We start from the raw sequence: 144,179 nt of genomic DNA on the forward strand, positions 1-144,179 counted from the left end.
TCTTAAGGTTACTGAAAACTGTGAAGGCGTCCAACAGTGTTCTATAGCTTTCGTTCCTTCTCACTAATTCGGCGTACAAGTTGTCAAGTACTGGGAGAAATGTTTCAACTCTAAATTTTTCCCTTCAAGTCAGAGTCCGCTTCTTCGCCATCATAAAGTTTGCGTTTCCGTGAACTTTTGTAGGTAAATTCATAGTCTACGTCAGTCACAATCTCCATGGATTTATTTTCAAAATAGTCGAACATGCCACGAATACATGAAGAAAATCCTACTAATGATTCAAATAATTCATGCACTATTTTAGTATCAATATTTACACTTTGAAATTCCAGTTTTACATAATTAAATCTCTGGAGTATGTCCTTCCAAACTGTCATAATGAATACTGTTTCTTGTCTGATCAGTTGATACAACAAAGCTGAAGACTCATTTTGCACAAGCGGTTTTTCAAACATATTATTGGCAATATGTGTGAGGTCATTGATAACGGCCTTCGAGTTTTCATATAGACTTACACACGCTTCTTCTCTTGCTGACCAATATGTTTTGATAAACTTTTTACCGTTTTGCTTCCTGGTTTCATGAAAGAAAGAAGTTTATCCCAGCGTTGTGTAGAAGCAGAGAAAAAATTATAAAGGTTTTGCATTACACTGAAAAATGAACATGCTTCCCGAGAACAGCTTGCAGCACTAGTGCCGACTAAATTCAAAGAATGTGCTGCACAAGGATTTTGTTCTTTAATGCATGCCTGCAAACCAGTGTAGGTTCCTGACATATTGCTTGTGTTGTCATATGACTGGCTTCTACAGTCAGTAATATCAATGGAATTTGTAGACAGGACTTTTGGTACGCCCTCAGCTAAGTTTTCGGACTTGTGTCCAGGGTTTAATAAAAACACAAGGAAACTTTCGACAGGTTCACCATTCTCGTTCAAATATCTTAATATGAAAGATATTTGACCAAAATGTGCAATGTCCGCAGTAGAATCTACTATTAATGAGAAATATTTGGCCTGTTTTATTTCGCTTATGATTATTCTTTTTATTCGAGCAGAAAGAAGCTCTATTATTTATCACAGATTGCTGAAGAAAGATAACTTGTATGTCCCTACCCTGGATTTCCATATCGTTCAATGTGCTCTGCGAGAAAAGTATCAAACTCGGCTATAAGTTCAAGAGACATCATAAACTGACCATTACGTAACGAATGGAATCTTTCAACGTGTTCACGACTGGTTAGCTTCTTCACTATTGCAAACACCCTTTTCAACACACAGTGCCAGCACATTTTTTCTGTCTCAACATATGATTTGAAATAGTTATCTATTGTTCCAAGTGACTTTTTTCTTGTTAAGAGGGATAACTCAGAATTTTTGTGTTCGAGTGAATTCTCATGATAAGATAAAATATTAGAAATATTTTTCCAATCTGCAATACCATTAGTGGCAATCGCAGCCTTACCTCCGAACAATTTACATGGTGCACAAAAAACGGCAACGGTGCTATGGGAGTATATTAGAAAATCAAGCAAAGTTGACTCACTATTTAAAAGTTTACGGTAAAATACATTTTTGTTCAAATATCTGGTTTTATTGATCTTCTAGTATTAGAAAAATCATCGTTACAATTTTGATTAATGTCACGTTGTAAGGGAATGTCGACTGTTGATTCATTAACACACCATTCAGCAGGATCATCACTAACGAGGTTATTTCTTTTTCTAACGTCTGACTCGACGCTTAGTTTTTCGTGAAACTAGAAATCAGCAACGAATTTCTTTTCTTCATTTTTAACTTTTGTTTCGTATGTGTTTACTTCCGTTATATCCGCCTGCTTAGGTGGGTGGTAATGTGCTTGCCTCACATGCAAGTGGGCCCGGGTTCGATTCCCGGCCGGATTGGAGATTTTCTCCGCTCGTGGATTGGGTGTTGTGTTGTCCTCATCATCATTTCATCCTCGTCACCGGTACATAGGTCACCCAATGTGGCGTCGACTGAAATAAGACTTGCACTTGGCGGCCGAACTTCCCCGAATGGGGCCTCCCGCCCAACTTAGACATACGCTCATTTCATTTTTTTTTTTTTTTTGTTTCTTTTACAACAGCTGCAGTGCCAGAAATATCATCCATACTACTTAAAATCTGAGTTGAACCAGCAACATTTACTGCGAAAAATTTATGTACTCCGCCAAGCGTTTTTAGAACATTGGCTTCTCGTTCTCGCCTTTCCTTCGATAATTTCCGAAATGCCGCCCCACTTAATTTAGCACATTTGTTTTTGTCACTGTCATTCACGTTAAGGCACTTACCAAACTGTCAACCAACAGTCAAAACAAAAGAAAAAAATTGGAAAAGGAAAGAAAGAAAGACTATACCTAGTTACAGTCATACTATGCCTCACATGAGCACAAAGCTTTTTACTTTAAACACGGCACACGAGTACAAAGATTTTTCCTTTAAACACGGAGCGATGAACTGAACAACTCGGATTGTTTCACGTAACTGTGCTATGAAAAAATAGTTCAAATGGCTCTGAGCTCTATGGGACTTAACATCTGAGGTCATCAGTCCCCTAGAACTTAGAACTACCTAAATCTATCTAATCTAAGGACATCACACACATCCATGCCCGAGGCAGCATTCGAACCTGCGACCGGACTGAAGCGCCTAGAACCGCCCGGCCACAGCTACGAAAGAACGACAATGCAGAATAATTTAATTTCATTGTCGGTTGTTTCTCTGTTGTCAGTGAACAGTAAGGCTCACCTGCTGGCTGGAATTCGTCTCGTAAGGAAAACGGGACAGTCCCTTTTTTAGCTTCTGTTTCCCGCGTCGCCGGAATTTTACCTGGGATGGATATATTTTCTGAATATTCTTGACACTGTCTTTCTAATTTACAAAACAAATAATTTTTGCAGTTTCTTGGCATGAGGTGTGCTGGATCGACTCTTTCCCACTTATTCTTATAACATTTTAGCAGTTTCTAGGCGCAGAAAAGATAGACTACAAAGTTTAAGTAGTCTTGTTGGCAGTTGATTTGATGTGTTGTTATTTGTGTGAACAATGTTGTTATGTCTACACACAGAGGCACCTTTCGTTCCAACATAAAAATAACCTTTCCGCGAAGAAAGAAAAGCTTAGTTACGAAGTTTAATATAAAATCTGCAGTGCCACGTACTAATCGACTACACAGAGTGAGAACTTTGATATCGTGCAAGGTGTAGCACAATAAATGAGACAAACGAAATTTGGTTTCTTCTTCTTTTTTCAGCAAAAAAAGTTACAAAGTAAATAAGTAAATAAAATTATTAAACTATTGTGAAGTGTATTTCACACATTATTAGACAATCTGCTTACATTCTTTTTGTTTAAACAAGTTTTTAAAAATGTAAGACATTCCCGGTATCAACATGTATTGCTAAAAGAGTGTCATTAAATCAAAGCTCAGATATTGAAGACCACAGAGCTTTCACATTAATTACGGTAATGGAGGGCTGACTTGATACTTCCCTGTAATTTTTACAAGAAATTTAAGTAGAGTTGGGTAACACTGTAACACATGTTATAGTATTTAAGAAACTGCTGATTAGTTTCTCACAGCTTTTCAAGGGTCCCGGTATTTTCACGGAGAAAATATGGTAGGGTTACGTAGAAGCCGACAACATTCTCGGAATAATAACGTTTCAAACATTGTATTATAGATTGCGGTCTTGACTGCTTACTTCAAAATATTTTGAACAATCATGAACATGATACCAGACAGAAACCCAAGTTAAATTTCCATTCAGGCACCAAGTAAACTATGTATATTTCCAAGCTTTTATTGTCGTATTGTTCTTAATGCTTATGTAAACTAGCAACTTTGTTAACAATATTAAAAATTTTGTCGTTTGTAAGCGCAGTTATTTTAAAACGTAAAGGGTAAAGAAGAGAAAATCTCCACCGGCTGAGTGGCCGAGCGGTTCTAGGCGCTACAGTCTGGAACCGCGAGACCACTACGGTCGCAGGTTCGAATCCTGCCTCGGGCATGGATGTGTGTGATGTCTTTAGGTTAGTTAGGTTTAAGTAGTTCTAGGGGACTGATGACGTCAGAAGTTAATCCCATAGTGCTCAGAGCCATTTGAACCATTTTGCAGCCCCCCTTAAGGTGCCGCCCCTAGGCCCGTGCCTAGTGGGCATACATGTAAACCTGCCACTGATCTGAATGACAGCTCTCTGTTTGGAAGGCATTTACGTTACAGACGCCATTTTGTAGAGTACCTGTTGCGCTGCCACCTCTCCAAAATTCATGAAACTGTTTGAAGCGACAATATTGCACCTTGTCCCACAATAAATTGCCCATTATTCCAACCGAAATTGGCCGAGAGAAAAAGGCTTGCATTATTTATTGAATGTTCTTTGTATGATCTGTGTTTATGTATTTCAGAAAAATAAAATAAGGAAGTCTACTGGGGATGCCACAACTGAGGTGAAACATGTGTGTCTAATGAAGCATAACAGTAACAAGCAGATCCGTACTTAATACATTGTTATTTCATGCAAGCACGTGAATGAGCTCAGAATTCCTATTTGGTACCTCAGTTGACTGTAGATGTACTAGACTTATGACGTTCTAAAGTGCGCGTCATTTACGACGGCGGCCGAGTTTAGGTTCGTTCTGTGCATCCGACGTCACAAAACACAGTCAGCCAATGAACAGAGAACGACGTTGCCAGAGCTCGACTACAGTGCAGAGCACGGACGAGTGTCTTCAGTTTTCGAAACGTTCAGTCATAAATAGAGTAATTGAACAAAAGCAATGTCTTGACAGCAGACTTTCTATAAAAGAAAGTTTGGAAAATACCAATTGCTTCATATTCTATTAATTAATTAAACCAAACAAGCAATAAACCTCCTAATTCAGGCGATAGCAAGGAAATTCATTCTCACTAATCGCTTTTTCGCAATAAAGAACAGCGGTAATTATTTATTTCCTATTGCACTCGCACGAAACGTGAGTAATTCATAGTCATACCAACAGTGTTTGTCGGTATTTTGCGTGACTGTTTAAACTCCTCCAGGAACCCAATTAAATGGTGAGCTGCGGTAGCGTAATGGTCAAGGTGGTTGGGTGCTAAGCAGGTTTTGAGTTTAAACCTTGCTCGATGCTTAATATTTTCTTTATTTAAAAACAATATCGAAGTGTCTTACGTCATGAATTTTATTCGTTTGAATGTAATTTTTTTGAAATTTCTAGTGGCAACTAAAATCGGCCATACGGAAAGTATACGCTGTGGACTTTTACCTCTGCAAACTCTTCAAAATTTCATGCAATGGTTTACTACATTTAATGCTGCACAATAACTGCGTTGAACATCGAAACAAAATTAAGTCATTTATGGGGGGAAGGTATCAGTCAAGAAGACGTGTAAAAATCAAATTTTTGGACCAAGTAGTTTTTGTAAAATCGAATGATAAGTGTGTCAAAGCAGTCGGAACACCATGTGTCTGCACAGGCGAGCAGTGCAGTGATGACAAAATCGCGCACAGCGCGGAATGCGGGGAGCACGTCTCTGTAGCAGCGAAAGGGTTAACGCGGCCTTGGTGGCTTTACTTCATAAACTGCGCGCTCCCCCCTAAACGTAAGTTTGCGAACTATACTATACTATGGCGCTGCTTCTCTTGCCGCGTGCAACTGGCAACGCAGCAATCTCCCACGTCTGGGCGGGCATACACGAGCCGCCAAGATAAATGAATTGAACTTAATAGTCTCTGTTCACTCTGATGAGGCATGAAACCATTACAAGTTAATGAAACATATTCAAAGAATGGCACCACGAAAGGTTAGTCTTGCTTGACTAATGAGAGAAATGCTGAAAAACCTGAATTGGTCGACGCTTTAAAACAGACGAACATTATCCGACAAAAGCCTACTTACAAAGTTTCGAGGACCGGTATAGAGAGAATACAAAATCATTCTTCGATCTCCTACTTGCATGTAGCTCCGATATGGACTAATTACTGCACACAGAGAGACATTTTAGAAGTGGTTCCACCCGTGCTATTACGCGGTTGGAACGGGTGCAAAGCATAATGCGTAGCACAATTCTAAATACCCTCCGCTTTGCACTTCACAGTATTTTGCAGAATATGTATGGTGACACAGACATGTGTTGTCAGTTTAGTGACTGCGCTATCAGTAGTTGTAAGAAGATAATAAGGAGCACCTTTTCAAAACGCATTATGTCCACTGGTCGACAAAATTGAATTTGATATGGAATCCGGTATTTTATTACCCGCTCTACACACTCCTGCAATCAGATTGTGTCCAAACGCATTTTAACACCTTCAAAAAGAGCACTTGAAAGAAGCAGCATTTTGTCCTCTAGTATGATTGAGTCAAACTGCATTAATTCCAACAGTTGCCACTATTTTATTTTATTAAGCTATGTTGGCTCCAATGTAAGGCTGGCGGGCTAAAGCGAAAGGCTTTAACTGGCCAACAATGAACAGTTAATAATCGTTTTCAGCATTACAGCCAGTGTTGCCAATTTAGCGACTTTGTCGCTAGAAATGGCGACTTTTGCCTTCGTCCTAGCGACAAAAGAAAACTTTTTAGCGACAAAAATTATTTAGCGACTAATCTGGCGACTTTTGGAGTACTGACGACTTTTGAAGCACAAATCAAAACTGTTTTGGGCCAGTATTTTCATTAACAAAACTAAGATTTTAACGATAGAATGGGTACTACACTGACTTTGTTCTAGATTTACTAAGTTAAATTAAGTTCTTAGCAGATCATGTAGCACTGTTCAGCATTTAGTAAACCTGAATGTGGGAATTGCCTACAGAGTAAGAAAACCTTGACTATAGAACAATTCATTATTCATTACCCACTAGCCTGTTATCGTCGATAGCGTATCGATCTATAATTCTTCAACTTTTGAACTCCCTTTATTTTTCGAATTGACAAAAAACATACGTAATATTGAGTACAATAAAATACATTTCTGTCCAGCAACCTCTAATTTTTCGAAATGTTAACTCGCAGTCAAATTATTACCACATGCACAGTGGTAACGCAAGAATAATATTACGTTTTAAACAATGAACAATAGGACTGATATCGAGTTACTGAGTGAGAACATTGTTTCTTGACCTCTAGTTCGCCTGAGTTTTAATGTATTTTCAGTGATTATAAATTGCTGAAACTTATGTTGTGGTGGCTTACATAATGGATTTACCGCAGAAGAAGAAGTAGTACGCTCAAAAGTATCGGGATGCGTGGGAAGCAGAACCTGAATTCAATGGATGGCTGAAACCAGTCGTTGGAGACTTATCCAAGGCAAGATGTCAAGTATGTGCAACAGAGTTTTACGCTAAATTGTGTGACATTAGAAAGCATTCGAAAACTATTAAGCATAAACAAAAAATTGATTTAAAAAGTAACACAAACCACCTTACCTGTGAAAATTATTCCGAAAACTACAGTTAGAATAGCAAGCAGAGCGGAAGGCGCCCTTTCTTTATTTATTGTTGAAAATTGTTCTACTTTAGCTGTAGATCATTTAGGAATACTGTGCAAGAAGGTGTTTTCCGGTGATGAGGGCGCTATAAACATGCAATTACATCGTACAAAGTGCACTAACAGTATAACTTAAGTTTTGGCTCCATTGAAGATATTGGTAACCAAAACTACAGTGTACTAATAGGTGAATCCACAGATGTATCAATATCTAAAATTCTAGGTATCGTTATACGGTACTATAGTGTAAACAACCAAACCATTAGATCAGCATTTCTCAAACTCGCTGTAGTAGAAACTGCAGATGCAAGAAATCTGGTTGCTGTTCTTGTGAATTCTTTGAAAGATCACAAACTTTCAATCGCTAATATGATAGGAATTGGCACAGATAATGCTTCTGCAATGGTTGGAATAAACAATGGGCTTTTCGAACAACTCAAGAGAGAATATGGTTTGAAGCATTTGGTATTGATCCGTTGCATTTGTCACTCTTCAGCTTGCAGTTTCGAACGCCTCAGTGAATACCATACCTAGAAACATAGTTTCTTGTACGGGAAACCTACAATTGGTTCTCCATTTCACCCAAAAGACAAGAGGAATATAAAAAGGTTTATGAGACAATAAATTGTGGAAAACAGTCACTAAAAATTTTGAAGGTCTGCGCAACATGTTGGTTTTCAATTGAACCAGCAATACCAAGAATTCTGGAGCAGTGGGAAGAACTAAAGCTACATTTATCACTTGCCATGGTTCAAGACAATTGTTACACTGCGGATCTTTTGTACAAGATGTATTGTGACGACTCAAATCATCTTTACATGATTTACCTTAAACATGCTTTAAAAGACGCACAAATAGCGTAAAAGAAATTCAACAAAGACTGCCAAGTAACGTTACGATCCTGGAAAAAATGTCAATGCTGAATGTTGAAGAAACACTAAAAGTGAATAAAAATAATGCTGTAGCGGATGAAGCCAAAGAATTGGGTTTTAGTGGCGATTTCGTAGACGGTAAGCTGCAAGAATGGCATAATATCAGCTTCATTAGGTGGAATAACACTACTAACACTGTTCGATTTTGGAGTGAGGTTTCGCAATATAAAAATGCCGCAGGGGAGAATCCTTTTTCTTTGATTTCACAGCTAGCAATGACTGTTCTATGCCTACCGCATTCAAATGCAGAAGTGGAAAGAGTATTCAGTTCTATGAACATTATAAAAACTAAACATAACAGATTATCGTTAAAGACAATTAATGCTTTGATCATATTGAGAGACCAGCTGAAGAAACAAAATAAAGATTGTGCATCGTCTGACATACCGTCAGACGTATTGGAGCTTATTGGAACGAACAAAAGTTATTCTTTTGCGACAAAACCAGTCGAACTGCAACATCATCTTTTGATCGACGTTCAACCCTCTACATGAACTACAGTTCTGTCAGAGCATGAAACGGAAGAATCATTCGAGCTTCTGAGTGACGACGATGAATAGCACACATACCGGTATGTATATATTTTGTAACCTAATTTGAGTTCTTGCTTTCTTTTGTTACAAATATAGTTGTATATTTCTAGTATATTTGACTAATGTTATTGAAACAACAATTTAGGTGTTGCGTCAATTATGATAACATGTTTAATTAAACGTTAGCGTATTTTGCATGTATTTTGTTTCAAGAAATGCGTCATTTAATTAAGACAATATAGCAGTTACGTATGAGAATTTTTATTAATATTTTATTACACCCCCCCCCCCCCTCCCCTCGCCCCCACTGGCTTATTGCACCATTCACAGCACGAAATTTTCAGCACACCCCTAGTAAAACCAGTTTTAGCGACTTTCTAGCGACTTTTGATATTGAATCTAGCGACATGGGTTTTTTAGAGTTGGCAACACTGATTACAGCACTGTTGTATATAAATGTTTATCATTCTGTCTGTAGACTTATAGAAGTCAGAGGTAAAAACGTTGTTGTGCTGAGAAGGAGAGTATTATAGCAAGTGTATGTGTGACTGTTTAAGAGGAAATGAATCGCGGAACGAGAAAGCGAATGAAGAGCAAATCAAAAACGGAATTAGAGTATGAAAACAGGCAAGAATAAAGAGTAATAAAATTATTTTTATTTGAAAGCTATACAAATTAATCTATTTGTACTTACCTGCATGATTATTTCTCTTGTAACCTTTCCTCTTAGATATTGGGATAAGGATCCTCATCTCATGAGCTTCGAATCTCCTTGCCAGGATAAAGTAGGACGCTTTTGCTGTTATTCGATTCCGGTTAACAGTCTACACTAAACTAAAAGGGTAGAGTTTGCTAAACCAGACAAAAAGGAACAAGTAAGCGCAGAAGAGTACGGAATGATCCGAAAAATAAACCAACTTCTCTAATAGTGCAGTATCATGTAAGTAAATAATCGTCAAATTTATGATTTATTTACTCTGATAAAATGTGTTACAGGAATAATATTGTAATTGCTACCTTTAATTCTTTTCAGGTTTATTCAAAAGGTGGTAGGCTTCCTGTATGTGCTGCTTTCTTCAGGAAGCTTTTCGGCATTGGTCAAAGAAGAGTGCATACCATCGCCAATGGCCTTAAAACAAGTGAAGGAGTGCTTTACAAGAGAGGAGGAGACCATAAGGCAGGAAAGTATAGTGCAAAAAGGAAAAAGGTAACTGAATTTATTTCATATCTACAAGCAAGGGAGAGTCACTACTCCAGAAATAAGAGCCAGCACCTTTACCTGCCATATGACCTGAGTATAAACAAACTTTTCCTCATGTATAACTATTCAGTCATATCTGATCTGAAAGTGAAGAAAACATTTTATACGAAAATACTTGATATAAAATTTAATCTAGGTTTTGGAACTCCAGAAAGTGATACCTGTACCTTCTGCCATAGAATGTATCACCAAATGAAAACTGCTACAGCCATCAACACAAACAATAAGCTAATGATTGAACTTGGGTCATATAAATTAAGAGCTAGAGCTTTTCATAAATTAATGAAGCAAACGTGTGACTGTAGCTTGACATTTGCCTTTGATTTACAACAGGTACAACCTCTCCCAAAACTATCTCTTGGCGAGGCATACTATTCAAGACATCACTATACTTCTTTTGTGTAACAAATGTGGCAGATACAGAAACTACATTTACGTTTGGAATGAAATGCAGGCAGGTAGATGGCCACAAGAAAATTCCTCAGCCATCACCGATTTCTTAAAGAAATTTACCATTGACACTCCTGTCACATTTCTCAACTGTTCGCGGATGGATGCACTGGCCAAAACAAAAATCAACACGTTATACATGCAATTGCTTTCGGGTTATTCAAAGAATCCCCAATGCATGTGACTGATGTGCTTCTCTGCTTTCCAGTTCGAGGACATTACGTTTTAACTCCTGACAGAGTATTTGGACGAGTAGAAAACAAACTTCGTAAAATTTCAGAAACATTGAATCCAAACACGTCCGATAATGTTCATGCAGAAGTGGGCGAAACAAGAATTTTAGGGAAAGACTGGGAAGTATTTGATTTCAAGGAACTAAGTATGATTTTTAGGCTAGTAGATGGCATCAGTGATCCATTTGAAGAAATAAATGATAGATGAAAGGGTGACTGATCGCTTCCCGCGCCCGGGTTCCCGAATTCGATTCCCAGCGGGATTTTCTCTGCCTCGTGATGACTGGGTGTTGTGTGATGTCCTTAGGTTAGTTAGGTTTAAGTAGTTCTAAGTTGTAGGGGACTGATGACCATAGATGTTAAGTCCCATAGTGCTCAGAGCCATTTGAACCTTCAAAGCGCTTTTTGCCATTAGGTAAACGTGGATACAGCTTGGTCAAAGTATCAAATATCTCCAAAGTGGATGGCTGTTAATCTGGGTGAAAAATTTAAGTATTTCATTTTCTCTCCAGTTGTCTCTATATCTAAGGCTTAGTAGTTTTTCCACATCGCCATTCCTTTCTTGTTTCAATCTCATCAGTGATGATTGATGATGTGGAAAAACTACTAAGCCTTAGGTATGGAAACAACTGGTGTTAAAATGTTTTACTGAATGCTAAAAAATGTATTTTCAAACAATAAAAAGTATTTTTACCAATTCTGTGTCACTGAAAACTAATCAAAACGCATTATGTCCAAAATAGCTTACATCAAAAGTCAGATTGTCCAACAGAACCCAACAAAACGCATTCTGTCCGTCACTAATGTGCTCATAGCTTGAAAGTATAAAAAGCAATTTCCTTGTATTAAACACATTTTGATCAACAGACCTACCTGAGTAGGTGGTGTAAAATTCGTGAAAATTAATCGAACATTTTTTTCAGTATACTTTTTTCGCTTCTCTTGAAAAATTTACTTTTTGGGACACAATGCGTTTTGAAAAGTAGCTCCTCATATATTGTAACGATCTAGACGTAGAAAAAATAAGCAAGGAAGTGTCGTAATGGTGCAGTCTCCTCGATTTTATGTCTGGCGTTCGTAGGACATGAAAAAGAGAGCGCGTGGTTGGAGAGAATCGATGCCGCAGGAGCGCAGAGACGCTAGGGCCATCTAGTAGCCGACGTTAATAGCAAAGTCGACAACAGCGCGACTTGTGGACCTGGATGAAACTACTGCCTCTTACGATTTGCTCGACCGCTTGGCATTAAGAAAAGAACATCTGCCAAAAACCGTCACAGAAAAACGATTAAATGAATTCTGGCAGACGGAGCGGTTTGTGATTTTGGTTCTAGTATTGCTATAAAATTTAATGAATAAGTAGTCAATGCATTTACACGATCGCTCTAGACTGTATTGGCGCGGGCAGAACGAATCTATTGTGCGACCCTACAACTACAGCGAACAGTTTTCAGCAGTAAGTGCAGCGCAAAAGGTGTGCGAAAGAGTCCCTTATTTTCAAGCAACCTGGTCAGAAGCAGCCAGTCAGCATGTAGTGCCACTGCCGAGTCTGTCCGGGAATCACCCAGCTGCCTCTCGGCCGCTTAGCCGCACGCGGCGGTATGTGGCGCAGAACCGACCGGGGAAACCCCGTTGCTGCCCCTAGAACCTTCTGCAGTCTCCCAGCTGCAGAGGGAGTCCCTGCTCTCTGTAGTAAAGCCTACGAGGTCTTATAACGGGCTGCAGGGACAGCACTGGCACACTTTGAGTCGATCGGTTGGATGCTGCGCGTAGGTGGAGGTAACTACTACTTTTCTCTTGTAGATAGCACACTGGGTTCTGTCCTCATTGTATATACGGTGAGTAAATCGTCCTTGGTCTTAAATGTCACAACCGTTAGAATTAATTTCGCTGGCGATCCGAAAACGCTTCGTTTCTCTGCCTATTGAGGAGGAACTGTTCTTTATTGAGTTTTCCTCGCGTGGTTACCGTTTAATTCACAGTGTGTTTTCTAAATTCAGTTTTCGTCTTCGCTGTCTATTTTCCAGCAGCATTTGTTATCCGTTTTACAGCTGTTGAACATATTTAGATATTGTCTTATCGTGTATATTTTGCAGATACATATTCTCTGTACCGTTTCTATCATTTCTGTAGTGACTTTTCTTTCTTTTTTTGCTTTTCTTGAATTATCTCTAATCTGTAATACTGTGTTATGCACAAAGTAACCAAACGTGTAAATTTTTACCTGACTTGTTTTTACGTTTTTGTAATGTTAGTTTTTTGTTTCAGCTGTTTAAGGACTATGTACCATTTATAATTTTTTTCATTTTCTTTTCCTTTCAAATTCTTTTGACATTTAACTGTGTCATTTTCTTCTTCTCTCTCCATACAGTTCGTTACTGCCCTCTTGCAGCTTTTGTTCAAAAACACTTCTGTTCTCAATGCATTGCGTTTAGAAAGTTCTTTCTGTTTTTTCTTTTTTATTCTTACATATTTAGAAGCGTTTATCTTCCATTTCTTTGATACAGTTTGTTGGTTGTTCCTTTTTCCAGAGATACTTAAAGATGTAGTTTACTAGCCTGCCATCACCTACTCTGTTTATTCGATAAGCAATGTGCACTTTATTGTTCTTGTAACACTTTTAGTATTCCAGAATGTTTCACATTTGTTTCGAAATTCACGTACATGCTTTCGTATTTATTATTGAACCCAAAGCTTTCCTTATATGTTATTGATAGATATATGAATAGTTCTCAAGGTTTTTTTTTTTTTTTTTTTTTTTTTTTTTTTTTTTTTTTTAGCATGACTTCCTTGTTTCTTTTGAATGTGAATAATTAAGGAGTTTTGCTAATTAGAACTGATGTGCTAGCTGTAACTGGCTTCTTTCTGTAGACATTTGGTAAGCAGATTTCTCGTATATTGCTCTTCCTGCAGCTAACTATTCCTAAGGAAACTTTCGCTTCTCTACACCGTAAATTTCTTTGTACTTATTAGGTGTGACTTTCAGAGTATGATTTTAACTATCAATCTTTTTTATTCATCTCTTAAACTATAGCACTATACAATTTCTTCATTATTTGGTATCTTTATTTTGTAATTGGTTTCATTTGAAACTTGGCGTATTTATTTTATTATTTTTTTTTTCTTGTGCGAGAGTGTGTTATGGAAAAAGATGTTCTTCTCGTTGCATTATATTAATTTGTGACCTCTGTGGTTAGTTAGAACCGAACGTTTCGCACCAGAGGACTGTCCCCCAGTGTTGGCCTACTTTTTCAATTAAATGCCCCTTTATTATCTGTGAATCCTATTGTCTATTATTTAACAATATTCGCGGGTCTTTGTAGACATCTTCTGCCAAGTAATGGGAACAACCGAATGAAAGCGCTCGATTGAGTCTGTTAATGGGAAACGAACGACTCTTTCGTTCTTTTAGTTTTTCGTAGCAGTTGTAGTATTCAGTTGTTTTTTTTCCGTCGGTTGTAGTTTTACGTATCTGTTGGATTATTTTCATGCATTGACTCACTTTTTCGACTGCAACCATCCTGTGGCAGTGACCGAATGAAAATAGTTGTGACATTCTGTTGTAGTTTTGCACACTAAGTGAGTTATTCACTCCGTCTTTTCAAGTGAAACCAGTGTGTAGTTTTGTTCTGTCTGTTAAACGACGTATTCATTCGTTCTTTGAGCTGTAACCATTTCTTAGTGGAGGTTGATTCTTTCAAAGAAAAAGACAGCAACCAGAGCGCCATAACCGATTTCGAACCCACAAGTTCATCTTTAAACGGTTGTTCACAAGGTGCACATATGTGTGAAGCTTACATAACTTTTTGCTCTTTATAACCCCTTGTAGTGAACGATTCTTGGGATGGTTGTGCCCTACAGTATAAAATCGATATTAGAAAAGACCTATTTAAACTTAATTATCCTTCATAATGATCGAACACAATGCAAACAAATATTTTAGGCTGAGTAGTATTAGTATTTACGTTGACAATCCCCCATAATTTTGTTCGAATCTTGCTGGTTTGCGCGGGATTTTAGAGGATAGTACCAGTACTACTCAACTGGAGGACAGGAGAAGTGCCGCAACCCAATTACCCTGAAAGGAAGAGGAGTTAAAATAAGCGAGCACGTGTCTCGGTTTATCTGAAGATACTCGACCGTTTCTTAGAAAACGACGTGGAAAGTTCCCACGTAGTTTAGATTTCTCCGCAGAGTCTCTGAGGGGAAATGGTGTCGCGGTCTGTCAATTTTGCGCCTCGTTTCGAACCCCGAATATTGTTTTTACTTACTTTATCTTATTTTTTCATTTATCTTGCCATATCCATAGAAGGTTACTATGTGATTGTTCCTTATCAAGTTAGGGGCACAAGGGAATTATATTATTAGTAAAATTACAACTGGGTTTCACAATAGGTATTGTAGCTTTATTATGTAAGGTATGAGTGTAAGGTATTTTCGGGGTTACACTGTTTTTAAATTCTTATTATTTCATTCTTATAGCGATTATTATACACTAAAGCACCAAAGAACTGGTATAGGCATGCGTATTGAAATACAGAAGTATGTGAACAGACAGAATAAGGCGCTGCTGTCGGAAACGCTCATATGAGGCAAAAGGTGTGTACCGCAGTTGTTAGGTCGGTTACTGCCTTCGATCATAAATATAATAGACTGGCCCTGACGTCATTGTCGTGGCTCCAACATCTCTGGGCTAAAGTCACGTGAATGTTGGCAAAACATGGTTGTTTCGTGTTGCACTTATGGCTGTACTCAGCGTTTTGTCGGGGAAAATGGCATTACAGTTCACGTGTGTTTCTATGATAGTGCAGATGCGTTTATTGAAATCTGCTGAAGTGACTTTTATATGTTTTTTACTCTTGAAATAGAGTATCACGTAAATTAAAGTGTTGAAAGCGATGCCTGTAAAGTCAGACTCATATTACATTTTGGAACGTATCTGTGATAATTCGCTTACCGAAGTAACTGTTTCTCGTTCCTACTCATAGGTTCCCTAAGGATGAAAACCGAAGGCAGCTTTGGATACAGGCCCAGAAACAGAAAAACTTTAAGCTATCTGCACATACGCGCCTTTTTGTATATACAAGTGAGATTATAATAAGGTAAGAGCACCTATAGTCGACACACGAAGAGAATTTTTTTCTACCTTCTAATACTATTAAATAAATGTAGGCTCCAAAATGATTTTCTGAAACTTCAGAGTCTCACGTTTAATCTAAAATATCATTTTTTTAAAAACTGATAGTTTAAACTTTTGTAAAAATAGTAGGAACTGAACCTTTGAAGCGCACCTAAAATTGATACTCTAAAATGGACCTGCTCCTAATGTCGACAATTTTGGCACCTACAGTTGGCATAATTCCCATATCCCATTTTCTTTTATAAGTGACTAGAGCTCAAAACGCGGCGAATCTAATATTTAAAGTTGTGACTCGAGCCCACTCTTAGTGTTTGAAAGAATTTTAACGACATTTTACTGTAATTGATAGTTTATAGTAATTTCGTCCCGCTGCCCACCAGAGGGGCGTTCGATGTATTTGCTAGATTTTATAAATGGTACTGTGAACAAATCCAGGTCAAATGTAGTTCTGACATAATTTTTCGCAAATAAAAATGCAATTTTTGTTGGAAGCGTTTGGCAGTCAATTGAGAAATGTGGGGAAAATACGATACAAACATAGGATGGCAGACCGCTGATTTGAAATCCCGCCACGTTCTGCCAACAGTCACGTGGTTTATGTTCGAGCCACACCAGCCCTATAGCTTTTGCACAGCAAGGCCAGTCTACTAGTATCCATGGTCGAAGGTTACTAGTGCTACAATGGCATGTTATCAACATTTATGTAAGTTTGAACGTGGTGTTATAGTCGGCGCACGAGTGATGGGACCCAGCATCTCCGAGGTAGCTATAAAGAGGGAACTTTCACGTACGACCTTTTCATGTTTGTACCGTGAATATCAGGAATCCAGTAAAACATCAAATCGCTGCGGCCGGAAAAAGATCCTTCAGGAACGGCACCAACGTGCAGAGAATCGTTCAACGTGGTAAAAGTGAAACTCTTCCATAAATTGCTGCAGATTTCAGTGCTGGGCCATCAACAAGTTTCAGTGTGCTAACCGTTCAACGAAACATCATCGATATAGGCTTTCGGAGCCGAAGGCCCACAGATGTACCCCTGATGACCGCACGACGTAACGCTTTACGCCTCGCATGGGCCCGTCAATATCGACATTGGACTGGAAACATGGCGGATGAGTCTCGTTTCAAACTGTATCGAGTGGGTGTATGTGTTCGGGTATGGAGACAACTTCATGAATCCGCGGACCCTACATGTCAGCAGGGGACTGTTAAAAGTTGATGGTCTGAGGCGTCTTGTCACGGTTCGCGCGGCTCCCCCCATCGGAGGTTCGAGTCCTCCCTCAGACATGGGTGTTTGTGTTGACCTTAGCGTAAGTTAGTTCAAGTTAGATTAAGTCGGGTGTAAGTTTAGGGACCGATGACCTCAGCAGTTTGGTCCCATAAGATCTTACCACAAATTTCAGACTGGTGGAGGCTATGTAATGGTACAGTTGGCGTCAAATGGGACTCTAATAGGTGACACGTATGTAAGCATCCTGTCTAATCATCTATATCCATTAATGCCCATTGTGCATTCCGGCGAACGTGGGTAATTCCAGCAGGACAATGCGACAACCCACACGTCCATAATTGCTGCAGAGTGGCCCCAGGAACACTCTCCTGAGTTTAACCACTTCCGCTGTCCACCAAACTCCCCAGACATGAACATTGTTGCGCATATCAGGGATGCCTTGCAACGTGCTGTTCAGAAGAGATCTTCACTCTCTTGTACTCGTATTCACAGTGTCAATTCTCTCCAGCACTACTTCAGATATTAGTCGAGCTCATGCAGGCACTCCTGCGTGCTTGCGGGTGTCCTACACGATTTTAGGTAGGTGTACTAGTTTCTTTGGCTCTTCAGTGTATTAATTCTTACTTTTGATTCTTACATTTATTCTACAGGAAAATTTGTGGCATTCCCTTCGATGTTCCCGATCATAGAAACATTCGAAATTTAGAAAGTCCGAACACTACGAGAAGACAGATTTCCCACAGTGACATTTCTTCGTGTGACTATCATTCGGGAAAGAAACGTCGCGAACACTGCAGAAGATTTCACGCTTTGGCTTTTATTTCGCGCCAAACCACTTGTAGCGGTGTGGAAATAAGCATTATGCATATTTATTCATTCACGTACTGAATAGATTAATTCTTATTTTCACCGTCTAAATCTGACTATTCCATTGCCGTGAATTAAGTTGTTCTAGGTGCAGCTAACATGTAAGTAATTAAGATGATGTATCGATGAGGATACAAAATTGAGCATGCAAGTTCCCCTTCCATAGGGATACAAGTATTACATTCTTAGACCTCAGTAAGGCTTTCGACACTATTTCCCATGAGATCTTATTTTCTAAGTTAAAACTATACGGAATAAAGGGCTCACAGTTATCGCTAATAGAATCGTACCCTGATAACAGACAGCAAATGGTCATAATTGAGAACCAACTATCAGACATACTCAAAATTGAAACCGGAATTATTCAAGGATTAGTAATTGGCCCATTTCTCTTTCTAGTGTATATCAATGACCTCCCACATAACTTGCCAGACAAATCAATTCTATATGCTGACGACATCACCTTAATAACATCAGATGGAAATCTGGAAACTTTACAGGACAAAAATACAGACATGGTAGAAAACTCCACCACATGGTTGCAAAGAGATAAATTGGTCTTAAAGGGCAATAAAACACAGACAATATATTTTCATTTGAGTAAGTTAAAACCAGAAGGGACGGTAAACACATCTGTCAAACTGATAGGAATTTATTTAGACCCGAATTTGAACTGGGGCGAACATACGCAACAACTATGCAAGTAATTTTTTTATTGCGCAAACTTAGGACTTGTGTCAGTAAGAGCCAAATGCTAGAGGCATACTATACCTTTTTCCACTCGTACCTGGTCTATGGCATAATACTTCGGGGGAACTCTTCAGGGGCTCAGGAAGTTTTTAAGTGGCAGAAGAGGGCAGTTAGGGGTATAAAGGGCTTACCCGACAATGAATCGTGCAGACCAGTATTCAGGGAGCTGAAAATAATGACTCTCTCTGCAATTTTCATATACCGCTGTCTGATAGACATCAAAGAAAACCAGAGCAACTTCAAAGAAAGGGGGGAGGTACATTCACCCAATACAAGAAATAAACATTACATTGACACGCCCCAGGTAAGGATAAAGAAAACCCAAAACTGCCATACTACATGGGGATTAAGCTATTCAACAAACTGCCTACAACACTGAGGGAAATGCCAGTACAGCAACGAGGGAAGAAACTAAAAAAATTGGCTGATTATGAATACAACCCACAATATTCTGGAATTCGAAGAAAACTTGAGACGCCTCCAGAATGAATGATGATTATAGCATGTAGTGAAAATATAGGCGGTATCATATTCTGTGACAAATTTGATCCAAGGAGATGTATAACTGTAAATACTTTTCTGTATATTTTTTAAAAACTAATTGGTAGCTCTAAAAAAAAAATACTATGTATGTATTGTATTGTGTTTTGGTACCTTTCCTTGTATTTTTTGACGCTGTCTATTACAACACCAAGTTGTTTAACGACAACGACAATAAAATTTTATTTTATTTGAAAAAACTGACTGGCTGGCGTCTTGCGCATGCGTGCCGCGCGCTCCACGCGATTCTCCTGCTGCGGCCAGGAAAGCAGCTGTTGCGAGGAGGTGGCATGCATGCAGCGTGTTACTGCAGACCGCGGGCACCAAAGTTGCGCCAGCGGTGGGGTTACCTCCTCGCGACGACTGTATTCCTGGCGGCAACAGGGGGCTGACTGCAGTGGCGCCAACTCCGGCACGGAAAAAGGCTGAGTGACCGTGAAAACAAAAAAAACATTCACATAACTGATGTAACCGTAGAAGACTGACAAGGAGAGATTCACAGCGGTGAGATCGACTTTTTGAAATCATCCGAATTATACGGTGATGTAGGTTTAACGTCCCAGGTTTCAAACTTTCATTTGCGAGTAATTGAAGAAAAAATTAGCGTACTATGCGATTGCAGTCTTTCTCGGCGTATGCCACTGATGAATTCTTCTCGGGTTATCAGCCGAGTGATGGCGTCGTCTTTGCCAGAAGATCATAGGTACGAAACTCATTGAAACGTTGCGACAAGACGACGCCACCACTCGGCAGATAACCCGAGAAGAATTCAGCAATTAACGTAATGCTCTTAAGTTTTAGAAAAGGGATATTAACACAGATTGTTTAAAGTACAGGCTTGACATGCAAAAAGGTTGTGGACTGGTGTTTTCAAATCTATCATTTTTAAATTTTTTGGAAATGACTGTGATCATTATTTTTATTCGATTAAACGGGTTTAATGTAATTTTTTTAATTCTAATGCTGTGTCACATCATTTTATCACCGTATTAATTTTTACAATTGCTCTCATTTGTCTTCCTAGACTACTTCCACTTGGGATTTCTGTACATGTCAGTTTAATTACTTTTTTATTTATCTGTCATAATACTTAAACATTTTCAACTTCCGATATATCTCTTTAAAAAAAGACGATTAAACTATTTATATCAACCGTGCATATGTATCAAAAATGAATTTTTCGTTGCAATGTTCTTTTTTTGGGATGGCTAATGTCAAAAAAATATTAAAAACATTACTTCAAATTCCGCTATGCACTAAGTAACACAGATGATGATTGAAACGAAAGAAAGAAGTATAAATAAAACGAAATTCAAGGAACACGAGGAACAGAGATACTGAATGGAATAACATGGGCAAAAATATAAGATGATAAAACGGAAGAAATTAAATCGAAGTTAATACATAAAATAATTAAATGAGAGAAATTTAAAAAGGTTGATTAAAATGACGTGACAAAGCATCACAAATTTTAAAAAATATGTTTAATCGAATAAAAATAATGATCAGTCATTTCGATGAAGATTTAAAAATAAAAATTCTCAGAACACCAGAGAAGAAGACTTGGAGCCACTCATGAACGTGAGACCATAAATGTTACCGCTGTACGAATAGCCTCTGCAAGAGCCCGTTTTTAAAGCTGGAGAGGATAAAAATTCAGAACAACCTTTTTTTTTTTTCCAAATGAGGGCCCTTGAGGGCGAATGGCCGCAGTGTGTGAAACTTGGGACCTTAACCTACATAAAGGTATAGATGATTTCAAGAAGTCGATTGTACCACTGAGGACCTCTCTTTGTGAGAGAGAAAAACGTTCACATAACTGACGTAACTGTAAGAGACTTGTCTCGGCTGACTGTCTCACATTAATTGAAAGCACTCAAACCGGAAGATCGAGTGACACACGGACATGGCCAGAGTGATAGTTTCGATTGGCGGATAAGCTGGCATAAAGAAATCTTTTAGAGACAGTATTACATTCCAAACTGCCTTTTTATTGATCGGTTTCGACAGGTAAGGCTGTCATCTTGAGATCTTCCAAATTTTTTCTGGTTGTACATAATGATCCATTGTGCATTCATTATTCATGCCATGTTAACATTGTAGTAGAGAGTACATTTCATATACCACAGATTTCTCAAAAATGTGCAATATAATCCCCATTAAAATGTTAATAGGGCGTGAGTAATGAATGCACTATAGAGCATGATGTACAATCAAAAATGTTTCTGAAGATCCGAAGATAACCGTCGTACCTGTCGAATCCGGTCAATAAAATGAAGCCGATCTGGCTATAAAAGATTTCTTTGAAGTACATACAGATTATTCTTCTCATGATGAGAAACTTTAAATTGGCTGTCGTAACTGGGGCCCAGATTTTAATGATATGGTACTGGGAAGAGTTTACTGTGCATATAAAGTCATACCTGTATTTATACCTTTTTTAGTAGTAGGACTAGTGGTGTAAAATGCTTGGGCATTTACAGGTTGGGCCAAATGCCCAGAATAAATTCATGGGCAACTACCCAAAATTCATGAACACCTGGGCATTTATGCATTTTAAAAATTAATTGATAAGCGGCACTTATAAAACAATTTATAGGGGATATTTTGTATTTGGAAGGATGTTTTGCAACACTTCTTCTGTAATGGTTGGGTAACTGAGTTGAGAAAACTACTTGAGCGTTAGGGGGTGTGATATATATAACCTATTAATAATGCATGTGTTGTTGAGTGCAATGTGAAAGTGGAGTTTTACTTTATTTCATTTTGGTTACATTGCAAGGACATGCGAAGGCACAGATCGTTATTAGATTTTAGTGACACAAAAATGTAGCGTGGGATCCTGTATAATTGTTGAAGTTACTTAGACGAATCCGTGCTCAAAAACAGTTCATCATTATAGGTTATATACACACAAAAAAAGTATTCCACCATTTTCAATACGAAGGACCTACGTGTGATTTAATTTCGTATGAGTGCAGGACAAATTTGTGTCCTATTGCACGTAACATAAATCTTCTGAATAAATCGTTTGGCACTTTGGAAATAAGTTTCCTATAGATCATAAATGAAAGAAAATGTTGCCGATCTCCAGCGTCGTCTGTGGAAAGACCAGAATTATAATTACGATAATTTGAAATTGCCCCTTAATTGCGGGCAATTGTCGCTGTCCAGCGATATTCAGCTTGCTGCCGGCGCGGCGTCTGAAATTCTTTTAAAAACTATGCAAACAGGGTACAATAATAATGTTACAGATGATAGTTTTTTTTATAATCGCATTATTCCTTGACTTTCAATAGAGTTTCTTTTACATATGACAAATATAATTGCTTAATATCGTGGAAAAAATATTTATTAATTTATAGTTCTCATAATCTGGGCCATGGGACGTCATAAGGCCCCCTGGAATGCCATGTTCACATGTGCTAATGTCCGGGCATGGCATTCTACATTACGTTACATGAAGTATTTTCACTTAAGTTTTCACCTCGCATCACAATATTTAACATTATTTGTCATAGATTTCTCTGATTGTCTGATACTTCGAGTTCACATCAATACACTTTACATAATTGAACAAGGTTACAAACTTTCAGCATTATTGGTACATATATTTTTAAACAATATATTTTATTTTAGCAAGGATATAGTCTTTTATGAACTGAAGTTGCGTACATTTCCTTTTAGTCGCTCTCCATTCGGACGAGGGCCCTAAGGGAAACCGCAGAAAACCTAGGCGGAGCAAAACAGGCTATCCTTCATCATCTATCTGTTAGTAACGTTTCGAATATTATAAGGTGTGCATTCTTGATTTGCAAAGTTTGCATTTTTATCGATCAGATACATAGTTTTACAGTTGTATGACGATGCCGTTGGTCGATGGTGTGTCGCCAGTTGGAAGGCGTGGTCGTCGGCCATCGAATGTTGGTGGGACGTTGCAGACCCCCTCCCCCCCCCCCCCCCCCCCCGCGTTGACATTTAACCACGCTACCGTCCGCCAAGGCTGCATCGGCGTCGCCTCCTACATTGTCGTCTCCCAAAATGGCTCGTAACGCAAAGGAGTGACCATGAAACAAATTCGATTACGCGGTATTATTTAACACACAGATGGGAATTCACTATGGGCAAAAAATACACAGATTATTAGTCACTGATATTGTATAGTTTATTACAATTCCAGTAATCACATAGTCCTGCGAACATGGTTGCTTTTTTCCATTTTTATGGTATTGTTAATGTTTCGCGCTATATGTTGTTGTTGTTGTTGTTGTTGTTGTGGTCTTCAGCCCTGAGACTGGTTTGATGCAACTCTCCATGCTACTCTATCCTGTGCAAGCTTCTTCATCTCCCAGTGCCTACTGCAGCCTACATCCTTCTGAATCTGTTTAGTGTATTCATCTCTTGGTCTCCCTCTACGATTTTTACCCTCCGCACTGCCCTCCAATACTAATTTGGTGATTCCTCGATGTCTCAGAACATGGCCTACCAACCGATCCCTTCTTCTAGTCACGTTGTCCACAAGCTCCTCTTCTCCCCAATTCTATTCAATACCTCCTCATTAGTTATGTGATCTACCCATATAATATTCAGCATTCTTCTGTAGCACCACATTCCGAAAGCTTCTATTCTCTTCTTGTCTAAACTATTTATCGTCCACGTTTCACTTCCATACATGGCTACACTCCATACAAATACTTTCAAAAACGACTTCCTGACATTTGAATCTATATTCGCTGTTAACAAATTTTTCTTATTCAGAAATGCTTTCCTTGCCATTGCCAATCTACATTTTATGTTCTCTCTACTTGGACCATCATCAGTTATTTTGCTCCCCAAATAGCAAAACTCCTTTACTAGTTTAAGTGTCTCATTTCCTAATTTAATTCCCTCAGCATCACCCGACTTAATGCGACTACATTCCATTATCCTCGTTTTGCTTTTGTTGATGTTCATCTTATATTCTCCTTTCAAGACACTGTCCATTCCGCGTTCAACTGCTCTTCCAAATCCTTTGCTGTCTCTGACAGAATTACAATGTCATCGGCGAACCTCAAAGTTTTTATTTCTTCTCCATGGATTTTAATACCTACTCCGAACTTTTCTTTTGTTCCCTTTACTGGTTGCTCAATATACAGATTGAATAACATCGGGGATGGGCTACAACCCTGTCTCACTCCCTTCCTAACCACTGCTTCCCTTTCATACCCCTCGGCTCTTATAACTGCCATCTGGTTTGTGTACAAATTGTAAATAGCCTTTCACTCCCTGTATTTTACCCTGCCACCTCAGAATGTGAAAGAGAGTAATCCAGTCAACATTGTCAAAAGATTTCTCTAAGTCTACAAATGCTAGAAATGTAGGTTTGCCTTTCCTTAATCTTTCTTCTAAGATAAGTCGTAGGTTCAGTATTGCCTCACGTCTTCCAACATTTCTACGGAATCCAAACTGGTCTTCCCCGAGGTCGGCTTCTATCAGTTTTTCTATTCGTCTGTAAAGAATTAAAGTTACTATTTTGCACCTGTGACTTATTAAACTGATAGTTCGGTAATTTTCACGTCTGTCAACACCTGCTTTCTTTGGGACTGGAATTATTATATTCTTCTTGAAGTCTGGGGGTATTTCGCCAGTCTCATACATCTTGCTCACCTGATGGTAGAGTTTTGTCAGGACCTGCTCTCCCAAGGCTGTCAGTAGTCCTAATGGAATGTTGTCTACTCCGGGGGCTTCGACTCAGGTCTTTCAGTGCTCTGTCAAACTCTTCACGCAGTATCATATCTCCCATTTCATCTTCATCTTCATCTACTTCCTCTTCCATTTCCATAATATTGTCCTCAAGTACATTGCCCTTCTATAGACCCTCTATATACTCCTTCCACCTTTCTGGTTTCCCTTCTTTGCTCAGAACTGGGTTTCCATCAAAGCTCTTGATACCCATGAAAGTGGTTCTCCTTTCTCCAAAGGTCTCTTTAATTTTCCTGTAGGCAGTATCTATCTTACCCCTAGTGAGATAAGCCTCTACATCCTTACATTTGTCCTCTAGCCATCCCTGCTTAGCCATTTTGCACTTCCTGTCGATCTCATTTTTGAGACGTTTGTATTCCTTTTTGTCTGCTTCATTTGCAACATTTTTATATTTTCTCCTTTCATCAATTAAATTCAATATTTCTTCTGTCACCCAAGGATTTCTATTAGCCCTCATCTTTTTACCTACTTGATCCTCTGCTGCCTTCACTACTTCATCCCTCAAAGCTACCCATTCTTCTTCTACTGTATTTCTTTCCCCCATTCTTGTCAACTGTTCCCTTATGTTCTCCCTGAAACTCTGTACAACCTCTGGTTTTGTCAGTTTATCCATATCCCATCTCGTTAAATTCCCACCTTTTTGCAGTTTCTTCAGTTTTAATCCACAGTTCATAACCAATAGATTGTGGTCAGAGTCCGCATCTGCCCCTGGAAATGTCTTACAATTTAAAACCTGGTTCCTAAATCTCTGTCTTACCATTATATAATCTATCTGATACCTTTTAGTATCTCCAGGGTTCTTTCATGTATACAACCTTCTTTCATGATTCTTGAACCAAGTGTTAGCTATGATTAAGTTATGTATGCTCTGCGCAAAATTCTACCAGGCGGCTTCCTCTTTCATTTCTTAGCCCCAATCCATATTCACCTACTATGTTTCCTTCTCTTCCTTTTCCTACTGTCGAATTCCAGTCAGCCATAACTATTAAGTCCCAAAGTCGCCATACGCTCTACACTTCACCGTATCTTAGATGCATGACTATTCACTGTTTATAACCTGATCTACGAGGTGCATTCAAGTTCTAAGGCCTCCGGTTTTTTTTTTCTAATTAAGTACTCACCCGAAATCGATGAAACTGGCGTTACTTCTCGACGTAATCGCCCTGCAGACGTACACGTTTTTCACAATGCTGACGCCATGATTCCATGGCAGCGGCGAAGGCTTCTTTAGGAGTCTGTTTTGACCACCGGAAAATCGCTGAGGCAATAGCAGTAAGGCTGGTGAATGTGCGGCCACGGAGAGTGTTTTTCATTGTTGGAAAAAGTCAAAAGTCACTAGGAGCCAGGTCAGGTGAGTAGGGAGCATGAGTAATCACTTCAAAGTTGTTATCACAAAGAAACTGTTGCGTAACGTTAGCTCGATGTGCGGGTGCGTTGTCTTGGCGAAACAGCACATGCGCAGCCCTTCCCGGACGTTTTTGTTGCAGTGCAGGAAGGAATTTGTTCTTCAAAACATTTTCCTAGGATGCACCTGTTACCGTAGTGCCCTTTGGAACGCAATGGGTAAGGATTATGCCCTCGCTGTCCCAGAACATGGACACCATCATTTTTTCAGCACTGGCAGTTACCCGAAATTTTTTTGGTGATGGTGAATCTGTGTGCTGCCATTGAGCTGACTGGCGCTTTGTTTCTGGTTTGAAAAATGGCATCCTCGTCTCATACATTGTCACAACCAACGAAAAGAAAGTCCCATTCATGCTTGGCAACATGCCACACGGGCAGGCATGTGGTCGTCCGTCAGCATTCGTGGCACCCACCTGGATGACACTTTTCGCATTTTCAGGTCATCATGCAGGATTGTGTGCACAGAACCCACAGAAATGTCAAATCTGGAGGTGATCTGTTCAACAGTCATTCGGCGATCCCCCAAAACAATTCTCTCCACTTTCTCGATCATGTCGTCAGACCGGCTTGTGCGAGCCCGAGGTTGTTTCGGTTTGTTGTCACACGATGTTCTGCCTTCATTAAACTGTCGCACCCATGAACGCACTTTCGACACATCCATAACTCCATCACCACATGTCTCCTTCAACTGTCGATGAATTTCAATTGGTTTCACACCACACAAATTCAGAAAACGAATGATTGCACGCTGTTCAAGTAAGGAAAATGTCGCCATTTTAAGTATTTAAAACAGTTCTCATTCTCGCCGCTGGCGGTAAAATTCCATCTGCTGTACTGTGCTGCCATCTCTGGGACGTATTGACAATGAACGTGGCCTCGTTTTAAAACTATGCGCATGTTTCTATCTCTTTCCAGTCCGGAGAAAAAAAATCGGAGGCCTTAGAACTTGAATGCACCTCGTAAAAACAACACTCGCGAGCGCGGCACGTCACTCGCTGACCAAGTGTCCGCTTCGCGTTGGAATGTTGATTGTTGTCGCGCGTGAGACGCTGTCTATTCCAAATACATCGTTCGCACAGTTAACAGGAGATGAAATAAACAGTTTTTCCATACTCGTCGCATTGTGTGCACGTAACATCTGTTCATTAAGGACGTACGCTCAAAATGGTTCAAATGGCTCTAAGCACTACGTGACTTAACATCTGAGGTCATCAGTCCCGTAGACTTAGAACTACTTAAATCTAACTAACCTAAGGGCATCACACACATCCATGCCCGAGGCAGGATTCGAACCTGCGACCGTAGCAGCAGCGCGGTTCTGGGCTGAAGCGCCTAGAAAAGCTCGGTCACAGCGGCCGGCCAAGGACGTCCGCCTTAAGTCTGTACAAAGTACGGCGATCGCCCACTAACACTTTCTCATACTACAGATTGCGAATTACAGACATCCATATAGTTCAAGTCACGATTTTTATTGTCTCCGTGACTACACATATTTTCTACACAGAGCAAGTTAATCACAGGTTCTGTCACATTATCTGTCATCTTTTAGAGGCAAGTGTTACAATTTGTGAATTACACAATTCGTTGCTTACGTTCCTGCGTACCATGCCACGTTTCTCTGACCAATAGATCATCAGGACCTGTACTCAGACTCTGGCCTGCCTTTACAATAATAATGGCTTTACCATATCACACTCAACAAATAGCCTATATTTTTATATTTTCTCAGGACTGCTGTTCATGTTCCTGGGTTACACGCTGTCTAATACGCATTTCTCAAGCCGCATCTAAGTTTAGCCATGGATCCAAAAATCTAACAAAGTCATGCGATAAAATGGGATGACATATCCCTGCTCGATTAATTCTAAAATTATTTTATCGAAATCTGCTTTGCTGATGACCCATGGAGTTCCCCTTGGGTTTTTTCATGCTCATCTTTCTTTTTACTCTAGTAGTTAAAATATTACCAAATAAATGAGTATTATATATTTAATAAAATTAAATTTACATCTCTACTAAATCTTTCACAAGCTGAACCTTCCAATGAAATAACATCCTAACTTAACATTACAGTATGGAATTAAGTAAAATGTTCGCATTAAAAATAGAGATCAATATTCACTATTTAACTTCAATTTCACGAACTTGTGTTCCTTCGTTACACTGTTCAGTAACCAATGTCTTTCCTATGCATCTCTGAAAAGCAAGTAATATTGTTCTTTTGTTAAGTACACTCACATGGATGACACTTTCTGTGTCCTAAATACAGAAAAATATACCATGGAAAACACTTCTATACTATTATGTACATGAAAAATAAATCAAAAACTGAAAGAAAATCTAATATCTACAATGTCATTATGAATCATTTTATATACTGTTTGTCTTTATAAGCCGGCCGGAGTGGCCGTGCGGTTCTAGGCGCTACAGTCTGGAACCAAGCGACCGGAACGGTCGCAGGTTCGAATCCTGCCTCGGGCATGGATGTGTGTGCTATCCTTAGGTTAGGTAGTTAGGTTTAATTAGTTCTAAGTTCTAGGCGACTGACGACCTCAGAAGTTAAGTCGCCTAGTGCTCAGAGCCATTTGAACCATTCTGTCTTTGTAAGGGTATAATCCTATCTAGTCTCCGTCTATGTTAGACAAGAGAAAGCTACAATTATGAGGTATGTCAATGATCTTGTATTGCCCAATGTATAACATCTGGCGTCTCTTGTTGGTCTTTTTCAATAGTGATGACTTAGGCCGATTTCTCACTGAAACCAAGTCTCCAGTTTTATATTGCGCTATCTTTTTTATATTTTGGTCATATTTTTTCTTTCTTCCTTCTGCACATTTTTGTAAAGTTGTTTGCCACCTCGGCAATTATTACCTCCCGAAGCTCAGATGCCCTTTGCAACCTGGGTAAAGGATTTAGCGAGTCATTCTTTTCTATTTTATCAAACGTTATTTCATTTGGTGTACGATCAGTAGCCGAATGTGGCAGGTTATTATGAATATTTTTCTTCCTTTGAGCACGGTACAGAATATGTGGCGTGACAGAAGATTCCAGGGGCAAACCCTCTATGTTGTATTCGTAACCCTTTATTACACCAGGTGTCTCCGAGAAAACATTTAAATGATTTGATATCAAACGAGTAAGCTCATATTGCTGGCTCCTGTTCAGATAATCCGCCGGCTTTGTGGCCGAGCGGTTCTCGGCGCCGCAATCCGGAACCGCGCTGCTGCTACGGTCGCAGGTTCGAATCCTGCCTCGGGCATGGCTGTGTGTGATGTCGTTAGGTTGGTTAGGTTTAAGTAGTTCTAAGTTCTATGGGACTGATGACCTCAGATGTTAAGTCCCATAGCGCTCAGAGCCATTTGAACCATGAGATAATCCGATTCCGTAATCTTGTTGTTAACCGTTTCCTGTATTTCCGTAGTGTTCTCTATTCCCTTTTCAGGATAATAGTATTCCTTCCCTTTCATCTACATCTGCATCTACATACATACTCCGCGATCCACCATACGGTGCGTGGCGGAGGGTACCTCGTACCACAACTAACATCTTCTCTCCCTGTTCCACTCCCAAATAGAACGATGGAAAAATGACTGCCTATATGCCTCTGTACGAGCCCTAATCTCTCTTATCTTATCTTTGTGGTCTTTTCGCGAAATGTAATTGTGTAAATTGCAGTCAGCCTCAAATGCTGGTTCTCTAAATTTCCTCAGTAGCGATTCACGAAAAGAACGCCTCCTTTCCTCTAGAGACTCCCACCCAAATTCCTGAAGCATTTCCGTAACACTTGCGCGATGATCAAACCTACCAGTAACAAATCTAGCAGCTCGCCTCTGAATTGTTTCTATGTCCTCCCTCAATCCGACCTGATAGGGATCCCAAACGCTCAAGCCGTACTCAAGAATAGGTCGTACTAGTGTTTTATAAGCAGTCTTCTTTACAGATGAACCACATCTTCCCAAAATTCTACCAATGAACCGAAGACGACTATCCGCCTTCCCCACAACTGCCATTACATGCTTGTCCCATTTCATATCGCTCTGCAATGTTACGCCCAAATATTTAATCGACGTGACTGTGTCAAGCGCTACATTGCTAATGGAGTATTCAAACATTACAGGATTCTTTTTCCTATCCATCTGCGTTAATTTACATTTATCTATATTTAGAGTTAGCTGCCATTCTTTACACCAATCACAAATCCTGTCCAAGTTGCCTTGTATCCTCCTACAGTCACTCAACGACGACACCTTCCCGTACACCACAGCATCATCAGCAAATAGCCGCACATTGCTATCCACCCTATCCAAAAGATCATGTATGTAGATAGAAAACAACAGCGGACCTACCACACTTCCCTGGGGCACTCCAGATGACACCCTCACCTCCGATGAACACTCACCATCGAGGACAACGTAGTGGGTTCTGTTACTTAAGAAGTCTTCGAGCCACTCACATACTTGGGAACCAATCCCATATGCTCGTACCTTAGTTAGGAGTCTGCAGTTGGGCATCGAGTCAAATGCTTTCCGGAATTCAAGGAATATGGCATCCGTCTGATACCCTTCATCCATGGTTCGCAAGATATCATGTGAAAAAAGGGCGAGTTGCGTTTCGCAGGAGCGATGCTTTCTAAAGCCGTGCTGATGCATGGACAGCAACTTCTCTGTCTCAAGGAAATTCATTATATTCGAACTGAGAATATGTTCGAGAATCCTGCAACAAACCGATGTTAAGGATATTGGTCTGTAATTTTGAGGATCCGTCCTTCTACCCTTCTTATATACAGGCGTCACCTGGGATTTTTTCCAGTCGCTCTGGACTTTACGTTGGGGAAGAGATTCGCGATAAATGCAAGCTAAGTAAGGAGCCAGTGCAGTAGAGTACTCTCTGAAAAACCGAATTGGTATCCCATCAGGACCTGGCGATTTATTTATTTTCAACCCACTCAGGTGCTTCACAACCCCAGGGACTAGTTAACTTGTAAAATCTTTAATCCGCGGCATTTGTTTTGAATACTCTGGCAATATTTGCCATGTACGTCTTTCGTTCTGACCATATCCAGTACAATTCCCCTTCCACCTTACATTAAACTATTTTCCCCAGTGGAAAGGTCAATATTCGCCTTCTTGCAGCTTAGGAAATCACAACCCAGGATACAAGCTACTGATAAATCTTTTATTACTAGGAAAGTGCATTTGATCGCATCGCCCCTAAATTTCAGGTCAACCTGTACCTGGAATTTAACTGTTTATGCCTGTGCCCCAATAGCTCCAGATACCAGACAGTTCTGTACTGGATAAGTCGGTATTTTATTTGTCATACATAATGCCTTATACAGTTCCAAACTCAGAACACTACTAGTCGCCCCAGTATCAATGCACGCGTCGACTGTAATATCTTCTATCAGCGTTTTCATCACAGCCTCCATTTCTTCTAGATTGCTGCTTTTGCACTTACTAGGTTCGTTTAATAATTCATCCTGCATTGCGATATCATCATTATATCGCAGCAGGTCAACGGTTTCTCGAGTCTGCTTTGGTATGCCCCCACTTCGCCCGCCGACCAACAATAGGGAGCTTATTGCGATCGGAACCAGTTTGTTGTCCGGGAGGGGCCTGGACGTTTGTCGTCTGACACCTCCACTATGCTAACACTGGATTGCTGTGCTGGCCAATGTTGCTGATTTACGTTTCTTCCGCGATTTTCATTTCTTAATTCACTGTTCGGTCCCGGTGGTGGACCTGTGTTTTGATTCCACTTGTAATGGTACTTGAATTATGTAACCATTACGGCACCTTACCTCAACCTCTCGATACCAGCAATATTCTACTGTGTTTCTGTAAAGTAGTTAACATATTTCTGGGACAACATTCAGATTTGATTTCATTAATGTAGAGGTACTCTGATACGTCGATATGTTTATATTGCAATGATATTATTCTGATGTGAATTCTTTCTTTTGTCACTATGATCTTTGACGTACTTGTAACTCTGAATTTTGGGCGCGTAAGCGGTTATTAGAGTCAAGTCTTGGTCGTCATGTTGAAAAGACGCAAATTGTAGTCAGTTCATAAAATGTGAACTTCAGCAGTGAGGAAGATATTTTCAAGTATGTTTTATATTTTGAAGTAATGTTTTGTGAGTTACGTGATATTGCAACAAAAGTTATAAAAAAGAAGTGTAACTTAAATGCGGAGTGCTGATTACTATTTTACATCACCATTGTCCTAACTTGCAAAAGTTTAATCTTCCAGAATGGTTTGTGAAGCGCATCTATAAAACTTTTGAATATCGCAGAATAACACCTAGGCCTCTTTGCATCCAAGCTTGGAATCACCACCACGTAGATTTTCGACGATTGAGCCATGAGTTCACAAAGAGACCAGTATGGGAAACACGAAAAGATGAGTGCCTAGTTTATGCATTATTTCATGAAATGACTTTTATTACCTGTGCTCTAATGACACCTGCCACATAATATAACGTTGTTGTTGCCCGAAAATGCAATATTTAGCAGCGTGAGCAACACTACAATCATAATTAATTTTGGACCTTTGTTGTGGTAGGGTTGTTAGACACTGTGGCGAGAAATTACTCTGCCATTGGTTTCGGTTCTTGCTGTTGCTTTGGTATCTGGTGTTGGGTCTGTCATGCCACTTGTTTCTATTCGGTTGCAGATAACCATCGCCTTTCGCTTGCCTTCCATTACGGGCTGGTTGACCACAAATTTTACTATTGTTATTATTGTGGCCTTGTTTGTTATTTCTATAGCCATTTTTTTCTGAGGAGAAGACGTATGATTTGTATCACTTTTTTCTGCCTTCGTCTCCTCTAATACCAAATCAATCTTGTCAAATACTGATCGGTATTTGTGCAAATCCTCCTCGTCAACATTAATTAACTTACCTTTGATATGTCAGGGCAGCTGCATCTTTAGCAGCCGGATCACATCTTTACTAGGCATTGGCTCATCCCAGTACCTGGTCTTACTAATGTATTTCTCAAAATATTTCCTTAGACTACTGTGTCTGCGATTATGTATTTCTAAACAATAGACTTCATTTCTTAATCTCTCCTGAATACTCGTTGACCAATGCTAGCCTAAGAAAGCCTTTTGAGATTGCTCAGTATTGTGATACCTATCCATTGCCTCATTTGCCCTAAGTCCAGCATCTCCCTGTGTATGAGATATAATAAACTGAACTGTTTGCTTTCCTGTCCACATACTGGGCAAGATATTCCTAAAACATTTAATGAGAATGACTGGGTGAACCGATTTCTTTTCGTTATTAAAAATTCGGAATTGCCCATGTTTAAGTAGGCTTTCCTCTGTGTTGTGTACATAGTTCCGCGTAGTCAGCGCGTACCCAACTTTCCCACTAGAGCGCGCCCTGCTAAGCACAACAGCGCAGGCACAGCGCTTGTCCGTCTCCACACTACGAGATGGCGCTGTCTTAGAGACAGACCAATTTCTGCTTCCGCCGATCCGCATATTAATATGTAACGCAGCCAATGACATTGCTACTAACGTAGAACCTTTTCTCCTCGCGGATCACACTCGCGCAGTGATACCTGAACGCACAAGGTATTATAACAAGTGTACAGACCTCCGATTAATCAGTCTGCATTAGTCTGTAGTCAAGTTTCAGTCTGCGCCTAATAAGATTATCATATTCCTGTACATAGCCATGAAGAGAAATGTATAGACACTTTGTCAAGTATCAGAGATATGTGAGAATAAGATTAACGTACCAATACCAAAGGAACTTCATATTGTCAATTGTAAATAGCATCCAGAACTGAGTTAAGTAATGTTTATGCTGGTTATTATTTTAATAAATGTGTGTGAAAATTAATCAAGTTCTGTTTAAAGTTGGTCGCTGTCAATCTGCTACTCTAAGCGTGCAAGTGGCATTTCTATCGGCTGACCTAACGGCAGAAGATAAACACTCCATGATAAGACCACGAGACATATTGCTGACACTCGCCTACTTCTGATGGCGCGTGTACCGAAGGTCTTACAATACGCACACCACACTCTGCTATGAGATTCGGTGCCTGTATCGCCACCCCCGGAATGCTAGGTAGCATTGTCGGTACACAATTAGGATTGTGGCTGTTCCGGCCACTATCGTGTGATTGACCATCATTAGTAACCATACTCGGTGCGTTACGATACACTTTACGAGTAAGCGTGATACTTTCTCTAATGTTTTGACAGACGAGCGCCTCGCGCTCTAAGTTGGAAATACGCTCCGTCACTTCGCGCTGTCAGTGTGGCACCTCTGCGCGTAACTTATTGCCCAGCTGTGCGACTTCTGTTTTCAGCGTTTCCGTTACTCGATTGTTAGCAAGGTCAACGCCCCCAGCCACAATCTGTATCGTATTGTTTACTTTTTCGTCTACCTATTGTAAAAATAAGGAGGGTAGTAGTCAGCAACACGCTCCCCTCCTTGGTTCGTGTACTTGGGGGAGGGGGGGGGGGGGGTGGGGGCTAGTAAAAAAAGCATGCTTCTCTCTTCCTTTCGTTCTTAGTAATAAAGGCAATGAATATAGGTAGGTTTAAGTGGAAACATTGGTTAAAACAAAAGTGTACGATTGTGGTATCACATGAAAAACAGAGGAGCTGCCAGCACCGGCCATGGGAGGCCCTAAAAATCTGAGAACGGCTTTAATACAAGCCGAAACCGATCATAATAAACAAATGTTATTGCAATCTTGGCTGGTTTTAACCAGAGTAGGTATAACACCAGACCGCTGCGTACCAGCGGACAAAGTTGTCTAAATTTATGATTAAGTGTGAACATTTACTAACTTTTAACATTGGGAGTATTGTCCCGGCCCTTATTTTAACTGGTAAATTATAGATTTTTAGGAGTAAAAATTTCAAAAACTACTTCTTTATAAATTGATAAATTTTGGGCATTTAAAACTGCTTTGGAGAAAGTCCCAGGCAAATGCCGATTTATAAATGTCCGGGGCATTTATCCAGCCACGTCAGTAAATAGGACACATTTCGGCCAACTTTTGAAATGACAGCCGGCCGGAGTAGCCGTGCGGTTCTAGGCGCTACAGTCTGGAACCGCGAGACCGCTACGGTCGCAGGTTCGAATCCTGCCTCGGGCATGAATGTGTGTGATGTCCTTAGGTTAGTTAGGTTTAAGTAGTTCTAAGTTCTAGGGGACTGATGATCTCAGAAGTTGAGTCCCATAGTGCTGAGACCCATTTGAACCATTTGAAATGACAGGTCATAATTCAGCCAACTTCTGCCAGACGTACTGACGGCAAAAACAGAGTTACACCAAGAAGGAAGTTTACGACGCAAACGACAGTTGGTGAGAGTGTTTCTACACCTGAAAGATAAAATAAATGTTGTGTGACTAGGCCCTCCCGTCTGGTAGACCGTTCGCCGGGTGCAAGTCTTTCGATTTGACGCCACTTCGGCGACTTGTGCGTCGATGGGGATGACATGATGATGATGATGATTATGACAACACAACACCCAGTCCATGCCGTGAATCGAACCCGGGCCCTTAGGATTGACATTCCGTAGCGCTGACCACTTTTTCTTTTTTTAAATCTCATTTTGTTCGCTTTTGTTCGTGGCATCTGCTCGGGGCGGACGTCGTAAGACATCCGTTTAAGTTCGTTATTGATCGATTAGCTCAGTTTTTTTTTATTACAGAGGTCTGCAAACCCTCTGACCGAACACGCTGAGCTACCGTGCCGGCGTCCACTTAGCTAGGGGGCCGGACCATCTGAAAGATGATATCTCTTCAAATTCCTCGCCAGTCGTACAGTCGTATAAGAGTGGAGCTAGTAGCGTGACTGTGAGGAGGCAAATCAGGTTTGCTTGAAATACGCGCTGTAACGGTCGTGAGCCGTAGTTACTTTTGAGACTGGACGTGATAAGGATTGGAAAAGGGCACAGGTCATCCCCGTTTTCAAGAAGGGACGTCGAACAGATGTGCAGAGCTATAGACCTATATCTCTAACGTCGATTAGTTGTATAATTTTCGAACACGTATTATGTTCGAGTATAATGACTTTTCTGAAGACTAGAGATGTACTCTGTAGGAATGAGCATGGGTTTCGAAAAAGACGATCGTATGAAACCCAGATCGCGCTATTCGTCCACAAGACTCAGAGGGCCATAGACACGGGTTCCCAGGTAGATGCCGTGTTTCTTGACTTCCGCAAGGCGTTCGATACAGTTCCCCACAGTCGTTTAAAGAACAAAGTAGGAGCATATGGACTATCAGACCAATTGTGTGATTGGATTGAAGAGTTCCTAGATAACAGAACGCAGCATGTCATTCTCAATGGAGAGAAGTCTTCCGAAGTAAGAGTGATTTCAGGTGTGCCACAGGGGAGTGTCGTAGGATCGTTGCTATTCACAATATACATAAATGACCTTGTGGATGACATCGGAATTTCACTGAGGCTTTTTGCGGATGATGCTGTGGTATATCGAGAGGTTGTAACAATGGAAAATTGTACTGAAATGCAGGAGGATCTGCAGCGAATTGACGCATGGTGGAGGGAATGACAATTGAATCTCAATTTAGACAAGTGTAATGTGCTGCGAATACACAGAAAGAAATTCCTTTATCATTTAGCTACAATACAGCAGGTCAGCAATTGGAAGCAGTTAATTCCATAAATTATCTGAGACTATGCATTAGGAGTGATTTAAAATGGAATCATCATATAAAGTTGATCGTCGGTAAAGCAGATTCCAGACTCAGATTCACTGGAAGAATCCTAAGGAAATGCAATACGAAAACAAAGGAAGTAGGTTACAGTACGCTTGTTCGCCCACTGCTTGAATACTGCTCAGCAGTGTGGGATCCATACCAGATAGGGTTGATAGAAGAGATACAGAAGATCCAACGGAGAGCAGCGCGCTCCGGTACATGATCATTTAGTAATCGCAAAAGTGTTAAGGAGATGATAGATAAACTCCAGTGGAAGACTCTGCAGGAGAGTCGCTCAGTAGCTCGGTACGGGCTTTTGTTGAAGTTTCGTGAACATACTTTCACCGAGGAGTCAACCAGTATATTGCTCCCTCCTACGTATATCTCGCGAAGAGGCCATGAGGAAAAAATCGGAGAGATTAGAGCCCACACAGAGGCATACCGACACTTCTTCTTTCCACGAACCATACGAGACTGGAATAGAAGGGAGAACCGATAGAGGTACACAAGGTACCCTCCGCCACACATCGTGAGGTGGCTTGCGGAGTATGGATATAGATGTAGATGAGTTGATGTTAGTCAGTACGGTATGCCTTTAAGCGACAATAACGCCCTTATCAACACCTCACTGAATTTAAACGAAATCTATAATAGGGCTACGAGAAGCCGGGTGTGCCCTCTGTGATACTGCAGAAAGATTTAGCAGTAAAGCTGTACAGAACTGCTGGCAGCGGTGGTTAAGAGAATGTACGGTCGCAAGAAGACCGGACTACGGCGGCCACGTGTCACTACTGACACGAAAGCATATTCAGCATGTGGCTCTGGCTTCTGCAGCAGCAATTTGAGCAGCAGGTGGCTCCACAGTGACACAACGAACTGTTACAAATCTATTGCTCCAAAGACAGCAGCGAGCCAGACGCAAGGTAATGTGCATTCCACTGACCCCAAAGTACCACCATTTGCGACTTCAGTTATGTCAAGCTAAAGCTCATTGGAGAGCCGGGGGGAGTTCTGTTGTGTTTTCTGATGACAACTGGTTATGCCTCAGATCCAGTGACACCCGTATTTTGGTTAGAAGGAGGGCTATTCAAAATGATTCAAATGGCTCTGAGCACTATGCGACTTAACGTCTGAGGTCATCAGTCCCTTAGAACTACTTAAACCTAACTAACCTAAGGACATCACACACATCTATGCCCGAGCCAGGATTCGAACCTGCGACCGTAGCAGCAGCGCGGTTCGGGACTGAAGCGCCTAGAACCGCTCGGCCACAGTGGCCGGCGGAGGGCTGTTGAGGACATGCAACCAACCTACACTACTGGCCATTAAAATTGCTACACCAAGAAGAAATGCATATGATAAACGGGGATTCATTGGACAAAAATATTATACTAGAACTGACGTGTGATTACATTTTCACGCAATTTGGGTGCATAGATCCTGAGAAATCAGTACCCAGAACAACCACCTCTGGCTGTAATAACGGCCTTGTTACGCCTGAGCATTGAGCGAAAGAGAGCTTGGATGGCGTGTACAGGTACAGTTGCCCACGCATCTTCAACATGACACCACAGTTCATCAAGAGTAGTGAGTGGTGTATTGTGACGAGCCAGTTGCTCGGCCAACATTGACCAGACGTTTTCAATTGGTGAGAGATCTGGAGAATGTGCTGGCCAGGGCAGTAGTCGAACATTTTCCGTATCCAGAAAGGCCCGTACAGGACCTGCAACATGCGGTCGTGCATTATCCTGCTGAAATGTAGGGCTTTTCAGGGATCGAATGAAGGGTAGAGCCACGGATTGTAACACACCTGAAATGCCCACTGTTCGAAGTGCCGTCAATGCGAACAAGAGGTGGCCGAGACGTGTAACCAATGGCACCCCATACCGTCACGCCGGGTGATACGTCAGTATGGCGATGACGAATACACGCTTCCAATGTACGTTCACCGCGATGACGCCAAACACGGATGCGACCATCATGATGCTGTAAACAGAACCGGGATTCATCCGAGAAAATGACGTTTTGCCATTCGTGCATCCAGGTTCGTCGTTGAGTACACCATCGCAGGCACTCCTGTCTGTGATGCAGCGTCAAGGGTAACCGCAGCCATGGTCTCCGAGCTGATAGTCCATGCTGCTGCTAACGTCGTCGAACTGTTCGTGCAGATGGTTGTTGTCCAGCAAACGTCCCCATCCGTTGACTCAGGGATCGAGACGTGGCTGCACGATCCGTTACAGCCATTCGGATAAGATGCCTGACATCTCGACTGCTAGTTATTCGAGGCCGTTGGGATCCAGCACGGCGTTCCGTATTACCCTCCTGAACCCACCGATTCCATATTCTGCTAACAGTCATTGGATCTCGACCATCGCAAGAGCAATGTCGCGATACGATAAATCGCAATCGCGATAGGCTACAATCCGACCTTTATCAAAGTTCGGAAACGTGATGGTACGCATTTCTTCTCCTTACACGAGGCATCGCAACAACGTTTCACCAGGCAACGCCGGTCAACTGCTGCTTGTGTATGAGAAATCGGTTGGAAACTTTCCTCATGTCAGCACGTTGTAGGTGTCCCCACCGCCGCCAGCCTTGTGTGAATGCTCTGAAAAGCTAGTCACTTGCTTATCACAGAATCTTCTTCCTGTCGGTTAAATTTCGCGTCTGTAGCACGTCATCTTCGTCGTGTAGCAATTTTAGTGGCCAGTAGTGTACCTGCGTGCTAGACATGCTTGACCTCCACCTGGAGCCATCGTCTGGGTAGCGACGTCAGCACGTATACCTGTACTATGGTTGTCGGTGTTGCTTTGCTGTCGATTCTGATAAGAACAACCCTGTCACTGAACTGTTCACAGTAACACACTCTCTGCCCTACGTTCCTATTCATAATGAATCCTACTCCCGTTATACTATTTTTCTGCTGCTGTTGATAATACCCTATGCTCATCTTACCAGAAATCCTAGGCTTTTGTCCATTTTACTTCGCTGACCTCTACTATACCTGGACAGAGCCTTTGCTGGATGTAGTGCTGCATCTCACTCTAGTACCATGGAAGTTATTTCCTGCTGTCGTGACAGATGTCCCATCATCCTGTCCCTTCTTCTTGTCAGTGTCTTCAATACATTCCTCTACTCACCGATCCTGCGGAGAACCTCCTCATTCTTTACCTTATCACTCCACGTAATTTTCAATATTTTTCTGTAAAGTGAAATCTCCAACTCTTCGATTCTCTTCTCTTCCAGTTTCCCCACAGTCCATGTTTCACTACCATACAATGCTGTGCTCCAAACGTACATTCTCAGTAATTTCTACCTGAAACTAAGGCCTATGTTTGATTCTAGTAGACTTCTCTTGCCCAGGAATGCCCCCTTTTCCAGTGCTAGTCTGCTTTAAATGCCATCCTTGCTCCATCAATTGTGGCCTATTTTGCTTCTCAGACAGCAGAATTCCTTGCCTCCACCTACTTTGTGATCCCTAATTCTGACGTCAAGTTTCTCGCTGTTCTCATTTCTCCTGCTTGTTATTACTTCTGTCTTTCTTCGATTTGTTGTTGTTGTTGTGGTCTTCAGTCGTGAGACTGGTTTGATGCAGCTCTCTATGCTACCCTATCCTGTGCAAGTTTCTTCATCTCCCAGTACCTACTGCAACCTACATCCTTCTGAATCTGCTTAGTGTATTCATCTCTTGATCGCCTTCTACGATTTTTACCCTCCACGCTGCTCTCCAATACTAAATTTGTGATCCTTCGATGCCTCAGAACATGTCCTACCAACCGGTCCCTTCTTCTCGTCAACTTGTGCCACAAACGTCTCTTCTCCCCAATTCTATTCAATACCTCCTCATGTGATCTACCCATCTAATCTTCAGCATTCTTCTGTAGCAGCACATTTCGAAAGCTTCTATTTTCTTTCTGTCCAAACTATTTATCGTCCATGTTTCACTTCCATACATGGCTACACTCCATACAAATACTTTCAGAAACGACTTCCTGACACTTAAATCTATACTCGATGTTAACAAATTTCTCTTCTTCAGCAACGCTTTCCTTGCCATTGCCAGTCTACATTTTATATCCTCTTTTCTTCGACCATCATCAGTTATTTTGCTCCCCAAATAGCAAAATTCATTTACTACTTTAAGTGTCTCATTTTCTAATCTAATTCCCTCAGCATCACCCGATTTAATTCGACTACATTCCATTATCCACGTTTTGCTTTTGTTGATGTTCATCTTATATCCTCCTTTCAAGACACTGTCCATTCCGTTCAACTGCTCTTCCAAGTCCTTTGCTGTCTCTGACAGAATTACAATGTCATCGGCGAACCTTAAAGTTTTTATTTCTTCTCCATGGATTTTAATACCTACTCCGAATTTTTCTTTTGTTTCCTTTACTGCTTGCTCCATATACAGATTGAATAACATCGGGGTAGGCTACAACCCTGTCTCACTCCCTTCCCAACCATTGCTTCCGTTTCATGCCCCTCGACTCTTATAACTGCCATCTGGTTTGTGTACAAATTGTAAATAGCCTTTCGCTCCCTGTATTTTACCCCTGCCACCATTAGAATTTGAAACAGAATATTTCAGTCAACACTGTCAAAAGCAGAAAGTCTACAAGTCTACGTAGGTTTGCCATTCCTTAATCTTTCTTCTAAGATAAGTCATAAGGTTAGTGTTGCCTCACGCGTTCCAATATTTCTACGGAATCCAAACTGATCTTCCCCGAGGTTGGCTTCTACCAGTTTTTCCATTCGTCTGTAAAGAATTCGTGTTAGTATTTACTCTTAATTAATATTCTGTACTCATGCATTCCATTCAACAGACCCTCTAACTTTTCTTCACTTTCACTGAGGATAGCAATGCCATCAGCGAATCTCATCATTGATATGCTTTCACCTTGAAATTTAATCCCACTCTGGAACCTTCCTTTTATTTCTGTCATTGCTTCTTCGATGTATATATTGAAAAGTAGGGGAAAAAGACTGCGTCCCTCTCTTACACATTTTTCAATCTCAGCACTTTGTTCTTGGTCTCACATTCTTATCGTTCACGCTTGCTTCTTGTACATATTACGTATAACCCATCGTTTCCTATAGATTTTCCCTATTTTCTCAGAATTTGTAACATTTTGCACCATTTTATATTGTCGATTGCTTACTCCAGATCAGCAAATCCTATGAGCGTGTCTTTATTTTTCTTCAGTCTTGATTCGATTATCAATCCCAAAGTAGGAATTGCCTCTCTGGTGCCTTTAATTATCCTAAAGCCGATCTGATCGTCATCTAACTGCTCCTCAGTTTTGTTTTCCATTCTTCTGTATGTTATTCTTATCTGCAACTTTGATACATGCCGGCCGATGTGGCCAAGCGGTTCTGGGCGCCTTAGTCCAGAACCGCGCTGCTGCTACAGTCGCTGGTTCGAATCCTGCTTCGGGCATGGATGTGTGTGATGCCCTTAGGTTAGGCCGGTATGACACTATCAAATTTCTTTGTCAAAGATTTGATCAAAAATGTGATCAAATATTCCGTCAAATATATTTGACAAAGGTCTTTGACGCAGCGCTAGAAGGGGTATTACACTGTCATCATATTTTTCGTCAAAGTTCAAGATGGCTGACAACAACAACTTGTTGTTAACCGCAGCAGTTGCATGTACCACAACTGCACTGTGTTCTCATGCGGAAGAGAAGCGGGGGAAGAAAAGGAAACACACCTGGGTGAATCCGTGGGTTTTACGACGGCACGATAAAAGCATTCAACAAAACTTGTTACGTGAGCTTATAGTGGATGACGTCAAGTCGTACATCAATTACTTAAGAATGGATGAACATACATTTCTGTATGTGCTCAATGAAGTGTATCCTCATACCACAAAGCACAATATTCACTTAAGAACTGCTATATCTGCAGAAGACAGGATCACTGTAACACTGATTCCTTGCTACAGGAGAGGGTTAGGTTAGGTTAGGTCTCCAATCTTCATTATTTTTGTATTCAGCGTGCCTCACGTTGTAAAGCGCCTCATCAGCTTAATACATCTCTATTAATTTTGTAGTTGTCGGCACACACCAATTGTATTTACCAGCAATGTTTATAAAAACACTACAGACGACAGAATGCAGCGATGCTAGCGCTCCATGTGGTAACATGTCACATTGCAGTGAACAGAAGACAAGCGACTTCTTTGATCAAATCTACAGCGAGGCCCTCGATTTGATCAAATATTGGACGACATTTGACAAAGTTCCTTATTACATCATCAAATATCTTTGACAAAGATATTGGACAAAAGTATTTGACAAAGAAATTTGATAGTGTAATATGGGCCTTAGGTTTAAGTAGTTCTAAGTCTAGGGAACTGATGACCTCCGATGGTAAGTCCCATAGTGCTTAGAGCCATTTGAACCATTTGATACATGAGCTATTAAGCTGATTGTCCATTAATCCAGGCACTTGTCTGCTCTTGAAATCTAATTGATGTAGCCATCACTGCCAAATGTAGATGTTGGCGTGTGGTGGAGGGATGTTGGATGTGGATGGAAACCGTCAGGATGCGCCATATTAAAACTCGACCACGATCTTCAAGTATTATATTAATCCCAGCTAAAGTGCCACATTCCCCTCCTGTCTGCGTCACGGGTCCCACGATGCTGAGAACGCCACTTTACTGTCTGCAAAACAGCTTGGCGCATAAGGGCAACATTCTGCGGTGTGCCAGACATGTACAGCCGCAGTGTTTTGACGACGTCAGGACGTGCCGGCAGCTGACTCAGCGGCCTTCGCCTGTGGATGCCTGCAGCATGTGTTGGGAGCCAACCAGACTGCCCGTGGTGGCGAGCCATTGAGTGGCCCACCGCTGGCTGGCTACAGACCCTGCGCTGGCCTCTCAGAGGGTCGACCAGTGACCTGCCGTAGACTGCAACGCTGGTGCCGCATCTGGTACTGCATGTAGCCAGTGGTGTATCATGCCCCACTGTCCAGGAGAGCTGCCACACTTGAATCCCCGCGTTAGAAAAGCGGCATCGATTTATACACGGCTGTGTACCTCTGTTTTGCTTATGTACTGCTCCGAGTCACATACTCATAACCCCTAGGTTGCACCAGTGGGGCCCTTCTGTCTAACTCATGCATGCACACCACTGCGTCTACTCTTTTCGTCGCTTTGATGGCCCTTTGGCCTCGATTCTACTTCGCAACCTCTGGTCAACATAACTTACTGTCAACAGGCCCACGTCTGGCTGTAACTTGTGCACTCAGAAATATTGCACCGAATCTAACTTTCCTATCTTAAACGGTGGTGCCACTGCATTATTCCCTCATTGAAACCAGGCCCCCAGGTCGACCCCTAGTTACTCTTAAACTTGTTTGGGTTGGCATGTACTTATGGCATATTTACTACTACTGTTAGTAAACTTAGATGTGGTCTTGTTCCATGACATGAGATAAAATTTAAAAATTCCACTTAATGCTCGATCAACCCCTTACCTACCTGTCTTATGCACTCGGTATTCAATCAGCTGGGATTATACTACCAGCGGTTCCCTATTATGCTCTATAATACCGTCCACAAGCTGCTGAAGTTGGCTCTGGGCCTGATCAGAATGAAAACAAAACACAACAAAGTGAAGGCTGTGATGGCACTTGGCACAGAGGTGCTCAAAACAATCTTTACTTGTTGCCTTTCCCTATACTGAGCGACATGCTGCACAAGCTGCTCAGCTGATATGCACCTTCTTGCTCTGAAATGAACTGGTTTTATGGATCTCAACAGTCCTGACTCCAGAGTTTGATTTAACAAGGTCAGATTCTGCCTTGGCAGAAACTCTCAAGTTGCTTCTGGCCAGTGCAGTTGTGGCTGTGTAACATTCAAGTGCGTGAGCCCTGAAATTGATGCTAGCAGATGGAAGGTTGGTCCTATCCTGTTACACGCAGTTCCAGTGATTAAAATTGCGCTTCCCTCTAGCTCTGTACATTTCTCTTCTGCAAATATTCCCTGCTCAAAACAACATGCTACTGTCATCAAGTTTTCGTAGGTGGAGAAGATGCAATGCATCCCGACTCGTTGCAAGCTCAATTTTGGCTCCACCATGTCCCTTGGACAGTCCATTTCTTTCCTCCTCGCCAACAATAACTGCACCGTGCATGTGTTGCGATTGGTGCTTATCACCCTGGCTGAACATACCGTTACCTTCCCTCTATGACAGCTCTGTAATTCCTTCCTTGACATCTTGGTGTACCAGCTGTTAACTGCAGAGATCAGCAATACCTCCTCAGTTTTTTACTTCTACCAACTTGATCAACGCTCCCCTTTTCAGTGACCTGAGGACAGTGATCACCATAACCCTTCCTCCCACTTCAAAAAGACTGCTGTCCCAGCAGGCTCACAATACTCGAAAACACGTACAACATATGAAAATACAATGGCTAATTAATCTACGCAAACCCAATGATACATAACAAGAAAACAAAAGCTACAAATACTCTACTACTTTCTGGATCGCAAAGCATACGGTACATCATGCTGTACTCTATCTATCTGGTTTTCCCCGTGCTTCACACCTCTCTCCACTCTCTTTTTTCGTCTGCCGTTCCTGTGACATGCCCAGAATCACATCCGGACAACCTTTAAATGGCCGCAACTGCCCAATGTGTACTATCGTTGTTCTAGTTGGCAGCTGAAGCTTAAAATTAACGGGGAATGTGGTTTCAACTACTTGGTATGGTCCTTGATACCTCGTGACGAACTTCTTCATTTTCCCTTTTGGCATATGAGGCTGGATAGCATTACTCATTGCCCTACTCTGTACTGCGGTAAACTTCCGTTCCGCTTCACTGCGTCTTCCTGCCTTTCCAAAGCCTTCACATTCGCCTTTTGTACCCGTTTTCAAACATCCCGAATTGTCCTTGCAAACTGACGTACAGATTCACCGGTCCTTCCTTTCTGTAGCTTCAATAAATCAAACGGTGACGCCATTTTTCGCCTGTACACTACTTCAAACGGAGACAAACCGGTATTGGTAAGGATTTTTGCGTTGTATGCAAATGCAATATGCATCAAATACTCGTCCCAATGACAGTGATGAGAATCCACAAAAAACTCGGCATCTTCCAGATTGTTCTGTGTACCCATTCTGTCCTCCCATTCGCCTGTGGATGCCACACACTCGTCCTCAACTTCTTTACGTTCAACAATTTATACAGTTCCTTCATTAAACCTGACATGAAGTTGGTTCCTTGGTCAGTAATTATTGTCTCTGGTACACCAAACTTCAAAATCCAGTTGTTTATTAACTCTTGTGTGACCATTGTTGCCTGTTGATTTGGCATAGCCACCATCTCCACATACCTCGAAAAATGGTCTATTATTGTCAGAACGAATCTGTTCACCGATGATGTTCAGCTGAAAAGTCCTAAGACATCAATTCCCAACATAGAAAATGGACAAATCGCTTCCGGCAATCGTTTCAGCTGAATCCGTTTCCGACTCAAATCTACTCTCTGCACATATGGTATACAATTCTTGACATACTGATCCACATCTACTTTCCTGCCCCACTACCAATACCTCTCCGCCACTCTCCTATTCGTCGCTCTAGTCCCACCATGACCAGGTAACACGTGATCATGTGCTTCTTTTAAAACCTCATCTCTCAGCTTCGCTGGCACTACTACCTTTGGCGCTAACTTCTTTTCCCTGAACAGAAGACCTATGTACATATTAAATTGCGTCTAATCGTGGTCCACGGCCTGTAATTTTTGCCATACTGCTAGGTCATAACCTATGATGTTTCTATTCAGTGCATCCACATTACCGTGCTTCTTCACAGGCTTGTGCACCACCTCATAGTCGAATTTACTAATCCTCACAGCCCACCTAGCGAGTCTAGTGGACGGATCCTTCAACACCAACAACCACTTCAACGCAGCATGATCTGTCACTACCCGAAATCTTCTCCCATATAAATAACATTTAAAATATGTGATTCCATAGATTGTGCTAAGCATCTCCCTCTCTGTTGTTGAGTAATTCCTCTTTTCTGCATTCAACTGCCTAGACGCATAGGCTATAGGATGTTCTTTCCCATCAATTTCCTGACTAAGAACACACCCTAATGCTTGATTCGATACGTCGCATGCTAGAATAAATTCCTTTTCAGTATCTGGAAACACAAGAACCGGAGTTAACACTTCTTTCAGTTTGTCAAACGCTTTCAGACACTCTTCTGTCCACGCAGATTTCACACCCTTCCGTAACAATCGCATCAATGCCTGTGCTAAATCTGCAAAACCCTTCACAAACTTTCGAAAGAAATTGCAAATTCCGATGAATGATTCCACTTTCTTAACTATTTTCGGCTCCCAAAAATCCCTTACAGCCGGTACCAACCTCCGATCTGTTCACAACTCCGTCTTTACTGATGATATGACCTAAATATTTCACTTCTTCCTATGCAAAATGACACTTCTCCAGGCTCAACGTCAAACGAGCTGCTCTTAATCTCATAAAGACCTCCCTTAACCGCTGTCTGTGTTCTCTCCATACTACTTGAAAACACTAAAATGTCATCCAAATAGACAAGACACTACAGTGGTTTCAAACCCCTCAACACACTGTTAGCAACCTCTGAAATGTTGCTGGAGCGTTTTTCAAACTTAATGGCATTCTGATGTACTGATAATGGCCTCCAGGAGTAGAGAAAGCAGTTTTTGGACGATCCTCTTTAGCCACCTCTAACTGAAGATAACCACTCGTCAAATCCATCATAGAAAAGTACTGGCACTGTCCTAAGTGATGCAAAGTCTCTGATATGTTTGGAATTGGGTATGCAGCCATTACTGTCTTATTATTGAGGTATCGGTAGTCACAACAGAACCTATATTTCTTAGTTCCCATCCATAGATTTTTTAGGCACAACAACAATGCCCGCTCCCCAGAAACTATTACTATGCTCTATAATACCGACCGCAAGCTGCTGATCAATGAAATCCTCCACAAACAGCTGTAAATACCTCGGTATTCTGTATGGTTTACAGTAAACAGGTGCTTCGTTCCCTGTTGGTATCCTATGTTGAACTAATGGAGTTGCTGGAAACGGCCCTCGCTGAAAAAACTAATCCTTAAATTCCCACAACAATTCTTCCATATGCTCTTTTTCTCCTCCTTTCAAATGCTTAATTTTGTTATGCAATGCAGTTCTATCGGCAGTTGATCGCTACGCCTACCTCTCGAACACCAGTCTTTGTTATCTGGTACATCCAAATTCACTACTGAAACTCCTTTTCCCAAACTCGCGTCTACAGCGCTAAATTATCCACATTCACCGGGACTACTCGCCCATCGCTTCCCTCTTGTACTCGTACAATACAACGTTTCACAAAACAACCTAATCGATCCAAAACTTCATTATCCTCCAATCGATCAATAACACATGTCATATCCACAGGTAGACTTGACTCTACACTTACCCAAAGCGACTTCCCGGTGCCACCAGACACACACTCATGTGAATTAAGCCTTAATGCTAATTTATGAAGCTCATTTGGTTTGTTCATTACGTTGAACGCTCCTCGCAACAGCTCTGCATCGACAACAGTTTCCCCTAGAAGAAATAACATTCCACCAAGTTCCATACTTCGTTGTCCAAGATCAATTTTGGCATGATGTTGATGCAAGAAATCTACTCATCGTAGCCCTCGCTTACCCATGGTAGTACCTCCATGCATACATCAAATCGGACTTTCCCTATGCGGTAGAACCGGCACTGGCCCCAAAGGTGTGACCTCCTTATTCTCCACTCCACACAACCTATAATGTGGTGGGTAACTTCCATTGTCCCATTACACTCTTCGTAGCCACTGACACTAACGTTTTATACCTACTGTAAACACTGTTTGTCTATCACGTACCCCCATTGCCTACTGAATGGCCGGAAACAAATCTTTCGGAGTCCCTTCAAGCGCTTTCCTCGCTGTATGCGCCGGTAACCCCCTCGAAAATATATCGAGTGCCCTTTGCTCGGCCTCTTGCAATAGAACACCATTTACTTCATCGCTCTGACCCAACTCGTAAGTATACTCGTTAATTTCTCTTATTCTCTCCGCAAATTTCTGTACCATCTCTCCCTGTCTCTTCGTCATTGTACTCAACCTCTCCCTAAAGTAGCGAGCGCTATTCTGTCTCTGTAAAAGCGCCTCCTTCAACTGCTTAAACTGTTCTGCCTTCCTTAAGGCCTGAGAACACCTTACAAATGTCTTCGCTTCACTTGTTAATCTAATCTGGCCTACAAGTAAAAGTTGTTCATCAGACCAACCATTCATCACAGCTGAAGTTTCCAAGTCCTCCACAAACGAACACGCATCCTCAGATGCCTTGCCAGAAAATGGAATAATCAAACTCGTGGCAGCTGGATCAATCTGCTGCTGCAGCACCCTAGGCAAAAGGGACTGATCCGATGCAGTTTCCTGCTCACTCCTAGATGTTAATTCACTTCTCAACTGCGTATTGTCCGCTGTTAATTGTGCTGCCTTTTCCAACAAAACCCGTACCGCTTCTGGCTCCAACACACCTTGCATCCTTGACTCTGCCATTGTGTTGCTTTCGTTCCCAGTTAGTCCCATTTCAGCTTACAAAATCCCACAGAAACAAAACATTTAACTACAAAAATAAACTGACTTCCTGCAGGTCAGTATCTCATCTTACATTTTAGGAGGAGATAAATAAAACATCATACTCAACCCAATACAATAGTAATTAAATGCCATGAAAGAAAAAATCTTACTGCCCCAAACACACTAACACTTACTCCGACAACGCAAAGAAAGAAAACGTCCAACACTCAAAAAGAAAAATTGGTCAGCACTCACCACATTTTGTAATGCAGGCGGTGGGACAGACGACACCAACTATTCTGACACCAAATGTAGCCATCACTGCCAAATATAGATGTTGGCGTTCGGTGGAGGAGTGTTCGACATGGATGGAAACTGTCAGGATGCGCTGTATTAAAACTTGGCTGTGATCTTCAGGTATTTTATTATTCCCAGTGCAGCATTCCCACCTGTCTGCTTCAAAGGGTCCCGCGATGCTGAGGACGCCACTTCGCTGTCTGCAAAACAGCTTGGTGCGGAAGGGCTACCTCAGTGACCAGTGCAACATTCTGCAGTGTGCCGGCCGTGTACAGCCGCAGTGTTTTGACGACATCAGGATGTGCTGGCAGCTGATTCAGCAGCCTTCGCCTCGTGATGCCTCTGGCATGTGTTGGGAGCCAACCAGATTGCCTGCAGTAGCGAGCCATTGAGTGGCCTGCCACTGGCTGATAGAGACCCTGTGTTGGCCTCAGAGGGTCGAACCAGTGACCTGACGTAGACTGCAACGCTGGCGCCCCATCCCCCATCTGCTGCTATGTGTAACCAGTGGTGTAACATGCCCCACCATCCAAGAGAGCTGCCACACACTTGAATCCCCTCGTTAGAAAACTGGCATCTATTTATATCCGGCTGTGTGCCACTGTTTTGGTAATGTGCCGCTCCGAGTCATGTACTCATAACACCTAGGTTGCACCAGTGGGCCCCTTCTGCCTGCAACTCGCGCCATGCTAACTGCTGTGTTTACTCTTCTCAGCGATTTGATAGCTGTGTGGCCTCCATTCTACTTCGCACCCGCTGGTCAGCGTAACTTACTGTCAAAAGGGCCGCACCTGGGTGTAACTTGTGCTCTCAGAAATATTGCACTGAATCTAACTCCTATCTTAAATGATGGTGCCGCCACATTGATAATCAAAGTGCAATCTACTCGCCTATTTGATAAGAACTTCAGACACTTCAACGACACTGCATAAATAGTCACACTAAATGAGTAGATTCTTCATTCCATGCGGTTCTTCCTCACTTTGACTGTGGACAGCGGTGTCATCCTAGAATCTTATCACTGATATCCTTTCACCCTGAAAATTAATGTCAATATTTTAAAGCTTTTTTTCACTTTATGATTTCATTCTCTGTTGATCCATTGTGGACATGGGATAGCAGCTGTTCAAGTATTTAACAATGAAATTCGCCAACAGCTGTGGAATTGAGGTGTTATTTTATTTTATTTTTACTACCAGTTTCGGCATTCCATTATGCGATCTTCAGGCACACGCATAATAATACACTTATTGTGTATCTCAAGGAGTACTACACAGTAAGCTTCACAGAAAGTGACTCATAATAATAAAAGCACTTAAAACTACAAAATGAAACTAGCAGCGTTAAGACAAATTTCTGTGTACACCCAGCACAACAGAATAAAATAATTGTTTATAGATTTTTTTAGCTCGTATACTGAAATTAAGGATGGTGAAGTTTTTATTGGTTCCTTATAGTGTGATTTAGCATTATCTATTTGTCAGCATATCATTTTTTAGCCAGTTACATTTTTAGGCCCAAACTTAAACAGGCCCCTGCTCGCTTCTTAATGGCATTTCGTGAGTGGGATTTGGCAGCGTTCTCCTTGACTTCTCCATACAGCTTGTAGGGAATACTACGATGTTCTTATCAGACATGCATGTTTGGTGTTTATGGAGTTCTGACTGGTATCGGCCTGACATTAATTATAAGTTTTCAGTTTATGGGCTACTAATGTGGGAGATAAGCGGATGAGACTCTAGGCGTGTTTAAACTTGTACCAACATTTTCTTTCATCATCTTGGGCTTCTCCATTTAAACTTGTACCAACACATTCTTTCATCATCTTGGGCTTCTCTGCTAATTGCTAGGTTTTGAATAGTGCTGTTCACTCCATGATTATAATTCCAGTTAAAAAATTGTTTTTCGTGCATAATCATTCCCCCCCCCCCCAATTTGGTATGCAGTATGTTACTTAATTAGTGGGATTAATCATAAGTGTTTTGCTCTTTATTCTGATTGTAATGGTGTGGGGCATGTGCAGTTGAAGTGATATGGGACCCATGATGCGTCTAGATACGACTCTGACAGGTGACACATATGTAAGCATCCTGTCTGATGACCTGCTGCATTCTGGCGGACTTGCCCAATTCCAGCAGGACAATACGACACCCTATGCATCCAGAAATCTACATAGGGGAAAAATTTTTGACCGGTTCCCTTCAAATTTTTGCACAATAGTAAACTTTTCGATATATATATATATATATATATATATATATATATATATATATATATATATATGTGTGTGTGTGTGTGTGTGTGTGTGTGTGTGTGTGTGTGTATAGTGATACATTGTTAATGTACAGGATCGTTGTTTTTATGGCTTATCGGCTTATAATAGGAATACCACTACAGGACCTGAACTTACAGAAAAAAATAAACAGTCAGAGAGGGGGAAGAGGAAACAGACATTTAAGTGGGACCAAGTGGACGTAGACAGCAGAAAGGAGGATATGGACACAAAGTGGAGGAGGCAGGAAGCGCAGGAAGAGATGGAGAGAGAAGACAGGAGAAGATGGACAGACAGAGGGGGGAGGGGGTGATGGACAGACAGAGGAGAAGGCGGATGGACAGAGAGGGGAAGAAGAGATGGGCAGAGACAGGGGGAGAGGAATGAGTTAAGGATGTATAACCAATTCCTATAAATGTTAGAAAAATGTGCTTTTTCTTTACTTTCTTTTCCAGTTAACCAGACTGAGGAACAGTAATGCATGACTGAGAACAGCTACTTTTATGTGAAAAAAATCGTGCCAAAAAGGACATGATTTTGATGGATGTTTGATATTCCTTGAAAGAGGACATTTTCGTGGCATGTGAGTTCTAACTCTTTTCTCGTTTCCAGAGGGACTTGGTCTGGCCCGGGTTGTGCCTATAAGCTAAACAGCCGATAGTAAAAGGGTGTCTTGTCAGTTGGCGTCTGTTCTGACTGAGGGAGTTCGCTCTCAGCTCTACGCACTGCGGCAGTAACCAGCCCAGGGTCAGACCTTCTCTGAAGAGAAGCACCCTTCAACTGGCCAGCAGTGACAACCATCGAACAGTGCCAACAAGGACCCACGAACAGGCAGCGCTGGAACATCTGCAAGGTGAGTGTGAGCGAAGGGTTACACTGGCTAGATGTTCTCTCTGTCAGTCCCGTTAGATCCATGGTAAACTTACGAAAGAAGATCAGTCACCCCCTCAAAACAGCACAGTGGTCGCCGTGGAGCACTACAGTGTTGTTGAACTGAACCAGATGGTCATGTGACTGTCTGGTGCTGATGTAAGTCGTAACACAAAAATGGTATGTAAGTAGCAGTCAGATTTATGGAATCCATGCAGGAAGACAGGACGACATGGAAGTGCAACAGAAAACCAGAGAGGATCTCTTGTATTTGGGCATGCTCATGGTCATACTACGTGGTGTATCAGTGTGGCCTGTCCAACATGTCTACATGGAATGGTTCCACTAGCAGCTATGTAACACTGTGTGATAAAAGTCGCCGTAAAAACATCCAAAATGACAGAGACCAAATGTAAGTACCACACCCTGTCAATGTCAGTCGGTTTTAAGCACACTGGACAAATTCACTGACAGAGAAAAAATTGCAGCACTACGAAGGAGTTGCGCGATGTAAACCGAATGTTGTAGATGTCTTTGTACATCTGAAATATAACGTCTGTTCAAATTTCGCGGCAGTCGCATGATAGTGGCGCTAGTAGCGCTGCTATGAGGATGAAAGTCAAGTATACGTTAATTACGCGCTATAACGGTCTTGACAGTCCAAGACCCAGGCGATAATTGTAGGCAAAACCACCCCTTCCTTCCGTCTCTTCGACTTCTGTATCACCATTTATGGCCGTCGTATCACCTTCACTCCCACCCTCAAGTATCTTGGCGTCACCCTTGACCGTCGCCTCTCCTGGACCCCCTATCTACGGACTATCCAAGCCAAGGCACGCTTCCAACTCCGTCTCCTCCTTTCTGGCTGCACATGGGGTCTGGATCCCTCCACCATCCTCTACACCAATAAATTCCTAATCCGCCTTATCCTCTGCTACGCTCATTCTGCCTGGATCTCCACCCCTCCTATCTTTTACAAATACCTTCAAATCCTAGAATGCCATGCACTCCGCCTCGCCTATCGCATCCGCCTCCCATCCCCCAGGCGGATCCTATATGACCTCATCCCATTCCCACACCCCCTCCTTTTCCTCGAACGGATACGGATCCTTTACACCTCCCAAAACTTGATCCCCCTCACCCACTTGTCTCTCCCATCCCCGTCCACTGCTGCGCCTACATTCCCACATCCCACCTGCTCTCCATCTCTCCACCCTCCATATCCTCGCCCAAGGTGGCTTCCACCAACTCCCCCTCCCTGATGATGCCCTCATCCCCTCCATCTCCCCCCCCCCTACCAACTTTGATCCTCCTCTACCGCACCCTGTCCTTTTTCCCATGGGCACCCTCTCTCCCTCCTCCCTTCCTCCCTCCCTCCCTCCCTCATCCTTCTAGGCTTCCCCTACCTCCCTACCTTCTTTCCTCCATCTCCTCTGCCACTGGCATCTAAACCCTCCCCTCTCCCTCCTCCTCCTCCTCCTCCCCTCGCCCCCCCCCCCCCGTTTTCCCCTTTTGGCAGGTTGGCTCAAATGGCTCTGAGCACTATGGGACTTAACATCTATGGTCATCAGTCCCCTAGAACTTAGAACTACTTAAACCTAACTAACCTAAGGACATCACACAACACCCAGCCATCACGAGGCAGAGAAAATCCCTGACCCCGCCGGGAATCGAACCCGGGAATGCGGGCGTGGGAAGCGAGAACGCTAACGCACGACCACGAGATGCGTTTTGGCAGGTCCCCAGACTCGTACACGTCAAGTGAACATTCGTGCGCCGGAGATCGTTGCCAGTGTTTCTGTGTGCCATCGTGTTAGTGATTCAGTCTTTCGTCATTTTTGATCCTTCGTTCACGTGTGCCGTATCTGTCGTCTCTGTTAGTACCCGAGTGTAGAACGTTTTTCTTTGGACGCTGCACTTGTGAACGACTTCATGTATTTTTAAATTGTCTATCCACCGTTTTGTTTCGTTTTTCGATGTCTCCACTTGTAATAAATGTATTATCTGTGGCCGAAGAGGGGCGTAATATTGCCGCTGCCGGCCTATTTTTGTATAAGGTGTCAAAATAACAATAAAGGAAAAAAACGTCTTGACCGTTAGTCACCTTCGATACGGTGAATTGATGTTAGGAACGCCTTTAGGCAACAAAGACACCATTGTTAACAGTTCACTGGGAGTGAACGAGGTCGTGTAATGGCCTACAGGAAGTTGGATGTTCCTTCTTCTATCCCGCAGAAAGATTTGGCAGGAATGAAGCCAATGTACATCATTGCTAGAATCGGTGCTCACGAGAATGTACATGCAGAAGAACACTGGGCCATCGACGGCCACATGGCACTACCAAGAGGGTTGACCATCGTGTTCGGCGTATGGTTCTGGCGCTTCGTACTGCATGTGCAGCGATTCGAGCAGTAGTGACACAAAGGACTCTCATAAATCGGTTCCTTCAAGGACAACGTGCAGACCATTGACCCCAAACCCAGTCATTTTATAACCGCTCTTTTAATTAAGAACAATATTATCAGGCTTATTGTCATACAGGAGAGAGATGATCTATAACATCAGAAATAATTAATAGCACTGAAAAAGCTTTAATTAAAATTATCGAAGTATAATTTCCCATCAGAATAACGCCCGCAGGAAAGTAGCGCGTCAGGGAAATCAAGGAGGGTTTAATGCGACTAATTTTTTTCCCAAATTCTACTGTATAAACCATGCGTGGGTATTGTTAGTTCAGTTGTCTTGTTATCTGCGCTCTGAATAAGTCTACGTAGCTGCGGCTTGCGATATAGCGGGCATTTTCGTTTGTTATCGTACGGAAGGGATCACGGCAATTTTGTTAAACTGCAAGAAAATTGACTATAGTTAATTTTTATGCGACACACTTTTGCCATAAGGCCACGAACTAAGAATATCTGAGGAATTGTGTGGGTGAGAAAAAGGAGCACTCGGTATTAAATTCTGTTACATTCTGAATAACTGATAATAGGATCTGGGGACTATAAAGGGACTTAAATTGAATACAATAACGGAACAGGACACTTATCTTTGTGAAAGTAAACGCGTATGAAGTTTGAGTGACTGTATCGCCATATAGTAACGGACCATAGCCCTTGCTATAATATCTTTGAGTGACGAATTATAAAAATCACGCACATTTTAGTTGCCGTAATTGCCGAGAGTAATTGTAGGACCAACCCTCCTTTTGCCTCTATGCTAAACGCAATCATTCATGATCATTTAATTATTATTGAGTGTTGTTAATAAAAATGTAAAGTTATTTCCATAATTACGCGTGTATTAGTAAATAAGAACTAACATCCAAAAACGTTATTAACTATCTCGTCGTCGGTAATGGAGCAACAAATGAAGGGTGATCGACTGAGCAAAAAGTTTACATTAATTATTAGAATGAAAACCCGAAATTTAGTCGCCGTTACAATGAAGATGTTTGTGGCTGCCGCACCTAAAATATACAGGGTGAAAAGTATTTAAACCGACAAACTCTGGGAGGTTGTAGGCGACATCAAAATAAATATTTTTCCCTCATATCATTTTTTCCTATGAGGAGTATTTAAACCGTTAGAGGAAGATTTCTCTGGCAGCAAATTAATTAAACCAACAAAAACTTTTCCATTTTTTTATGACCAAGAGGCAACACATTAACACAACCCAATTTGAATTGCAGCAGATTTTCAAAAATGCCTCCATTGACACGTAAACAAAGGTTACACCGTCGGATCATGTTCTGTCTGACACGGGCAAAACCCTCAGGAGTATCCTGAATTGATCCTGCTGCTGCTATTATCCGGGCAACTAGATCCTCTTCTGATTCAACAGGAGTTGCCTAAACAAAGTTACGCATCTCTCCCCACACGAAAAAGTCTCGCGAGGGGACATACGTGGCGATCGAGCAGGCCATGGTACAGGACCACCTCTGCCAATCCACGTTTCTGGGAAACGTCGGTCCAGGAATCGACGCACACGACTACTGAAATGTACCGGCGCCCCGTCATGTTGGAACCACATGCGTTGTCTTGTAGGGAGCTTGATGTCTTCCAGCAATTCTGGCAATGCTCTGGAGAGAAAATTGTAATAGTGCCTGCTGCCATTTAATGGCCTAGGCAGCAGAAACGGCTCAATTAAACAGTCCCCAACAACACCGACCCACACATTAACGAAGAACCGCACTTGATGAGCGCTAGTAACTGTGGCATGTGGGTTATCCTCACTCCAAACATGCGAATTGTGCATGTTGAAGACTCCATCACGCCCGAACGTTGCTTCATCGGTAAACAACACAGAGGCTGGAAATGTAGGATGCATTTCACACTGTTCCAGATACCACTGGGGGGGGGGGGGGGGGGGGGGGAGGAGGGGGGGATAATCAACTGGTTCCAGGTTGTGGACACGCTGTAAGTGAAATGGCCGTAACAATTTCTCTCGAAGGACTGTTCTTACATTCGTCTGATTCGTCCCCATGTTACGTGCAATTGCACGAGTGCTGACTGAAGGATCCCGCTCCACATGCTGCAAGACAGCTTCCTCAAATTGCAGCGTTCTTACCGTGCGACGGCGTCCCTGTCCAGGTAATCTGCTAAATGACACAGTCTCACGCAGACGTTGGTACACAGTTGCAAAGGTCGTATGATAACGGATACGGCGATTAGGATATTGTTGTTGATAAACCCGCTGTGCAGCTCGTCCGTTGTGGTGCGCTACGTAGTACGCACCAACCATATCAGTGTACTCACTCCAGGTGTATCGCTCCATTAGTAAACAGAGACAATGCACTACTACAATGTGGACAGCAGTTGCCTACAACTGAAGAGTGTAATACGCCCTCTAGCAACTGAAGATCGCAATATGGCCTCTAACAATTGAAGAGCGTAATACGGCCTCCACCGGTGTAGATAATGCTCATAGGAAAAAATGACATTAGGGAAAAATATTTGTTTTGATGCCCCCTACAACCTCCCAGAGTTTGTCGGTTTAAATACTTTTCACCCTGTAGATATAACAAACAGTCTGGCATCTACAGTAGGTAACCACATCAATAACTTATGTCAGAGAAGTCGATGAGAGCAGATCGACGGAGGGTGGCTACAATTTACGACTTCCAGTGGTGTTAAAGATGAGCTCATTGGAGAGCAGGGTGGATTGTGCTTTATGACGAAAGCTGGTTGTGCCTCAGTGCCAGTGATGGCTGTATGTTGGCTAGAAGAACGCCAGGTGGGGGCTTGCTGCCAGCCTACCTGCGTGCTGGACACACTGGACCTACACCTGGAGTTATGGTCTGGGGTGCGATTTCGTATAACAGCAGGAGCACACTATCCAACGCACCATGACTGCAAATTTGTACGTCAATCCAGTCGTTCGAGTTACTGTGCTGCCATTTATGAACACCACTCCAGGGGATGATTTCCAACACAATAAAGCTTGCCCACTTACTGCTCTTGTAATCCAACACGCTCTACAGAGCGTCGACATGTTGCCTTGGCCTGCTAGATCACCAGATCTGTCTCCAATCGAGCGTATATGGCGTAAGTAGGCTGCTTAGGTTTTCATGTTGATAACGTCAAGTGGTGCTCTGTATGAAAATCGCTGACTGCGCTGTGTGCAGTCGGTGCCTGGTTGGACTCTTTGTTGGAATTTCGCTATTGTAGTGTTGGGCAGTTTGATGTCAACAGCGCGTATCATTGGGCAATTGGAATTGAGCCACCAGCAGTGGTGGATGTGGGGAGAGAGATGGCGGAGTTTTGAGCGGACGATGTGGACGTGTGTCCGTCAGAAAAAGGAAATTTGTTTAATTGGATGTCACAAAATTATATATATATATATATATATATATATATATATATATATATATATATATATATATATATATATATATACTGGGTGATCAGTCAGTATAAATTTGAAAGCTGAATAAATCACAGAATAATGTAGATAAAGAGGTACAAATTGACACACATGCTTGGAATGACATGGGGTTTTATTAGAACTAAAAAAATACAAAAGTTCAGCAAATGTCCGACAGATGGCGCTTCATCTGATCAGAATAGCAATAATTAGCATAACAAAGTAAGACAAAGCAAATATGATGATTTTTACAGGAAATGGTCAATATATCCACCATCTTTCTACATCAATAGCTGTAGTCGAGGAATAATGTTGTGAACAGCACTGTAAAGCATGGCCAAACTTATGGTGAGGCATTGGCGTCAGATGTTGTCTTTCAGCATCCCTAGAGATGTCGGTCGATCACGATACACTTGCGACTTCAGGTAACGCCAAAGCCAATAATCGAACAGACTGAGCTCTGGGGACCTGGGAGGCCAAGCATGACGAAAGTGGCGGCTGAGCACACGATCATCACCAAACGACGCGCAAAGAGATCTTTCACGCGTCTAACAATATGGGGTGGAGCCCCATCCTGCATGAACATCGTACGTCCCAGCAGGCGTTTATCAGTCAGGCTGGGGATGATGCGATTCTGTAACATATCGGCGTACCTCTCACCCGTCACGGTAACAGTTACAAAACCAGAATCACGCATTTCCTCGAAGAAAAAAGGCCCGATAACTGTAGATGTGGTAAATCCAACCCATACTGTGACTTTCTCGTCGTGCAATGGAGTTTTCACGACAGTGCTAGGATTTTCGGTAGCCCAAATTCTGCAGTTGTGGGCGATGAAAGACCCTCGGAACGTGAAATGAGCTTCGTGGGTCCACAGCACGTTACTCAACCAAACGTCATCTTCCACCATCTTTTGAAACGCCCACACCACAAATGCCCTCCGCTTCACTAAATCACCAGGTAACAGTTCATGATGCCGATGGATTTTGTACGGATGGCATCGGAGGGTACGCCTCAGGGCCAGCCAAATAGTAGTGTATGGAAATGGAAATGAGCGTTTGGCGTCAGTGGCCGGGAGGCCCCTCGCGGGGCAGGTCCGGCCGCCATATCGCAGGTCTTATTACATTCGGCGCCACATTGGGCGACCTGCACGCCGGATGGGGATGAAATGATGATGAACACAACACAACACCCAGTCCCTGAGCGGAGAAAATCTCCGACCCAGCCGGGAATCGAACCCGGGCCCAGAGGACGGCAATCCGTCACGCTGACCACTCAGCTACTGGGGCGGACGTAGTGTATGGAATGCCGGTGGGACGTGCGACTGCACGAGCGCTGACTTCCCCGTGCATAGACTAACCCGCTGCAGTCTCCATTTCTTCCTGAACTGCCTCAGCAGCATTACGCCTTGCGCTCGGTCGGCCAGTACGGGGTCTATCGTCTAAACAACCCGTGGCTTCGAACTTCGAAATCATTCTCGCCACAGCTGCATTTGTCAACGGACCTTTACCCGTTCGAATCCCCTTCCTATGGTGATAGTATCGTAACGCTGAACTCGCACATTCCCCATTCTGATAATACAGCTTCACTAAAAGCGCCTTTTCAGGTAACGTTTTTCTGTTCAGCGCCATCTGTCGGACATTTTGTGAACTTTGTGTGTGTTTTTTTAAATTTTTTTTAAATATATAAAACCCCATGTCATTCCAAGCATGTGTATCAATTTTAACCTCTCTATCCACATTATTGCGTGGTTTATTAAGTTTTCAGATTTATACTGACTTTTTGATCATCCAGTATATTATGAGTTTTGAACACTATTAAGGTAAATACATTGTTTGTTCTCTATCAAAATCTTTCATTTGCTAACTATGCCTATCAGTTGTTAGTGCCTTTAGTAGTTAGAATCTTTTATTTAGCTGGCATTATTGGCGCTCGCTGTATTGCAGTAGTTGGAGTGACGAAGATTTTTGTGAGGTAAGTGATTCATGAAAAGTATAGGTTATTGTTAGTCATTGCCATTCTTTTGTTGAGATTATTGAAAGTCAGATTGCGTTGCACTAAAAATATTGTGTGTCAGTTTAGTGATGATCAGAACAAGTAAAGAGGGAAATCTCTGAGTACGTTCAGTTTTGCTCAGCTGTTTGAAAATCAAAAAATTGTAAGAGGTTTCCAGCACTGTCATTTTTAATTTTTTCTAAGGGGACGTTTCAATGGGACATCATCGGACAACAACCGCACAACCGCAGCTTCGTCCACAAACACCATCAAGTACCTCTGTGTTGACAGACCAACTGCAACAGTCATGGAACTCCACCCCAAAATCTGACATCCGGCACCTATGGAACACAAAGCGTGCCCTTTTGCATTCAACATTCTGACAGTTACATCAGATATTAATGTATCAGCATTTCACACCCACTCACATTAGACTGTGACCTTGCAGTGTTACCTAGACACATACAGGGTGTTACAAAAAGGTACGGCCAAACTTTCAGGCAACATTCCTCACACACAAAGAAAGAAAAGATGTTATGTGGACATGTGTCCGGAACGCCTAATTTCCATGTTAGAGCTCATTTTAGTTTCGTCAGTATGTACTGTACTTCGATTCACCGCCAGTTGGCCCAATTGAAGGAAGGTAATGTTGACTTCGGTGCTTGTGTTGACATGCGACTCATTGCTCTCCAGTACTAGCATCAAGCACATCAGTACGTAGCATCAACAGGTTAGTGTTCATCACGAACGTCGTTTTGCAGTCAGTGCAATGTTTACAAATGCTGAGCTGGCAGATGCCCATTTGATTTATGGATTAGCACGGGGCAATAACCGTGGCGCGGTACGTTTGTATCGAGACATATTTCCAGAACGAAGGTGTCCCGACAGGAAGACTTTCGAAGCAATTGATCGGCGTGTTAGGGAGCACGGAACATTCCAGCCTATGACTCGCGACTGGGGAAGTCCTAGAACGACGAGGACACCTGCAATGGACGAGGCAATTCTTCGTGCAGTTGACGATAACCCTAATGTCAGCGTCAGAGAAGTTGCTGCTGTACAAGGTAACGTTGACCACGTCACTGTATGGAGAGTGCTACGGGGGAAACAGTTGTTTCCGTACCATGTACAGCGTGTGCAGGCACTATCAGCAGCTGATTGGCCTCCACGGGTACACTTCTGCGAATGGTTCATCCAACAATGTGTCAATCCTCATTTCAGTTCAAATGTTCTCTTTACGGATGAGGCTTGATTGCAACGTGATCAAATTATAAATTTTCACAATCGACATGTGTGGGCTGACGAGAATCCGCACGCAATTGTGCAATCACGTCATCAACACAGATTTTCTGTGAACGTTTGGGCAGGCATTGTTGGTGATGTCTTGATTGGGCCCCATGTTCCTCCACCTACGCTCAATGGAGCACGTTATCATGATTTCATAGGGGATACTCTACCTGTGCTGCTAGAACATGTGCCTTTACAAGTACGACACAACATGTGGTTCATGCACGATGGAGCTCCTGCACATTTCAGTCGAAGTGTTCGTACACTTCTCAACAACAGATTCGGTGACCGATGGATTGGTAGAGGCGGACCAATTCCATGGCCTCCACGCTCTCCTGACCTCAACCCTCTTGACTTTCATTTATGAGTGCATTTGAAAGCTCTTGTCTACGCAACCCCGGTGCCAAATGTAGAGACTCTTCGTGCTCGTATTGTGGACAGCTGTGATACAATACGCCATTCTCCAGGGCTGCATCAGCGCATCAGGGATTCCATGCGACGGAGGGTGGACGCATGTATCCTCGCTAACGGAGGACATTTTGGGCGTTTCCTGTAAGAAAGTGTTTGAAGTCACGGTGGTACGTTCTGTTGCTGTGTGTTTCCATTCCATGATTAATGTGATTTGAAGAGAAGTAATAAAATGAGCTCTAACATGGAAAGTAAGCGTTTCCGGACACATGTCCACATAACATACACTCTTGGAAATTGAAATAAGAACACCGTGAATTCATTGTCCCAGGAAGGGGAACTTTATTGACACATTCCTGGGGTCAGATACATCACATGATCACACTGACAGAACCACAGGCACATAGACACAGGCAACAGAGCATGCACAATGTCGGCACTAGTACAGTGTATATCCACCTTTCGCAGCAATGCAGGCTGCTATTCTCCCATGGAGACGATCGTAGAGATGCTGGATGTAGTCCTGTGGAACGGCTTGCCATGCCATTTCCACCTGGCGCCTCAGTTGGACCAGCGTTCGTGCTGGACGTGCAGACCGCGTGAGACGACGCTTCATCCAGTCCCAAACATGCTCAATGGAGGACAGATCCGGAGATCTTGCTGGCCAGGGTAGTTGACTTACACCTTCTAGAGCACGTTGGGTGGCACGGGATACATGCGGACGTGCATTGTCCTGTTGGAACAGCAAGTTCCCTTGCCGGTCTAGGAATGGTAGAATGATGGGTTCGATGACGGTTTGGATGTACCGTGCACTATTCAGTGTCCCCTCGACGATCACCAGTGGTGTACGGCCAGTGTAGGAGATCGCTCCCCACACCATGATGCCGGGTGTTGGCCCTGTGTGCCTCGGTCGTATGCAGTCCTGATTGTGGCGCTCACCTGCACGGCGCCAAACACGCATAAGACCATCATTGGCACCAAGGCAGAAGCGACTCTCATCGCTGAAGACGACACATCTCCATTCGTCCCTCCATTCACGCCTGTCGCGACACCACTGGAGGCGGGCTGCACGATGTTGGGGCGTGAGCGGAAGACGGCCTAACGGTGTGCGGGACCGTAGCCCAGCTTCATGGAGACGGTTGCGAATGGTCCTCGCCGATATCCCAGGAGCAGCAGTGTCCCTAATTTGCTGGGAAGTGGCGGTGCGGTCCCCTACGGCACTGCGTAGGATCCTACGGTCTTGGCGTGCATCCGTGCGTCGCTGCGGTCCGGTCCCAGGTTGACGGGCACGTGCACCTTCCGCCGACCACTGGCGACAACATCGATGTACTGTGGAGACCTCACGCCCCACGTGTTGAGGAATTCGGCGGTACGTCCACCCGGCCTCCCGGATGCCCACTATACGCCCTCGCTCAAAGTCCGTCAACTGCACATACGGTTCACGTCCACGCTGTCGCGGCATGCTACCAGTGTTAAAGACTGCGATGGAGCTCCGTATACCACGGCAAACTGGCTGACACTGACGGCGGCGGTGCACAAATGCTGCGCAGATAGCGCCATTCGACGGCCAACACCGCGGTTCCTGGTGTGTCCGCTGTGCCGTGCGTGTGATCATTGCTTGTACAGCCCTCTCGCAGTGTCCGGAGCAAGTATGGTGGGTCTGACACACCGGTGTCAATGTGTTCTTTTTTCCATTTCCAGGAGTGTATTTCAGGAGTGTCAAACAATGTTAAGCGACTCATTCATGATCTCATGGAGCTACCAAACAGTGGAAATATTGTTTGCTAAATTGCAACCAGTGATACAGATGATTCGTAACATTTTGTATGGGATTACAGTTGGGTAGTTTAGTGGGTTATTCGAGGTGATATGGGAAGCCTGAGGTCAAAGGTGCAGGCCTGTGAACAGGACTGTTGTCGCCTTGAAAAACGAGTGTCCGCAGCATACCACTCGTGAAGATGTAGAAGAAAGGGCAACACTTGGCCACCGATATCGCAGAAATAAAAATTCTGGTTCATGTTCATGGTACTATGAATGAGTCGGTCCAACCCATGATATAAAGAACAACCTCAAAATATCAGAGAATCACTTCCGGCCTTGAACTACACCTTCCATGTGTGAGGCTCGAGCTCCTCACTGGGATGTCGCTGAATTTGATGCATCGCACCATTTGGAAAGAGGCGAAATCGCGACTAGCTGGACCACCCTGCGTGCCTCCTCTTCTGTGATGGAGATGTGTAGCTTTATGTATACAGTGGCCTTTAGTGAGGTCACTGTCATCAGTTTTCTGCTACATCTGCAGTCTCATGCGTCTTCACTTCATGCTAATCATTGCTTCCTTCTTAATGCTGGTTGGTGTATGATGTGTAATCAAAAAGTAACGGGAAATTTTGCTTTTCTTTATTATCAACTTTGTCCTATTCAAAGTTGTTGTTCTTGTGGTCTTCAGTCCTGAGACTGGTTTGATGCAGCTCTCCATGCTACTCTATCCTGTGCAAGCTTCTTCATCTCCCAGTACCTACTGCAGCCTACATCCTTCTGAACCTGCTTAGTGTATTCATCTCTTGGTCTCCCTCTACGATTTTTACCCTTCAATCTGCCCTCCAATAGTAAATTGCTGATCCCTTGATGTCTCAGAACATGTCCTACCAACCGATCCCTTCTTCTAGTCAAGTTGTGCAACAAGCTCCTCTTCTGCCCGATTCTATTCAATACCTCCTCATTAGTTACGTGATCTACCCATCTAATCTTCAGCATTCTTCTGTAGTACCACATTTAGAAAGCTTCTGTTCTCTTCTTGTCTAAACTATTTATCGTCCACGTTTCACTTCCATACATGGCTACACTCCATACAAATACTTTCAGAAACGACTTCCTGACATTTAAGTCTATACTCGATGTTAACAAATTTTTCTTCTTCAGAAACGCTTTCCTTGCCATTGCCAGTCTACATTTTATATCCTCTCTACTTCGATCATCATCAGTCATTTTGCTCCCCAAATAGCAAAACTCCTTTACTACTTTAAGCGTCTCATTTCCTAATCTAATTCCCTCAGCATCACTCGACTTAATTCGACTACATTCCATTATCCTCTCTTTGCTTCTGTTGATATTCATCTTATACCCTCCTTTCAAGACAGTGTCCATTCCGTTCAGCTGCTCTTCCAATTCCTTTGCTGTCTCTGACAGAATTACAATGTCATCGGCGAACCTCCATGGATTTTAATACCTACTCCGAACTTTTCTGTTGTTTCCTTCACTGCATGCTCAATATACAGATTGAATAACATCTGGATAGGCTACAACCCTGTCTCACTCCCTTCCCAACCGCTGCTTCTCTTTCATGTCCCTCGACTCTTATAACTGCCATCTGGTTTCTGTACAAATTGTAAATAGCGTTTCGCTCCCTGTATTTAACCCCTGCAACCTTCAAAATTTGAAAGAGAATATTCCAATCAACATTGTCAAAAGCTTTCTCTAAGTCTACAATTGCTAGAAACGTAGGTTTGCTTTTCATTAATCTAGCTTCTAAGATAAGTCGTAGGGTCAGTATTGCCTCACGTGTTCCAATATTTCTACGGAATCCAAACTGATCTTCCCCGAGGTCGGCTTCTATCAGTTTTTCCATTCGTCTGTAAAGAATTGGGGTTAGTATTTTGCAGCTGTGACTTATTAAACTGATAGTTCGGTAATTTTGACATCTCTCAACACCTGCTTTCTTTGGGATTGGAATTATTAAATTCTTCTTGAAGTCTGGGGGTATTTCGCCTGTCTCATACATCTTGCTCATCAGATCGTAGAGTTTTGTCAGGACTGGCTCTCCCAAGGCTGTCAGTAGTTCTAATGGAATGTTGTCTACTCCAGGGGCCTTGTTACGACTCAGGTCTTTCAGTGCTCTGTCAGACTCTTCATGCAATATCATATCTCCTATTTCATCTTCATCTACATCCTCTTCCATTTACATAATATTGTCCTCAAGAACGTCGCCCCTGTATAGACCCCCTATATACTCCTTCCACCTTTCTGCTCTCCCTTCTTTGATTAGAACTGGGTTTGCATCTGAGCTCTTGATATTCACGCAAGTGGTTCTCCTTTCTCCAAAGGTCTCTTTAATTTTCCTGTAGGCAGTATCTATCTTACCCCTCATGAGGTAAGCCTCTACATCCTTACATTTGTCCTCTAGCCATCCCTGCTTAGCCATTTTGCACTTCCTGTCGATATCATTTTTGAGACGTTTATATTCCTTTTTGCCTGATTCATTTACTGCATTTTTATATTTTCTCCTTTCATCAATTAAATTCAATATTTCTTCTGTTACCCAAGGATTTCTACTAGCCCTCGTCTTTTTACCTACTTGATCCTCTGCTGCCTTCACTATTTCATCCCTCAGAGCTACCCATTCTTCTTCTACTGTATTTCTTTCCCCCATTCCTGTCAATTGTTCCCTTATGCTCTCCCTGAAACTCTGTACAACCTCTGGTTCTTTCAGTTTATCCAGGTCCCATCTCCTTAAATTCCCACCTTTTTGCAGTTTCTTCAGTTTTAATCTACAGGTCATAACCAATAGATTGTGGTCAGAGTCCACATCTGCCCCTGGAAATGTCTTACAATTTAAAACCTGGTTCCTAAATCTCTGTCTTACCATTATATAATCTGATACCTTTTAGTATCTCCAGGGTTCTTCCATGTATACAACCTTCTTTCATGATTATTGAACCAAGTGTTAGCTATGATAAAGCTATGCTCTGCACAAGGTTCTACCAGGCGGCTTCCTCTTTTATATTCACCTACTATGTTTCCTTCTCTCCCTTTTCCTACTCTCGAATTCCAGTCACCCATGACTATTAAATTTTCGTCTTCCTTCACTATCTGAATAATTTCTTTTATTTCCTCATACATTTCTTCAATTTCTTCGTCATCTGCAGAGCTAGTTGGCATATAAACTTGTACTATTGTAGTAGGCGTGGGCTTCGTGTCTATCTTGGCCACAATAATGCGTTCACTATGCTGTTTGTAGTAGCTTACCCGCACTCCTATTTTCCTATTCATTATTAAACATACTCCTGCATTGCCCCTGTTTGATTTTGTATTTATAACCCTGTGTTCACCTGACCAAAAATCTTGTTCCTCCTGCCTCCGAACTTCACTCCTTCCCACTATATCTAACTTTAACCTATCCATTTCCCTTTTTAAATTTTCTAACCTACGTGCCCGATTAAGGGATCTGACATTCCCCGCTCCGATCCGTAGAACGCCAGTATTCTTTCTCCTGATAACGACGTCCTCTTGAGTAGTCCCTGCCCGGATATCCGAATGGGGGACTATTTTACCTCCGGATTATTTTAGTCATACAGTAAAGCTGCATGCCCTCGGGAAAAATTACGGCTGTAGTTTCTCCTTGCTTTCAGCTGTTCACAGTACCAAAACAGCAAGGCCATATTGGTTAGTGTTACAAGGCCAGATCAGTCAATCATCCAGACTGTTGCCCCTGCCACTGCTGAAAAGGCTGCTGCCCCTCTTCAGGAACCACGCGTTTGTCTGGCCTCTAAACAGATAGTGTCGGAAGTTCCATGCGGCTTTTCGCGGATGATGCTGTAGTATACAGAGAAGTTGCTGCATTAGAAAATTGTAGCGAAATGCAGGAAGATCTGCAGCGGATAGGCACTTGGTGCAGGGAGTATCAACTGACCCTTAACATAGACAAATGTAATGTATTGCGAATACATAGAAAGAAGGATGCTTTATTGTATGATTATATGATAGCGGAACAAACACTGGTAGCAGTTACTTCTGTAAAATATCTGGGAGTATGCGTGCGGAACAATTTGAAGTGGAATGATCATATAAAATTAATTGTTGGTAAGGCGGGTACCAGGTTGAGATTCATTGGGAGAGTGCTTAGAAAATGTAGCCCATCAACAAAGGAGGTGGCTTACAAAACACTCGTTCGACCTATACTTGAGTATTGCTCATCATTGTGGGATCCGTACCATATCGGTTTGACGGAGGAGATAGAGAAGATCCAAAGAAGAGCGGCGCGTTTCGTCACAGAGTTATTTGGTAACCGTGATAGCGTTACGGAGATGTTCAATAAACTCAAGTGGCAGAGTCTGCAAGAGAGGCGCTCTGCATCGCGGTGTAGCTTGCTCGCCAGGTTTCGAGAGGGTGCGTTTCTGGATGAGGTATCGAATAAATTGCTTCCCCCTACTTATACCTCCCGAGGAGATCACGAATGTAAAATTAGAGAGATTAGAGCGCGCACGGAGGCTTTCAGACAGTCGTTCCTCCCGCGAACCATAAGCGACTGGAACAGGAAAGGGAGGTAATGACAGTGGCACATAAAGTGCCCTCCGCCACACAGCGTTGGGTGGCTTGCGGAGTATAAATGTAGATGTAGATACCCCTCCGTTGTGGTTGCACCTACGGTACGGCTATCTGTATCGTTGAGGCATGCAAGCCTCCCCACCAATGGCATGGTCCATGGTTCAATGGGGGCTCTTCAAAGTAATTCCCATGAAACACACTAATGAGCCTAAACATTACGACCACCGCCCACCGTGAGGTTCAATGCTTCCTGGTGATGTTGCGGGCATGTGACGCAATAAGGAAAGAAAGCAATCAGAAGAGAAACGAGTGGGCAGTCATAACAGCGAAGAGCGAAGATACGGGCCGCGAGTGAGGAAATCTACTGGTATAAGTGGTTTTGACGAACAGCTCATTGTTATGGCGTTGCGGCTGGAAACGAAAAACTGGTGGTCGCCTGTTGGCGTACTGCTGTCGTGAGTGGTTGAAGGATGTTGAAGTAAGGAGGAGGTCGTATGGTATTGGACGATCACGTCTCATCACAAAACGTGGATGTTAGAGGATCACTCACTGTGCAATCCAAGATAGACAGCGATCTGTGGCAGGTCTGACGACAGCGAACAATGCTGGTGCAGGCAGCCGTGTTTCAGAGCAGGCTGTTGAGAGGTCACTGTTGAACAAGGAGCTCCTCATCACACAACCCTTGCGTGTTGCTGTTCTAACTCAACGACATCGCCAATTATGATTGCAGTGGACACAACATCACTGTTTCCTCCAAGGATCAATAGAGACACGTCGTATGTCGAATAAATCGCATGTTGGGTCCTTCCTCCAGGGCAACAGCTGCACGAAACATGTGTACAGCTCCGTAGATGCAGACCGGTAAAGACACAGTTATGCTATGGGACACATTGAATTGGGTTCCATGGGATCTGTGGTGGTGATCGAAGGCATCGTGACTGCAGTGAACTACATAAACATTTTTGCAGACCAGGTGCATCGCTTCATCCTTGGAGTCTCGACCTATGGCGATGAAGGATAATTACCCCTATTGAAAGGTCAGAATTGCGCTACAGTGGTTTGAGGGTCATTACAGTGAATGGCATCGATGTCTTGGTCATCAGACGTGCCTGATCTGTACCTGTTGGAACACATATTGGGCACCAACTGTTTGCCTTTAAACCACCATCCGGTGCATAGACATCTGATATAATAGTGGAATACTGTCAAGGGCTTGTAGAACCATGTCAATACTATAGTGCGTTTTAAAAGTGGAAGAACATGCTATTAAATGGATGGTCGTAATGTTTTGGCTCATCTGTGTGTAATCGACTTGTGCTAGCGCTTTTTACAATCTTGGAAGCACTTCTGGAACACACTTTTCGTTGTGGTCTTCAGTTCCTCCAGCGGTTCTGTTTTTATCTCTTCATTGGTGTCAAAAAGACGTCCATTCGCGGTTCTGTGTGTGTGTGTGTGTGTGTGTGTGTTGGGGCTTATGGGCGCTCAACATCGAGGTCATCAGCGCCATGACACACATTAAAAGGAACGAATGTGGACAGACCTAAGAAAACTAAAGCACACACTCAAAGAAAGCAGGAAAAGAGGGAAAATGCTACATAAGAAAGTAAAACCTAAGGAAAGGGGAAACATAGCAACAAGAATGTCACAGGAAATTGTGATTGGCTGGCCACTTACATAAAATATGGGCGAGCTTGTAACACAGTGAGCAAATTAAAATCCTGTCCCTAAAATCTTTGTAAAAACATTTGACATGGCACAGAACTTTACAACTTTAGCCACATTAGTCCGAGTGTTGCCTAAAAGAGATGGCAGGTCCGCTGGCAAGTCAGCCGCAGCCCGCTGGTCAGAAAATAAAACGCAATCCTATAAAACGTGGCGCACAGTGATTCTCTTCAGCCTAGGGAATGGAAAGATGTCGCAAGGAGTCATGTATGGCGAATACGTTGCCCGAGGCTACATACCGGTTTTGTTTTTTGCCAAAAAATCACGAAAAAGTGTTGAGGTATGAGCCGGAGCATTATTGTGTTTCAGTTTTGTCATAATTATGGTCATTTTCTTTGGGCTGCTTCATGCAAACGGCTCATAACTTCCAGGCGATATTCCTTATTGACAATACAATCCTAAGGGAGGAAGGCATGATAAAGTATCCCATTGCGATCAAAAAAAGGAACGCATGATAAAGTATCCCATTGCGATCAAAGAAAACAGTGAGAACAGTCTCCACGTGTGATCGAACTGGTAGAATTTTTTGCGGTCTTGTTCTTTCAGGTAGTTTCCACTGGGACACTGGGCTTTGGTTTCAACGCCATACCCAGATACCCATCAGTCGTCACCTGTTATAACTTTCTCTACAAGTTCTGGATCGTTGTCGACTTCATTCGGCAATTCCTGGGCAATGTCTACACTACATCGTTTTTGGCCGAAATTCGAAAATTTCGGAACAAACGTTGCTGCTATACGTTTCATGCCTAAAACATCCAAAAATATTGTTGGTATGAGCCAAAGGATGTGCCCACATGATCATAAACCTCTCCGATGGTGATATGGCAATTTTCCAGAACAATTTTCTTTACTTCTTCGACATTGTCGTCAGTAACTGATGTGCTAGGGCATTCAGTGTGGTCGTCGTCTTCAGCGTCCTCTAGACCTTCTTTGAAACGTTCATACCACCCGTAAACTCTTTGGCTTAATCATAGCGGATTCGCCAAAAGTCACAGTGAACATTTCGAATGAGGGGCTGTACTTTACTCCGCTTTTAAAGCAAAATTTAATGCAAATTCTCCGATCCAACTTTTCTGATAGTAAAAATTCGCCGAGCACTCGAAAATGCATATAAACTTTTCGACCTTCAGCAAATATTCAAAACACCTAAAAAAGCACATATAAATCAGGAGCATATGTACCAACAAGATAAATAGGAATTTGAAAGTCGGATGTATACAGCCCGTGAAATTAAAAATTCTCGTTACTTTTTGATCACACGACGTATGCGTGCCATCCGCTGCATCATCCATACTCTGAAATCTCTTCCTCCCTCGCCACCTCTTTCCTTCCACACATCCTTCAAAGCTGTTTTTATAACACCCTCTTTTATTCTTAATATATGTCCAATACAGATTCGTTTCCTTCTTTTCAACTGCATCCAGTAAGTCTCTAGGTATACCGTCTTTGATTAGTAATAAAAACGTCCTGGGTTCGAAACCAGCCACAGCTTAAATTTTGGTTAATAATCAGTATTGGTGGCTGAAACTTCTTGCATAATAAGTCACCCTCATTCTGCCAACGGCCTTGTTAAGATTCAGGGCACTCTCTTGTCCTTGCGGTGGAAAAATTCCCTTAAAAAGTAAAGAATCACTAATGATCAACGGCATGAGTATGCAGAAGGCAATGGAAACCATTACATTAATAACACATAAAATGTAACCACGGGACATGTGGCCTGTAATTGAAAAAGTGTCATGATGATCGCAAAGGCTTCTGATTTCCGAGAGGGGATTGCCAAAGGGGAGGTGACCATAAGAAAAAACTTGAATAACCAACGAAAGGATAACGTTCTACGAGTAGGGGCGTGGAATGTCAGCAGCTTGAACGTGGTAGGGAAGCTAGAAAATCTGAAAAGGGACATGCAAAGGTTCAGTTTAAATATAGTATGGGCAGCGTAGTGAAATGAAAAAGAGACGAGGATTTCTGTTCATATGAGTATAGGGTAATATCAACAGTAGCACAAAATGGTATAACGGGAGTAGGAGAACGAATAGTTTAGGTATACATGCCGACGTCGCAAGCTGAAGATGAAGAGATAGAAAAAGTAGGATATTGAAGGGATAATACAGTACGCAAAAAAAAATACAAGTGGCCCATCGGGACCATCCGACCGTCGTTTCATCCTCAGCTGAGGATGTGGGCAGGAGGGACGTGTGGTCAGCACAACACTCTCCCTGTCGTTATGATGGTTTTCTTTGACCGGAGCCGCTACTTTTCGGTCGAGTAGCTCCTCAATCGGCATCACAAGGCTGAGTGCATCCTGCAAAATGGCAACAGCGCATGGTGGCCGAGATGGTCACTCATCCAAGGGCCATGCACGCCCGACAGCTCTTAACTTCGGTGATCTGATGGGAACCGGTGTATTCACTGTGACAAAGCCGCTGCCCAAGACAGACCATAAAGGCACGTGCAAATCTAATCGCTATTGGGGACTGGATCCAGCTGTTGAGGAAGAAGTAGAAGAAGTCAGGAGAATTTTGGTTTGGGACAAGGAAAGAGAGAGGAGAAAGACTAATTGAGTTCTCTATTAAATTTCAGCGAATACTCTGTTCAAGAATTACAAGAGGAGGAGATATATCTGGAAAAGGTCACGTGATAGGGGAAGGTCCCAGTTAGATTACATCATGGTCAGACAGTTTCCAAAATCGAATAATGGATTGTAAGGCTTACCCAGGAGCTGACATAGACTCAGATCATAATTTAGGAATAGCTCAATATGCACTATAGTTGGAATGGACATCTCTAAAAAGGGCAATCACAGAAGTTGGAAAGAAAAACGTAGGTACAAAGAAGGTAACTGCGAAGAAACCAGGGGTAACAGAAGAAATGCTTCAGTTAACAGATGAAATAAGGAAGCACAAAAACGTTCAGAGAAGTTCAGGAATGCAGAAATACCAGTCACTGAGGAATAAAATAAACAGGATGTGCAGGGAAGCTAAACTGGCTGCATGAAAACTGTGAAGAAATCGGAAAGAAATGATTGTCGGAAGCACTGACACCATACAGGAAAGTCAAAACAACGTTCGCTGAAATTAAAGGCAAGGGTGGTAAAAAAATGGAAATGTCGTGTGGCTAGGGTCTCCAGTCAGGTAGACCTGCAGTCTGGTGCAGTTCTTTTGGTTTGAAGCCTCTTCGGCGACTTGCGTGTAGATGGGGATGAGATGATGATGATAAGAGACATCACCCAGTCTGTGAGTGGAGAAAATCTCCAAGCTAGCTGGGAATCGAACCCGGGCCCCTTGACATAACAGTCCGTCGAGCAGACCACTCAGCTATCGAGGTGGACCAGGGCAGTAAAATTAAGAAGGCAACGGGAATACCACTGTTAAATGCAGACAGGAGAGTGGATATGTGGAATGAGTAAAAGGAAGACCTCTATGAGTAGGTCGATATGTCTGGAGTGATCGAAGAACGAACAGGAGCCGTTTTAGAAGAGATAGGGGCTCGAGTATTAGGATCAGAATTTAAGAGAGCTTTGGAGTACTTAAGATCAAATAAGGCAGAAGGGATAGATAACATTCTATCAGAATTACTGAAATTATTGCTAGATGTGGCAACAAAACAGTTAGTCACGTTGGTGTGTAGAATGTATGGAGTCTGGCGACATATCATCTGACTTCCGGAAAAATATCAATTCCGAAGACTTTTTAAGAGCTGAATAATGCGAGAGTTATCGCACAATCAGCTTAATCGCTCATTCATTCAAGTTACTGACAAGAATAATATACAGATGAATGGAAAAGAAAATCGAGTATGTGTGATTTGACGATTACTTTGGCTTCAAGAAAGGTAAAGGCATCAGACAGGCGCTTCTGACATTGCTGTAGACAATGGAAGCAAGACTAAAGAAAAATCAAGACACGTTCATAGGATTTGTCGACCTGGAAAAAGCGTTCGACAGTGTAAAATGGTGCAAGATGTTCGAAATTCCGAGAAAAATAGAGGTAAATTATAGACGAAAGTAATGAGAAGTAGCAGAAATGAGAATAGCGAGAAACTTAACCTCAGGATTGATGGTTATGAAGTTGATTAAGTTAAGGAATTCTGGAACCTAGGCAACAAAATGACCAATGACGGACGGAGAAATGAGGATATCAAAATTAGAAAGTACACTCCTGGCCAAGAGAAGTCTACTAGTATCAAACTTAGGCCTTAATTAGACGGATAAATTTCTGAGTTTGTACTTTTGGAGCACAGCATTGTACGTTAGTGAAACATGGGCTGTGGAAAGAGCGGAGCAGAAGAGAATCGAAGCATTTAAGATGTGGCAGTAAAGACGAATGTTGAAAATGAGATGGACTGTTACGTAAGGAGTGAGGAGGTTCTGAACAGAATAGGAGAGGAATGGAATATGTGGAAACCACTGACTAGGGGAAGGGACAGGATGATAGGACATCTGTTAAAACGTCACGGAATGATTTCTGAGGTACTAGAGGGAGCTGTAGAGGTCGGAAACTATAGACGGAGATTGGAATATATCCAGTAAATAATTGAGGTTGAAAGTGCTTCTGTAAGAGGTTGCCACAGGAAAGGAATACGTGGCTGGCCGCATCAAACCAGTCAGAAGACTGGAACTTCCCGGCAGATTAAAACTGTGTGCTGGACCGAGACTCGAACTCGGGACCTTTGCCTTTTGCGGGCAAGTGCTCTACCAACTGAGCTACCCAAGCACGACTCACTCCCCGTCCTCACAGCTTTACTTCCGCCAGTATCTCGTCTCCTACCTTCCAAACTTTACAGAAGTTCTCCTGCGAACCTCGCAGAACTAGCAATCCTGAAAGAAAGGATATTGCGGAGACATGGCTTAGCCACAGCCTGGGGGATGTTTCCAGAATGGGATTTTCACTTTGCAGCGGAGTGTGCGCTGGTATGAAACTTCCTGGCAGATTAAAACTTTTTGCTGGACCGAGACTCGAACTCGGGACCTTTGCCTTTCGCGTGCAAGTGCCCTACCAACTGAGCTACCCAAGCACGACTCACGGCCCGTCCTCACAGCTTTACTTCTGCCAGTATCTCGTCTCCTACCTTCCAAACTTTACAGAAGCTCTTCTGCGAACCCCGCAGAACTAGCACTCGTGAAAGAAAGGATATTGCGGGGACATGGCTTAGCCACAGCCTGGGGGATGTTTCCAGAATGAGATTTTCACTCTGCAGCAGAGTGTGCGCTGATGTGAAACTTCCTGGCAGATTAAAACTGTGTGCTGGACCGAGCAGTCAGAAGAATGATGAGTAAAGAAAAATATTTCTTTGCTCTTCCACTGATCTCATTTCATTTTTCACTCTGTCCAACCAATTTATTTTTCCACGTTCCGCGCTGTCCACATTTCAAATGCCTCTGACCTTTCAGTACTTTTCTGCCTCCGTGTACACTTTTCAGATCCATATAGGCAAAAAATTTATTAGACTTTTCCATACATCCATATACATTTTGCTGCAGATCACCGTTTCTTTTAAGATGAATGTTTCTACACTGCCGTTCGGGTTTTAATTTCTGTGCTGCACATCCAGTCGGCTTCAGTCCTGCTTCTGAGTTCTTTAAACATTTGCAGGAGTTCTAATACTTCTCCATTCAGCTATATGTTTACCTTTTTATTTACTCCCAGTGTCATTACTGTTGTTTCTTTTGTATTTGTTTTCATTCTATAAATCATTTCCTTTCGATTCAGTGACATACACTATGTTCTGCCCGCTTTCAGACTATTTACTCGCTTCGTTGGTTGAGAAGAGCTTCTGCCAGCTTTTAAACGTATTGTCATCGAACTGCCGACTGTTCTTTTGGAACCGAGGTTTTAAACAGCATCCAAAACGACCAGTGCCCGTTACTGGCTCACTTTGTAGACCTCTGGGAAGAAGGCGACACGCATTTCTAACGACAGCTTCTAAAAACCCTACCACAACAAAGGTCAAAAATTAATTATGATTGTAGTGTTGCTCACGCTGCTAAATATTGCATTTTTGGGCAACAACAAAGTTATATTATGTGGCAGGTGTCATCAGAGCACAGTTAATACAGTCATTTCATAAAATAATGGATACACTAGGTGTTGTGGATTGGCAAGACAGCCAACCCACTAGGAGGAAGCCGAAAGGCACGCGTTTAAGCTCACGCAGGCTGGCGTGAGGTCTGGAACAGGACACGCAAATGAGACTAGTAAAAAACCTACGTAGCTTCTGGAATACTTAACTTTAATCCATAATTGGTGAACATCGTTCTTGACGGTACATGTTTTACATCATCAATAGTAACTGGTAATGGCGCCTTGCTAGGTCGTAGCAAATGACGTAGCTGAAGGCTATGCTAACTATCGTCCCGGCAAATGAGAGCGTAATTTGTCAGTGAACCATCGCTAGCAAAGTCGGCTGTACAACTGGGGCGAGTGCTAGGAAGACTCTAGACCTGCCGTGTGGCCGCGCTCGGTCTGCAATCACTGATAGTGGCGACACGCGGGTCCTACGCATACTAACGGGCCGCGGCCGATTTAAAGGCTACCACCGAGCAAGTGTGGTGTCTGGCGGTGACACCACACTATGCACTCATCTTTTCGTGTTTCCCACGCTGGTCTCGTTGTGAACTCATGGCTTATTCGTCGAAAATCTCGGTGATGATGATGGTGTTATTCTGCGATATTCATAAGTTTTATAGATGTGTTTCATAAACCATTCTTGAAGATTAAACTTTTGCAAGTTAAGACAATGGTGATGTAAAAAAAGTAATCAACACTCCGAATTTAAGTTACACTTTTTTTTATTACTTTTGTTGCAACATCACTTCACAATATAAAACATACTTGAAAATATCTTCCTCACTGTTAAAGTTCGTGTTTCATAAACTGACTACAATTTTCGTCTTTTCAACATGACGACCAAGACTTGACTCTCTAATAACCACTTACGCGCCCAGAATTCAGAGTTACAAGTACGACAATGATCATAGTGACAAAAGAAAGAATACACATAAGAATAATATCATTGTAATACAAACATATCGATGTATCAAAGTACCTCTACATTAATGAAATCAAATCTGAATGTTGTCACAGAAATATGTTAACTATTCTACAGAAACAGTAGAATATTGCTGGTATCGAGAGGTTGAGGTGAGGTGCCGTAATGGTTACGTAATTCAAGTACCATTACAAGCTACAGCTACCCTCCAGGGCACATGTACAGAAAGCTTAGGCGCCATATTGTAGTACTGTCAGAAGTTAAGAGAAGGCTGCTGTCGTTTTGCAACGAACAACCCGTTTAAGCATGCACTGAGGTAACAGAAGTTACGGGATACAATATGCACTTAAACAGATAACGGTACTAACGCTTACACAACGTGTAAAAGGGCAGTGCATTGACGAAGCTGTCGTTTGTACTCAAGTGATTCACGTGAAAAGGTCAGAGACAGCAAAGGACTTGGCCGCACGAGTGATAGTAGGAGCTAGACGCATGTGACATTCCCTTATGTAAATAGTTAGAGAATTCTGATGTGTTGGCAAATGTGTCAACACCTTGTAGATAGAGGAGGCCGAAATGCACGCTATCTAACGCAGATGGGCGTGAATTCTGGAACAGGATATGTAGTGAATTCTAATAAGAAAAATATGCAGCTCCTCGAATACTTAACTTTTATCTATCCTTGTTGGTTTACAACGTTCTTGATGAGACATTTCATACGATAACTATCAAACTATGTAAGGCTAATGGCGCCTTGCTAGGTCGTAGCCATGGACTTAGCTGAAGGCTATTCTAACTGTCTCTCGGCAAATGAGAGAAAGGCTTCGTCAGTGTAGTCGCTAGCAAAGTCGTCGTACAACTGGGGCGAGTGCTATCCCGTATCTCGAGACCTGCCTTGTGGTGGCGCTCGGTCTGCGATCACACAGTGGCGACACGCGGGTCCGACATGTACTAAATGGACCGCGGCCGATTTAAGCTACCACCTAGCAAGTGTGGTGTCTGGCGGTGACAACACATTCCTTCCCCGCAAATCGGCGAACGGTCGTGTGATAAGGCTTCCGCCCGCCTTGGGGAGGACCCCATGGTGACGTATGCGATGAGGTGGGGAGCCTAGCAACAGGCGAGGCTGTGCCACCCGCACCCGGCCATTCGGTCCGAGGGGAGCTAGGAAACGCCTGAAACCTAGTCCAGGGTGCACGTCTACATGCGGTGTATGCGCCCGTAAAGAGACAGGAGGGGCCGAAGGGTCGACCTCCATTGCGTCGGGGTACCCGACGCGCGAAGACGCCATGTGGTCCGGAGCGAGCAAGAGTTCCAGGGCGGAGGACAGCTGATCCCGAGAAGCGATCGGCGGCGCGTGACCCAGGGAGGCGCTTGGCGGCTGCAGCGAAGCTTCGAATGCGGGCGGCGCCGGCGGGAGAACAGGCGGCGGCTGCGGCGGCGCGTCGCCATGGGGCAAAATGGAAGGCATCGTCGGTAACACCTGGGGATGAGGCGAGCCAGTAGGTGGGTCCCCAGGGCGCTGACCGGACGGCACCGTCGCTGAAAGCAGACGGGGAGCGGCAGAACCCGTGCGACGACAGAGGCGCAGCTGATTGAGATGCTGACGCACCTCACCAGAGGCCCCCAAAACCAAATACATCGCGCGGCCGAGGCAGCGAAGAATGCGCCCTGCGAGCCAACGCCGTGAACCGCGATAGTTGCGATAGAATACAACGTCGCCTGGAGCAAAAGCAGAAGTCGGTCGCTGCACAGGAACCTGATGCGGCAGGTGCAGCAAAGACATCAAGGTTCGATGAGGACGACCGTGGAGCAACTCAGCCGGCGAGCGACCATCTCGGGGCTGAGAGCGATACGATGAAAAAAAGAGCAACAAGGCGTCCTCTCGAGAATGCGATTCTTTCAACTTCAACATCTGTGACTTGAAAGTCCGGACCAATCGTTCAGCGGCACCGTTTGACTGAGGCGAAAACGGCGCGGATGTCAGATGTTGAATACCATTGGCCTGGCAGAATGACTGAAATTCTGCGGACATGAATTGTGGGCCATTGTCGGAAACAATAGTCTGCGGAAGACCTTCAGTGCAAAAGATAGCAGACAACGCTTGGATGGTGGCAGTTGACGTCGTGGAAGACATCCGGACAACAAAAGGAAAATTACTGAAGGCATCTACCAGAACCAACCATCGAGCATTCCAGAATGGACCAGCAAAATCGATGTGCAAGCGCTGCCAAGGGGAAGTGGCTTTTGGCCATGCAAAGACTTTCCGCGGCGGTGCGGATTGTTGTTCGGCACACGCCATGCAAGAAGAGCACATTTGTGTAATCGCAGCATCGATTTCGAACCAAGTACAGTGCTGACGAGCAAGTTGTTTCGTTCGCACTATACCCCAATGTCCTTGGCGAAGAAGCCGTAAAACAGAGGACTGTAACGAACGTGGGACCACGACTCTGGACTGATCATTATCAGAACGCAACAACAAAACACCACGTCGAACAAAAAGTCTCTCCTTGTGAGCAAAAAATCGACGAACCAACGGATCCTCGATCCGAGACTTTGACAAAGGCCATTGCGTAGCAACAAAACGCAAAACGGTTGCAAGGACAGGGTCAGCAGCTGTGGCTGTAGCTACACGACGAAAATCAATCGGAAACGATTCGACCACGTCATTGGTTTCCGAATCAATGAACATGCAAGCAAGTTCGGAGGAATCGAATGCTTTATCCTCAGCAACAGGCAAATGGGACAACGCATCGGCGTTTACGTGCTTAGCAGTGGACCGATACAAGATATCGTAGTGGTACTGCGAGAGGAAAATAGACAAGCGAATGAATTTCTGCTCTGTACGTGGAGGTACAGGCTTGTTCGGATGAAAAAGTGATGTCAAAGGTTTGTGGTCTGTGATGATGGTAAAGTGACGACCATACAAGAAATCATGGAACTTAGTAACACCAAAGATGAGAGCCAAAGCTTCTTTCTCTATCTGTGAGTAATTTCTTTGCGCAGACGAGAGCAATTTTGACGCAAAGGCAATAGGGCGATCATGCGATCCAACTGTGTGCGCAAGCACAGCACCGATCCCGAACTCCGATGCATCTACCATCAACAAAAGGGGTTTCTGGGGATCGAATGGCGTAAGGCAAGTATTAGAAAGCAACGCCGATTTCAACTGGCGAAAGGCGCGTTCGCATTCCGTCGTCCAGACGAACGGAACACCCTTACGGCGTAAGCTATGAAGTGGAGCTGAAATAGAAGAGGCATTGCGCACATTCACTCACACCTTGTGATGCTAAATCGTGTAATGTTCTTGCGACCTCAACATGCAATGCGTGAGGAACATTGTGCGCTCTGAAAAATTTCGGTTGCGCGTTTACTTTCAGTTCCAAATGTGCTTCATAATTCTTAGCGCAACCAAGGCCTGATGCAAAAATGTCTGCAAATTCTTCACATAGCCGAGAAACACTGTCTGAAGGCACAGTCTGATTCACTGACAGGACCAGATTTACAATAGACATGTTAAACAACTGAAATAAATCTAAACCAAACAAGTTCACTGCAGTAGAAGAATGAAGAACGTAAAATGACACAAGTTTTGTTTGTCCCTTGTATGTTGCAAGAAGAGTACACTGTCCTAACACAGGGATCTGCTGTCCTGAATAACTTTTTAACTGAACATTTGCGGCATGCAACGGAGGTTTGCCCAGTTGTTTGTACGTGTCGTGATTGAGCAATGAAACTGCAGCTCCGGTATCGAGCTGGAATGGCATGACCTTGCCATTAAAGTCCAAATCTACAAAAAGTTTATTGTCCTGCCGACGACAAGAGCGATTGTCTTGTGCAATTTGAACTGATACAGGCACAGCATCACTTGCTAATTGACGCGATTTCCGGCGACGTCGACGCACACTTTTTGTGGGACGAACACAGTCACTGTTAGAGAAAGTGGCACTGTACAGAGTGGAAGTAACTACATGAATGTCCATGGGCGAAGGTCCACGAGCCTGAGTGTCCTTGGTTCGATTCCGGCGCGAAGCAAAGGGCCTGGAATGGTTGTGATTGTCTGATCTGAGCTTTTTCTGGCAAACACTTTGAACATGGCCTTTCTTATTACAGAAAAAGCAAATAGCGTGGCGGGACGGGCAATTCTCACGCGAATGTCTAGTTGCACACCGCGGGCATGATTTCACTGCATTTGTGTGCTGGCGCGGCACACCTGGTTTATAGCGTGGCGGCAGCTGCACGGACGTGTGCGAGGGCAGTTTACCGGGCCGCGCAGCGCGCCCGGCCGACCGATTAATGTTACACACTGCTGGCGAAGTTTCAAAAGATTCCTGAGCACAGTCAAGCATGTCTTGTCTATCCAATATGTCTATCACTTGCTGAAGGGAGGGATTAACTAGTTTCAAAATCTGTTCCCGTATGCGAACATCAGAAACGTTCTGTGCAATTGCATCACGTACCATTGTATCTGAATAAGGAAGGCCACAGTCACATTCAAATGCATAATCCCTAGTAAGGCCTTGCAAAGTTGCAACCCACTCCCAATTAGTTTGACCGGCCGTACGTTTTGTACGAAAGAAAGTATACCTCTTTGCAACTACATTAACTGTTTCTTTGAAATAGGCGTCCAATGCCGACAAAATTTCTTCGTAGGACAGAGTTGCTACGTCGCGTCGAAACAATTTCACTATCACACGGTACGTTTGCACGCCAACACAAGACAATAAGTGAGGCTGCCGCTCGTTACCTTGAATTCTGTAGGCAGTGAGATGAAATCCAAACTGGCGTGACCACTCAGTCCAGGTCTCTTGCTCGGCATCAAAATTGTGAAACGGCGGTGCAACTGCATGTTGTGGCTGCGGTAGCGGTGAAGCGGCGGCTGCCGCATCGGTTTGAATGGCACGTTGACCCTGGACGAGCTGTCCAAGGGCATCCAATAACGCCTGCGTCTGCTGATTCTGCAAGCGATAAAATTCGGACAGTACATCTGGAGATTGTGGCGAAGCCATGACACAAGTAAATGTAAGCAATTAGAAAGAACAAAACCCTGTTTCCTCGTTGCCAATGATGTGTTGGCCTTGTAGATAGAGGAGGCCGAAATGAACGCTATCTAACGCAGACGGGCGTGAATTCTGGAACAGGATATGTAGTGAATTCTAATAAGAAAAGTATGCAGCTCCTCGAATACTTAACTTTTATCTATCCTTGTTGGTTTACAACGTTCTTGATGAGACATTTCATACGATAACTATCAAACTATGTAAGGCTAATGGCGCCTTGCTAGGTCGTAGCCATGGACTTAGCTGAAGGCTATTCTAACTGTCTCTCGGCAAATGAGAGAAAGGCTTCGTCAGTGTAGTCGCTAGCAAAGTCGTCGTACAACTGGGCGAGTGCTATCCCGTATCTCGAGACCTGCCTTGTGGTGGCGCTCGGTCTGCGATCACACAGTGGCGACACGCGGGTCCGACATGTACTAAATGGACCGCGGCCGATTTAAGCTACCACGTAGCAAGTGTGGTGTCTGGCGGTGACACCACAAATTCAATATTCCGAAAGCCTCTGTCTTAAGGGCGTGCTAATAATACCAAATTTTAGGCATTACCTCACCCCGGATAACGCAGTGGCTGACGGACAGAGATCAGTAGTAGTAGTAGTAGTAGTAGTAGTAGTAGTAGAGGGTTTTTTGGGCGCGCGACAGCAAGGTCTTCAGCGCCCGCTCAGTAACATAGTGAGACGGGTGTCAAGAAAAGACTTAGAACAGTAAGATAAAACAGAACATAAAACACAGGTAACAAGGTTTGAAAAATACGCGACTACCCACACCAAAGCTTTGGACGAAGCACGTCGTCAGCAGTGAAACATGGACAACACAGGAAGAAAGTGGGATAGGGAGCTAAAACAATATAACAGATGGAAGTTGCTGGCTGACCGCAAGGAAAAAATGGAGGAGTCAGGCACGCTGCAATACACTAAAACCTCCAGCCTAAAAGTTTAGGCCAGAGTCCAGACACATCACAAAACTTTAAAACCCTAGACACACACGTCTCATCATTAGCTAAAACACAGGGCAGATCCCCATCAACTTGTGCTGCTGCCCTTGCATCACGGTATAAAATGCAGAACAGAAATGTGCACACCACAAGCATCACAAAAAGGAGTATCCTCCCGCCGTGTTAAAAAGCTACGTGTGAGAGGACAGTGCCCGATCCGAAGACGTGTGAGGGCCACCTCTTCCCGCCTGAGCAACTGGTCGAGTTGTTGACTTGACCAACCGCAGTTTATTGGCCGTCACCGGCAGCCATTCGTCCTCCCACAACTCCATGCATTTCCTGTGGAGTGCAGAGATGACAGACTGCAAGGGGATAGGACACTGGAGCACATCCTGCTCTTTGCAGGCCTCCTTGGCAGCCCGATCGGCCTGTTCATTGCTTCATATTCCTACATGACCAGCCACCCAGCAGAAGGACATCTCCTTAGCCCGCCGTTGCAGCAAGTACAATTGGTCATATATCAGCTGGACCATCTCTTCAGTTGGGTACAAATTCTGCAGTGATTGTAAGGCACTAAGGGAATCGGAGCAGAGAAGAAATCAATTGCCCTGAACACGATTCATCTGTTCCAGTACCTTCAGAATCGCGTGGAGCTCCGCTGCGAAATCGGTATATCCATCAGGGAGGCGGATCTGGGTTACATGATCAGGGAACACTACCGAAAAACCAAGGAAATTCTCCTGTTTGGAGCCATCAGTGTAAACGACGGTGAAACCGTGTTGCACATCTAAAATGTTAAAAAACAGCTATTGGAATGTAAAATCTGGTGTGCTATCTTTCTTAAAATTAGTCAAATCTAAAATAAGTCGGGGTCTCCGGAGGAGCCAAGGTGGAAATCTGCTCCAACCGCGACGTAAAACATTAAGACCAGCCATAGACATCGCAGAGATCAGAGGCGTTTTCGTAGAGTTCTCAGTGCTAGCAGACAAGCAGTCTTGTGTGATATAACGACAGAAACCTATGTGGGACGTACGACGAACGTATCCATTACGACAGTGCGGCGAAATATGGCGTTAATGGGCTACGACAGCGGACAACCCACGCGAAAACCTTTCCTAACAGCACGACATCGCCTGCAGCGCCTCTGCAGGGCTCGTGACCACATCGGTTGGACCCTAGACCACTGGAAAAGATGGACCAGTAAAGTGATTCCGATTTAAGTTGGTAAGAACTGATGGTAGGCTTCGAGTGTGGCGCAAACACCACGAGCCCATGCACTCAAGTTGTCAACGAGGCACTGTGCAAGCTGGTGCTGGCCCCATAATGGTGTGGGCTGTTCGTACAAGGACTGGACTGGGTCGTTTGGTCCAACTGACCCAATCACTGACTGGAAATGGCTATGCTTTTCGATTAGGAGACTGCAGCAATTCATGGACTTCATGTCCCAAACAACGATGGAATTTTTGTTTATGACAATGCACCACCGGGCCACAATTCTTTGCCATTGATTCGAAGAACATTCTGGACAATTTGGCACCCTTATCGCCCGAAAAGAATCCCATCGAACATTTATGGGTCGTAATGGAGAGGTCAGTTCGTGCACAATATCTTCCACTGGTAACACTTTCGCAATTATGGACTGCATGGCTCAGTGCTTCTGCAAGGCACTTCGGCTACTTGTTGAGTTCACGCCACGTCGAGCTTCTGCACTACATGGGACAAAAGGAGATCCGATACGATATTAGGTATCCCATGAATTTTGTCTCCTCTGTATATTTTCTCGTTTGTGGAGACAAATTGATTAATAAATACTGCAACGACCGTAACCGCACATCAGAATCATCCACTTTGTTGCTCAGGTTACATTAAAAGCTGTTCTGCCGTTTTAGCATCGTGTGACAGAATTTCTCTCTCGCTCGCTTTCATTTCTCGTATATTTCAGCGTTTATTGTTGACCTTTGTCGTGTAACCCTAACAATGAATTCTGGTCCAATGCCGTGCACTAGTTGAACAGTGTAAGTACCCCGTGCTACTCATTTCAGCGCTATCAAATCTGTCAACAAGTGAGGAAGTGAGGTTCTTGCAGTTTTATCTGACGGTTTTATTCAACACTAACTTCTTGCCAGTGGCATACACATGTTGTTGTTGTTGCTGTGGTCTACAGTCCTGAGACTGGTTTGATGCAGCTCTCCATGCTACTCTATCCTGTGCAAGCTTCTTCATCTCCCAGTACCTACTGCAGCCTACATAGTTCTGAATCTGCTTAGTGTATTCATCTCTTGGCCTCCCTCTACGATTTTTACCCTCCACGCTGCCCTCCAATACTAAATTGGTGATCCCTCGATGTCTCAGAACATGTCATACCAACCGATCCCTTCTTCTAGTCACTTCCATACATGGCTACGCTCCATACAAATACTTTCAGAAAAGACTTCCTGACACTTAAATCTATACTCGATGTTAACAAATTTCTCTTCTTCAGAAACGCTTTCCTTGCCATTGCCAGTCTACATTTTATATCCTCTCTACTTCGACCATCATCAGTTATTTTGCTCCCCAAATAGCAAAACTCCTTTACTTCTTTAAGTGTCTCATACCCTAATCTAATTCCCTTAGCATCACCCAACTTAATTCGACAACATTCCATTATCCTAGTTTTGCTTTTGTTGATGTTCATCTTATACCCTCCTTTCAAGACACTGTCCATTCTGTTCAACTGCTCTTCCAAGTCCTTTGCCGTCTCTGACAGAATTACAATATCATCAGCGAACCTCAAAGTTTTTATTTCTGCTCCATGGATTTTAATACCTACTCCGAACTTTTCTTTTGTTTCCTTTATTGCTTGCTCAATATACAGATTGAATAACATCGGGGAGAGGCTACAATCCTGTCTCACTCCCTTCCCAACCACTGCTTCCCTTTCAAGTCCCTCGACTCTTATAACTGTCATCTGGTTTCTGTACAAATTGTAAATAGCCTTTCGCTCCCTGTATTTTACCCCTACCACCTTCAGAATTTGAAAGAGAGTATTCCAATCAACATTGTCAAAAGCTTTCTCCAAGTCTACAAATGCTAGAAACGTGGGTTTGCCTTTCCTTAATCTTTCTTCTAAGATAAGTCGTAGGGTCAGTATTGCCTCACGTGTTCCAACATTTCTACGGAATCCAAACTGATCTTCCCCGAGGTCGGCTTCTATCAGTTTTTCCATTCGTCTATAAAGAATTCGCGTTAGTATTTTGCAGCTGTGACTTATTAAACTAATAGGTGGGTAATATTCACATCTGTCAACACCTGCTTTCTTTGGGATTGGAATTATTATATTCTTCCTGATGTCTGAGGGTATTTCGCCTGTCTCATACATCTTGCTCACCAGATGGTAGAGTTTTGTCAGGACTGGCTCTCCCGAGGCTGTCAGTAGTTGTAATGGAATGTTGTCTACTCCCGGGGCCTTGTTTCGACTTAGGTCTTTCAGCGCTCTGTCAAACTCTTCACGCAGTATCATACCTCCCATTTCATCTTCATCTACTTCCTCTTCCATTTCCATAATATTGTCCTCAAGAACATCGCCCCTGTATACACCCTCTATATACTCCTTCCACCTTTCTGCTTTCCTTTCTTTGCTTATAACTGGGTTTCCATCTGAGCTCTTGATATTCATGCAAGTGGTTCTCTTTTCTCCAAAGGTCTCTTTAATTTTCCTGTAGGCAGTATCTATCTTACCCCTAGTGAGATAAGCCTCTACATCCTTACATTTGTCCTCTAGCCATCCCTGCTTAGCCATTTTGCACTTCCTGTCGATATCATTTTTGAGACGTTTGTATTCCTTTTTGCCTGCTTCATTTACTGCGTTTTTATATTTTCTCCTTTCATCAATTGAATTCAATATTTCTTCTGTTACCCAAGGGTTTCTACTAGCCCTCGTCTTTTTACCTATTTGATCCTCTGCTGCCTGCACTATTTCATCCCTCAAAGTTACCCATTCTTCTTCTACTGTATTTCTTTCCCCCATTCCTGTCAAGTGTTCCCTTATGCTCTCCCTGAAACTCTGTACAACCTCTGGTTCTTTCAGTTTATCCAGGTCCCATCTCCTTAAATTCCCTCCTTTTTGCAGTTTCTTCAGTTTTAATCTACAGTTCATAACCAGTAGATTGCGGTCAGAGTCCACATCTGCCCCTGGAAATGTCTTACAATTTAAAACCTGGTTCCTAAATCTCTGTCTTACCATTATATAATCTATCTGATAACTTTTAGTATCTCCAGGGTTCTTCCATGTATACAACCTTCTTTCATGATTCTTAAACCAAGTGTTAGCTATGATTAAGTTATGATCTGCGCAAAATTCTACCAGGCGGCTTCCTCTTTCATTTCTTAGCCCCAATCCATATTCACCTACTATGCTTCCTTCTCTCCCTTTTCCTACGCTTGAATTCCGGTCACCCATGACTATTAAATTTACGTCTAGTTTCAGTACCTGAATAATTTCTTTTATCTCATCATATATTTCATCAATTTCTTTGTCATCTGCAGAGCTAGTTGGCATATAAACTTGTACTACTGTAGTAGGCGTGGGCTTCGTGTCTATCATGGCCACAATAATGCGTTCACTATGCTGTTTGTAGTAGCTTACCCGTACTCCTATTTTTTTATTCAATATTAAACCTACTCCTACATTACCCCTATTTGATTTTGTATTTATAACCCTGTATTCACCTGACCAAAAGTCTTGTTCCTCGTGCCACCGAAAACTAATTCCCACTATATCTAACTTTAACCTATCCATTTCCCTTTTTAAATTTTCTAACCTACCTGCCCGATTAAGGGACCTGACATTCCACGCTCCGATCCGTAGAACGCCAGTTTTCTTTCTCCATATACATACACATGTGTCACATATATAGTGCGAAAAAACAATTTGTTCAAGAGTGTAGTACACAAAGACAGCAACATACAAAGTAATTTGAGTATTGGAAGTTGCCGACCAGAATTGCCGAGCGGTTCTAGGCGGTACAGTCTGGAACCGCGCGACTCCTGCGGTCGCAGGTTCAAATCCTGCCTCGGGAATGGATGTGTGTGATGTCCTTAGGTTTGTTAGGTTTAAGTAGTTCTAAGTTCTAGGGGACTGATGACCCCAGCAGTTAAGTCCCATACTGCTCAGAGCCATTTGAACCATTTATTATTGGAAGTTCCGGTCACATTTCAATATTTTCGGCGCTTGAGATTTGTCAAATGGGATCTTCACTCAAAATGAAATCTAATTCACAGAAAATGTATACGTAAACAAGACGTTTGAACTAAAAAAAAATCGCCTTGATGAGAACAAGAAAAACTTAAAGCATCACAGACACGTATATCTTACTTGGCTTTACTTCTTTAGAAGTGAAAACCACGTCCGTGTTTCAAGTTTCTATGTGTCCTAAAAAGGTTAACGTAAAATGTTTAGATATGTCCTAAGAAGGTCAAAGTAAATGAAGAATGCGTATTCTCCTGTACAACTGCGACTCCTAGTTCTTATACTAAAATTCCCTCTTCTTTCTGCACTACTCGTTTCGTCGAATTGTTTTTCCGCGCCCTTTATATAGACTTCCGCTTCGTTTGAGTCATACTGACAGAAATAGCTGAAGGTCGTTTCGAGAGAAATTAATGTCGCTGGTACCTCTCTCGCAGTTGTTTTATGCCATGCGGTTCCAGAGAGGGTGTTTAATGCACATGGTATTTTAGGCGATGTAGAGTCTATCCTTGGTGTATTCAGTCAGGTGTCATAATCTTTGACCCAGAAACACGCTGACAAAATTATTGGCTCACTGCATTGCTGTCGCAACTTATTCGACGCACTGACCAACACAAATAAAAGGCAGATTGTGATACATATGTTGAAAGTATTCCAAGTGAACTAAGTACGAGAAACATGAAAAAATCGTTTTCAAGTATTTTACATGTTATCGCAACCTTAAGGATAGCAGCGGTGTATTAATCCCGTAAATCATGCAAATGATGAGTCATGCATACACTAAACTTGGTTGAAATTGCTCCAGGCGTTGCAGAGTTACGCTTTTATGCGACCCCTTTCCAACCCCAGCCTTAGCCATCTGTGTTCTAGGACTGTCTAACTTTCACAATAATTTTTTTCCCATGTAGCAGGTGATAAGTTTGCCAAATTTGGTGGAAAGCGCTTTAGAGGTTACGGACATATGCTGATACGTGTATTTCCACCCTTCGCTTCACCACCCCCACTCTCCACCCTCCCACCCAAAGGGCTGGAACGTTATTGGCGCTCTCACCAATGAGACTAGCGAGCCTGAAACCTATGGATTCAATACTAATAGCCTTCTTTATTGAATATTTTTATATGTGACGGCTACTCACCCATTTCCACTCCTAGGTGACGGAAATTGCTTCAACATTCCTGAGCTAAGTTTTTCTATCAATCCTTTTTCACATCCACCTCCGCCCCTATGGAAAGCAGGTCTTGGGTCCTCCCATTGTGCTTCTTTTAAGATAGTAAATGATATGTGTACCAATGTAAGGCGTATATACATACCCAAAATGATTTTTTTAAATGTACCGATCTGTTGCTTTGGGCCCTATAAGACTCATTTACAAAGCTTTGTAACCTCCCCAGTTGTGCTTAATTTCTGTTACTAGCTTGATCATAATCGTAGTGATTCAGCTAAAGGCTAAAGTTAATTACGCCTGGGTCACAGTCAGGACAGGTAGCTACGCAATACGAATGCCCATTATAGCAAGAGCAGATGGAAAGGTGTTGAAAGGCGAATTGATAAAACACATTAGGCAGGCATGGTGGAGGAAACATCTACATCTACATCTAAATGACTACTCTGCTATTCACAATCAAGTGCCTGGCAGAGGGTTCATCGAACCACCTTTTTTTAAGCTACTTATCTACCATTTCAACGTCGAAGAGCCCTGATTTCTCTTAATTTATTATGACGATTATTTCTCCCTATGCAGGTGGACGCTAATAAAATATTTTCACACTCTGAGGAGAAAGCTGGTGATTGAAATTTTACAATTTGTTTTAATGACAGCCACCGCAATTCGCGTATCATGTCCATGGCACGATCATCCCTATTACACGAAAACACAAAACGAGCTGCCCTTCTATCAACGTTTTCGATGTCCTCTGCCAATCCTAAGTGATGGCGGGAACTACATCGATCGGACAGCAGGATTCCAGAAGATGGCGGTCAAGCGTGCTTTAAGCAGTATCTTTAGCAGAACTGTTAACTTTTCTAAGTGATCTGAAAGTAAATCGCAGTCTTTTCTTTGCTTTCTGCACAACATTATTCATTTGCTCGTTCCAGTTTAACTTATTCGTAACTGTAAACCGTGCTTAGTTGACTTGACAGCTTTTCGATTAATGTTGCCGACTTCACACTTAAAGTCAATTGCCACTTTTCGCTTCATGCGTATGTATTTTGCAATTGGTTTTTATCATCGATGCCTTTATAAGACGGTAAATGACGGCATCAGCTACAAACAATCTGATGGGCTGCTCAGATTGTTTTCTAAATCGTTTACGTAGTTCAAGAACAGCAGAGGGACTGTAACATATCCTTCGGGAACGCCAGATGTTACTTCTGTTTTACTCAATGACTTCTCGTCAATTATTACGAACCGTGTCCTTTCTGACCGGAAACCACGAATCCCGTCACACGACTGACACGATACTGCATAGGTACGTAATTTGGTCAGAAGCTGCTTGTGAGGAATGGCGTGCAAAGCCTTCTGGAAATCTGAAAATATGGAATGAATTTGACAGCTCCTGTCGATAGCACTCACTACTTCGTGAGAATAAACAGCTTGTTGTGTTTTACAAGAACATTTTCTGATTCCGTGTTGGCTTTTTGTCAAGAAATCATTTGCTTTGCGGTAATTCATTAGATTGGGCCACAGTGTATGTCCAGAATCCTGCTGCAAAACGACGTTAGCGATTTGGGCCTATAATTCAGCAGATTAATCCTATTTCCTTTCTTGGGTGTGGTGTGACTTGTGAAACTTTCAGTTTAGGCATGGATCTTTTGACGAGCGTGTTAAGTATGGGTCGCACGTTCGAATCCTGCCTCGGGTATGGATGTGTGTGATGTCCTTAGGTTAGTTAGGTTTAAGTAGTTCCAAGTTCTAGGGGCTGATGATCTCAGATGTTAAGTCCCTTAGTGCTCAGAGTCATTTGAACCATTTCGCTAAGTATGGAGCTGTTGTATCAGCATACTCTGCAAGGAACCTAACAGGTACAGAATCTTGACCAGAGGCCTTGCCTATATTAAGTGGTTTAAGCTGCTTGGCTACGCCGAGGATATATACTTAGGTTAGTCATGTCTGCAGTTGTTCTCGATGCGAATTCTGGAAAGTCTACTTCGTGAAATCTCCCAAGTTGAGTTTTGCATGGTCGATATTTTCGGTATCCATGTTGGTTTGGTATGAAGAAGTTCATTCCTTTCGAGATCCTTCATTAAGTTTGAGTCCAGAACGTATTCAAGGATTTTAGAACGGACGACACCACTGAGTTAGACGCTAGTTTTATGGATCACTTCTGTCGCCTTTCTTGTAGACGAGGCTGACCTATGACATTTTCCAATCTGTTGACACAGCTTTTTATTCGAGGGATCGACAGCATATTATGGCTAAAAAGTGAGCTATCCCAGCTGTAAGTTCTGTATAAAGTCTGACATAAATTCTATTGGATCGAGGAGCCTCGTTTAATTTTAGCGACTTTTGGTGTTTCTAAACTCCAAAGCTGCTTCGCAAAAACTTCGGACTCTCTTCTTGCGCTACTAAAGATGGCCGCGAAACCTTAACAAAGTGGGAACACTTGATTACTGGGTGCCGCTGGATATCCGTACTGGTACCATTTGCTGCTGAACTGTTAGTAATGGCTGTACTCTTCTATTTTCAGGCTGAAGCACCCATCCTGAACGATGGCTGGATTCTGGAAGATTGCTGGACAGCTGCTCTTGAACGAGATGGTGAACCAAATGGCAGAAACTATGTTAGAAAGGATGGACCCTAAGCAGGCCAGGATGTGCAAACTGCTCTGGAGACTTAGAGGTGCAGTCGGCAGGATAAGTCTTACTGGGGGACAAATCAACAGATTGGTGCAAGAGTTGAACCTTTACTTAAATAACGAAAAGGGCAACTTGGGGCAAAGTCTGAAGATGATTGTCGAGTCTTTGGTGGTGGCGAGGGATGCCTTTGAGGAATATGAAGAGATTCAGGAATTGATTGATGACATCAAGAGAGAGTGGAAATATTACCAAACTGGAACGTATGAGTTCTGAAAGTTTAAGTCTTTGTACTGATTTTAATGAAAACGTTTACTCGTTCCATAGTCTACTAATTCATTTACCATCTGTATTAATGGAACCCGAATATAAATAAATAAAATACAAGGAACTAATACAAGACTTTTTTCTGGCATACAGCTCTTGTATATGACAGCAAAGCAGAAACTGCATGGACAGTTCAATTACAAAACATTACAATAATATAGTCTCAGATTAGTAATTATCAAAATTTCAAACTTATCGCACAACATTTTTTGAAGAACATGAATCAATTTCAATTGTTGATCGAAAAAAAATAATAAGAAGCGGAAAAACCACATTGTAGAGAAAATTCTCAGAGCTGAGTCTCTCAATTGATTTAAGATAAAGCCAGAATTTTTTGTTTGTTTTCGAGCTCCAGTAATTTGGCTGAAACGTGAATCAGTGTAGCTTGTGCGTAAATGAAATGAAAAAACCAACAACTTTTGAAATATGGGTCTCATATTTGTAGTAATGTTTAGAATACAACATGAATAAGGAAACAATATTCATTTGATATTGCCGTAATTTATTTGAAATTTGAATCTAGTGAACCCAAGTTCAATTAATGTAATGGAAGAAACTGATGTAAGATCTTCTGGAATGTAAAATTCATGATCCCGTAAAGGTCACAGAGGCAACATACGCAACAATTCTTATTTAAAACATTATGCATTACAAAGGAAATGCGAGATCTGATGAATAAAACTGAAGAGGAACCGAACAAACATGTCCTCGCATGTTTATGGTGGAGTGTTGTGATGTACGTGGAATGATTTAAGAAAAAAACATGGCTTATTGGGTGGTTATTTATTCTTTTACTGCCAGAATCAGTGGAGTTTTATCCTCAAATCCTCCCCCCTCCCCAGCGCACTTAAAATAATTGAAAAGGAACCGAGCATGATTTCTATTTCATGGACAGCCAAGAATTTGGGTTGCGAACCATGCCCTGTCACAACTGTCATAGAACTTCCTGTTGTGACTTGGCAAGACAGCCAAGCCACTATGACAGGAAGCCGAAAGGCACGCGTTTAAGTTCACGTAGGCTGGCGTGAGGTCTGGAACAGTTAAAGGAGTTGAGTCTAGTAAAAAAAGAACGGAGCTTCTGGAATGCTTAACTTTAATCCATAATTGGTGAACATCGGTCTGATGGTACATGCATCACAAGATAAATAGCAAATGATAATGGCGCCTTGCTAGGTCGTATCAAATGACGTAGCTGAAGGCTATGCTAACTAACGTCTCGGCAAATGAGAGCGTGTCAGTGAACCATCTCTAGCAAAGTCGCTGTACAACTGGCGAGTGCTAGGAAGTGTCTCTAGACCTGCCGTGTGGCGGCGCTCGGTTTGCAATCACTGACAGTGGCGACACGCGGGTCCGTCGTATACTAGCGGACCGCGGCCGATTTAAAGGCTACCACCTAGCAAGTGTGATGTCTGGCGGTGACACCACATTCCTCCCCCGCAAATCGGCGAACGGTTGTGTTATAAGGCTTCCGCCCGCCGTGGGGAGGACCCCATGTTGACGTATGCGACGAGGTTGGGAGCCTAACAACAGGTGAGGCTGTCCCACCCGCACCTTGCCATTCGGTCCGAGGGGAGCTAGGAAACGCCTGAAAACCTAGTCCAGGGTGCACGCCAACATGCGGTGTACGCGCCCGTAGAGAGACAGGAGGGGCCGAAGGGTCGACCTCCATCGGGTCGGGGCACCTGACGGGCGAAGACGCCATGTGGTCCGGAGCGGGCAAGAAGTCCATGGCGGAGGACAACGGGTCACGGGAAACCATCGGCGGCGCGTGACCCAGAGAGGCGTCCGGCGGTTGCAGTGACGCGTCCACTGCGGGCGTCGCCGGCGGGAGAACAGGCGGCGGCGCGTCGCCATTGGGCAAAATGGAAGGCAGCGTCGGTAACACCTGGGGCTGAGGCGAGCCAGTAGATGGGTCCCCAGGGCGCTGACCGGACGGCACCGTCGCTGAAAGCAGACGGGGAGCGGCAGATCCCGTGCGACGACAGAGGCGCAGCTGATTGAGATGACGACGCACCTCACCAGAGGCCCCCAAAACTAGATACATAGCGCGGCCGAGGCAGCGAAGAATGCGCCCTTCGAGCCAACGCCGTGAACCTCGATAGTTGCGATAGTATACAACGTCGCCTGGGGCAAAAGCAAGTGTCTGCCGCTGCACAGGATCCTGATGCGGCGGATGTAGCAAAGACATCAAGGTGGGATGAGGGCGACCGTGGAGCAACTCAGCCCCCGAGCGACCATCCCGGGGCTGAGAGCGATACGAAGACAAAAAGAGCAATAACGCGTCCTCCCGAGAATGAGACTCTTTCAGCTTCAACATCTGTGACTTGAAAGTCCTGACCAAACGTTCAGCGGCACCGTTTGACTGTGGCGAAAACGGCGCGGACGTCAGATGTTGAATACCATTGGCCTTGCAGAATGACTGCAATTTTGCGGACATGAATTGTGGGCCACTGTCGGAAACAATAGTCTGTGGAAGACCTTCAATGCAAAAGATAGCGGACAACGCCTGAACGGTGGCAGAAGACGTCGTGGAAGACATCCGGACAACAAAAGGAAAATTACTGAATGAATCGACCACAACCAACCATCGAGCATTCCAGAATGGACCAGCAAAATTGATGTGTAAGCGTTGCCAAGGGTAAGTGGCTTTCGGCCATGCAAAGAATTTCCGCGGCGGTGCGGATTGTTGTTCGGCACACGCCATGCAAGAAGAGCACATTTGTGTAATCGCAGCATCGATTCCGAACCAAGTACAGTGCTGACGAGCAAGTTGTTTCGTTCTCACTATACCCCAATGTCCTTGGTGAAGAAGCCGTAAGACAGAGGACTGTAACGAACGTGGGACCACGACCCTGGACTGATCATTATCAGAACGCAACAGCAAAACACCACGTCGTACAAAAAGTCTCTCTTTGTGAGCAAAAAATCGGCGAACCAACGGATCCCCGATCCGTGACTTGGACAAGGGCCATTGCGTAGCAACAAAACGAAAGACGGTAGCAAGGACAGGGTCAGTAGCTGTGGCTGTAGCTACACGACGAAAATCGATCGGAAACGATTCGACCACGTCATCGGCTTCCGAATCAAAGAACATGCAAGCAAGTTCGGAGGAATCGAATGGTCTATCCTCAGCAACAGGCAAACGGGACAACGCATCGGCGTTTCCGTGCTTAGCAGTGGACCGATACAAGATATCGTAGCGGTACTGCGAGAGGAAAATAGACCAGCGAATGAATTTCTGCGCTGTACGTGGAGGTACAGGCTTGTTCGGATGAAAAGGGATGTCAAAGGTTTGTGGTCTGTGGTGATGGTAAAGTGACGACCATACAAGAAATCATGAAACTTTGTAACACCAAATACGAGAGCCAATGCTGCTTTCTCGATCTGTGAATAATGTCTTTGCGCAGACGAGAGCAATTTGGACGCAAAGGCAATAGGGCGATCGTGCGAAGCATCTTTGTGCGCAAGCACAGCACCGATCCCGAAATCCGATGCATCCACCATCAACAAAAGGGGCTTCCGGGGTTCGAATGGCGTAAGGCAAGTATTGGAAAGCAACGCCGATCTCAACTGGCGAAAGGCGCGTTCGCATTCCGTCGTCCAGACGAACGGAACACCCTTGCGGCGTAAGCGAAGAAGCGGAGCTGAAATGGAAGAGGCGTGGCGCACATAGCGATGATAATAATTGATTTTGCCCAGCACACTCTGTAGCTGCTTCAAATTCTGCGGCGAAGGCAAGTCTTGTATGGCACGGAGGTGCTCGGGACTGGGATGTATGCCTTGGGAATTGTGTACATGTCCCAGATATGGCAAGTCACGAGCAAAAAACACACATTTGTCCTTCCCCAAGCGAAGACCATTTTGTCACAAGACCTGAAATAATGTTCTGAGAGTGGCTAAATGTTCTTCTTCCGTCTTTCCGGAGATCACAATATCGTCCAGACAGTTTGCTGCAGTAGGGACCGACGCACAAACGGTTTGTAAATATTGCCGAAACAATGCAGGGGTGGATTCACACCCAAATGGCAGTCGTTTGAATCGGTACAATCCAAGATGCGTGTTAACTACCAAAACGCGCTGGGATTCTTCGTCCACCGGTATTTGCAAAGTACGCATCTGCTAGGTCCAACTTCGAAAAATATTTACCCAGGCACAGTTTGTCAAAAAGATCTTCTGGGCGGGGTAAAGGAAAAGTTGCAGTCACTAGTTGTGGATTCACTGTTGCCTTGAAGTCCACACAAAGTCTCAATTTTCCAGAAGGTTTTTGCAAAATTACTAAGGGTGAAGCCCAGAGAGAAGCCTGCACACGTTCAATTACACCTTGTGATTCCAAATCGTGTAATGTTCTTGCGACCTCATCACGCAATGCGTGGGGAACATTGCGCGCTCTGAAAAATTTCGGTTGCGCATTGACTTTCAGTTCCAATTGTGCTTTATAGTTCTTAGTGCAACCGAGGCCTGGTGCAAAAATGTCTGCAAATTCTTCACATAGACGAGACACACTGTCTGAAGGCACAGTCTGGTTCACTGATAGGACCTGATTGACTATAGACAAGTTAAACAACTGAAATAAATCTAAATCAAACAAGTTCACTGCAGAAGAAGAACGAAGTATGTAAAATGACACAAGTTTTGTTTGTCCCTTGTATGTTGCAAGAAGGCTGCACTGTCCTAACACAGGGATCACCTGTCCGGAATAACTAGTTAGCTTAACATTTCTGGCATGCAACGGAGGTGTGCCCAGCTGTTTGTACGTGTCGTGATTGAGTAGTGAAACTGCAGCTCCCGTATCGAGCTGGAACGGTATCACTTGGCCATTAATGTCCAAGTCCACAAAAAGTTTATTGTCCTGCTGACGACAAGAGCGACTGTCTCGTGCAACGTGAACTGACACTGGTACAAAATCACGTGCGACTTGACGGGATTTCCGTCGATGTCGACGCACACTCTTTGTGGGATGAACACAGTCACTGTTAGAGAGATTGGCACTGTGAGGAGTGGCATGAACTACATGAATTTCCATGGGCAAAGGTTCACGAGCCCGAGTATTCTTGGTTCGATTTCAGCGTGAAGCAAAGGGCCTGCAATGGTTGTGAGTGTCCGATCGGAGCTTTTTCTGGCAAACACTCTGAACCTGGACTTTTTTATTACAGAAAAAGCAAATAGCCTGGTGTGACGGGCAATTCTCACGCGAATGTCTAGTGGCACACCGCGGGCATGATTTCACTGCATTTGCATGTTGGCACGGGACATGTGGCTGAGAGCCAGGCGGCTTTGGCGCGGCTGGGCGCGAGGACTGTTTACTGTTCCGTGCAGCTCGCCCGGTGGGCCAGTTAACGTGACACACGGGTGTCGAAGTTTCAAACGAATCCTGAGAAAAGTCAAGTGTGTCCTGCCGATCCAATATGTCCATCACTTATTGAAGGGAGGGATTGACCAGTTTCAAAATCTGTTCCCATGTACAAACATCAGAAACGTTCTGTGCAATTGCATCACGCACCATAGTATCTGAATAAGGGAGTCCACATTGACACTCCAAAGCACAATCTCTAGCAAGACCTTGCAAGGTTGCAACCCACTCCCGATTAGTCTGACCGGCCGTACGTTTTGTACGAAAGCACGTATACCGTTTGGCAAGTACATTGACTGATTCTTTGAAATATGCATCTAATGCAGACAAAATTTCTTCGTAGGACAGAGTTGCTACGTCGCGTCGGGGAAATAATTTGACTATCACATGGTACGTTTGGACGCCTACTGATGCTAACAAAAAAGGCTGCCGCTCATTACCTTGAATTCTGTAAGCGGCGAGATGGAATCGAAATTGGCGTGACCACTCTGTCCAGCTTTCCAGGGCTGCATCAAAAGGACGAAAAGGTGGTGCAACTGCGTGATGTGGCTGTGGTAGCAGTGGAGCGGCGGCCGCCGCATCGTGTTGCAGTGTACGGTGACCCTGGACGAGCTGTCCAAGGGCATCCAATAAGGTCTGCGTCTGCTGATTGTGCAAGCGATGAAATTCGGACAGTCATCTGGAGAATGTGGCGAAGCCATTACACAAGTAAATCAGGGCAATGCAATATCAAGATGAACGCAAAGTGGGCTCGTCGCCAATCCTCGGCGCCAGACTGTTGTGACTTGGCAAGACAGCCAAGCCACTAGGACAGGAAGCTGAAAGGCACGCGTTTAAGCTCACGCAGGCTGGCATGAGGTCTGGAACAGTTAAAGGAGTTGAGTCTAGTAAAAAAAGAACGGAGCTTTTGGAATACTTAACTTTAATATATAATTGGTGAACATTGGTCTGACGGTACATGCATCACAAGATAAATAGCAAATGATAATGGCGTCTTGCTAGGTCATAGTAAATGACGTAGCTGAAGGCTATGCTAACTATCGTCTCGGCAAATGAGAGCGTAATTTGTCAGTGAACCATCTCTAGCAAAGTCGGCTGTACAACTGGGGCGAGTGCTAGGAAGTGTCTCTAGACCTGCCGTGTGGCGGCGCTCGGTCTGCAATCACTGACAGTAGAGACACGCGGGTCCGTCGTATACTAGCGGACCGCGGCCGATTTAAAGGCTACCACCTAGCAAGTGTGGTGGCTGGCGGTGACACCACACTTCCCCCACCACCACGGCACGCTGCTTGAGCATGAGGAGGGAGAAGGGAGGAAGGGATGTGCAACATTTAAACGGTTGTGCAGTCGCACTGCATATGATCTGGTTTTATGTTTCATATTTAGCAACAACACAGATCACATAAACAGATTTTCAGTACTATTTTTGGAGCGCTGAAGACACAATATAATTTTTATGTGGTACGAAGTGTCGGCATACGAACAGATGCAGACAATTTCTCGGATTTCAGTTCAATCGAAACTGTTGCAAACGACAGTGGACAGTTTGCAACATGAGAAACTTTACTATTCGTAGCACCAATTTCTTCACGTGCTGCATGCCTACAAATTTAGAGCAAAGTGCATCTTAATGGGCAACAATGAATCCCGTCTTTCATAATCAACTAAGTCTTTAAATTCTTTCTGCACGGTATTAAAATATCATTTCGTATCAAATTTGCAGTAGCCGTCGCTTATGCGACTGCATAATATGTACTGAGAATTCTCATCCCTCTCTTCTGTCATTCCAATTTTTAAGGGCTTGTGACGATAGACGCCCGACTGTCTCTTTTTGTGGAAACATCCACAGGAACTCTGATCGTCCTTTATGCCACTAACAAACAGCGAAGCACAGACAGCGCTGACAGCACGGTTCCGGTGAGCTAAAGAGAGTTGTGCCGACCAAAAAATGCTACATCAAAGTACTACGTGGGTAATGCACTCCATTTTTTTGCTTCCACAATTCTTTATTGAACATAATGAGAATTCGACAAACGAAAAAATGGTGTTTTATCTACAGACTCTATTTTTCCACATAATCTCCATCCCATTCTATGGCATGCCTCCAGCGTGAAACTAGGGCATGTATGTCCGATCAGTACCAATACCTGTGGCGGAGCCAGTGCTTCACTGTGTGAATCACCTCATAATCGTCCTCAAAATGACTTCCACGAATGGCATCCTTTAATGGCCCAAACAAGAGAAAGTCAGAGGAGGCTAGGTCAAGTGTGTCAGGTGAGACAGCTGTGGATGGACTCCCCGTCCGCTGCAATTCGTCGAACTCCGCCGAAGCGCCTTCTGATAACCTCATCCCCTGTTGCCAGCGGCCAACTGTATCTCTGTAGACAGCAGATGCGCCAAAGACTTTGCACAAGCGTTTGTGAACATTCCCAACAGTTTCGTTCTCTGCAGTGAGAAATTCAATGAAGGCACGTTGCTTGTAATGTACATTACCTACAGACGGCATTTTGAAACTGTCTTGCAGCTACGCTATCTGTCAGAAGTGACTGAAACTTGACGCGCTCATTCAGGATACTCCAAATAATGCACTACTGGCCATTAAAATTGCTACACCAAGAAGAAATGCAGATGTTAAATGGGTATTCATTGGACAAATATAATACAATAGAACTGATATGTGATTAAATTTTCACGCAGTTTGGGTGCATAGATCCTGAGAAATCAGTACCCAGATCAACCACCTATGGCCGTAATAACGGCCTTGATACGCCTGGGCATTGAGTCAAACAGAGCTTGGATGGCGTGTACAGGTACAGCTGCCCAAGCAGCTTCAACACGATACCACAGTTCATCAAGAGTAGTGACTGGCGTATTGTGGCGAGCCAGTTGCTCGGCCACCATTGACCAGACGTTTTCAATTGGTGAGAGATCCGGAAAATGTGCTGGCCAGGGCAGCAGTAAAACATTTTCTGTATCCAGAAAGGCCCGTACAGGACCTGCAACATGCGGTAGTGCATTATCGTGCTGGAATGTAGGGTTTCGCAGGGATCGAATGAAGGGTAGAGCCACGAGTCGTAACACATCTGAAATGTAACGTCCACTGTTCAAAGTGCCGACAATGCGAAGAAGAGGTGACCGAGACGTGTAATCAATAGCACCCCATACCATCACGCCGGGTAATACGCCAGAATGGCGATGACGAATACACGCTTCCAATGTGCGTTCACCACGATGTAGCCAAACACAGATGCGACCATTATGGTGCTGTAAACAGAACCTGGATTCATCCGAAAAATGACGTTTTGACATTCGTGCACCCAGGTTCGTCGTTGAGTACACCATTGCAGGCGCTCCTGTCTGTGATGCAGCGTCAAGGGTAACCGCAGCCATTGTCTCCGAGCTGATAGTCCATGCTGCTGCAAACGTTGTGGAACTGTTCGTACAGATGGTTGTTGTCTTGCAGACGTCCCCATCTGTTGACTCAGGGATCGAGACGTGGCTGCACGATCCGTTACAGCCATGCGGATAAGATGCCTGTCATCTCGACTGCTAATGATACGAGGCCGTTGGGATGCAGTACGGTGTTCCGTATTACCCTCCTGAACCCACCGATTCCATATTCTGCTAACAGTCGTTGGATCTCGACCAACGCGAGCAGCAGTGTTGCGATACGATAAGCCGCAATCGCGATAGGCTACAACCCGACCTTTATCAAAGTCGTAAATGTGATGGTACGCATTTCTCCTCCTTACACGAGGCATCACAACAACGTTTCAGCATGCAACGCCGGTCAACTGCTGTTTGTGTATGAGAAATCGGTTGGAAACTTTCCTCATGTCAGCACGTTGTAGGTGTCGCCACCGGCGCCGACCAACGTTTACGGCTATGGAGACAACCTCATGAATCCATGGATGTGATAGGGGGACTATTCAAGCTGGTGGAGGCTTTGTAATGGTATGGAGCGGGTGCAGTTGTAGTTATATGGGACCCCTGATACGTCTAAATACGACTCTGACTGGTGACACGTAAGCAGTAGCCAGCATTACTGGATATGCAGATAATGTATCAGCACTCCAACGAGTAATGCTTGCTACTGATGGGTTATGCATGGGGACCATATCAACCTATACCACATCAAAAAGAGCCTGAATATGACGCAATGAAGCATTGAAATTGGTAGCGACAAAACAAAATAAAATCGTTACGACGGCTGTAGGTGTTTTTATTTTTTGTCACTATAGTAAACAGTCGTGGTCCCAGAGACCTCCTGCTAAAAGGATGGACATATAGAAGATTTATGGACTAGTCTCCACTCGAGCACGTGTGGGATATGATGGGATGAGAAGTGATCCACGCGACTCGTCAACCAACAACTCACACAGAACAACGTGAACAGATCTAGCAGCCGTGGCATATCGCAGCTCTGGACAGTATTCTCCATCTGTACGATCGGCTGGATTCCAGTCAGCGCCAGCACTGCCGCCCATGAAGACTACACCATGCACTAAAAACGATGTACTAATTTTTTTTCCCCGTCAGTGTATTTCAGATACTTAAATATCGGTCTAGATCATTACACCACGTAGTTTTGACAGTTGTCACATAAACTCCGCCGGCCGCTGTGGGCGAGTGGTTCTAGGCACTTCAGTCCGGAACCGCGCTGCTGCTACGGTCGCAGGTTCGAATCCTGCCTCGGGCATGGTGTGATGTCCTTATGTTAGTTAGGTTTAAGTAGTTCTATGGGACTGATGACCTCAGATGTTAAGTCCCATAGTGCTTAGAGCCATTTGAACCATTTGAATACAACCTCCAGAGTATGATAACGGAAGTTTTTCTTTTCTCGCAGTTGGATATTCTCCAATACGCGGAAACGCCACACAATAAATTTCTTACTGTCTCAGGCCTTACTTAAAAATTCATACATGTCCAGTCATTTAACAATGAGTGATTAAAGGCTGACCAAATGCATAAATGAGAAATGTGTAGAGGTATGCTTTACCTTAATTTTATGCTTCAAAAATGTAGTACATGTCCTGAGTATGATCCAACTTTCCGTAGTAAAAATAATTTTTAATGAGAACAGTCATTAATGACCTCCTGCTTGCTTGAGTGCTGATCATAGAAAAGGGGAATATAGAAGCCGATTAAACCGGGACCATCTGCCGGGACCATCCGACCACCGTGTCATCCTTAGAGGAAGATGCGAATAGGAGGCCTTCAGGCCAGGAGTGACCTACCGGGACCATCCGACCGCCGTGTCATCCTCGGTGGAGGATGCGGATAGGAGGGGCGTGGGGTCAGCACACCGCTTTCCCGGTCGTTATGATGGTATTCTTGACCGAAGCCGCCACTATTCGGTCGAGCAGCTCCCCAATTGGCATCACGATGCTGAGTGCAACCCAAAAAATGGCAACAGCGCATGGCGGCTGGATAGTCACCCATCCAAGTGCCAGCCACGCCCAACAGCGCGTAACTTCGGTGATCCCACGGGAAGCGGTGTATCCACTGCGGCGAGGGCGTTGCCTAATAAGCTAAATGCCACAATAAATTTCTTATTCTCTACTCTTTCAACTCTTACTATATATATATATATATATATATATATATATATATATATATATATATATATATATATAATCAGTCTGTCCTAGTGGCAAACTGACAAAGTTACAAAGGTAAACAACAAAAAAATGGCTCTGAGCACTATGGGACTTAACTTCTAAGGTCATCAGTCCCCTAGAACTTAGAACTACTTAAACCTAACTAACCTAAGGACGTCACACACATCCATGCCCGAGGCAGAATTCGAACCTGCGACCGTAGCGGTCGCGCGGTTCCAGATTGTAGCGCCTAAAACCGTTCGGCTACCCCGGCCGGCAGGTAAACAACAATGTAAAAAATACGTGTACTAATGTTGTACTAATTCACTAGGTAGAGAAGGTAGAGAAAAATCACATGTGTTGATACACTTAACAGTAATAAAGTTGATTTACATTTATATCAGACTGTCCTGCAGGCAAATCGATGAATTTGCAGCATAGACAGGATTTTAGTTAGTGAATGCAGCTGTAGTGTGCTTAGGTGAATACTCCACTGAAAATAAATATATACATCCATACATTTACAACAGAAAAAACAAACACCGTCTGAACAGACTTTGAAGACTCACCTGTAGCCATCACCGGATGCAGATATGGAGGAACATGTTTATAGCATACATATGCTGACACAGCAATGAATTTCTTTGCTGAAATTATAATCAAGACTTCGAAACGAATAGCAGAGAAGTGACATATCATTCAGGAATATAGAAAAAAAATTTGTACACGTTTATTGTGTGGTGGTGCGGAGTGGACTTTGCTCGTATCTTTCTTGTACTGCTGAAGATGCCTTATTTCTTTCGTTCCGGGTTGGCTATGTCATGGTGTTCGCCCAAGTCCTACAGGAAACCAAACAGGATGCTTCATTTCGTAACTATAGTGTTTCTACAAAGCACTCGGAGCCAGGGTTGAAAATACACAAGTCGTGCAGGTCAGTCAGAACTTGGGAGAGCTTGGCACTGGCGGAGTAGTACCCCACTGACGATCAGCAACACAACGATGTGTTGTATGTGGGACAAACGAAACATATTGTTCGACAAGAATTAGCCTTAAAATACACCTTTCTTTCTGTTCGTGTAGACAGAACAAAACTACCAATTTATGTTTACATAAAGACATTCTCCTACTGTGTGCTATCCAAGCTCACGATATTTGTTGCTGTTGTTGTGGTCTTCAGTCCGAAGGCCGGTATGATGCATCTCTCCATGCTACTCTATCCTGTGCGAGCCTCTTCGAGTAACTACTGCAAACTACATCCTTTTGAATCTGCTTACTGTATCCATCACTAGGTCTCCCTCCAGTACTAAATTGGTGATCCCTTGATATCTCAGAATGTGTTCTACAACCGACCCCTTCTTGTAGTCAGGGTGTGGAAAAAAATTTTTCTCCCCAATTCTGTTCAGCACTTCCTCATTAATTACTTGATCTACCTGTCTAACCTTCATCTGTAGCACCACATTTCAAAAGCTTCTATTCTCTCCTTTTGCAAACTGTTTACCACCGGTATTTTACTTCCATACGTGGCTACACTTCTTACAAATACTTTCAGAGGAGACTTCCTGACATTTAAATCTGTACTCGATGTTAACAAATTTCTCTTCTTCAGAAATGCCTTACTTGACATTGACAGTCTGCATTTCATATCCTCTCTGCTTCGACATCTCAGTTATTTTGCTGTCCAAACAGCAAAACACATCTACTTCATTAAGTGTTTTTGATGCTAATCAAATTCTCGCACCATAGCTTGATTTAATTACACTACGATCCATTATCCTCGTTTTTGTTTTGTAGATGTTCATCTTGTATTCTCCTTTCAAGACACTGACCATTCCGTTCAATTGCTCTCCCAAGTCCTTCTCTGTCTCTGAGAGAATTACAATGTCAACAGCAAATCTCACAGTTTTTATTTATTGTCCCTGGACTTTAATTCCTCCCCCAAATGTCTCTTTTCTTTTCTTTACTGCTTGCTCAATATACAGATGAATAACATCGGGGATTGGCTACAACCCCGTGTCACTCTATTCTCAACCACTGCTGCCTTTCCATGCCTCTCGACTCTTACAGCTGCCGTCAGGTTTATGTACAAGCTACGTCTACCACCTTTAGAAATAGAAATAGAAAAAGAAAAAGAGTATACCAGTCAACATTGTCAAAAGCTTTCTCTAAGTCTGCGTAAGCTATGAACGTGCGTTTGTCTTCCCCTATCCTATCTTCTACAAGTCGTAGGGTCAGTATTGCCTCGCGTGATCTTACATTTCTCTGGAATCCAAACTGAGCTTTCCCAAGGTCAGCTTCACAAGTTTTTTTCCATTTTTCTGTAAATAATTTGTGTTAATACTCTGCAACTTTCACTTATTAATTGGTTAGTTCGGTAATGTTCACATATGTAAGCACTTTCTTTCTTTGAATTATAAAATTCTTCTTGAAGTCTGATGGTATTTCGCCTGCCTCGTACATCTTGCTCACCAGATAGAAGAGTTTTGTCATTGCTGGATCTCGCAAGGGTATCAGTAGTTCTAACGGAATGTCGTTTACTCCTAGGGCCTAGTTTCGAGTTAGATCTTTCAGTGCTGTGCCAAATTCTTCACGCAGTATCATATCTCCCATCTTATTTTCACCTACATCTACATCCTCTTCCATTGCCATAATATTGCCCCCAGATACATTTCTCTTGTATAGAGCCTCTATATGCTCCTTACACCTTTCTGCTTTCACTTCTTTGCTTATGTGTGGTTTTCCATCCGAGCCTTTGGTATTCATACAGGTGGTTCTCTTTTTTCCAAAGGTCTAATTTTTCTATAGGCAGCCTCTCTCTTACTCCTAGTGATATATGCTTCTACATCCTTACATTTGTCTTCTGGCCATTCCTACTTAGCGATTTTGCACTTCCTGTCAGTCACATTTGTTAGACGTTTGTTCCCTTTCGCCTGTTTCATTTAGTAAATTTTTATAATATCTCTTGTGTTATCCAAGGATCTCTACTAGACCTCGTATTTTTACCTACTTGATCCTCTGCTGCCTTCACTATTTCATCTCTCAAAACTACCCATTCTTCATCTACTGTATTCCTTTGCCCTGTTCTCATCAACCTTCACTAATACTCCCTCTGAAACCCTCTACAACTTCTGGTTATTTCACTTCATCCAGGTCCCGTCTCCTTAAATTCCCACCTTTTTGCAGTTTATTTTACATTTCATAAGCTATCAATTGTGGTCAGAGTCCACACCTGCCCCTGGAAATGTCTTATAATGTAAAATATAGTTGCGAAACCTCTGTCTTACCATTATATAATCAATCTGAATGTGTGACATAAATGGCATTCGTTGGTACCATTTTTGTTTGCTGTGTCGTTCATTGACATTTGCTGAGATGCAGATAATGTTTTTAAACAGTAATTTTAAAATCTTAAACATGGCTGCGAAACATCAACTGTAAATCTGAAGAGGGTGATAAATCAGCCAACCAGTTGCAAATAAACGTTTATAGGCCCTTGACCTAATTTTCGATATTTGTAAAAATATCTTCTTCAGAAGTAGTGGTCTTGTTACATTACATGATGGTACAATAGATCAGATGAAGCCAAGCGGTTCTTGTCATCAAGATAATGTTAATGAAGATCTAATGATCCTTTATTTGCAACTGGTTGGCTGATTTTTCAAGCTGTTTACAGTAAGTTTGTTTGTCACAAGGTTCATGAGTTCGTTGCACATTGAAATCAGCGCTATGCAGCATGACTAGCAACAGCTCGAACTCTGTCTGCATCTAAAGTCACCGAGTCTGCATTCCCAACACTGCAGCGACGTGGCACTCGTATAACTTGGGTACTGCGGCGGCAACACTGGCTAATCTCTGCACTGCGCCAGCAGTGAGCATAGCTCATGCACAGTCGCACAATACTCGTTTCAATACTAAGTACGAGTTTTCATTGTAGTTACTTACCTGAGAAAGCTACGCCTGCCTTCCATGGCACACAGCTTTGAAGTCAGCAACCACAGAAGTTAAATAAAATCTCAAATCACTTTTAGCACGGAGTCTGTTTCTGTATTTATTTTTATAAAGAGGCGTATGAAGAAAATGACTTAAAGCACAAATATGTGTCCAGAATAAGATTTTCACTCTGCAGCGGAGTGTGCGCTGATATGAAACTTCCTGGCAGATTAAAACTGTGTGCCGGACCGAGACTCGAACTCGGGACCTTTACCTTTGGCGGGCAAGTGCTCTACCAACTGAGCTACCCAAGCACGACTCACGCCCCATCCTCACAGCTTTACATCTGCCAGTACCTCGTCTCCTACCTTCCAAACTTTACAGAAGCTCTCCTGCGAACCTTGCAGAACTAGCACTCCTGAAAGAAAGGATATTGCGGAGACATGGCTTAGCCACAGCCTCGGGGATGATTCCAGAATGAGATTTTCACTCTGCAGTGGAGTGTGCGCTGATATGAAACTTCCTGGCAGATTAAAGCTGTGTGCCGGACAGAGACTCGAACTCGGGACCTTTGCCTTTCACGGGCAAGTGCTCTACCAAATGAGCTACCCAAGCACGACTCACGCCCCGTCCCAAAGACCCCGAGTTCGAGTCTCGGTCCGGCACACAGTTGTAATCTGCCAGGAAGTTTCACAAATATGTGTATGAGAAGAGTAATAAAGCCGTTACTTTTATTCGCTAACACTGGGACTCCATAGAACGTTACCAAAAATCAATTAATGACAAAGATTTATAGCTTTTGTGTAACTGAAAATCAATAAAAATCATTTACGCTTGATGTGGATTGGTAGCTCTTCGAAGGGACTGCGAATTCAATTGTCATTATTGGACATATCGGGGAAATATCTGAAGGCGTTATCAAGTCCCTTGAAATGTCCTTTAACACTGTTCTTGATATTTTCGTCAAAGAAAGATTATTTTCGGTCACGAAGTCGTGATGAGTATCAAAACACTCAGTTTTATTCCTATTGCAACACATTTCGTAAAAAAATTAAGTATTTTAATGAATAATTCGATACGGTTTTGCACAATATAAACGTTTATATTTTTGCCCCTAGAGTGATGTAAACTGTTAATTTATGAGAACATTTCTGCCAAATAAGGTGAAGTCTGAACCCAGATTTCATCTTCCATGCACTTTGCTTTGTGGAAGGCGTGGCTGGTGAGAAAATCGCTAACTTCGTCTTCAAGCTCTTACAGTCTGGAAATAGTTATAGCATCATGTAGCCACGTAACTTCAGTGTGAGAGAATGAACACTTGCCGCGCGGAGTGGCGGCGCGGTTCGAGGCGCCATGTCAAGGATTGCGCGGCCCCTCCCGCCGAAGGTTCGAGTCCTCTCTCGGGCATGGGAGTGTGTGTTGTTCTTAGCGTAAGTTTAAGTTGTTTTAAGTAGTGTGTGACCTCTGCAGTTTGGTCCCTTAGGACTTCAGCGCATTTGAACATTTGAACACCTATAAATGCCTCCTATTTCCTCTCAAAGCACTGCAAAGATGCGGCAGTTTGTAGGGTGAACCTTAATAAAATTAATTGTTTTCACTGCTTCGTCCAGTACAGATTTCAATCCATTAGGTATGCAAAAATGTATCCAAGAAGCATTCGGCCCTACCGATTTCACTTTGGCAGTACATTCAGCATTACGCCCTGCCATAGATTTCGCACCATCTGAACAAATACCTACACAGCGACTCCAGTCTACTGAATTTTTCGCGGAAGTATTTGTCGTTTCCCTTATTGTAGAATAGTAGCTTCTTTTCTACACACTCTACGTTAATGTAACGGGCGAAGAGTAACAAACTGACTTCTTCAAGTTGAATCGAACAGTCTCCAAAATTTCATTTTCGACGTAATTTGACATTTCCGGCGGCTGATCATATTGCCGGGCAGTGGCACTATGTTGACCTTTTTGTGAAAGATTCTCCAAGCATGCACCGTACTATATCATTTATTCATGCCTACATGAAATCTTCAACCACTCAGTGAGGTTTTGCAATTTTATCAATTCCGTAGGTTAACGCGATAGGACGCTTCAAGAGCATTCTCATGGTCATTGTTTGCAAACGGATACGAAAGTAGTTAAATCATTTTTCCAATGAGTTTTCCACGTAAAAATATCAGCAGAATTTTTTACGTGGGTGGAGTGTTTATTTTGTAAATGACGTTGAAATAGAGAAGGTTTAAGACTACTGTTAGTAAGGATGTCCCCATAAACAATACACTGTGGCCTTGGACAGTCCTTGTCACACATATATGAAAATGCAAACCTAATGTGTTTATCATCGTACTTTCTGTTCTTAAACACTGTTCACTTTTGTGGGATTGACACACGTCACAAGAAGTTGAATGACATGTTGACACAACACTAACTTGTGATTTTGTTAAACACAAACAAATTAAAGATATATTTTTATGTCAGCAAACTTCCATTCTTAGGAAAGTGTTTGCAAAATGCAGGAATGCAAGATCTTCAACACTAGTGGCAAAGACTGGGAACTGGCTTACGAGGCAAATCAAATGTCATTTCATGTAAGTACTGATCTGGCACGAACCGATATTATTGGATTATATCGTCATGAAGAACACAGGGTATTGCTGAACAATAGAAAAGTAAATTTTTTTGTTACTTCATTAAATTCTAGTGCCTTTCCTGATTACACTGATATGTACTTTGTTGGGCTTAGAATTAAAAATGACCGCTATAAACTAGATTTTGAAGTCACAGTCGTGTACGCTCCAACTCCTCAAGTTAAGGAAAACCATCAGTATTTCATAAAAAATTAAAAAAAATAAAAAATAATGAAACTGGAAAGCTTCTGCTTCTAGTGATTTCAATTAGGATATATTATGTATGTTGATAAGATTGCTGGTTTCCAGCATCTGTAAATGACCATGTTTGCTCCCATTTATTTTGGCTTTACTGAGAGTTTTGTTTACTTCCTACTGAAAGTTTATTGATTAAATGCCAAAGATATTTGTGACTATAGAAGTTCGTTAGTGTGCAGTAACTATTAAAAATGCCACACACCAAGATACTCGATAAAAGAAAATTCTGAGATAACTAGTTTACACGCAGAGCAGTCCATACTATTGAGAGAATCTACATAATATTTATTCAGGTATGACTAAAATCATCTAGTAAACATACTAATTTGTTGTTCAGTTAATTTTAGGCAACCTATACCAACATGTTGTTAGCATTTCACCACTTCCTTTATCAAAGAAGATGCTTCGGCAATCAATAACTCATTCATATATTATGTCGCTGTATCCCCCAAAATTATGTGCGCGCCAATGAATTAGATGTAAAATTGTATTGCTAGGCAGATATAATTTCTTTTAAGCAATTATGTATTCAGTTTTGTAAAATGTATTTATCTCGCTAGTAACCTCACACAACAAACATAATTTAATAGTTACTTCTGCTGAAGCATGTGGACAAGTGTATAAATAACAGACATTGACCAATGAAGTAAAATGGAGTAAAAAGTGTATCAGGAGGAAGTTTGGAGATTAAGAATTGCAACAGGATGAAGACTATGGTTCAGCAATGTTCTGAGGCACATTTTAATATGACTCAAATCTTAATTTGCAATTTTTCAGATTTTAAGTACACATATCGTCTTAACTTTATAAAGCATTGCACTATTTTTTTCTAACTTGCAATTGTCTTTACCTATCCAGCAAACCTGAACTTTACTGCAGCTCGACTAAATTATAGAGAAATACAACAATATTTAAACAGAAAAAATAGTCTAAAAATTAAAATACAAAATACAATAATTTTTATGTTGATTAAGATACTTAATGTGCAGAATTAAGAAGGCCTACTATCTCAGCCAATACAGCAAACATATACGGTAAAAATTTGGTTCCCTTGACATGCGTGTTATGAGATTAAATAACACCTGAATTTTAAGAACCATTTTTAATGCACTAACTGTGACAAACTACAGTATTGTAAAACATATACAAAAGAAATAGTACATAGGTGCAGATTGTCACAAAACATGGAATACAAAGAAGTATCCTGAGTCCCCAGGACACAGGATGGTGATGGTTGAGTCTTCGCCTTTGTGGACAGTGATGTATTCACATTTTTCCATGGACTATTTCGCCCCTTTGTCTCAGGTTCACACTTATACACTCAGCATTTCTACGCGAAGATAAGGGAAGTAAAGAAGTCATCTGGATCGGACTGAGCCAGCTGAAGCATCTGGTGTTGCCTCGGCTCGGCGGGCTCTTTAAATGGCTCTGAACACTCATGGAATCCAGCAGGCACGACTTTTGTCTCGTGCAAAATGTCGTATAACTTGTTGTAAACTGATCTGTGAGCGATTTGCACTTTTTCCGCTACAATCTCTATAGTGTTAGCTTCATCTTCGAGCACCAGAACCTCCACATTTCTAGCAACGCCTGCTTTTTCACAGACAGATGTCTGCCTCTCCAGTCTTCAACACTCAGATATGTTTGACCAGACTGGAAGGACCTGCGCCACTTAACCGGTGTTTAATATAATGGTGTATTGTTGCGGTGCGCATCTACCAACTCACCAAATGTTGCTGCTCACTAATATTTAAAGTAATTCAGCATAATAACTTCAGATCACAGACGTATTCACAGCATCCATTACAATTTCAGTCGCAGTTATATACACATGCTGCAGAGGGCATACAACACCAACAAATGGCGCAAGAGTCTCTTATTCCCGAACATTCTCCCCACCCCGGTCTGTCTCGAGGGAGATGACCGTCTTAAATGATTGACAAATCTTTGTGCCATCCAGTTGCTGCAGAATGAGGGTCCATATTTTATCATTTCAGTTGGGCCACACCTCTTGTACCATTGCTTTCTACCCAGCGAGGTGGCGCAGTGGTTAGACACTGGACTCGCATTCGGGAGGACGACGGTTCAATCCCGCGCCATCTTGATTTAGATTTTCCGTGATTTTCCTAAATCACTCCAGGCAAATGTCGGGATGGTTCCTCTGAAAGGGCACGGCCGACTTCCTTCCCTAAACCGATGAGACCGATGACCACGCTGTCTGGTCTCCTTCCCCAAACAACCAACCAACCAACCATTGCTTTCTCCCGCAAGTGCCGTGGTTTGCTGTTCTCGTGAAGCAGAACGACATCTCTAGCTCATGGTCTTCTTCTTCACCTCATGGTAGCTTTTTAGCAGCAGCAGGGGTTTATTTTTCCACCTATGACAAAGGTCTTGCATCAAATTTTGATATGACAAACTTTGTTATATGAAATTGTTAATGTTCTACCACTCTAATGATCGTATGCAACACTATTTCATCTGTTGGACATTCGCATCAATAAGTGTATGGCCCTTCATTTGCACGTGTAGGCTTGTTATTAATTTATTGTCGTATGTATTGACTAGTAGCCCGATAAACCGTGCGACGTAGCTCACTGTGGTGAGCGCCAACTATGGTGCACGGGGTGCGGCATACTTGCCGACCGTGCGCCCAGTATAACAGTGGCGGAGGACATACGGTGCCATGTGTAATTTTACCTATGTTCGAAACAACAACCGTGGTACAACAACAAAGTTAGGAAACTACTGCGAAAGCAAAGAGAGCTTCACTCAAAGTTTAAACGCAGCCAAAACCTCTCAGACAAACAGAAGCTCAACGATGTCAAAGTTAGCGTAAGGAGGGCTATGCGTGAAGCGTTCAGTGAATTCGAAAGTAAAATTCTATGTACCGACTTGACAGAAAATCCTAGGAAGTTCTGGTCTTACGTTAAATCAGTAAGTGGCTCGAAACAGCATATCCAGACACTACGGGATGATGATGGCATTGAAACAGAGGATGACACGCGTAAAGCTGAAATACTAAACACCTTTTTCCAAAGCTGTTTCACAGAGGAAGACCGCACTGCAGTTCCTTCTCTAAATCCTCGCACAAACGAAAAAATGGCTGACATCGAAATGAGTGTCCAAGGAATAGAAAAGCAACTGGAATCACTCAACAGAGGAAAGTCCACTGGACCTGACGGGATACCAATTCGATTCTACACGGAGTACGCGAAAGAACTTGCCCCCCTTCTAACAGCCGTGTACAGCAAGTCTCTAGAGGAACGGAGGGTTCCAAATGATTGGAAAAGAGCACAGATAGTCCCAGTCTTCAAGAAGGATCGTCGAGCAGATGCGCAAAACTATAGACCTATATCTCTGACGTCGATCTGTTGTAGAATTTTAGAACATGTTTTTTGCTCGAGTATCATGTCGTTTTTGGAAACCCAGAATCTACTATGTAGGAATCAACATGGATTCCGGAAACAGCGATCGTGTGAGACCCAACTCGCTTTATTTGTTCATGAGACCCAGAAAATATTAGATACAGGCTCCCAGGTAGATGCTATTTTTCTTGACGATACAGTTCCGCACTGTCGCCTGATAAACAAAGTAAGAGCCTACGGAATATCAGACCAGCTGTGTGGCTGGATTGAAGAGTTTTTAGCAAACAGAACACAGCATGTTATTATCAATGGAGAGACGTCTACAGACGTTAAAGTAACCTCTGGCGTGCCACAGGGGAGTGTTATGGGACCATTGCTTTTCACAATATATATAAATGACCTAGTAGATAGTGTCGGAAGTTCCATGCGGCTTTTCGCGGATGATGCTGTAGTATACAGAGAAGTTGCAGCATTAGAAAATTGTAGCGAAATGCAGGAAGATCTGCAGCGGATAGGCACTTGGTGCAGGGAGTGGCAACTGACCCTTAACATAGACAAATGTAATGTATTGCGAATACATAGAAAGAAGGATCCTTTATTGTATGATTATATGATAGCGGAACAAACACTGGTAGCAGTTACTTCTGTAAAATATCTGGGAGTATGCGTGCGGAACGATTTGAAGTGGAATGATCATATAAAATTAATTGTTGGTAAGGCGGGTACCAGGTTGAGATTCATTGGGAGAGTGCTTAGAAAATGTAGTCCATCAACAAAGGAGGTGGCTTACAAAACACTCGTTCGACCTATACTTGAGTATTGCTCATCAGTGTGGGATCCGTACCAGATCGGTCTGACGGAGGAGATAGAGAAGATCCAAAGAAGAGCGGCGCGTTTCGTCACAGGGTTATTTGGTAACCGTGATAGCGTTACGGAGATGTTTAATAAACTCATGTGGCAGACTCTGCAAGAGAGGCGCTCTGCATCGCGGTGTAGCTTGCTCGCCAGGTTTCGAGAGGGTGCGTTTCTGGATGAGGTATCGAATATATTGCTTCCCCCTACTTATACCTCCCGAGGAGATCACGAATGTAAAATTAGAGAGATTAGAGCGCGCACGGAGGCTTTCAGACAGTCGTTCTTCCCGCGAACCATACGCGACTGGAACAGGAAAGGGAGGTAATGACAGTGGCACGTAAAGTGCCCTCCGCCACACACCGTTGGGTGGCTTGCGGAGTATAAATGTAGATGTAGATGTAGAACAGGCTTGCGTCTGTTGAAGTTATTTTATTGGTCTTGCCACAGCCGCTGGGCTATTTTTTATTTATTAGTGTGTATATAAGAAATATGTTTTCACTTGCGTAATTTTGAAGTTTTTTTATAAGTAGATAGACCTGTTTATTTCTACAATAGTTTACATCAGTTTAAACATGTAGCTGTTTTTCGACGTAATCACCATTTCTGTCGACGCATTTTTGTAGACGCTGTGGCAGTTTTTGTATGCCCATGTCATACCAGCTCGCCGCCATGCTGTTCAGAAAGTTACGAACCTCTTCTTTCACCTCGTCGTCGGAGCTGAATCGCTGGGGCCACAATTAACGCTGACAGGTACTGTGAGACTATGAAAAAACTCAAAAGGGGAATTCAGAACCGTAGAAGAGGAATGTTGAGTAAGGGCGTACACATTCTCCGTGACAACGCTCGTCCACACATCGCTCGGCAAACCGTTGCTCTCCTGCAACAGTTTCAGAGGAACATAATCACCCACCCACCCTATAGTCGTGACTTGGCGCCCAGTGACTATCACCTGTTTCCTAGGTTAAAAGAACATTTGACTGGAAAGCGGTTCAGCTCCAACGACGATGTGAAAGAAGAGGTTCATAACTTTCTGAACACCATGGCGGCGAGCTGGTATGACATGGGCATACAAAAACTGCCACAGCGTCTACAAAAAATGCATCGACAGAAATGATGATTACGTCGAAAAATAGCTAAATGTTCAAGCTGTAAACTGATGTAAACCACTGCAGAAATAAAAAGGTCTATGTACTTATAAAAAAAATAGGAGACCTTACTTTTGAGATTACCCACGTATTATAGCAGAAACCATGGTCAAGGTTTAAAATAAACATAATTTAGTGCAACTGTGGGCTGTTTTTCGTTCGGGACAATATGACAAAGGTCTTCATTGACCTTTCGTCTTAGTCGGAATTCTTCAGCAAGATCCCCTCTAGTTGTTGGTTGTGGCCCCCAATGCAATGATTACTAGTTTGCCATTTAGGAAGTGAACTGGTGTCACTGCTGCGTCACTCTCTCCTTGACTGAAGGACCCTGAGTTTATTGTGACTACTGTTCCTGTGAAAACGGTGTTTAGACTCTCTTCGTTGACCTGAGAGCGGCCAGGCACCCTCATCAAGATTGATGGAGACTTTCTTGCATTCCCACAAGCCATCCGACGAAACCGTCCGTAGTGGTATATACTTCCAGGTGACTCCACTGTGGTACAGTACTACTGTATGCCAGGATGTATTTTGCCACATGGTTATTACGCAAAACTTAATTTTTTTATTGTGTTATTCCACTAACTACAGACTTCTTCGATGAAAGAATGCTTGCGAGACGAGAAACACTGCCGGCCGTGGTGGCCAAGCGGTTAAAGGCGCTACAGTCTGGAACCGCGCGGCCGCTACGGTCGCAGGTTCGATTCCTGCCTCGGGCAAGGATGTGTGTGATGTCCTTAGGTTAGTTAGGTTTAAGTAGTTCTAAGTTCTAGGGGACTGATGACCTTAGCAGTTAAGTCCCATAGTGCTCAGAGCCATTTGAACCATTTGAACGAGAAACACTGTGGTTTTTGAAACAACATAAGTTAAGACAATTATGCGTCAATTTTCCATAAGCTATTGACCTTATTTGCCCTCCGTTCCTCACTTAATAAACTTAATAGGCCATTGTTTCAGAATTCTCTCTCAATTGCGCCTAGACATCACGTGAGGTGACATTGTGCAAAATTGCGCTGCTTTCACAAAATAAACAAATTTTGACATGCCAACAAGAGAATCATAGGTTTCACTCGAAATTCGCCACTCTTAACGCTTTTATGAAGGTTGCAAATGGTTAACACGTCAGGCGAAAAGAAATCGGTGCTGTTGTTGCATTTTCAGCGGAATTCTTTTCAGATACTAACCAAAGCAAAGGCAACAGGAGATCTTTTTGGATGGTGTGACCGCTCAATGTCATTCAATACGATCACGACGACACCCCCCGATCGACGTTAACACTCGTGGTGTCACTCGCCTTCATACATGGCAGTGGACGTTTTAAAATTCGTGACGGTAGCTCAATGGTCGTCAATTGATTTAAATGTCATTCCCGGCTCACTCTTAATTCAATTACTGCCACGGCGCTGAGAAAGAACACATCCTGGTGATACCAGCGTCATGCGTATTTAGATGTTCGATTAATCTGAATGGTTTGCAATGTTCCAGCGATTCTATTCGAACTCTATGCTGACGTACCGACAAGGACCATTTTCGCAGATAAACATGCATGTACGTAATGGATGTTCAGTTTCTCAATATAGTTCGTCGCGCTCACACATTACACATCCGCTGTAAGAACAATTTCAAGCATTTACATTTTAGGTGTCCCACAATATTGGTTGGCTAAATATTATGACGATACTTTGCATACAACTTCCACAGATATTGTTTATCACGTAGTCGAGACTTCGTAATGAAGCCAAAATTGTGAATAAATTTAAATTTAGTTTGTTTATTAACACATTTCTTTTCATTAACTAAATATGAAATATGAATCGGGATTGGGGGTGATGATCCTATCCTTCTTTTCAGTATTAAAATGGTCGATATCGTGTTCTGAATAACGCGTGTCATATAATGTCCAAATATCGACACGACCCAGGCTATCAATTCGGCACTTAAATGTCTATTCTTCGCTCTCGAAATGTTCGATGTGATTGTCTTTCACACACAGGTTTCAATTTAACGGTATATGCACTGTTTTTAGTATTTTAGGTCCTCGTTAATTAATATCTGGTAGTTAATAAGCGAACTATTTTTATGCTGGCGCGTTGTTTGTATCAGTTACCCCCGCAACACTCCAAGGATAAGATTCTCTTAATGATCCGCGCACATGCGTTTCACAATTTTAAAAAATGCAGAATTACGTTAATTATAGCTTTCCGTTGCTTACAGCTTTCGTGGGTTCCACAACCATAATAGTTTCCCAAGAGTATTTTTCCCAGCTAACACAAAGTTCGAATTATGTTGTCGGAATCATTTTCACTTCACCCGACAATAAACGTATCTGATCACTTCGTCACACGTAATGTATTTTAAAAGTGCTTGAAGAGTCTTTAAATAATCTCCTTAACGAATTTCGCAGTCGCGTACCACTTTTTCATTGACTAGCCCATTCGCGATAACTGAAGGTAGAGAGCTCAATAATGTGTTACATGTTCTTTTATGTGTATTAAAAAACAAACGTGCCCCTATATCTTTCTGTCGCGCTTGGTCTTTGCTACTTTGCTTTTTATTACTTTACGTTATATTGCTTCTTAGTAATACTGTGCAGTTATTAAAGTTTCGTATTACTTTTCCCTTTTTAATTCTTCCAAAATAAAGTCTATTTATCCCCGATTTTAATTGATGTGATGCTAATTGACACGCCTGCCCGCTAAGTACCGGTATAATGGTCACCGTGTAAGCGAGGGCGTGAAGGGGCTCCACTTAATATCTGCATAAAATGCGAGCTTCGGCTTCAGTTTAGAACGACACTTCCCCTCCAGCACTCAGCATTTCCTCTACAGCGCATTAAGCACCTGCCCACGACCCCCACCACCACTGCTCTTGTGGCACTTGCCCCCTGAATGTGCGTCTACTGACCCTGGTACTCTGCATGCACTCTACTATGGCGTGGGGATTGCAGCGTGTGACAGGACAGCAGAGGTGTAGTGGCAAATGAACTAAAAATAAGTTACAAAATTTTATTTTTAGAGGTACAATCAAATCCTTATTGTGGTGTCACCGCCAGACACCATACTTGCTAGGTGATAGCCTTTAAATCGGCCGCGGCCCGTTAGTATACGTCGGACCCGCGTGTCGCCACTATCAGTGATTGCAGACCGAGCGCCACCACACGGCAGGTCTAGAGAGACTTCCTAGCACTCGCCCCAGTTGTACAGCCGACTTTGCTAGCGATGGTTCACTGACAAAATACGCTCTCATTTGCCGAGACGATAGTTTAGCATAGCCTTCAGCTACGTCATTTGCTACGACCTAGCAAGGCGCCATTACCAGTTACTATTGATGCTGTAAAACATGTACCGTCAAGAGCGATGTTCACCATTTATGGATTAAAGTTAAGTATTCCACAGCTACGTCCTTTTTTGCTAGTTAATTTCCTTGACATGTTCCAGAGCTCACGCCAGCCTGCGTGAGCTAAAACGCGTGCCTATCGGCTTCCTCTCACACCGGGTTGGCTCTCTTGCCAATCCACAACACTTATGACTTCCTCTTTCTATGTGGCCCTGGCAGATAATATATTGCTAACCTTAATTTCATTTTCATTTGTGAGTCAAGGGAGATAAACGACCTTATGAATTTCTAAAATCCTTTTTAAAAAATTGTAATATTTTTTAATTGTCTTGATCGTAAAAACACATTACTCTGCAACCTATTATTAGTTTCAGGTCCTAAATGGCCAACCTCAGATCCGAAAAAATAACAAGAAACAGATAACTGCCTTAGGTTAATTTCAAAGTAATTAACGTTAGATGGTAATAAAATACCCACCCTGGTAGAGACTATGTCTATCTACACCGCCGGCTGATTGTATATCTTGACACTACATAAATAAGCGGAAAATGTAAACAAATAACCATTTTAACTCATTTTAAAAATAGGCAGTAAAAGGAAACACACCCAGTTCACTAATGAGCCAGGTTACAACACACTGTTCGTTATACCAACCAAGTTACAGGGTGCGCTGTGAACCTATGCTGACAAACGAAAAATATTATTTCGTTAACAATAAAGACAAGAGACCAGTTAAAAACCATAAATTAATTTCAAAGGAGATGAACATTGGAAATGTAAAACGTAAGGTGACATACCAAGTGGGTATAATTATAGGGCACTAGTCACAGATGTCCGGTATGGGCTGTAATTATCATGTGGCAGTCAAACTGGGTAGATACTCTAATGTGTTATTGTGGAACAGATTTATACTGGCAAAAAATTAGTTCCCATTTTGGCCAATAGGTGCAGAACTGGTGCTGTGAATGTACACTACCGGCCATTAAAATTGCTACACCACGAAGATGACGTGCTACAGACGCGAAATTTAACCGACAGGAAGAAGATGCTGTGATATGCAAATAATTAGCTTTCCAGAGCATTCACACAAGGTTGGCGCCGGTGGCGACACCTACAACGTGCTGACATCAGGAAAATTTCCAAATGATTTCTTATACACAAACAGCAGTTGACCGGCGTTGCCTGGTGAAACGTTGTTGTGATGCATCGTGTAAGGAGGAGAAATGCGTACCATCCCGTTTACGACTTTCATAAAGGTCGAATTGTAGCCTATCGCGATTGCGGTTTATCGTATCGCGACACTGCTGCTCGCGTTAGTCGAGATCCAATGACTGTTAGAAGAATATGGAATCGGTGGGTTCAGGAGGGTAATGCGGAAACACGTGCTGCATCCCAACGGCCTCGTATCACTAATGGTCGAGATAACGGGCATCTTATCCGCATGGCTGTAACGAATCGTGCAGCCACGTCTCGATCCCTGAGTCAACAGATGGGGACGTTTGCAAGACAACAACCATCTGCACGAACAGTTCGACGACGTCTGCAGCAGCATGGACTATCACCTCGGAGACGATGGCTGCGGTTACCCTTGACGCTGCATCACATACAGGAGCGCCTGCGATGGTGTACTCAACGACGAACCTGGGTGCACGAATGGCAAAACGTCATTTTTTCGGATGAATCCAGGTTATGTTTACAGCATCATAATGGTCGCATCCGTGTTTGGCGACATCGCGGTGAACGCACATTGGAAGCGTGTATTCGTCATCGCCATACTGGCGTATCACTCGGCATGATGATATGGGTTGCCATTGGTTACACGTCTCGGTCACCTCTTGTTCGCATTGACGGCACATTGAACAGTGGACGTTACATTTCAGATGTGTTACGACCCGTGGCTCTACCCTTCATTCGATCCCTGCGAAGCCCTATATTTCAGCACGATAATGCACTACCGCATGTTGCAGGTCCTGTACGGGCCTTTCTGCATACAGGAAATGTTCGACTGCTGCCCTAGGCAGAAATTCTCCAGATCTCTCACCAATCGAAAACGTCTGGTCAATGGTGGCCGAGCAACTGGCACGTCACAATTCGCCAGTCACTACTGTTGATGAACTGTTGTATAGTGTTGAAGCTGCATGGGCAGCTGTACCTGTACACGCCATCCGAGCTCTGTTTGACTCAATGCCCAGGCGTATCAAGGCCGTTATTAAGGCCAGAGGTGGTTGTTCTGGGTACTGAGTTCTCAGGATCTATGCACCCAAACTGCGTGAAAATGTAATCACATGTCAGTTCTAGTATAATATATTTGTCCAATGAATACCCATTTATCATCTGTATTTCTTCTTGGTGTAGCAATTGTAATGACCAGTAGTGTAAAAAAGTATAGAAATATTCCCATATGTAAGAGATTGGGAACAGAACGTGTGCAGAAAATATCAAACAAGTGAGAAAGTCAATGTTGATTTGATTGTAAACCTTCGCTTACACTGTTTGTTCAGTATGAATGAAACGTATTCACACTTGTGAATATAAGCAACCAGCAGCTGTATAAGGGAAAGACGACTCATTTTCACTATCGTCATTCCCTTGTACATGTTGTAGTTGTTCATATTAGCAAATGAGAGTACGTTTAACGTCCTATCATAACGGCTGTAGTCGCCACAATGCTTGTTGCATTGGACATGCATGGAGATTCGAAGGAACATTGCATCGTTCATTTCATCAACATAGACCCTGCAATATCGTATTGTTCAATACGACCGCCAAAGACATCGATAAGATGCCGCATCCGTTAAACGACAACATCAACAATTTCTCACAACAGTTCAAATTAAATGGTATGGGACTTAACATCTGACGTCATCAGTCCCCTAGACGTAGAACTACTTAAACCTAACTAACCTAAGGACACCACATACGTCCATGCCCGAGGCAGGATTCGAACCTGCGACCGTAGCAGCAGCGCGGTTCCGGACTGGAGTGCCTAGAATCGCTCGGCCACAACGGCCGGCTTTCGCCGTTTGTCTCAGACGGGGTCGTTTTAGGAAGCATGAAATCATAAAGGACCTATCCGAAATGTTCGAACACCAGACTTGGAGGAAAATGTGATTAACACTGTGGAAGGCGACCGCCGTGTCAGTACCAGGCAGCTGGCCCGCCAGTACAGGGTAAGCCAGATTACCGTGTGGAACAGTTCCCTTGGCAATTGTTACTACACGTATCACTTACAGCGTGTGCAGAGTTTACTAGCGATAGACTTTCCATATCGGGAGCGGTTTTCTCACTGGTTTCTTCACGAGGCAACCCTGATTCCGCGATTTGCGTCATCCATCCTATTCTCAGCTGAGGCCACCTTTATGCGGAGTGGTATCTTTAACTTTCATAAGTCATCTGTGGCATAGTACGCAGAACCTCCATGGTATGGTGACAGCTAATCATGAGCACCGGTGCAGCCGGAATGTGTGGGTCGGGATAACTGGCGACCGTATTTTAGGACCAGGCTTCCTTCCACGTCGCCTAGCAGCGTGGAACTACCGGCGTTTCTTGCGGGTGGCTCTGCCTCTCCTGCTGGAAGAAGTGCCATTGGTGATTCTAAGGGTTACGTGGCTGCTACACGATGGTGCTCAAGCCCACTTCGCCGTTAACGTCCGGACGCATTTTACTCGTGTCTTCCCTGATCGTTCGGACGAGATGTTCCAGTTGCACGGATTGCTCGTTCACCGAATCTGGACACGTTTGGTTTCTGGTTATGGTGTCATACCAAAAGTACCGTGTATGCAGAGCCCATTCCAGATTTGAGCCACCAGAGCAGTGAATTCATGCTGCCTTTGACACTGTTCGGATGCGGCCTGGTCGATGTGAAAGTGTGAGGCAGAACATTCTACGGCACGTACACGCGCATGCTGAAGCACATTGTAATGTCTCTTGCAGCGGTCTCTCCACGATATTTTCAGAAATTTTATAAATTGAGTAAAAATTACTCGGTGTACATGCCGCGCCAAATCAGGATAAATCTCCAAGCTTTCGACCACTACCTCCATGGTCGTCGTTAGGGCTAAAACTGACTGAGTTAAATTATATAACTCAGTACATATCTCGAAATATCTCTTCTTATCTTACCGATTATCAATGCAAAGTAGTTTCAAGCCCAATTATTCCTTGGAGCGTCCATTTACTCCATGGAATAGCTTCTCTGCTATCTATGTTTTCTCTTATGAAAACAATGAAGGACTTCTTGCCGATCAGTCGTGAAAGAAGGAGGATGTATATGTATGTATTGTTGAGCTATTCGCCATCTTGATGAGATTCTGTATGAGAAGGAATTTAATACATGAACTAAACTAAAGTAAGTGTGTTCGCGTATTATTTAACTGATTATTATTGAGAGTGTCTGCTTACTACGCTTGTTGCGCGGGATCAGTGGGGAAGGTCTGATTTACACTGGACGAACCTGCCGTTTTGTATGCTCAATATATACAGTTACTTCAAATAAATAGGCTAACACGGTCTTACCAGCAGATCTCCGGTCTTCCCCATGTGATCACCGAAAGTTAATAATTATTACAAATGTTTTCAGGAGATCGACTGACAATTTTCGTCGCACCGAGACTTTGAAATTGCTTCACTGCCTTATGGAATTTAAGTTAAGCTCAATTTAATCAGGATAGAACAGTACTGAACTGTGTGAATGTGATAAGCCTGCTTTGTGAATGAAAATTCCCTTAATATACGCATGTTTTTACTACCCCGATCAGTGAAGCCAAATCAGGCCGGTGTGAGAGAGGTTTTTAAATTTTAGATCCCACAAAAAAAAAAAAAAAAAAAAAAAAAAAAAAAAAAAAATTAAATTTGGCTTCTCTGTGACAGGACACATTTTTGAGCATTACTTAAACATTGTGTGAATTTTATGTTGCATGTGCACGAGAGAAAAGAAGACGAGGCCTGTTCCAGAAGTCACAATTTCGCCACAATCTACGAGAACGTCGTTCAGGTCAGACAATATACAATTTAATTTTTTTAGATAGAAATTTAGAATAACTATTTAAATGTCTATCGGTTTGAATCAGATTGATTGAGTGACTGTTGGGTTGAACTTGAGATAGGAAGTGTTTATTATGATTTAGTATTATGCAAAGTTTAGGTCAGTGACATTAACTCAGACGCGAGTGACTTTATATGTTGTTCTGTGTATTAATGGTTCTGACTAGGGCGGCTTATAAAATGGCAATGCAACAGCAGAGCGAATCACAACAGCCCTCAGCTGTTTCTGAGGTTAGTGAAACATTAGACGCTAGCTTAACTGAAGTAGTGGCTAGCGGCAGCATTAGTCAGGCCCCACAACAAAGCTTAAGTTTTTCTTTGTCATCTGAGCAGGACGAAATAAACCCATTGACTGTAATCATGCAGCAGTTAACACTGTTAGCCAAAAATGTAACAGACTTAACTAAAGCGCAAATGGAGACTAAAAGGGAATTAACTAAAGCGCAAATAGAGACTAAAAGGGAAATGAATGAACAATTAGCAGCCAATCAAGTGAAAGTCCAGGAGCAATTAGAAGCTAATCAAGCGGAATTAAATAATAAATTCGTAGAGAGTTTTCAGAAACTTGATGATAAATTAAATAAAACTGCGGAAGAATTGAAAATTCAGAATGGAAAGACAGAATTAAAATTAGCTGCTCAAATTGAGCAAGTCACTCAGCAGTTTAATGAAAATGCGAAGAAGTTACGGCTAGAGCTAACCGAGTAAGTTGCTACTAAGCTTGATACTATTAAAGAGCAGGTCGAGTCAATCCCACAGATAGTTCAAGCACAAGAACAGATGCGATGTTCTATGGCGGTAATTCCGGTATTAGTTGAAGTTCAAGAATGAATTAAAGCAGCAAGTAAATGAGATGTCAGCAGATATGCAGGATTTGAGACTATCACAAGACAAGATCCCGAAGGACATCCAAAATTTGGATAAATCCATAAATAACATAAAGGAGCGACAAGACGATGTTGATTATAAGGTAAACATTCTCGCAGTTAAGTTTGGATGCACACGTTCGTTTTTGCAATCAACATCAATCACAACACTATGAGGGTAGTCATAATGACTGTAATTGTAAAAGCAATACTGAGGGGAAAATGTTGAAACAACGTCAATTCCAGATCTATAACCCAGACAAGAAAAATGTTCATCCCGTAGTGTTTATAAGAAGTTTTAGAGGAGTATTGCCAAAAAATTGGAGTGAGTGGCAAAAGGTTAGTTTCGTGACCGGTTATATTCAGGGGTCAGGAGCTATATGGGCATCTGATATGATATCAACTTGAGACACATATGAAGATTTTGAACGAGCATTGTTATCCAAATACTGGTCCGAAGGAGTACAAGAACGTTTAAGGCAGGAGATATTATACCCGGAACTTTTTTCCTTTTCACGTGGGTCTTTAAAGAAATACTTTGAGAAATATATAAACAAATCGCGGTATTGGAATAAGCCTATGCCTCTACAAGACGTGATTGGCATATTAAAATCTCGACTTCCGGCCAGCATCAGAAATAGAATGCTGTATATTAATGAGCCTGACCTTGACTCTTTCATGACTACGCTTTACACTATAGATGTGATCGAGGAAGATGAACATCGGCCAAGACAACCGGTTATGCAGAGGAGAGCGATTGAGGCGCCAAACCCAAACCGGAACGAAACGGATTTAATAATTATTATACTAGGAATAGTCAGAGATTCAACGGAAACAATTACAACGGAAATGGAAATTTCAATAACAGTGCTGCGAGGGACAGATTCAGAGACAATCGAACAGGTCGCAGATACAACCTAATGTTTGGAAATGCAAGAGATTATCAGAACCAGCAGTTTTCAAGTAATAATAATACGTACAGAAATTCTGACCCTCGATTTGAAGCAAATAACACAACCAGTCATCAACAACAATCAGTCATAACAGAAGTAGTAGATGATTCAAGAGGAAATAATAATCGACATTTAAACTGAAGAGGGCCGCTTTATGCTCCGTAAAGTCGGCCGGGGAATACAAAAGGGGCAAACCTGTTTTAAACGAAATTAATTCCGTGGCAATGTTGAGATATAATGAAGGCGAATTAATGACAGATGAATTGACGAGAGACTTAGAGGCCTGTGTAGTCGAAGATAAAAGGGTTCCTGTGTCTGAGATCATCACAGAAGTGGGAGGAATTTTAACCAATGTTGTATTGGACACAGCTTCATCTACAGACGTAGAATCCGGAACTTTGTTTCGCAGAATTAGTAAAATTAATAAAATCCCTGTCCTACCAGTACAAAATTGCCGAGTTACAGGTGCAGTGGGAGCAAAATCCCGGAACGTCAAGATACAAACGCTTATAGAGATAAAATTGGGAAATGTAGCTAAACAATGCACATTCCTTGTAATGGAAAAGTTGTTAGTAGATTGTATTCTTGGCATTGGAACTTTGCAAGCCTGCAATTGCAAGTTGGACTTGGTAGAAGGCAAGGTGCATTTTAAAATCGAAGATCAATTTGTTACACTGATCTTACTGAGAAAGGAGGCAGTGTATGAGCGATATTTCCGTGGTGCTTCTGTGCAGTTGATTTGTGCTGAAAATAATAATTTGTACCGACTACCGATCAAGTCAATTCAAGTAGAGGATTTCAGACAAACAGTCGAACAGAAGATTGCTGAGTCAGATTGCCTAACGGATAGTCAGAGGGAACAATTATTCAATATATTAACAGAATATGAGTCAGTTTTCGATGAAAAGCCCGGAATTATTAGAGGATATGTTTGTACATTACAGATTAAGCCCCATAAGACATTTTGCCGCACACAGTATCCCATTCCCTGGCGATTAAAACAACCAGTTCAGGAAGAGATACAAAAAATGTTAAACAGGAATCTTATTGAACCGTCGAACAGCCCATATTGTTCTCCGTTGCTTGTTGTACCAAAGCCAGGGGGAAAAGTTCGATTGGTATTAGATGCAAGGGAAATTAACAAAATTATAGTACCTGTGCGCACACATCCGGAGAACATCGATGAGTTAATACAGAAATTTCAAGATGTATCCTATTTAGCCAATATTGATTTGATAAGTTCGTTCTGGCAAGTCCAGTTAGACAAGGACTCAAGAAAATATACTGCTTTTATATATGGAGGGAGAAGCTATCAGTTCAAGGTCGTTCCGTTTGGTCTCAATATCAGCTCTGGAGTTTTTATTTCTGCGTTGGACTATGCCCTAGGACCAGAACTGCGTAGTCGAATAACAATTTTTGTGGACGATTATTAATTGCCTCTAAAACTTGGGAGGAACATGTACAACTTATCAGGAGGTTAGGAGGATTTTTGCTGTGTTCAAACAAACTGGTATAACTGCAAATCTAAAAAAATCCCAATTTTCTCTACAGAGAATTAAATTCTTAGGACATAAGATTAATGCAAAAGGCATACTTCCAACAGAAGCGAAGATTAGTGCGATAAAAAATTTGTCAACTCCAAGAAACAGAAGACAACTGAAAGGCTTTATAGGCTTGGCTTTATTTTTTCGTCGATTTATTAAAACTCAAGCAATGAACTCTGAAGCACTAAACTGGCTCCTGAGGAAAGATGTACCATGGCAATGGTCTAATGATTGTGAAAAGGCTTTTTGTGAAATTAAGGATCAACTGATAAATGCTCCGTTATTATACCACCCTGATATGAATGTCGGATTCTGTTTAGCCACTGATTCATCAGATGTGGGATTAGGATGTTGTTTATTTCAAATTAGGTACATCTATGGTGTAAAAACCTTTTGTCCAATTGCATTTGCTAGCAGAGTTTTATCCGCCTGTGAAAGAGCATATACCACTACGGAATTGGAAGCTTTAGCAGTTATTTGGTCTTTGAAAAGGTTTAATTATTATGTATATGGCTCAAGGATAACCGTCTATTGTGACAACCAATCACTAGCCTTTTTACAAACTTGTAAGTTGCTGCATCCTCGCTTGTCAAGGTAGACACTGGCGCTGCAACAATATCAGTTTCAAATTATTCATGTAGCCGGAAAAGAAAATATTATAGCTGACGCGTTGTCAAGATCTCCAGAAGGAATAACACCTGAACTGGATGTAAATAATAATGCAGAATTTCCAGTGCTTCTTCTTCAAGAAAATAATTACAAGTTATATTATATTCATTTATGTAAGACAATGGCTCAGCTTCAGAAGAAGGATCGACGATGAAATGCTATAATACGACAATTCAATCAACAAAATCCTATGGTCAATTTGGAATACTACCGGCTTGTGAATAATATTTTATTTTTTAAATCTGGGAAGGCTGAGAATCCAAAGTGGTGTGCCTGCATACCCGAAGAATATGAAGAACGATTAATTTGGTTTACACATTTGACCTGGGGTCATGTTGGTGTTGTAAAGTGTGCTAATAAGATTAGATATTATTGTTACTTCCCAAATATAAGGCGAAAAGAGCACAAAGTCATACAGAAATGTGTTCTCTGTCAAAAGGCTAAGCTGGGCAATAAGGGAAATAAAATTGCGCTTCACTCAATAATACCTGAAGCACCAAGATCATTTATATCATGTGATATTTGTGGACCACTTCCTAGAGCCAGAGGTGGTGTTAAGTTCATTATTGGATTCTGTGACGTGTTTACAAAATATGTTAAACTATATCCTATAAAATCAGCAACTGCAAGAGCTGCCGCAGTAAAGTTTGTAAATGACTACATTCCTCATGCAGGGATTTCAAAATCTGTAATCTCTGACAATGCGAAGATATTTACTGGATATTTATGGAGAAAATTACTATCACAACTAGGAATAAAACAGATATTTACATCTTGCTATCATCCACAAGGGAATTTAATTGAACGGGTTTTTCGAGAACTAAACAGATTCATGAGAACCTACTGTCATGGTAAACAAACTACCTTAATTTGACCGAGTTTGAGCAGATTTATAATAATTTACCTCATAGCTCTACAAACTTTACCCCGAATGAACTGATGTTCAGAGATAACGAAAGAAACTTTTGGGTAGAAACTTGCCTAGACTCGAGGACACCAAAATGTCATGGGAAGAAAACATTCGCAATGTTCTCATTAATATTACGGAGAAAGCAAGACAGCGAAAGGAAATCCATGACAGAAACATCAAACGGATTCAGACTTTCAATATCGGACAGAAAATTCTTTTAGGAAGACACATCAAGTCATCAAGGTTGAAGAAGACCATCAGAAAATGGAATCTAATTTATACACGTCCATATATAATAGTTGATATACCGAATCCCGGTGCGTATTTATTAGCATATCCGGATTCTGGAAGAATAAAAGGATTATTTCCCCATGTAGACCTAAAGAGGTACTTTTAAGGAAAGTGTTTCAAATTAAATGAAAAGTCTGTATGAAGTATCTGGGTGTTGAAAAAAAAAATTTATGTGCGAAGGACAGTATGCCTCAGCTACTGTGATAGGTTAAATGACAGCATGCCAAGCATCTGTGATAGTTTAATGAACAGTAAGCGATTGCTTCTGTGATACTATAGGAATATTTAGAAAAGTAAGTGGAACTGTAGCTATTGCTGCTGTGAAGACTTACGGATTATCTGTCTACACGATGATCACCAAAGAAGCTTGTGCGTGTGGAATAATATACATTCAGGGAGTGGTAATCTCCAGTGAGAATAAGTTTACTGAAACTATATGATCGAAAACGGCGCTTGCGTGTGAAGTTAGTGTTCGTAAACTGACAGTTCACATGAGAACAAATGAACCGCATTAGGAAATTAGAATCGATTGCTACTGTCCACAGATATAAAGACTCACTGTTTTTTTTTTTTTTGGCGCGAGCTAAATTCTATTCAAGAGAATTTAATTAACTAGCTTAGTGTGTGTTTATACAATTAGAGTTAATAAGAAAGTTCTTCATTGAATTTATAATAATGTGTCATTTTCCAGTTGGATTTGTTTATTGTTATATTGCATTCATATATGTTCATGAGAAAATGCGGCAATCGGAGCATAAAAGTGAAAAATTTGATCGTCAATCAATACTAACAAAGATTAATTTCAGCTGGAGACGTCATGCAGCAAGACTTAATTAAACGTTCTCTTTCAGCAAAATTTCATTTTAATCATGTATGAGTGTATAATTTTTTTTGGAAATTGTCTCAAATAATAAAGTTTTTAACATTCTGACATGCTATCCACATTCGTACTTGAAACCAAATTAGGAAAGATTCAGATCTACTTCCACCTGGAAAAGCCAACGAAAAAAAATAATAATAATTAAAACCAGGATTAGAACCTTTCGGCTTACTCAAGAAGATGGATGAAATTATCCATGTTTTCAAAATTGTTTTCCGATGTGGAGTTGTGATATTGTGCAACTACAGTAGCGATTAAGACACCTAGGTGTGGAAAGTATAAGACGAATGGATTTTCCCATTCCTCAGATGGAAGATTGGATGGATCAGGTCCATATTTGAGTTCAAAATGAATCTGGAGAAATTCGACTAACCCTTCTCTTCCAGGAATCTTTAATAGTTGACCATTACTTAGACGAATTTCGATTGTTTCATACCACAATCCTGAGTACCTGTTCCTGAGGTTCCTTCTGGTCTCTCAAATCCGTTACGTCTCCTGTCCGGTACGCCAATGCGACGCCTGTCCTCTGTGCCGTGTCCCATGTTCCTGTTCGATCAGTTTCACCGCAGTTCAGCAAGATATCGATGAAGAAAATTTTTCAGAAGATTGTAAATAATTTGCATGAGTAAAGATTTTTTTTTATTAGCTATGAGGCAGATTATATCTTTCCTATGAATTCTAGAATATCTCTCAAATTTCTAAATTATTCTGTCTTTCCTATCATCTGTGATACCTAGTTGGGGTCTAAGCCTCCAGGTTTTCCGGGGTTTCCCTGTGAAGGTCAGTTCCTGAATAGGTAGACCTGATTAACAACTATATAAGTCCATCTTCCCTGGTTGTGTACGTGGGATGCGGGTATGCCCCAGTACACGTGAAAGCATCAACTAGGTATCTAGGTAACGAAGATACGAAATCTCTTTCAATTCTTGTAATAAAAAAAAAATCTTACTAACTTCTTAAAATTTATAGGAACGTATGTTCCATAAATTCTAACGAGTTAGCTAAGCCAATAGTTAGCTCGCAAAGTGGATACATATCAACTTTGCTCGCTGCGAGGGGCGATGTAATGTCTCTTGCAGCGCTCTCACCGCGTTATTTTCAGAAATTTTATAAATTATATAACTCAGTACATATCTCGAAATATCTCTTCTTATCTTACCGATTATCAATGCAAAGTAGTTTCAAGCCCAATTATTCCTTGGAGCGTCCATTTACTCCATGGAATAGCTTCTCTACTATCTATGTTTTCTCTTATGAAAACAATGAAGGACTTCTTGCGATTAGTCCTGAAAGAAGGAGGATGTATATGTATGTATTGTTGAGCTATTCGCCATCTTGATGAGATTCTGTATGAGAAGGAATTTAATACATGAACTAAACTAAAGTAAGTGTGTTCGCGTATTATTTAACTGATTATTAGGAGGAGGAGATTAGTGTTTAACGTCCCGTCGACAACGAGGTCATTAGAGACGGAGCGCAAGCTCGGGTGAGGGAAGGATGAGGAAGGAAATCGGCCGTGCCCTTTCAAAGGAACCATCCCGGCATTTGCCTGAAGCGATTTAGGGAAATCGCGGAAAACCTAAATCAGTATGGCCGGAGACGGGATTGAACCGTCAACTGATTATTATTGACAGTGTCTGCTTACTACGCTGTGTTGCACGGGATCAGTGGGGAAGGTCTGATTTACGCTGGACGAACCTGCCGTTTTGTATGCTCAAGATATCCAGTTACTTCAAATAAGTAGGCTAACATGGTCTTACCAGCAGATCTCCGGTCTTCCCCATGTGATCACCGAAAGTTAATAATTATTACAAATGTTTTCAGGAGATCGACTGACAATTTTCGTCGCACCGAGACTTTGAAATTGCTTCACTGCCTTATGGAATTTAAGTTAAGCTCAATTTAATCAGGATAGAACAGTACTGAACTGTGTGAATGTGATAAGCCTGCTTTGTGAATGAAAATTCCCTTAACATACGCATGTTTTTACTACCCCGATCAGGAAACTAAATCAGGCCGGTGTGAGAGATCTTTTTAAATTTTAGTTCCCACAAAAAAAAAAAAAAAAGAAAATTAAAACATGGAACCGTTTTTCAGCACACTCTTACCCTGGCTGCATTGTACAGTGTGTATTAAGGTGCGCCCACACTACTCGTGTGGCTCGTGTACTCGTGAGACTCGCGAGACTTACGAGTAATGAGTAACATAAAACAGGCGTGCGAGCCGCCTGAGCTTATGGCTTGTCTGCCTTCGGCCGTTATCGGTACATCAAAGGGATGCGCGGCGAGCTGCGCGAGTGGTGTGGACGGCAACAAGCACTGACCAGATGGTTCGTTGCACTCGAACAGCTTGGTCTTGGCGTTATTCTTTTTCTGTGTTGTGGACATCGGTTTTTCCTTTAAAATAGAGTGGGCCGACGATTTTGCCATTAAATTCATAAATATTTGTGAACGATATCCTGTGCTTTCAGACGCAACGAACTCCCGATGTTGTTGTTGTTGTGGTCTTCAGTCCTGAGACTGGTTTGATGCAGCTCTCCATGCTACTCTATCCTGTGCAAGCTTCTTCATCTCCCAGTACCTACTGCAACCTACATCCTTCTGAATCTGCTAAGTGTATTCATCTCTTGGTCTCCCTCTACGATTTTTACCCTCCATACTGCCCTCCAATACTAAATTGATGATCCCTTGATGCCTCAGAACATGTCCTATCAACCAATCCCTTCTTCTAGTCAAGTTGTGCCACAAACTCCTCTTCTCTCCAATTCTATTCAATACCTCCTCAATAGTTATATGATATACCCATCTAATCTTCAGCATTCTTCTGTAGCACCACATTTGGAAAGCTTCTATTCTCTTCTTGTCCAAACTATTTATCGTCCATGTTTCACTTCCATACATGGCTACACTCCATACAAATACTTTCAGAAACGACTTCCTGACACTTAAATCTATACTCGATGTTAACAAATTTCTTTTCTTCAGAAACGCTGTCCTTGCCATTTCCAGTCTACATTTTATATCCTCTCTACTTCGACCATCGCCAGTTATTTTGCTCCCCAAATAGCAAAACTCCTTTAATGCTTTAAGTGTCTCATTTACTAATCTAATTCCCGCAGCATCACCCGACTTAATTCGCCTACATTCCATTATCCTCGTTTTGCTTTTGTTGGTGGTCATCTTATATCCTCCTTCCAAGACACTGTCCATTCCATTCTGCTGCTCTTCCAAGTCCTTAGCTGTCTCTGACAGAATTACAATGTCATCGGCGAACGCAAAGTTTTTATTTCTTCTCCATGGATTTTAATACCTACTCCGAACTTTCCTTTCCTTTCCTTTACCGCTTGCTCAATATACAGATTGAGTAGCATGGGAGAGAGGCTACAACCCTGTCTCACTCGCTTCCCAACGACCGCGTCCATTTCATGTCCCTCGTCTCATATAACTGCCATCTGGTTTCTGTACAAATTGTAAATAGCCTTTCGCTCCCTGCATTTTACCCCTGCCATATTTAGAATTTGAAAGAGAGTGTTCCAGTCAACATTGTCAAAAGGCTTGTCTAAGTCTACAAATGCTAGAAACGGAGGTTTGCCTTTCCTTAACCTTTCTTCTAAGATAAGTCAAAGGGTCAGTATTGCCTCACGTGTTCCAACATTTCTACGGAATCCAAACTGTTCTTCCCCGAGGTCGGCTTCTACCAGTTTTTCCATTCGCCTGTAAAGAATTCGCGTTAGTATTTTGCAGCTTCGACTTATTAAACTGATAGGTCGGTAATTTTCACATCTGTCAACACCTGCTTTCTTTGGGATTGGAATTATTATATTCTTCTTGAAGTCTGAGGGAATTTCGCCTGTCTCATACATCTTGCTCACTAGATGGTAGAGTTTTGTCATGACTGGCTCTCCCAAGGCCGTCAGTAGTTCCAATGGAATGTTGTCCACTCCAGGGGCCTTGTTTCGACTCAGGTCTTTCAGTGCTCTGTCAAACTCTTCACGCAGTATCATATCTCCCATTTCATCTTCATCTACATCCTCTTCCATTTCCATAATATTGTCCTCAAGAACATCGCCCCTGTATAGACCCTCCATATACTCCTTCCACCTTTCTGCTTTCCTTTCTTTGCTTATAACTGGGTTTGCATCTGTGCTCTTGATATTCATGCAAGTGGTTCTCTTTTCTCCAAAGGTCTCTTTAATTTTCCTGTAGGCAGTATCTATCTTACCCGTCATGAGATAAGCATCTACATCCTTACATTTGTCCTCTAGCCATTCCTGCTTAGCCATTTTGCACTTCCTGATCTCATTTTTGATAGTTTGTATTCCTTTTTGCCTGCTTCATTTACTGCATTTTTATATTTTCTCATTCAGTATCTCTTCTGTTACCTACGGATTTCTACTAGCTGTCGTCTTTTTACCGACTTGATCCTCTGCTGCCTTATTTCATTCCTCAAAGCTACCTATTCTTCTTCTACTGTATTTCTTTCCCCCATTCCTGTCAATTGTTCCATTATGCTCTCTGTACAACCTCTGGTTCTTTCAGTTTATCCAGGTCCCATCTCCTTAAATTCCCTCCTTTTTGCAGTTTCTTCAGTTTTAATCTACAGTTCATAACCAATAGATTGTGGTCAGAGTTCATATCTTCACTTGGAAATGTATTACAATTTAAAATCTGGTTCCTAAATCTCTGTCTTTACCATTATATAATCTACCTGAAACCTTTTAGTATCTCCATGGTTCTTCCATGTATATAACCTTCTTTCATTATTCTCGAACCAAGCGTTAGCTATGATTAAGTTATGCTCTGTGCAAAATTCTACCAGGCGGCTTCCTCTTTCATTTCCATATTCACCTACTACGTTTCCTACTATCGAATTCCAGTCACCCACGCCTATTAAATTTTCATCTCCTTTCACTACCTGAATAATTTCTTTTATCTCATCATACATTTCATCAATTTCTTCATCATCTGCAGAGCTAGTTGGCATATAAACTTGTACTACTGTAGCAGGCGTGGGCTTCGTGTATATCTTGGCCACAATAATGCGTTCACTATGCTGTTTGCAGTAGCTTACCTGCACTCCTATTTTTTATTCATTATTAAACCTACTCCTGCATTACTCCTATTTTATTTTGTATTTATAATCCTGTATTCACCTGACCAAAAGTCTTGTTCCTCTTGCCACCGAACTTCACTAATTCCCACTATATCTAACTTTAACCTATCCATTTCCCTTTTTAAATTTTCTAACCTACCTGCCCGATTAAGGGATCTGACATGCCACGCTCCGATCCGTAGAACGCCAGTTTTCTTTCTCCTGATAACGATGTCCTCTTGAGTAGTCCCCGCCCAGAGACCCGAATGAGGGACTATTTTACCGCCGGAATATTTTACCCAAAAGGACGCCATGATCATTTAATCATACAGTAAAGCTGCATGCCCTCGTGAAAAATTATGGCTGTAGTTTCCCCTTGCTTTCAGCCGTTCGCAGTACCAAAACAGCAAGACCGTTTTGGTTAGTGTTACAGTGCCAGATCAGTGAATCATCCAGACTGTTGCCCCTCAACCACTGAAAAGGCTGCTGCCCTCTTCAGGAACCACACGCTTGTCTGGCCTCTCAATAGATACCCCTCGATTGTGGTTGCACCTACGGTACCGCTATCTGTATCGTTGAGGCACGCAAGCCTCCCCACCAACGGCAAGGCTCATGATTCATGGGGGGAACTGCCGATATAGAATAAAATTGAAAAAAAGTGAAGCGTGGGATTCTATCGCCACAGAACTTCGCGTAGATGGGACCGGATTAAACTGGCTCGCTTTCAAAGCGTTTGAATTTCTGCACTGCAAATATCAGCTGAGGAAGACAATCAACACAGGTATCAGTGAAAAAATATTTATTTTTGGAAATGTATAAAAAACTTATTAACAAACTTAACGGGGTTCGGTCCCTTTTGGGTTCTGTCTCCACAGCTACTTATCTTTTTGTCTTTCTCAGCTTACACTTCGGTCCCTGCTCATTTGTTATTTTTATATTTTTTTTAAGTTATTCCCTCATATACTATTAATCATGTCATATCTTATCTTAAGATATTTTTTCGTATTTATTTTAGCTTACTACCATTTCTATTAGGAATTCGAGGTAAGTGCATTATGATTAAATTAACGGCACTCTGTGACACGAATTTCAAGCAAGGATATAGGAGAAACAATCTTTTCAAATTTAAGGTTCTAAAGTTCTGGAGAAACAGGGAAATAAAATATTTCTCGGGTTTTTTGATTTATTAAACAGTATGTCAGGAGGTGCTCCGTTTCGTCGAACGATTTGAGTTTCGTATGAATCAGCAAATTTTGAAGTGGAGAGGGAAATTTACGAAAATAAGCAGGGAAACAAATTCTTAAATTCTGTAGGAGCTCCAGCTGCTTTATTTAAAACCGAAAACGTCTGCTTGTTGAATATTGGCGATTTTTTACTGCAACAAAGCGCAGCTCCTGAGGTAAAAGACAGAATTTAAAATTACAATTTGTATTCAAGGCTAGAAACGCGTATTTAAGGCAAATCGTCAAAATAATTTTACATCTTGAAATAACATAGGGCAGTTTTGTTCAGTTACTTTACGCAATTATATAAATTTCCACACTTTCATTACAAGGCCACATAGGAGAGGAAAGCACGAGTATCTCTATGCGGTCTCAGCTCTAAAACTCGTAAAGTTCGTACAGCTGCAGAGTGCTTAACAGGAGCGTTCCGATACAGACCCGGCCGTCAGTATGTGACGTCACAAGTGTGCGCGCAGGCCTGTAGTCTAGGTGGTGTTGCCTCAACACGAGATTGGTGACGCCATGTCCCGTCATCCTCTCGCCTGTACTGTTGCCAGACGCGGTCACATCCCATACCAGTTGTCGGAATACGTGTGCAAATCTGTCTAAGTTGAAAAAAAGGGACAACGTTTTTGTCAATCGTTTCCCATGTTGCTTTTGTTTACGTTCTGTATTCTTTACATTGTTTTTACTTTACTATCAACTGTTTACACTGTTTTGTGGAAAAATGAACGCAACCTTAAAAAAATTCCCTATTGTTACTTTAATTTTGGAGACCAGTGCAAGTGTATGTTTATTTGTTACTTATTTGGCAAATGAACTGTATGTATCTAAAGTTCAGTTGAGAAATAACTAACAAATAAATAGTCACAGCTCGTGCAGACGGTTCGCCCTGACTGTGAGGGATTAACGGGTATACTCCTGTCACTCTAAACCCATTTACTGTTATTTCCCTCCCCCCCCCCTCTCCCCATGGCTGCTACTTGAGATAGGTCTTCCCAAACAGTTCGGCGATGCCCATGTATCTACAACAACGTACATGAGATGCTTAAGGTCAATGGTTTGGATAGCTAGTGATATAATCTCTTGAGTTCGGACTACACCGAACATACACAGATAATACCATTTAATGCTGAGAAAATGATAAAGTTCGAAGCAACGGGATATTTCAACTCTTGAATCAATAGTTCACTATCTGGTAATGACAGCTGACGGATTTGAACTTTGAAGTACACTACACCAAGAAGAAATGCAGATGATAAACGGGTATTCTTCATTGGACAAATATATTATACTAGAACTGACATTTGAATACATTTTCACGCAATTTGGGTGCATAGATCCTGAGAAATCAATACCCACAACTACCACCTCTGGCCGTAATAACGGCCTTGATACGCCTGGGCATTGAGTCAAACAGAGCTTGGATGGCGTGTACAGGTACAGCTGCCCATGCAGCTTCAACACGATACCACACTTCATCAAGAGTATTGTGATGAGCCAGTTGCTCGACCACCATTGACCCGACGTTTTCAATTGGTGAGAGATACGGAGAATGTGGTGGCCAGGGCAGCAGTCGAACATTTCCTGTATCCAGGCCCGTACAGGACCTGCAACATGCAGTCGTGCATTATCGTGCTGAAATGTAGGGTTTCGCAGAGCCACGGGTTGTAACACATCTGAAATGTAACGTCCACTGTTCAAAGTGCCGTCATTGCGAACAAGAGGTGGCCGAGACGTGTAACCAATGGCATCCCATACCATCACGCTGGGTGATACGTCAGTATGGCGATGACGAATACACGCTTCCAATGTGCGTTCACCGCGATGTCGCCAAACACGGATGCCACCATCATGATGCTGTAAACATAACCTGGATTCATCCGAAAAAAATGACGTATTGCCATTCGTGCACCCAGGTTCGTCGTTGAGTACACCATCGCAGGCGCTCCTGTCTGTGATGCAGCGTCAAGGATAACCGCAGCCATGGTCTCCGGGCTGATAGTCCATGCTGCTGCAAACGTCGTCGAAATGTTCGTGCAGATGGTTGTTGTCTTGCAAACGTCCCCATCTGTTGACTCTGGGATCCAGACGTGGCTGCACGATGCGTTACAGCCATGCGGATAAGATGCCTGTCATCTCGACTGCTAGTGATACGAGGCCGTTGGGATCCGGCAAGGCGTTCCGTATTACCCTCCTGAACCCCCCGATTCCATATTCTGCTAACAGTCATTGGATATCGACCAACGCGAGCAGCATTGTCACGATACGATAAACCGCAATCGCGATAGTCTACAGTCCGACCTTTATCAAAGTCGGAAACGTGATGGTATGCATTTCTCCTCCTTAGACGAGGCAACACAACAAAGTTTCACCAGGCGACGCCGGTCAACTGCTGTTTTTGTATGATAAATCGGTTAGAGACTTTCCTCACGTCAGCACGTTGTAAGTGTCGCCACTGGCGTCAGCCGTGTGTGAATACTCCGAAGAGCTAATCATTTGCATATCACAGCATCTTCTTACTGTCGGTTAAATTTCGCGTCTGTAGCACGTCATCTTCGTGTTGTAGCAATTTTAATGACCAGTAGTGTAGTTCTTGAGTATGAACGTGACTTTTAAGTGATTGCAATCATTACCATGACTCACTAGTAATTACAATGGACGTCCTATGAAACAAATTCCGAACTGTTATAAAGGTGCAATTATCGATATCTAATTGTAAGCGAAAGAATTATCTAACTGCATCATCCGTCGATATAGCTTTAACTTGTGTCCACTCACACCACACACACACGCACACACACACACACACACACACACAAACACACACACACACACACACACACACACATACACAGTTTGAACTAACTTGATAATGTTGAGTTACCTCTTTCGATGGTATGAGGAAGTTGCTTCGCTCCCTGTAATTCATCAGTGTGACACGCATGAAAATAATTTCTACACCGCACACATAGATCACACTCTCACCAGGGTGCAGTGGTGAATTGTCACATATACAGTGTGATTTTTTCCAATGTGTACTAACGCTAGCGACTGATCTATGAGAGGGTACGGAAGAAAAAAGGTCTAATGAACTTACACCCGGAAATCCACGATTTACATATTTTATTACAAATTTATACTTTTCGCGTTTTCTCGTGTAATATTGCTGCAAAACCTCGTCTCTTGCCAAAAATTACGGTTCTAGGTCACTTGAAAGGAACCTACAATGTTCGATGAGTGCGTTTTCGATTATCAAAATATCTGATATAAAACACCGTACTTGTCAATAGCACTGACTTTGAAGCTCGAGAATGGTTTCCAATGTGCCTTAACGTATGCGTGCACGCACCTTAACATGTTGTGTATCACACTTTCACATCGGCCAGGCTGCGTCCGAACAGTGTCTTAAAGGCAGCATGAATACGCTGATACAGTGTCTCTACATCTGAAATGGGCTCTGCATAAGCGAGGCTTTTGACATGGCCCCAGAGCCAGAAACAGCACGGGCTGAGATCCGGTTTACGAGCAGGCCATGCAACTGGACCCCCACGTCCGATCCATCGACGATTAAGATGCGTCCGGCCATTAACGGCGAAATGGGCTGGGGCACCATCATTGGGCAGCCACATAACCCTGGCACTTCTTCCAGCAGGGAAGGCAAAGTCACTTGCAAAGGAACGCAGATAGTTCCAGGCTGCTAGGCGACCTGGAAGGAAGACTGGCCCCAAAATACAGTCGCCTGTTATCCCGACCAGCACATTCCGGCTGTACCGATGCTTCCCCACCATGTCGTAGTTCTGTGTGGAGATTTCAATTTGCCGTATATAGACTGGGAGACTCAAACGTTCATAACGGGTGGCAGGGACAAATAATCCAGTGAACTTTTTTTAAGTTCTTTATCTGAAAACTACCTTGATCAGTTAAACAGGAAACCGACTCGTGGCAATAACATATTAGACCTTCTGGTGACAAACAGACCCGAACTATTTGAAACAGTTAACGCAGAACAGGGAATCAGCGATCATAAAGCGGTTACTGCATCGATGATTTCAGCCGTAAATAGAAATATTAAAAAAGGTAAGAAGATTTTTCTGTTTAGCAAAAGTGACAAAAAGCAGATTTCAGAGTACTTGATGGCTCCACACAAAAGTTTTGTCTCAAGTACAGATAGTGTTGAGGATCAGTGGACAAAGTTCAAAACCATCTCACAATATGTGTTAGATGAGTATGTGCCAAGCAAGATCGTAAGAGATGGAAAAGAGCCACCGTGGTACAACAACCGAGTTAGAAAACTGCTGCGGAAGCTAAGGGAACTTCACAGCAAACATAAACATAGCCGAAGCCTTGCAGACAAACAAAAATTACGCGAAGCGAAATGTAATGTGAGGAGGGCTGTGCGAGAGGCGTTCAATGAGTTCGAAAGTAAAGTTCTGTGTACTGACTTGGCAGAAAATTCCAAGAAATTTTGATCTTATGTCGAAGCGGTAGGTGGATCAAAATAAAATGTCCAGACACTCTGTGACCAAAATGGTACTGAAACAGACGATGACAGACTAAAGGCCGAAATACTAAATGTCTTTTTCCAAAGCTGTTTCACAGAGGAAGACTGCACTGTAGTTCCTTCTCTAGATTGTCGCACAGATGACAAAATGGTAGATATCGAAATAGTCAACAGAGTGATAGAGAAACAATTAAAATCGCTCAAAAGAGGAAAAGCCGCTGGACCTGATGGGATACAAGTTCGATTTTACACAGAGTACGCGAAGGAACTTGCAGCGGTGTACCGTAGAAGAACGTAGCGTTCCAAAGGATTGGAAATGGGCACAGGTCATCCCCGTTTTCAAGAAGGGACGTCGAACAGATGTGCAGAACTATAGACCTATATCTCTAACGTCTATCAGTTGTAGAATTTTGGAACATGTATTATGTTCGAGCATAATGACTTTTCTGGAGACTAGAAATCTACTCTGTAGGAATCAGCATGAGTTTCGAAAAAGACGATAGTGTGAAACCCAGCTCGCGCTATTCGACCACGAGACTCAGAGGGCCATAGACACGGGTTCCCACGTAGATCCGTGTTTCTTGACTTCTGCAAGGTGTTCGATAAAGTTCCTCACAGTCGTTTAATGAACAAAGTAAGAGCATATGGACTATCAGACCAATTGTGTGATTGCATTGAAGAGTTCCTAGACAACAGAACGCAGCATGTCATTCGCAATGGAGAGAAGTCATCCGAAGTAAGAGTGATTTCAGGTGTGCCGCAGGGGAGTGTCGTAGGACCGTTGCTATTCACAATATACATAAATGACCTTGTGGATGACATCGGAAGTTCACTGAGGCTTTTTGCAGATGATGCTGTGGTATATCGAGAGGTTGTAACAATGGAAAATTGAACTGAAATGCAGGAGGATCTGCAGCGAATTGACGCATGGTGCAGGGAATGACAATTGAATTAATGTAGACAAGTGCAATGTGCTGCGAATACACAGAAAGAAAGATCCCTTATCGTTTAGCTACAATATAGCAGGTCAGCAACTGGAAGCAGTTAATTCCAGAAATTATCTGGGAGTACGCATTAGGAGTGATTTAAAATGGAATGATCATATGAAGTTGATCGTCGGTAAAGCAGATGCCAGACTGAGATTCATTGGAAGAATCCTAATGAAATGCAATCCGAAAACAAAGGAAGTAGGTTACAGTACGCTTGTTCGTCCACTGCTTGAATACTGCTCAGCAGTGTGGGATCCGTACCAGATAGGATTGATAGAAGAGATAGAGAAGATCCAACGGAGAGCAGCGCGCTTCGTTACAGCATCATTTAGTAATCGCGAAAGCGTTACGGAGATGATAGATAAACTCCAGTGGTAGACTCTGCAGGAGAGACGTTCAGTAGCTCGGTACGGGCTTTTGTTGAAGTTTCGAGAAGATACCTTCACCGAAGAGTCAAGCAGTATATTGCTCCCTCCTACGTGTATCTCGCGAAGAGACCATGAAGATAAAATCAGAGAGATTAGAGCCCACACAGAGGCATACCGACAATCATTCTTTCCACGAACAATACGAGACTGGAATAGAAGGGAGAACCGATAGAGGTACTCAAGGTACCCTCCGCCACACACCGTCAGGTGGCTTGCCCAATATGGTTGTAGATGTAGATGGGATGTAGATGTAGATGATTAGCTGTCACCATACCATGGGGGTTCTGCATACTAGCCCACTAACGACTGTTATGGGAGTTGAAGATACCACTCCGCTTAAAGGTGGCCTCATCTGTGAACAGGAAAGGGTTACACAAATCCTGGAATCGTGGTTGTCTGGTGAAGAAACCAGTAACAAAACTGCTTCCAGTGTGGAATGTCTATATCGCTAGTAAGCCCCGTACACGCAGTATGAGATATGGGTAGTAACAGTCGTCATGGAGAATGTTTCACATGGTCGTCTGGCTTTCCTGTGCTGGCCGGGCAACTGCCTGGTATTGACAAGGCGGTTGCATTCCGCAGTGTTAATCACATTTTCGTCCAAGTCTGGTGTCCGAGCATTTCGGTTGCGACCTTCATTATATCCTACTTTCTGAGACGACCCTGACTCAGACAAACGGCGAAACATTATTGCAAACGTCGAATGCTGTGGTTGTTTTGTCGAAGGGGATAGGTCTCCTGATATAGCCTTGCTTCCCGCTGCCCATTGCCATTTGCCTTTCCGTAAGTACAGGGTGGCGCACGAAATGTGTTACCATTTTGTTTTTGAATATAAACTTTATTGTCAATACAATCTGAAAGGAATATATACTACAATGAAGAGCCATCCATGGAGATTTGTTCTAACTCAGCACATGCTCAATACGTCCACCATTTCGTTTCCTTCCTTCAAACGAACACTGAAGTTAGTGATTACCCTACGGCACATGTCTTCCGTAATTTCACTGCAAGCTTGAAGAATAAGTCTTCTGAACTCCATTAAATCACGTGGACGTTTCGGGAAAATTTTTTCCTTTAGGTATCCCCA

The 144,179-nt window shown here is 42.7% G+C and overlaps 1 long non-coding RNA gene and 1 other non-coding gene across 3 annotated transcripts; one reads left to right on the forward strand and one right to left on the reverse strand.

The window, feature by feature from the left end:
* Nucleotides 1-12,541: 12,541 nt before the first annotated feature.
* LOC126425008 (uncharacterized) lies at nt 12,542-93,309 on the forward strand. 2 transcript variants are annotated; one of them, XR_007576246.1, is made up of 3 exons: nt 12,542-12,686; nt 53,072-53,312; nt 92,813-93,309. It is a non-coding gene; the product is annotated as an uncharacterized LOC126425008 (long non-coding RNA). The 2 variants fall into 2 exon arrangements; XR_007576245.1 differs by having other exon boundaries at nt 12,595-12,745.
* Nucleotides 75,560-75,634, reverse strand: Trnal-caa (transfer RNA leucine (anticodon CAA)). The gene has a single exon. It is a non-coding gene; the product is annotated as a tRNA-Leu (tRNA).
* Nucleotides 93,310-144,179: the final 50,870 nt, after the last annotated feature.

The sequence above is a fragment of the Schistocerca serialis genome, chromosome 10 (assembly GCF_023864345.2).
Source record: "Schistocerca serialis cubense isolate TAMUIC-IGC-003099 chromosome 10, iqSchSeri2.2, whole genome shotgun sequence".
In the NCBI taxonomy this organism is placed as follows: Eukaryota; Metazoa; Arthropoda; class Insecta; order Orthoptera; family Acrididae; genus Schistocerca; species Schistocerca serialis.